The following is a 144,179-nucleotide window of genomic DNA, read 5'->3' as shown; positions in this document are numbered from 1 at the left end:
TTGTGGTATCAATAAGGGTTTTTCTTCCCCATCATGTAGGGTATGACTTCTCCCTCATTCCTCATTATTTTCCTTATACATGAAATGTATATGAGAAATATTTAATCTCCTGATGAATATGTATTTTATTAATTTTGCCTCATGCTTGGAACAAGCCCTTAGATCTAAAGAATTAGTCCTTCCTTAGCTCAAGGACCTTTTCTTCTGTTGCTTCTTTGATTGTTGCTTTCATCCACTTACTCTGTTCTTACTTACTGTGTGTATATTATCTCTTCTGGTGTGTCATTCACTCTTCTTTTCCTTTTGCTCTGTTTCTTATTATCTGCACCTCTTCTGAATAATTGGGAAAAATGTTCATCTTCTAATTCTGTCTTCTGAAATTTGCAATTCTCTGATGTCTTTCATCACTGTAATTTTAATGACTACAGTCATGTAATTTTAAAATCTGAAAGTAAAATTTGCTGATCTCATGCTGTTTTCATTACTTAGACTGAATTTTTCTGAAATTTTTTGACATAACAGGGAGATATATAATTTTTTAAATTTCTTGCAGTAAATTTATTACTTTAGAAAAATCTCACATTACATGTATATAAATACATATATATATACACATATACATACACATATATACGCATATACATACATATATATGTGTCTTTGTCTCTATCTCTCATCTTTCTTTACAACTACTGAATATTTTTAAAGTATACTTGGAGACTTGTCTGTTTATTCATTCTTAGGGGAAGAAGAAATTTTTCACCTTTTTTCAAATATTAGGAATTTAGGTGAGTTTTGTGAAAGATTATGTGGATAAGTACTCAGTATATTTCAGGCCCAGTTGATGGTGAAGGAGTAGTTTAAATTTGCTGTAGATTTCAGGTCCACTTTACCCTCATAGAGATTGAAGAGAAAGCAACAGTCAGAAGCAGCTTTTTGAAAGAGTCTCTATTACATGCCTGAGTGTTTTTGTTTGTTTGCTTGCTTGCTTTTACATGTTTGTCCTTGTGGCCATGTTACTTGGAGCCAGCTGCTCCCATTCTCCACTTCTTTCCAAATGCCATACACAGTTCTCCATCATTCTTTTATTCAAGAAATATTAAATGTTTATATTTTCTATCTATAAGATTGTTGGCATAGGACAGATTCATTTCAACCCATTGTATAGATGATTGATATGATCTCTCAATCTGATTTTTGTGATAATCACAATAGCTTAGAAAGCAGGAAGAGTTTTTAAATACAACTTCATAAAATGTATATTTATAGAAATCACTTTAAAGTAAAATGGCAATGTCTGGGCATACTCTTTAATTTAGCAAAAAGAATTCAGTATATTAAAAGAAAAAATACTCTTTGAGATAGCAAAATATAATAGCTTCTCATGGACATATTTTAGGAAATGACGTCTTTGGTTGGAAATGGTTCAGAAATTAAGACATGTCACCCATGGATTCTTTTCAATCAATTTTAAGGAGGTAAACAGAATGGTGTGATAGATCAAAGGCAGGTGTTAGAACCAGAAAGTCTAGTTTCAAGCTCTGTAGCCATCGTTTTCTTCTGTGTCCTTGGATAAACCTCTTAGTCTTTCAGTTTTCCTGCCTGTAAAATGAGAGAGATGCTATCTCCATCCCAGAGCTCTAGGGCAGCAGCTGAAGCACAGCATTGGAGGCTCCAGTAGGTTTTGTTCTCACCAACAGCAACATTTGAGCGAAGTCTGTCTTCAAATCCTCCTTTTTCCTCCCTGCTAAGTAAACACTCATTTACTTACTAATCATTGTGTGCCTGGAACCTTCAGCAAGTGAGCTGTCCATTTGATACTTAGATTTCATATTTAATGAATAAGACTGTCTCAGTACTTAGTTCTTTGCTACGTCAGGCCATTGGTAGAGCTTTGACAATATTTCTTCCCTGTGTAGGTGAGCCAGTGTCTATTTATATTAATGGTAATTCTTTCATAAGCACCTCATTCTGTAACAGTCAGTCTTATAATAACCGTGCACATATACCGAACTATGTGAAGGCCATGACTTAGACATATGACATATGCTGAAATTAATGTAAGGCATCATTATGAGTCATCAGTCACTTGAAAGTCCATTTATATAAAATCTCTTCTAGCCTCTTGTGCTAATAAGTGTTCTTGGCATATTTAGTCAAACCCTTGTTAAGGAAGTAACCTTAACACCAAACTGATGAACTGGCATTCTCATATTCTTCCTATTATTTTGTAGTCTTAGACTTTTAAGAAAGGCTTATTCTTTGACCAAAAAACATTGTTTTACAGATGTGAGAAGCCTTAAATGCTGGTGCAATTTCATTGTTTATTCTTCTCCAGGAGACCTTGTTTTCTGGTTATGTAATTCAGGAAGCATAGTTTCTTTTTGAAGTAGAGAAATAGGTTGATGCCCATTAATCCAGGATTCTCAGTTCCAAGGTAAAAATATAAACTCTTCTCTCAATGGGAAATTTGTTTGACAGTTTGAAGCACAAACCTAACCTGAGTTCTAGATCTGAGGTTTTCTTCCAAATTTTCTGACTTCAATTCAGATTCTAATTCCTTCTGTAACAGAGACTAGTCACCTATGTAGTCTTTTCTCATATGTCATACAACTAGACTACATTATTCATATGACTAAGCTCTAGGGAATAGAATGTGAGTAGAGGTGCTGTACACTACTCCCATGTTTGAACCAAGAGACCTCCAAGTGAAAGCCTCTATTTTTTCTTTATACCATGAGAATTCAGAAGATGACTTTGAGGCCCCAAGGGGATATTGGAGGCATAAGATACAAGAATCCGGGGCCATTAAATTACCGTGTTGAATTGTTACATGAGTTCTAAATCAACTTATTTTGCGTAAATCCATTGCGATTTTGGGTGATGTTCGAGCAGTCAGTCTATGATGACTAAAACACCATCCAGATGCACAGTCGTTTCACTTTACTCAATCCAGATTCCAAATGTAATCAGAATTTTATGAGCTGAATCCAATGATCATGGTTCCCTTTTCTCTCTTCAGTGATTACATTCACATTTCCCAAAATGTTTTCCATGGAACACTAATATCTAAGAATGTCAATAAATATTACAATTGATAAGATTGGCTTAAACAAATATTTTAACCTCTTCCTTTACTGTGGGGCCTCTCAGAGTCCTTACAATTTTGAGTCTCTAAGACTCAAGCATATTTTCAAGCATATTTTTTATTTGTATCACATCCCATCTTCTTTTCGTTAACTTCTTATGAAGTATACTTAAGACAACTCTAGACATGTCATAGAGTTTTTTTGACTCTGCGTTATTCTTTTATATCTCACTGTGGTTAGCATTCACACTATTTGCCATCTGTGAAGCAGTACCTAAAGATGGTTGGGACCCAAATTGTGTAGCAATGTCTTTAACAATCATAGGTAGAAAAAGTACCTCCCATATGTGTTAGTAAGATGATGAAAGGAGTCTCCTTTGTTTCTCAAAGCTAACCCCCAACTTAAAATATTTCTCCCTCTGATTACTCTTGGTTTATGAAATTCCTTTGGTACTATTTATAGGCTCTTATGTATCTAACCTGAGTATAGGGGGGTATGTTTTTGTGGAGAGGCAAGAATTAATTAGCTTACATTTTAGTTGGGATAAATTGCTGTGACTAATTAATTGCCACGCTACCAATCAGGCTTTTGGGCAATATGACACAGCATAGAGAAGCTTTGATTGCAGGTAGGAGAGAGAAAAGAATGAAGAGTTAAGTTTACTATTACTTTGGGGTTAGACCAGGTAACCAGGAGAGAAGCAAGCTATGAATGCAGACATATTCAAGTTGTTTCATCACTTAGTAATTATGCCTTGAATAAGTTGTTTTACTTCCTTAAGGTTTAGTATTCTGTGAAAGAAAGATAATAAATATCTTCTACCCTACAGAGTTTTGAGGATTAAGTGAGAAAATACATAATTAGCATTAGCTATTATTTTTCTTATTATAATCCAGTCTTTTGGACAGTACACCAAGAATAAAGCAGTCAGTTATTTACCAATGAATCATATGCTTTTGTTGAACAAAGGAAAATCAAGGGAACGTTTTTGGGAGAAATAAGTGAATTCTTTATCATTGACATTCAGTCTTTCATGACACTCAAAAGTTGTGGTCTAAGCATCTTTATTGTTGAAAGCATCACACCATCCAAAAGAAAGAAAAAGATTCTTTCCCTTGTCTAGAAAACTGAAGGATCTTGTGCTTGATATACTTGTGTAACCTCTTCAATTTTGAGCAATGCAGCTTTGACCATCTCTTTTTGGAGTTTAGGAAAGATAAGTATCACTTCTATTGTGCTTCGTAGGTTTTTGTTATTAGACAATATTTATTTCGATGAAATATTATCCCAGCAGTGATCTTTGAAATGAGTACTCCCAAACTGGGATTCAGAATTGTTCTTTAAAAATTCATCTCTTCACTTGTTGTTAGCACAGCTCCTTGTTCCGTCAAGGAGTTCCTGGTGAGTACATTTTCTTTGTGAGTCTGATTTGTCTTCCTTTTAGCTTTACTTTAAAGTTATTAGGAAAAGAATCTAGCTGACATTCACTCCTGATATATAAATACACTGAGAAAGAAGAAAAGTTCTCTTGGGACAAAGGTATGGATGAAAATGTCTCTCCAGACAGTTTAGTGAAAAATAGGATTATTTTTATTGATGTGTCAAATAGAAGACCATTTTAAAAATATTCCCTTATTTATTTTTTTGCCAATCATTCCTCTGTTTTATATTCTTTTAAACATCCATCTGCAAATATTAAGCACTTAGCACATGCAAGGTTTACCGTTTAACTCCAAGTTTTATATTTTATTTCTTAAGATGTTTAAAATATAGACCTACTGTCTGGTTGGGGAGTTAAAACAGAGAATCAAACATATGGACAATGTATAAAAAACAAAACAGTTAATATGTAACCAAAATAATATTTAACATTTATCGAGTACTCACCATGTGCCCAAGCATTTTTCTGTGAATTACAATTATTAGCTCACTTAAACATTCTTACATCTATGATGTAGATGTGGGAATCAAAGTATATAGGTTTAATGACTTTACTAGCAATTTATTGTTAGAAATATTACAAGCAGGATTTAAACCAGTCTTTGAATCTTTTTAACCACCATACCACACATAATAAATGTATTAATAATTAATTATTATATACTTAGTAGATTGCACACATTAAAGACTTACTTATAACCAGAAGGTAACTACTATATATATATTTACATAAATAAATATATGTGCTTATATAAATTATACATTTTTATATATTTTATATATTTATATATTTATATAAATATAAAACCACCTTTTTATATAAAATCAATTTATTTTAAAATATTTTTAATATTTTAAATTTAATATTTTTAAATATTTAAAATATTTTTAGAACAGTTTTAGACTTTTAAAAAATGATCTGAAAGTACAGAGAACTTCTTTGTCTCTCTTTGTTTCTCCCCATCTTCGTACCCCTCCTACTCCAACAGTTTCCTCTATTATTATAAATTGTACAAATTTACCACACTACTACTATATCTCACGGTAGTGTGGTAAATATGTACAATTGATGATAAAAGAAATACATTATTATGAACTAAAGCCATGGTTTACTTAGTGCTCACTATGTTATACATTCTATGGGTTTTGACAAATGTGGAGTGTCATGTATCCACTGTTAAAGTGTCTTACAGAACATTCTCACTGCCCTAAAAAACCCTGTGCTCCACCCGTTCATTCTCTCCAAACTCCTGTCAACCATTGATCACTTTACTGTCTTTTCACTGTTTTGCCCTTTTCCAGAATGTCATATAATTCATATATGACATCATACAGCTTTTTCAGACTGACTTCTTTCAGTTAGTAATATGCATTTAAGATTTCTCTGTGTATTTCTATAGCTTTATAACTTACTTATTTTTATTGCTGAATAATATTCCATTGCATAGATGTACCAAAACTTGTTTATCCATTCATATATCAAAGGTCACCCTTGGTACCTCCACATTTTGGCAATTATGAATAAAGCTTCTATAAACATTCACATGTAGGTTTTTGTGTGGACATAAGCTTTCACATCATCTGGATATCAGGTACATGATTTTTGAACTGTGTGGTAAGACTATGTTTAGCTTTGTAAGAAACTGCCAAGCTGTCTTCCAAAGTGGCTGTGTTATTTTTCATTCTCACTGAAAAGAAATGAAAGTTCCTGTTACTCCACATCCTCACCAACATTTGGTATTGTCAGTGTTCTGGATTTTAGCCATTCTCTTTTTTTTCTTTTTCTTTTTTATTTGAAAGAGGGAGGGTGGAAGGAGCAAAGGTTGAGAGAGAATGAATCCAAAGCAGGCTCCATGCTCAGCCTGAGTGCAGAGTGCAGAGACTGGTGCAGGGCTCAATCTCAAAACCCTGAGATCATGACCCAAGCCCAAATCAAGAGCCAGACACTCAACCAACCAACTGAGCCACTCAGGTGCCCCTGGATTTTGGCCATGCTTATAGGTGTGTAATAGTACCTCATTGTTTTAATTTGCAACTGTCTAAAGATATATGATGTTGAGCATCTTTTCAAATGCTTATTTCCCATCTGTATATCTTCTCTGGTGAAATACCTGTTCAGATATTTTTTTCTCATTTTAAAATTGTTGTTTGTTTTCTTGCTGTTGAGTTTTAAGAGTTCTTTATATAATTTGAATAACAGTCCTTTACCAGATATGCATTTTGTAAAAATTTCTGCCCGTTTGTGGCTTGTCCGTTCTAATTCTCAAGACATCTTCAAAGAACAGAACTTGAAACCAAGTTTAATGTTTATTTATTTTTGAGAAAGAGAGACAGAAAGACTGTGTGAGCAGGGGTGGCGCAGAGAGAATGGGAGACACTGAATCTGAAGAGGCTCCAGCCCCTGAGCTGTCAGCAAAGAGCCCAACACCAGGCTCAAACTTATGAACTGTGAGATATATGACCTAAGCTGAAGTTAACTAACTGAGCCAGCTAGGCACCCTATTCTTCTCTCCCTCCACATCTAGATCTTCCACCTGGTGATTCTTTTAAGGGAAAAAAATGTGTCCCAGATGAGGGGGAACTTAATATTTTAAAGACCTTTCATCTGAGATGGTTTCTGATACACTTTTTTCATGTGTATTTCACATATATTTCACGTTAATTCCCCATATTAGGGAATTTTTCTGCTTTTATTTTCTGAAATGACTTTTCTGCCCCCTTTTCTCTCTTTATGGGACTCCTACATATAAGTGTCATTACATTTGATATAGTCACTGAATTCCCTAAGTCTATTCTTGTGTTGCATAATGTTTCTTTCTTTTGTTCAGCCTCATTATTTTCCATTATTTTGTCTTCTAAGTCAGTAAATGTTCCTCTGTTTCTTCCAGCCCGCTGTTCATTGCATCAAATCTGTTTCCAATCTTGTTTGTTGCGTTCCTCTTCTTTGATTAATTCTTTTTAAACTCTTTTACTTCTGTTTTAAGGGTCTTCTTGATGTCTTCTAGTCTTTTCTCAATCCCAGTGAATATTCTTATGATTGTTGCTTTAAATTCTCAATCAGGCATGTAACTTATATGTCTTAGATCAGGCATGTAACTTAGATCTCTGGCTGTCGCTTATCTTGTTCTTTCATTTGGGATAAATTCCTCCATCTTGGAATTTTGTCTAAGTCCACCTTCTTCTCTGTGTTGGAAAAGGCAGTTATGTCTCCTGTTTCTGAAAGTAATGCCCTTATGAAAAAGAGATCATGTGGTGCCCAGGGCCCAGCGACACTTCTGGGAGTGCCTCTGGAATGTACTATGTGCCTTTGCTGTTGTGTTCTGGCTGCTCTTTACTTTAGGCCTGTTGTCTGCAGGGCCTTTCCTTGCCTTCTCTTGGCAGTGTTTGGTCCCTGGTCTGAGTGTGGAAAGTTTTAACTAGGTTTATAGTCTGCTTATGAAATGAGTCCTGTAACAACCTCCACCAGAACCGAACTCTCTGGTCGGGAGATGCAGTATCGTCAGGGGCTTGTGCTAATTTTCTGGGTGAGGGGTCCACCACACTGTGCCACACTAAGGCAAGGTGAACTGTGAAGGGCAGTTCTGCCAGAGCAAGGGGGTGCAAAGCTTAGTGTAAGCAAGTTAGGCAGCCAGTGTCAATACTGGGCTGCTTCTTGTAGTTGGCTCTGTGTTTATGCTAAGGGGGGCAGGGAAGGAAAATGGTCCCAACCAGCTCTTTTTTTTCCAGGAGAGGCATCTTTGGGAAGGCTTCTTCTCAGGGACACCTTCTGAGAAGAGGAAACAATCTCCCCATTGTGTGCCCCAGGAACTCTTCAGATCACTGTTTCCATTCTATCTGTACCTTGGGTTGCTTGTCTGCCTTCTCTCCAAGAGGAGGGCAGTACCCTCTGGGCTCTATCTCAGCCAAGCCTGTGGTCCTTTAAAGCTTCAGGCTTTAAGCCTCACTGGTTTCAAGAACTCACAAAATTTACCCCTCTTGTTTTCTAAGCCAGTGGCTTTGGGAAACATTCTCCTTGTACGTTTCCTATGTGCTCTTCTCTTCTTTTGCTCTTCTGTGAGAACATAACTCCCTCCCCGCCACAGCACACACGTGATTTATTTCTCTCCTAAATCACATGTCCATAACTCCTACTTTTTTTTGATGTGGTATCTTTTCTCCCTTTAGTTATGGAGATTGTTCTGTCAGTCTTCAGGTTGATTTCTGAGGTGTTCAGGCTGATTTTATGGTTATCTAGTTTGTGTTCATGGGATGAGATGAATATAGGCTCCCCCTACTCTGCCTCTATCTTCCCATCCTATGTCTCTCATTGTTAACAATTAGAAAGCTGGACAAATTATATGACACAATTATTTTCCGACATTAAGCACAGTGGAGGACTGTGAATTCTGAAAGATAAACAAATGAAGTGAACTATACAATTGCCTTTGTTCTTTGCCCGAACACATGTTCGAACCATAACAGAGGGAGTGGAAATCCAAACACAGCCAGCAGTCTTGCTGAGTTAGAGACACAGAGATTGGAGTTAAGAAAGCCTGGAGTGATTAGAATTTGTGAGAGATGTATGTAGGGAAATAACTCCAGAAATATGTTTATGTCTGTCCTTGAAGCTTTGTCTGAATAATAGTCTGCATGTGCAAGGGTGACATTCATGAAACTGGACAAAAAACAAGAATGAGGAGAAAACAGTTTCTGGGATGGGGTGAGGGTTATTAGTCAAACAACTTTCAGAATTTACATAGGACTTGGAATCATTTAAATCCCAAAGTCTAATGGATAGACCTAAATGAATACATAGAATGTTAATTAAAGTTTTATAAAGAAAAACTCATAATCAAAAAGCTTGGAAACAAAACTCTAAAGGATAAAACTGATATGTAAATTATTTAAATATCTGCAGGAACAAAGTCCAATATTCATTAAGGAAATATAACAGAATCTAGCGTTCCAAAAAATAAAATCATGATGTCAAGGAACCAATAAAAATTATTAAGCATAACAAGAATTAGAAAGAAAAATAGTACATATCCAGGACAAGGTGAGGAGACATCCAGTTTCTTTTCTGGCAGGTAAAGAGCTTGGAAGTTGTCACTCTTATCCTTGCAATAAGAAAAAAGCCAAACAAACTGAAAATCAACAACTCTTTTAAAATCTTTCAGAAGACTGAGATCATAAGACAAATCACTTGCTCCAAAATTGGAGGACAGAGGGAAAACTTAACCAGAGCAGAAGCCCGGAAAACAGAAAGTAGCCTCTGTGAGAATCAGTATTGGGGTAGGAAAATGTAAACTGTATTTGATGAATTGCTGGAGGCTCAGTGAAGATAAGTTTGAGAGTTAAAACCCTGGGGGGAGATGAGGAAGTTTTAAGGGGGTCCTCATACTGTCTTTAGTTTTATCTCTGAAACTCTACAGGTTATCCAGTGAAAACTGGAGAAAAATCCTCTGTGCTTCCAGCAGAGGAAGGGGAAAAGTAGCAACTTTGAAATATGCTCAGAACATTCTGTTCTTAGAAAGGTTGGCCTTCAGGAGAAACTGTTTTACCAGAGCCTAGACAATTGGTGTTTTTTCAGAACCGAACAGGTCTGGGGAAGGACAAATACCCAAATCCAGCCTTCACTGGCCTTCTTCACCTATGAGCGAATGCAATACAAACAAAACAAAACAAAAGACTGAAAAGCATTTATGAAAGTCAAAGCTCAGAACCACAGACTCACTAAATGACTGAGAACTCATCATAAGACTATAGAATGCTTTCTCTCCATCACATCAATATGGTCAATTTATCCCAGTTGTTGTTTTCAACCCAGTACATCATGTTCCAATTGCAGCAAAGAATAACAAAGTATACTCAAAGACAAAAGCACAGTTTAAGAAGGTAGAACAGGCATCAGAATCAGACCCAGATATGGCAGAGGTGTTGAAATTAACAGATTGGGAATCTAAAACATCTATGATTAATATTCCAGTGGTTCAACTGGAAAAAGTAGACAATATGCAAGAATATACGAGTGATGTAAGCTGACAGATGGAGAGCTAATATTGTTAAGATATCAAAAAGAATCAAAAAGAAATGCTAGAAATTAAAAAAAACTGTAATGGAAGTGAAAAATGAATGTGTTTTATCATCAATAACTAGACATTGTCAAAGAGGGGGAAATCAATGGGCCTGAGATTTTGATCTTTCTAGTCCAGGAAGATGGTTTTCAGTGACTTGAGGGACTTTGACCAAATTTAACTTTCTTCCTTGTCAATGTGTATTTTTTTCTTAAAGTTTTATTTATTTCTGAGAGAGAAAGAGACAGTGTGAACTGGGGAGGGTCAGAGGGAGAGGGAGGTACAGAATCTGAAACAGGCTCCAGGCTCTGAGCTAGCTGTCAGCACAGAGACTGACACGGGGCTCAAACCCAAGAACCATGAGATCATGACCTGAGCCGAAGTCGGACCCTTAACTGACTGAGCCACCCAGGTGCCCCTCAATGTGGATTTTTAAAATGCATTTGTTTGTTGTTGAGTTTTCTTTTTCATTTACTTTTAATTTTCTCATTTGTTCTTTTTTTTATTTTCTTTTTCTTATATTTTCTACTTATTTTTTCTCAGTATTTTATTTTTAAATTTAGTTTATATTTATTTTTGGTTTCGTTTGGCATTATATTTTGATTCCATTAAGAGATCAGCTTGTTAGATGGGCTTTAGAAGTCATTTTCTTTTTAAGTGAATTGGGCAAAGCTTCTCATCAAGTAATCTCAATTTTAAGCTGATTTTTGGATACCTTAACTCCAAGCTTAGCAGTAAGTCCATAATGCTGCCTGGACTCTCTGCCATCTCTGCTGAGGAGGAGACCCATATTGCAACTGCTAACTACTTGGCTCCATCCACAGTGGTAACTTGGTCAAGGTTAATTTGGTCCAACACATCCTGACTAGAAAAGAGGTGGCTGAGAAGATCACTGATGAAACACAACAGAACTCCTTTGGCAAGGAGTAAGAGAAAGAGGCCTAATGCAAATTTGGTCTGTCTGATATATAGAACTGCAATGAGAAAGATATACTTTGTAGAAACTTAAAGGCAGAAAATTTGCTCTGAACAGCAAGATTGCAAAGTTTTGCTTCAGAAATGGATTTTGCAAAAACTTGGTTACCTTCTGTGACAGCCCTATCCTCCTTAATGCTGCCCCAGAACTCTTTCAGTTTCATAAGTATACCATGGATTTCAGGTATATGTGTGGAGCCCAAGGTTCATCCTATATATACTGGTCAAGGGATCTATGCCTTTTGATAGACAGAACTTAAGAGATGTAGGAGTGGATGCTAGGCAGAATATATCATATTCCCTTCTACTTGTCTATAGAATATGAAAACCTGGTCAAGAAATTTCTCATTCTCAATCCCAGTAAGAGAAGCACTTTAAAACAGATCATGAAGGCTCAGTCGATGAATGTGTGGGATATGTAGAAGAACTAAAGCTCTAGGTAGAGACATTCCCTGACAACAAAGACCCCTACTTGATGGTGTGCATGAATTACATATATGAATTACATATATGAGATGGAAGACTCACTTATGGTCCAAAAGTACTATAAGGTAATGGCCTTCTGTCTCCTCCTGGACTGCAAGACATATGAGTTGGAAGCCCATAGTATCAATTTATTCGATGAGGGGATTTTTCCTTTCTCTATCCTGAGTTTTTGGCCCTTTTTTTCTTCCCAGAGCTAGGCATTGTTCCACAAGCTGCTGTGTAAAAGATATTTATCCCTTCTATTCAAGAATTTATGTTTCTTCCACATTTGTGGGGGAGAAGATATGTTTCTATAGAAATAAAAAATCCAAATGAGGAAAATATCAGTAAAAATTACTAGATACAAAAATGACAGAAATGATGAAATTACTGGACAAGACATTAGAACACCCACTACAAGTATTCCCAATATGCTCAAGTACTTAGAAGAAACATGGGGCATGGTGAGATGATGAATGGGAGAAATAAAGAAGAAACAAATAAGACTTTTAAAGTGAAAAATATATGAAATGAAAATTCCATTGGATGGTATTAACACTACATTAGGCACTGCAGAAGAAATGATCAATAAATGTAAAAACACAGCAATAGATATTAGTCAAAGGGAAGCACAGAAGGAAAGAGGAATGAAAACAGTAAACAGAGCTTCAGAACCAATGGGTTAACAATAAGTGGTCTAGAAAACCTTAAATAGAGTCTTAGAAGGAGAGAAGAGAGGGAAAAGACAAACATGTTTTGAAAAAATAATAATAAAACATATTCCACGTTTGATGAAATGTATTAACCCACAGATTCAAGGAGCTAAATAGACACCATTCAGGAAACATGCACGTTACACATACCTCAAAGCACATCCTAATCGAATTGCAGAGAATCAGTGATGAAGAGAAATCTTAAAAGCAGCCAGAGAACAGAGGCAAACTAGATAAAGAGAATAATAATAAGAAATATCACAGACATTTTGTGAGTAACAAAGTAAGCCAAAGGGCGGTGGAACAATGTCTTTAAAGTGCTGAATTTAAGCAGCATTGGTGTGGAATTTATATTCACTAAAACTATTTTTCACAAATGAAGGTAAACTAAGACCTTTTCAAAAACAACAAAGCTAAGCATACTTATTGCCAGAAGACCTTAACTATAAGAAATGTTAAAGTATGTTCTTCAGGCTGACATACACGATAAAATTTGGATCTATACATAAGAATGAACATGTTTAAAGTGATAAATATGTGAATATGACTTTTACCCCCATTGTTTCAAATTGTTTTAATGGGAACTTACTGTTTAAAGCAAAATTAACAACAGTGTATTGTGGCATTTATAACTTTTGTAGAAGTAAATTGATTTACAACAACCGGCACTGAGTATTCATTGGGCTTTTAAAAGTATACCACTGTAGGGTTTTTACATTATATGTGAAGTGGTATGATATTTGAAGGTGGACTGTGATGAGTTAAAGATGGATTTTAAACTTTAGAGCCATCTAGCCTAAAACATAAAAATAAAATGTAGAGCTAATTAACAAATAGTGGAGATAAAGCCATTAAACATACCAAACCTGAAAGAAGGCAGAAAAGGGGGAAAAAATATAAGGAACAGAAAAGATAAATGCAAAAACAAATAGCAAGGTAGTAGATTTAAACCAAATCTATTGATAGTTACATTCAACTTAGATATTCTGAACACTCTAATTTAAAGGAAGGAATTGTCAAACTGGATGAACGTTAGACCCCAAAATAGGCTGTCTATAAGAAACACCCTAACTATGTAAAAAGAGATTGGTTAAAAGTAAAAGAATATAAAAAGATATAGCATGCAAGCAGTATAGGAAATATAAGTTGGGTATGTTATTAGACAAATATAACTTGAGAACAAAGAATATTAAGAGATGAAAAAATAATTTTTAATAATGAACTAATCCATTTATGAGGAAAGCTTAGTAAACCTAAATATGTGTGGACCTGATAATAGATATACAAAATATATGGAGTAAAAAGTGATAAAACTGGAAGGATAAATTGACAAATCTTGAATAATGGTAGGATATTTCAAAACTCCCTTTTTATTAGAAGAAATGTACAGCGACACTAATAGATACTTAGAAGACAATGCTATCAACTAATTTTACCTGATTGAATATCTGGAGCACATCTGGAACACTTCACCCAGCTATGGGAGAATGTACATTCTTTGAAAGTGCACATTGAACATTAAACAAAAGTAGACTCTATTCTGGACCATAGAATAAACCTCAACTGACCTAAAAGATTTTGAAATTAAACTGGAAATAATATGAAAAAAATACTCAAAAAATCCCCAAATACTTGGAAATGAGCCACGCATTTCTAATTAGCTTATAAAGGAAGAAATCACAAGGGAAATTAGAAAATATTTTTAAATGAACAAAAACATAACGTATCAAAATTAGGGAGATGCAGTTAAAGCACAGCTTAAAGGGAAACTTATGTCTTTAAAAGCTTATATTGGAAAAGAAGTCTAAAATAAATTATTTAAGCTTCCACTTGAAGAAGGTAGAAAAAGAATAAAGCAACCCTAAAGTAAGCACAAAGAAGGAAATTGTAAAAGAGAAGAAATCAATGAAAGTCCAGAGAAAGACTGAATCCTAAGAGCAGCCATAACTTACATTGTTTTTAAATTCCTTATGTTACTTTCTTGTCTGCTCCCTCCAGTCTTTAGCATATGCTAAGAACTACATCTTGGTCTCCACAGTCATGGAGACCTGATGAAAAGGTCTGTTACTGAAGTAGAGGCAAAATGACTCAATGTGAGGCAACAGCAGCTGGACAGAAAATGATTTCAAGATGGTAAGAGGAAATCTTCAGAGGAACAAAACAGTAGCATGAGGCCAGCTGGTTGGCTGCAGTGGTGAGCCACAGTTAGGATAGATAGGAGAATCATACACATTTTTCTGGAGATTCCTGGAAACACATGGACAAGAAAACCTGGGAAAATATTGGGCTTTCTGCAGTCAGCTAGGATCAGGACTCTTGAGATTTAGGAATGAAGGAAATGTGTTACCTCATAGGCTAGTGAAGTGTGGAATATTTGAGCCAATGGTTTTGGTAGAGCCATTTTTTCTTTTCTTTACGGTTAAGAATGGGAATCATTAGAAGTTTTCACTGCAAGGAAATGGTAACGTGCTTAATTTAGGAAGAGAATTGGTTGGACATGAGAGTTCAAGGGGAAGCTACAAGAAATGATGTGGGTGGCCTAGGATGTCTCAACCGTATACTGCCATATAGAAACCAATATATTAGGCCATGGCCACTTTTATATAGTGGGGACTCCTACTAGAGCCCTAGTCTTCTGATTTATCATATTATACCTTTCCCATTTGTTATGTTTTTAATTGACTAAAGTGTACAGTAAATCAAATTATTGGGAAGTCATTTAGTTAGCAAATATTTATTGAATACTTTCAATATGCCATGCACTGTTTTTAGCTTTAGAGATGCAGGCATGAACAAGAGAGACATCTTCTTGGCTTTCATGGTGCATACCTTCTAGTAGGAGGGAAGATAGAAACATACACCTGGGATTAAAAAGTAAATATAGAAGATAATTTCAAAGCAAGGGGGAAATACATTGTGATTGAGTGACTGGCAGAGAAGTGGGAGTGATATTAGAGTGGTCAGGAAAGACCTCTTTGCTCAGTGGTATCTGAGTTGATGCTGAATGATGCTATGTGAAGAAACTTCCAGGTAGAGGAGAGGATAAGTCTCTAAGCTGGAATATGGTGACTGCAGCTGGATCACTCTAGGAGTGGTAGTCACAAATAGCAAAGGAGATTCAAGATCTAGGAGATCTAGAAAAGGTGATTCAAGAGAACTGTTTTTGGTTCTTCTTCCATCGCCATTTAACTCTGGTCTTCAACTTTTTCACCTGATTCCCCTGTGTAATCAGTGCCTCTTCTATTTCCCAAACTTACAGGATGGCCAGAAACATTGGATAATATCACTTAGGTGAAACTAAGCCAAAAATCTAAAAGGAGTCCTCCAGTCAGCTGAAGGTTAGAACTAGAAAGGCCACTGAGAGCCAGAGAAGTGCCTGATCTGCAGAGAGGCCAAAGGATCCCCCACCAAAACTTTCTTCACTTTGACTCATTTGCTTACATGTCCTTGAAAATTAAAAATAAATAATTAATAAAGAAAAAGAAATGGTTTGCCCTCTGCTTTCCCCAGGGATTAGGGTATTAGGGTTAGTTTAAGAAAACAGGTTAGGATCTGTGAAAGGAAAATGCTAGAGGAGAGTAGAATGTATCCCAATATTACATTATTCCTTGGAACAGTAGAAAGTAAGAGACCTTCTCATTTGTCAATATAGTTTAGCCCCAAACCGTGCTGTACTCAGCTTGTGCCCAATCCCAGAACCACATTATGCCTGAAATGGGGCAAACACTTTGGGGATATGGTCAAATTACTTACATCAAGACAAAGCTAATAAATGCATTAGGGAGCTTTATAAAAGCTTTTCTCTTATTTAAGAGGATGATAAATAATTACATTTGAGTTTATGACCCTGATGTTTAGAACAAGTTTTAAAAACAGTTTTCACCCCACATGCATGACTGAACATGAACATGCATACACACACACACACACACACACACACACACACACACTGGCATTTGGAGGATGCCAGCCTATTATTCATCTAGGATTATTTCAGCTAAATGAAATGGAACAGGAAGGGAATGGTTTCCAGAAGACAGAGGTACACCAAAAGGAACCCACTGCTTTGGGAGAACTGAAGAAAGATTAGTGAAATTTCACAGACAATCTACAACTCTTCATGAATAATCTATGAAAGAACTAAAAATAGGACAGCCTTCCATAATGCTGGTATTTATTAGGTAATAGAACATAAATGTAGATTTCTTACTGGGGACATCTTAGGCAGTCTGAATGGTTTTCTCATTAAGGGAAGTACTTGGTATCTGAAGACAGGTAGATGGGGGTGTAGTTCCTATTGAATGATATATTGAACTTAAGGTAACCTCCTTAATCTATCTCTTTTAGAAGGACCATAGCAATTCTATCTCCCCACCATCTACGAAATGTCCTGGGGCCAGTATACACATTTATATAGGTGACAGGCAGCAAGCTGAGCTATAAAACTTGCTCCTTTCCTCAAAAGTCTTCATGCCTATTTAGGACAGAGGTGGCAAGTCTGTAGAAAATACTTTGATGAATATTTCTGTTGCTTTTGACCCCTTTTCTCACCCATTTAAGAAAATCGGCTTTATAGCCAGCCTTTTAAAACTGAGATATCTCTTGAATTTCCAACTTTCTTAAGAAATAGGAAGTCTAGCAACACTAAGTTTGTGTTCTTACATGGCTATACTTATTAGGCATTGGGTAGCAACTCCCCCTTAGACAGGACATGTTGGTTTTCTTCCCTAAGTCCTCACCTGCACACTTATGTCCTTTTCCATTTGATTTTGAAGCCTTGGTTTGGAGACATTACGCATGTTTGTCCCCTTGCCCCTACTCTTGTTGCTTTATGAGGCAAGGTTTGCCACATACAGCATATCTCTACCTGGTACATAGTTTGTGTTCTAAAATTCACGTTGTAGGTAAGTTTTTTGGAACTAAACCCATTTACCCACAGGAAAAATATTTAAAATTTTTTTTCCAATGTTTATTTATTTTTGAGAGACAGAGAAAGACAGAGAGTGAGTGGAGGAGGGGTAGAGAGAGAGAGGGAAATACAGACTCTGAAACAGGCTCTAGGCTCTGAGCACAGAGCCTGATGTGGGGCTCAGACCCACGGACTATGAGATCATGACCTGAGCCAAAGTTGAAGGCTTAACCAACTGAGCTACCCAGGTGCCCCCATTTTTACAAATATTAACTGAACTCCTTCTCCTATATGCAAATCACTAGGCAAGGCACATGGGAATGAAGGCAAATGGAACAAACGATATGGTTTTTGCTCCCAAAAAGTCTAGGAAAGGCTATTGATGTTTATTTAACATATAGTGCATTTGAAACGAAAACAGAGTGGAAATAAAATTTGCAATTACTTGCTAGATTGCAGAAAAAAGAAAGTTGCATATTACATGTTTTATCCTGAAACCTGTTTCCTATGGATAAGCAAAGATAATAAGAAGTGGATGCTGCTTGTTAGTATTGTGAAGGAAAATTCCGAGAAACTTCTAGGAATTTAGAGGTGAATGGTATTTGTTCCCTTGGCATTTTTCGAAGGTTTTGAATCATTATATTATTGTTCTGTATTTCTATTTAGGGAGATGCAAAATCCAGAATAGAAAGAAAAGAGAGTGTATGTAGAAACTAATTTGACAATAAACTATTTGTAAAAAAAAAAAAAAAAGAAAAGAAAAGAAAGAAAAGAGAGTGGTTGATAGGGAAATAGAAAAGGAAAAGGATAGAAAGAGAAAGATGAAAAAAGGTTTTATAAGGCTATAATTCTTTAGTTGGAACTAATGAGGAGGAGAGATGCACTTGTGTATGTATTTCTGATCTATTGATGTAGAATGATATAGACACATCTTTTACCAAAGTCAGTGTCTTTCACATTAGGAAATCTGAGGATCAGTTGTCAGTCTTCATGTTATACTTGATTTAGCAGAGCCATTTGACAGAGGTGATCACTCCATCCCTTTAGAAATACTTTGGCTTGCAGGACACCATGCACTCTTATTTTCCTACCTTACTGGCTGTTCCTTTTCAGTTTCTTCTCCAGATTACTCCTGATTTCCACAATCTTAATGGCAGAGTGATCCCAACACTCATTGCTTGAGCTCCTTTGGTTTTCTACCTACCTGTACTCCCTTAGGGATCTCATCTGCCTCAAGGTTTTAAATACCATCTGCATGATAATGATCCTTAGATACATACCTCAGCCAAATATACATCTCAAATACATGCTACAGATTGGTGGAGTCTGAATACTTCCACTTCGTGTCTAGTAGAGACCTCAATTTTAACATGCACATAAGCAAATTCCTCATTTTCCTTCTCAAAGCTGCTTCTCTGTGTTTTCTCTATATCAAATAATGGAAAAGCCATCCACTTTGGTCCAGGCTAAAAACATTTAGAACCATCCTTCGCTTGCCTGTTTCTCTCACTCTACATTTTTTTAAAAAATATTTTATTCATTTTTAGGAGAGAGAGAGAGAGAGATAGTGTGAGCAGGGGAGGGCCAGAGAGAGAGGGAGACACAGACTCCGAAACAGGCTCCAGGCTCTGAACTGGCAGTCAGCACAGAGCCCGAAGCGGGGCTCAAACCCAGGAACCGTGAGATCATGACCTAAGCGGAAGTGGGACCGACTAACCGACTAAGCCACCCAGGCGCCCCATCTTTCACTCTACATTTAATCTGCTTGCAAATTAATTTTGACCTGAAAAATCCAAATTCATACACCTTCTTATCACTTTCATCACTATCCTCTTGAAATAAGCCATCATCATCACCTTCCTTGGCTATGGCAATTTGGGGCTCCCATTCTTAATCCACTAACAGTCAATCTTTAACTCAGAGACCAAATAAAACTATTTTCATATATAAAATCATGTATAAAATCATCTTCTTCTCAAAATCCTCCAATGGCTCCCCATTTCACTAAGAGCAGAATTGCAAGTTCTTTCAATGGCCTCTAAGCCTACAAAATCTGGTAGCTTATTACACTCTGAGCTCACCTCCAACAACTCCTTCCTCACTATATTGCAACCCTACTTGCCTTTTATGCTATTCTATGAACATTGCAGGGATGCCTACTGCCTCTGGTCCTTTGCATTTCTTTTCTGCTTAGAATGTTAGCACCACAGGCATGTGCTTCAGTTCTTTGCTCAGAAGTTAACTTCTCATGGAAAACTTGCCAAACCATCTTATTCAAAATTGGGCAGACCTCTGTGTACCAACTAGGCACCTCTCATCCCTCTTCCTTCTCTATTTTTCTCCATAGAAATTATGGCCTTACATATTGTTATCTTCTACTTGTTTTTGTTTTGTGCACCCCACACTGAAATATAGGCTTCTTGAAGTAAGATATTTGTTTGACAATATTTCCCACACTGGATTTTTTCATCTTTGTGATTTACTTATTTTATAACTGGAAGTTTATACCTCTTAACTCTTTTTACTTATTTCACCCTTTCTCTCACTCTTTCTCTCACTCCCCCCTCCTTCCCTCTGGCAACCACCAATTTATTCTCCATATTTATAAATCTGTTTTTATTTTTTGTTTATTTGTTCTTTTACTTTGTTTTTTAGATTTCACATGTAAGTAAAGTGTGGTATTTGTCTTTCTCCATCTGACTTATTTCACTTAGCATAATACCCGCTAAGTCCGTTGCCATGTTGTGGTGAATGGCAGTATTTCATTATTTTTTATGGCTGAATAATATTCCAATGTGTGTGTGTGTGTGTGTGTGTGTGTGTGTGTGTGTGTGCGCGTGTGCGCGCGTGCACGCGCACGCGTTCATCTATTGTGGCAGTTTGGTTTATTCTATCTCTTGGCTATTATACAATGTTGCACTAAATATATGGATACATAAATCTTTTCAAATTAGTGTTTTCATATTCTTTTGGTAAGTACTAGTGGAATTACTGGATCAAATAGTATTTCTATTTTTTAGTATTTTTTAAGAACCTCCATACTGTTTTCCATAGTGACCATACCAACTTTTATTCCCACAAACAGTGCATGAGGGTTCCCTTTCTTCCACATCTTCACCAACACTTGATACTTCCTGTGTTTTCATTCTAACAATTCTCTCTGGTATGGGGTGATATCTTTTTGTGGTTTTGATTTGTATTTCCATAATGATGAGTGATGTTGAGCATTTTTTTGTGTGTCTATTGGTCATCTGTAAGTCTTCTTTTGGAAAATGTCTATTCAGACCCTCTGCCCATTTTTAATTGGATTATTTGTGTATTTTATGTTAAGTTGTATAAATTCTTTATATTTTTAGATATTAAACCCTCATTGGATGTATCACTTGAAAATATCTTCTCCCATTGAAGAGGTTGCTTTTCCACTTTGTTGATGGTTTCCTTCACTGTGCAAAAGCTTCTCAGTTTGATGTAGTTCCAATTGTTGATGGTTTACTTCACTGTGCAAAATCTCAGTTTGATATAGTTCCAGTTGTTTATTTTTGTTTTCCTTTCCTTTGTCTTAGAAAACAGATCCAGAAAATACTGCTAATTCCAGTGGTCAAGAGTATACTGCCCATGTGTTCTTTTAGAAGTTTTATGGTTTCAGGTCTTATATCTAGGTCTTCAATCCATTTTGAGTTTATATTTGTATAGGGTATATGAAAGTGGTCCAGATTCATTGTTTTGCATGTAGCTGTCCAGTTCTTGAAGGAAGACATTTTTGTCTTTTTAAATTATTACTGTACTCCTCATATCAAGGAAAATACAAAGTATGAGTTCAACAAGTAGCTACTAAATGAATGAATGTATGAATGAATGAATGAATGAATGAATGAAAGGAACTGGTGTAACTAATTTTATTTGATCAGATAGCAACCTGATTTCAACACCAGGTAGCATCTGGCACCACAGTTCCAAGGTAGTTTCCTAGACTATCAATTAGGAAAGGAGGTGAAAAGTTCAGGGAAGCTTGTGATGTGTCAATAAATAGAACCCATTTGGCCTTTTTCTTTCTTTGTCACCAGGTCATATGTCATCCTCCATTCCCTCCCCACCCCTACCATGGGGCCAAATGTATAAGGTAGAGGGAGAAATACTGGTAAAATAGTTGAGGGTGGCATGGGAGCCTGACAACCGGCCTATATAGCTTACTTGTATCTTCTGGACTTTCTCATGCTGGATACCAATAGCAGCACTTTCTTTTATGAAGGATTGCTACTGAGTCCTTTGAACCTTATGATTTGGTGGGTCTAGAAACCCAGCTCCTGATGGGAAGCTCTGGCTACGTGATCAATTGATGTTCCAAGGCCTGATGCTAGGAATAAGTAGCATATGTGGGAGCTCTTTATAAGTGGCCTAGAAATCTCTGCAGTGGATAGAATGAGACTTACTACAAATATAGACCTAGAAGTCTGTATTATCATTCTCCTATTAGAGCTCAGTATAAACTCTATACATCTATTGTCAACACAGATACCTCTAATACCATAAAGTCTAATGAGTCTGATGTCCTAAGTGGAAAGGCTACTTGTACTGTACTTTGGACCCATTGGAGATCTCTTTACTACTCTGGGATCCACTCAAAGCTGTAAGTCTTCCATGTCTCTCGGTATATAGGTGGAAGCAGTGTTCCCACATGTGGAATATTCTGTATCCAGAACCTTTTTAGGCCTACTAAACATTGTGATTCCTTCACAGTGGTATGGGTTAGGAGATGCTGTAATTTGTCTTTTACTTTGAAGAGAATGTCTCAGAATACAGTCTTGTTTGGGGTGGGGAGTGAGAAGGCAGTTTCTTAGTCTTCCATTTGGCTTTTCCCACTATAATTGCTCTTAACCTATGTATGAGTTCTAACAACTACCAAGTATGTTTATTCCAATTATACATTCAGAGACTGAGGAAATGATGACGGAGCAGGTCCATGGACCCCAGTGGACCCACAGTAAACAGGGTGTGGGCCATAGCTCCATTTATTGCATGTACCCATATAACCCCACTATAATAGAGGTCCATCCTGATGTTTTGATATAAATGTTATATCTATATTTCTCATTCAAATATTTGGATATTTCTCCTCAAGTATAAAGTTATTTGGGTAAATGGACAGAGATCCTTTATGGAAGAATCATTAGCAAGTAACTTTTCATAGTGTCATGGAATTCTTTTTCCTGGGGACATGATGTTTCCATCAGTCAGTGTATCCTAGGTCTGAGAATGGCTCATGTTTCAATATTGGACAAGGTCTGGAAATTGGAATTTTTATCAAGGTATTCACCCCCAGTCTCTTGATCATTCACCTTTAATTTCATTTCATTGTATAGCTTGAGAAATACTTTCATAGGCTACCCATTTATTATGACATTTGGAGGGCTATGTTCTATTAACCATCTTCATGGTTCTTTACGGGTCAGCTTCCTTGATTACCCCTTACTATTTATTATAATTGTGTTCATCTTCCTTTTTTCAGAGAAGTGGATTCTTCTCAATGGTTTCAGTTATATGAATTATTTTATTTGAGGATCCTCTCACGTCCATTGTTATCAGGGAGCCTAGTTCTTCAGCAGGATATCTTATTGCTCTGGATGACCAAAGACAACTGCAACTGAGCTTCTTAATGATTATGCCCCTCTTACTGGCACATTACTTAACACTTCGGTAAATGGACTGTTCTGTAAGCCCTTTCTTAGAATTTGTGCAGGGGTGGGTTTTCTGGCCTTATATATTATATCTACTCTAATAGCCTCACTTCTCTGTATCTTTTGATTACTGTCTTTACCATCTGTCCCATTTCTACTTCATTAGGTGTGGGCTATTGCTTTGTCCAAGCTTCCAAGAACCATCCTAGCAGCATATTAGCACTGTCTCCTAGGATTCTTGATGGGATGTAAATCTTGGATCACAGGAGAGTGCTCACATATTGATAAACTCATCTGTTTCCAACTTCACATTCTGTTCTTGATACAGCATACTCAGGATGCAATCTCATGTAAACTCTCCTAGCTCCTGCTGGGAAATGTTGGCTAGGTAGTGCAACTTCTTTGATATATGGTTTTTAACGTATTTTAGCAGGCTCAGAACTACCCCAGATGGATTGTTATAGCTTTCTCCATGATTTGGTGTCCAGGAGAAAAAGTAGGGCAGATCACAAAGGGATGTGTATTATTTTGCAAGGCAAAAGCTTCTGTACCATCTTCAAGCAAAACTGGGGTGGGGAGTGCAAGAGAGGAGTGGACCACTTCTGCATAGCTAGAGGATTCAGGGGAGTCTGAATGTATCCAAGGTCAAGATTTTCTAGTGCATTGACCAACATGTTCCCATTTCAAGTCTCCATGTCCCACTCCTTCTTAATCAGAACTTGTCTGTACTATAAAAGACCTGCTGGGGTAGAGAATTCAACCTTCTCTATAGCTCTGCCTGGGTCTGATCTACAGATTTTTCTGCCCTCTGGTTGCAGGAGAAGAGAATCTTTTTTATATTACTGAGGAGGCCCTCAGGATCTCATACCACCTCATGTTGGTAGTATCTTACCCTTGGACTTTCATTTTTACCCCAGTCTCCATTAGTAGATTTTTTAATAGTTGCACCATAACTGCACACTAGTGATAGAATTCTCATTTTGGAGCTAGGTGATCCAGCTTATAAATTCCATCTTGTGGTTGCCTTCTTAGAAACATTTTTGGCAGAACTGTCCCAGGTTGGCTTCCTCAGGTGACTTAGACTGTGAGGTTTACATGCAGGAGGCTAATTGAGGAGTGTTTTTAGTAACAACACCTCTGACAAGTGAGAGTGGCAGGATTGTGAAAAGGGAGAAGTTGAATTGTGATCTAGTTGCAAGAGAGGCCTCAGCTGAGATTTGGAGTTGTGATGCTCTTCACAGTTGTCCTAATTGAGTCAAGAGACTGTACTCCAGCACCACAAGTAACTGGATTAAAAAGCCTCCAGGATGGGGTGCCTGGGTGGCTCAGTTGGTTAAACGTCTTACTTCACCTCAGGTCATGAGCTCACGGTTTGTGGGTTCAGTTCATGGGTTCACGTCGGGCCCTGTGCTGACAGCTAGCTCAGAGCCTGGAGCCCATTTCAGATTCTGTGTCTCCCTCTCTATCTGACCCTTCCCTGCTCAAGCTATCTCTCTCTTTCTCTCAAAAATAAAGAAAACATTAAACAATCTTTTAAAAAAGCCTCCAGGAAGAGGGATATGTATTCTTTTCACCTAGAGCAATTCCTGGGCTGTGAATTATCAACAGTCTGTACTCCTGGCAGCTGGAGAAATGGGTGCCTCACTCTTGAAGGGCTATTTGGGCAGTGGACCAGAGTTCACTACAGTTCTAGAGGAGACATGTTGAATGAATAATTGAATGGTCCTTTTGGAGGTATAAGCCTCTTGAATGCATATTCCTTTTGGGTTATTATATAGTAATTGGCTTAGCACCTTCCTTATAACAGTTGACTGATCAGTAGTGTGTTCAGCAAGTATACAAAAATGAATTTTAGAGCTCTAATTCATCAGTGACTATTCTAGGTCCCAGTCAATACACTGGATGTTTTAACTATACTCCCCTGCATTGCAGTTTGAGAAAATTCGCCACTCCCACAAAGAAAGATGCTGTGGATTTACTATTTATGTGCAACAGTGACTGGAAAGGCCACTTTGAAATGTGGTGTGAGTAGATACTACCTGAGCCCAGTTGAGCTATTCTGACACTAAACCATGACATAGAACCTACTAGTGCCTGGTGGATGTCAATTCATTGGCATGCATGGGCTTAGATAGAGGCTGAGTCTTGTGTGCTGTGGAAATGCCTATTAGTTTCATTCTGAGTACTTAAAAGCATACTAGACATGCTTAAAAATTCCTTCTTGGAAACAGATTGTTGGTAAGTGCTTTATTTCCTCTCTAAATACATAGTTTGTCACCACATGCATTAATTCTTCATTAAACGATGTCAACATTCTACTCGGTAGAAATAATTGTACCCTTTTCTTAGGTGCAATTATCCTGATGAAAGTAATTAGTCAACATAGCTACTTAAGAAGGAGCCCAGCATTTGGAAGAGATTCAACTTATATGTACCATGTGGTAGGGATTTAGCTTGGCACTGTATTCAACTTGGCAACATGTACAGCTTCTCAGAGGGCTCCTTGGTTGTTGTTGTTGTTGTTTTCTTTTTTTCGGCATAAAGATGATGTCCCCAGAAAATCCAGTACAAAGAAAACATACTTACATATATTAGTACCCAAAGTATACCTGTTATTCTGACAAAAATTATTTGTATACATTATTTTTTAATCCACATAAGAAAATACGATTCTAATTTTGCTTTATTCTCTCCTTCCTGTTTGCCAACTCACTGGACCTTCAGCTAATGTTGTACATACACATAAATCTCTCGCTTGCCATCAACTATGCATTTAGAGTTTGGATTTTGCTAAAACAAATAGAAGAAAGCAACTCTTTAACAGTGTGAAATCTGAGGCAGTTTGTGAGGGTGGACAGTTCCTATCAAATTGTAAACTCTTCAATTCTCGGAGAGTCTCTTTCTGGGTAAAGAGGTAAAGAAATTTTTTCAAAGGCTCTCAAATCTCTACTGCTAAATTTTCTCAGAGTGATGGTAATCTTGTTAAGGATTTGTGTTACATAGGTGTTTGCAATTGTCAAACTTTAGTGAATGATCATTTTATTTCAAAGGAAAAGACTGGAAACAAATATTGAATTCTAATGATATGTATACTGAAGTATTTATAGAGAAGGATATCAATGCCTGCAATTTAACTTGAAATGCACAAAAAATAATATGAGTTAGCTCTCTGCTTCTCTCTGTTCTTCAGTCATATCTTCTGGTGCAGTGCCAGCTGTGTCCCCAAGACATGATGGTGAAAGTTAGAACAGATTTGGCTATATTGGGCACCTGATTACCAGAGCTGCTTTTAACTCTGGCAAAGTGGATGTTGTTGCCATCAATGACCCCTTCATTGACCTCAACTACATGGTATACATGTTCCAGTATGATCCTACCCACAGCAAATTCAATGGCACAGTCAAAGCTGAGAATGGAAAATTTGTCATCAATGGAAAGCCCATCTCCATCTTCCAGAAGCAAGATCCCACCAACATTAAATGGGATGATGCTGGTGCTGACTATGTTGTGGAGCCCAATAGGTTTTTCACCACCATGGAGAAGGCTGGGGCTCACTTGAAGCCTTATTATCTCCACTCTTTCTGCCGATACCCCCATGTTTGTGATGGGCATGAACCCTTGAGAAGTATGACAACTCTCTCAAGATTGTCGGCAATACCTCCTGCACCACCAACTGCTTGGCTCCCCTGGCCAAGGTTATCCACGACAACTTTGGTATCGTGGCATCGTGAAGGGATGCATGCCCACAGTCTATGCCATCACTGCCACCCAGGGGACCATGGATGGCCTCTCTGGGAAGCTGTGTAATCATGGCCAAGGGGCTACCCAGAACATTATCCTTGTTTCTTCTGGTGCTGCCAAGGCTGAACTGAATAGGAAGCTCACTGGCATGGCCTTCTGTGTCTCCATCACCAACATGTCAGTTGTGGATCTGACCTGCTGCCTGAAGAAATCTAACAAGTATGATGACATCAAGATGGTGGTGAAACAGGCATTGGAGGGCCCCCTCAAGGGCACCCTGGGCTACACTGAGCAATACGTTGTCTCTTGAGACTTTAACAGTGATACCCACTCTTACACTTTTGATGCCGGGGCTGGCTTTGCTCTTAATGAGCACTTTGTCAAGGTAATTTCCTAGTATGACAATGAATTTGGCTACAGCAACTACGGTCCACATGACCTCCAAGGAGTAAGAACCCCCTGGACCACCAGCCCCAAGGAGAGATAGAGGAAGAGAGAGTGCCTCATCTCCTGGGGAATCCCTGCCCCAACTCTCCCCCAACCTCTACACATTGAGACTCCCCCAACCTTTACACAGTTTCCATCACAGACTCCCTGAAAAAGGGAAGGGACTTGGGGAGCCCTAACTTGTCATGTACCATCTATAAAGTATACTGTGCCCAGCCAAAAAAAATAATATGAGTGTTGGATAAATATAGGGATGGATAGAGTTGTGATAAGTAGAGTGAAATGTTAATTAATAGTAGAATCTAGGTTATAGGTACAGTGTTGTTCAATGAAAAATTATAAAAATTTTTCTATATGTTGGAGATTTTCATAATAAAATACTGGAAATTATCACCATTGGCACTCCTTTTTTAGTGACTTTGAGGCAAACTTTGATCAAAATGGTGTGGCAATTCAATTTATCCAATGTTTACTGAGTACCTACCTTGGCAAAGTTTGATGCTGGGCATGAGATTTCACTGGGATTCCATGGTCAGCAGTCTTCGTCTACTCTTACATGGGGCTAGTGCACTGAGCAGCTCCAGCCTCTCCCTTTAATTCTGATTCCAGAAGGGAGAATATAGGTAAATGTATTCCAACATTTTGGGATTGTTGGATTGATTTGTTTAGTCTTTGCTTCCTTCCTTCCTTCATTCCTTCCTTCGTTCGTTCCTTCCTTCCTCCCTTCTCTCCATCCATCCATGTGTACTCTATTTCTGTTTGGTGTGGGTCATTTAAAAAGTGTTTCAGATGGAGTTCTACAATCAAGGAGCTTCACATGTAATGGGAATCTCAGCATGAAGTCACTATTCCTGCAAGTTCCACTCTGACCTTGTTTATTCGTACTTCCAGACAAAATCACTTCACAATAAGGTTTGTGATGTAAGGTATGTGAAAATATACTTGTGTGCATCTGGAAAACTTCAAAAGTGGCATTTTTTAAAATTTCCTGGTAATTTCCAAAGTCACAAAATATTCCAGTCACAAATAAAAAACCAAGGCTTTCCTGTGGGAAACTTTAGAGAAAACCTAACAAAACTTTTACCCAATTGGAGTAAACCATTAACTACATAAAAGCATTTTAGTAGCATATAAAACCAAAGCAAGTCCTCTGAAAATCATGGGGCCAAATCAAACGCTAAGATTTAAAAAGCCCCAACTGAATGCATCTCACCCAGGTCCTGCCAAGGGAGTTACTGTTCCCTCCAGTGTTGTCTCCTTTTTTTATTGGTTTTAATTAAGTTTTACAGAATAAATTAGTTCACCATATTTGAATCACATTTGCACACAGAGATGAAAAGTTCTTTTTCCCTTCCAAATCAAAGCTGAAAAAGCAATCTGTGTGATGCAACTAATATTGAAGCTCCAGTCAATAAAAAAAAAGCCCAGTGAAGTGAAAGGGAGAGGAAATGGGAAAAAGAACCAAAGAGGAAGAAGCAAGAGCAAAGGAAGCAAATGGAGAACAGAGGGGGGAAGGAAAACATGAAGAAAAGTAGACGAAGCCCTGGGGCAGCCAATGACTTGGTACTCTTAGTTAGAGCTGAATGCTAAAAGCTTGGTCTGAGATTCTAAACATGTCTCTGGTTCCCTTTGCTTCTGCTTCAAAATCAGTAAACTGCTCATTGAAAATTTTCACGTCTAATTGTTTGCTCTTAGAAACAGGAGTGTCAGGTACTCTGCGATCCTAAGAATCAGTGATCCAGATCCCTGCTTCTTGGCTTTTTTGTATCATCTACAACAGGAAAAAGATCTCTCTCATCCGTTTCCGTTTTTGTATTAGAACTCCTGGATGTTTTTCTTTACCTGCTTTTGCCTCAATTTAAACACAGAATGAAAACCAAACAAACAAAACCCCATGTTAGACCAAAGAGAGAACTTGAAACTTAGAGTGGCAGGTGCTTCCACAAGATGGTGTTTATCTTTCTGTTTTGTTTTGGTTATCTATTTACTTATATGTTTGTTTATTTTAAGAGAGACAGAGAGAGAACATGGAGGAGAGGGAGAGAGAATCCCAAGCAGGCTCCACACTCAGTGTGGAGTTCAATGCAGGGCTTGATCCCAACCCTGAGATCATGACCTGTGCTGAAATCAAGACTTGGATGCTCAACTAACTGAGCCACCCAGGCACCCCTCTTTTTCTGTTTTTATTTTATATCTTGATAATTGGAATGACTGTGACTTGGGTTTCAAAATGATTTGGTTGATTATACATACAGATTTCTAAAAGCATCATGGGATTTTATTCATTGGGATATTTAAGTTACATGGTACATTATGGAAGTGGGAAATGAAGGTAGTATTGCAGTTTGGGTATTCCTGGAAACATACTCTGAGATGGAGATTAGCTTGCAGGAAATTATGGAATATTCATGGGACTGACACCTGCATAAGCAAGTGGAAGGAAGCAGGATTGGGCGCAGGATGAGTTTAGACTGCAGTCCTAATGCAGGTCTTAGCTAATTCATGGGGCTCTGAAGCTGGAACAACCGACCTTCCATAGTTGTTCCTTTTGGGGATTAGAGGCCAGGCCCTTATATTTCTCTACTGACCAGTCACTGAATACAGATGACTCCATGAGACAGCATACAGTCTGGCGATATAGCTCTCTCTAGCAGAGGCCCTTCCAGAAGAGGGCTGGTGTCAGAGAGTGGTCACTAACAGTATTCTCAGCAACTGTGGGAGTAAATCCTGCCTTCCTGGAAGGAGACTACAGCATCCATTATAAAGGGCATGCTCTTTTCTTTTCCTTCTCTTATTCTATATCTCCTAGAATTTAGCAGCCACAATCCCACATGGTTCTGTGGGTCTCCCCATAGGCACGTGGTTAGCCTGGGATACTCCTTCTCAGGTTTTTTCCTGTTTCAGTTGTTTCCCTGAGCAACTAAAGCTGTGGCTTCAATTTTCCTACCAGCTTTCCTACAATCTTTCACCTTTGGTTTGAGATTGAGAAAGACCAATGTGTCTTGATGGAGAAATTCCACCTACTCAGATTACTAGGCTGGGGAGGAACAAAGCATGACCCATCAGTTGAAAAATGTACAGGTTCTGCATTGGCTTCTGCTAATTTTTCTGATCTGTTTGATAGTGCAGAAATGGATGGTGGTTGTTTTTCTGTTTCTTGCTCGTAAGGAATGTTAATATGAGTTTCAAGTCAATCCACTGGTGGATCTATATATTTTCCTTGGAGAGCTTAAGAAGGGCTCACTAAATAATATTCTTTTCCACCCATCAATCTGTGTTAGGAAGATGTATGACTGGTATCTAAGGCGCTGTCAGTGTGTTATTTTCCATGTTCCTCTCACATGTCAAATATAAAAATACAGCCTGTCAGTGTAAATGTGATATGGGGCATTGTTCAGAAAGACTGTGAAAAATCCTGCAGTGCTCCCTGATTCATCATTTCAACAGCCTAATCATTTCATAGCCCCGTCTAAACAAAAACAGTTGAGGGCATTCCGACTTAGGGGGTACTGAATCAGGGTTGATTCAGAAAGGACTGAAAGATCCCATGAGGAAAAATGTTTTGGAGAAAATAAGAGAAGCCTTGTCTTTGTCCTCAATTTCCTAGTTCTTGATCTTTTTCGGGAGGTTGTTTATCAGTTAATTATTCTCCACCACACCCTGCACCCTGACATTTTGCCAAAGCGGCCGCAAGGCCTCGTTAAATCAGAATTTCTACTTTCAGCTCACCTGTCACAGCTAAAGGCTTCCTCAAATGAATTGACATCGATTAATATTTAATGATTGAATACTAGAAATATTGGCTCAGCACTTTTTACTTTTTCTTCCTTTAAATTAAAAAAAAAAAAAGAAAACCTTTAGGATGGACTCGGCTTCATGAGCACTCAGCTCTAGATTTTTCCAGTGTGAAATTTATGTGGATGTCAAGAAAGGTAAAAGACCATCGCCCTGTAGAAGGCAATGTGTGCTCTAGGAAAAGGCTAGCCGGTGACAGAGAGAGAGAACTAGCATTTAATTAGCACTCACTCTGTCAGGCACTATATTAGGTACGTTCCATAATTCATCTCCAATAGTCACAATGCACCTACCAGGTAGGCATCTTTATTTCATTTGCAAATGAGGAAACACCTTCAAAGAAGTTAGAAAATTTGCCTGAGGTCATGTATTCAAGAGACAGAGCCCATATTTGAATCTTGCATTGTTCAACTACATGGTCCATAATCTTACCAAACACATGTTGTCTCCCTGCCAAAAGGAAGCCTGAGCCCAGTTGAGGCAGTGCCTTATTTGACTCCAGCAATCATTTTACATCTTTGTGTCTCCATTTTTCCATCTGTGAAATAGGCTATAAGCCAGATCTTGAATTACAAACTTGGGCTCTTTTAGGACAATGAGATTCTGGTTTTAAATCAAGTTAGCTCTTAGTTTATATGAGCAATACCTTACAGATAATTTTTTTTATGGCATGCAGATGGAAAAGTAGACTAAGAAACATTTCCTTCCAGGGCAAGTAATAGCATATATAAACATGCTTTAAAAAAAAAAACACCTTAAAAGGTAGATAGTGTGCATTTTTTTAAAGGAGGTTGATTATCATAATAATGATAGTGGAGAAGAGGCAGGCTCAGGTAGAAAGAGGGTAGGCTTTGGTTCAGACAGTTAAGTTAAATTCTGCTCTGAGATGCTGGGGCAAGTTTTGTAATCCCTAGGAACCTCGGTATCCTCATAAGTAAAATGGGGATAATACTAACTATTTTGCAGAAGTATTTAAGAGGTAATGTATTTAAGGGACCTTGAATAGTATTTAGCACAGTGGACACCAGTTAAATAAGGGATTGGTATTATTAATATTAAAAAAGAGGAGCGCCTGAAGGGCTCAGTTGGTTAAGTGTCTGACTTCAGCTCAGGTCATGATCTCACTGTTCCAGAGTTTGAGCCTTGCATCAGGCTCTGTGCTGACAGCTCAGAGCCTGGAGCCTGCTTCTGATCCTGTGTCTCCCTGTCTCTCTGTCCCTCCCCCTCTCTTTGTCTCTCAAAAATAAATATTAAAAATTTTTAAAAAGAAATATTAAAAAAGAAATTCTCAACCCTCATAAGTATACTGGGTTAGTTCAACTTTGTCATTTGTTGACAGAGAGCAACTAGATACATACCAAAGGGAACATATAGATGAAGACACAAAGGAATCTTTTCAATAACTCAATACCCTAGGGATAGTGAGAATCATGAGTAGTGGGATTCAGTGAGCAAAGAGGGACACTTTATTCAGCTTGGAGGATCAGAAAAGTCCTCCTGAAGGAGATATCTGCTGTGAGGTATTTTTTAAAATATTTATTTATTTTTGAGAGAAAGAGAGAGAGAGCAAACACACAAGCAGGGGAGGGGCAAAGAGAGAGTGAGAGAGGATCCAAAACATATTCCTTGCTGTCAGCACAGAGCCCTACACTGGGCTAGAACTCATAAACCATGAGATCATGGCCTCAGCTGAAATCAGGAGTTGGTTTCTTAACCAACTGAACCAACCAGGAGCCCCTGTCTACTCTGAGCCTTAAGGCATAAAAAGGTTTTCTGGGAGTTGTGGGTTGCTGGCTGTCCCACAGAGTCTTTTCTCTCTGTAGTACTCAAGATAGAGCTTTGCACAAGGTGCTCAGTTTGAGACAATATTACCCAGCCTCCTTGACAGCTTGGATGTGGCCTTTCAACTAGTTTATCATCCGTGCTTAATGTGTGTGTTTGCAACCATTGCTTAAGGAAATGGCCTACTCATTCACCTGTGTATGGACATTTTAGTTGTTATGAATACTACAAAACTTTTCAAATTGCATACCTTAAATATGTGCAGTTCAATGTGTATAAAGTATACTTCAATGAAGTATAAACCAAACAACCAAAAAACAAAAAAAAATAGATTGTCCTTTAGTTTTTCCTCATTCTCCCTTCCTATGGGCTAGACTACAGATGTGGTAATGACTTAGATTTGAAAATGCATTTAGGAGCAACATCCTTGGAAATGTCAGAGCAATCAGATAGTAGGAATCTGGATCATGCTAGCATCATGGTGCAGAGATGCCATGCCAGCTTGGAATTTTTCTTTGGACTGGCAGATGAGGGAGATACTGTCATCTAATTTAAGCCATGTGTTTTGGGGGTATAGTCTATACCCTATCTATACTACATCAGGCAACAATACCAACATAATTACCTAGTATTTCTCAAAAGACTGTCCAAATGTCACCTTCATCAGAATGACCTCGGCAGCATATTAAAAATGCAAATTTCAGGCATTGTGAAGCCAAATTCTTGTGGGATAGTAGTGCAGGGAACCTGTGTGATGACTGTATAAACTAAAGATACAATTATCCTGGATTATTAGCTTTCTGCTTTTTTATGGCCTGTGGAAAATGGTCCAAGACAGTAGACAAACATTGACCACTTGGTGTTTGTAAGTAAGAGTCTCGTGACCTCTTATACATAAGAGGTCATGAGGGTAAAGGCAGTAGAATTTTTCCAGTTATGCTTAGAAATATGTGAGAATCACTGTTATACCCTTTCAATTTCTTACTTCAAACTCTGGGCAGGGGATAGCAGCCTCAACATCATTTTGGAGTTTTTTTTAGAAATGCAAGATCTCAGGCCCCAGCTAGACCTACTGAATCAGAATCTGCAGACAATATCAATAGGTGATTCATATGCATATTAAAGTTTGAAAAACTTAACCCTCTCCTTGGAAATAAGTGTCTGAAAGAGGTCTGACATTTATGCAAATGGCACTCATGGTTAGAAATTCAGTGGGCAACCTCCAAAATGGTGTGGACAGTTCTAGAAGTCAATGGGTATATTTGGCCCAGAAGTGGGATTGCTGGATCATATGGTAGTTTATTTTTTATTTTCTAAGGAACCTCCATACTTTTTCCACAGTAGTTCTACTAATGTACATTACCACCAATAGTTAACAAGGATTCTCTTTTCTCCAAAACCTTGCCAGAACTAGTTATATCTTGTCTGTTTGATAATAGCCATTCTACAGGCCAGAGGTGATATCTCTGGTTTTGATTTGCTTTTCTCTGATGATCAGTGGTTTTGATTTGCTTTTCTCTGACGCTCAGTGAGGTTGAACATCTTTTCATATACCTGTGGCCACTGGTATATTGGAAAAATATCTATTCTAGTTCTTTGCTCACTTGTCATATTAATTGGATTATTTAATTTTTTTTTTGCTATTGAATTCTATAAGTTTCATGTATATTTTGGATATTAACCCTTTAGTAGATATTTGGCTTGTAAATATTTAACTTCATGCTTTAGGTTGCCTCTTCATTTTGTGGATGATTTCTTTTCCTGTATAGAAGCTTTTTAGTTTGATGTGATTCCACTTGTTTATTTTTGCTTTTGTTGTTTGTGCTTTTGGTGTCATATCCAAAAAACTACTGCAAAGACCAATGTCAAAGAACTTTTCCATATGTTTTCTTCTAAGAGTTTCAAGTCTTATGTTGAAGTCTTTAATCCATTTTGAGTTAATTTTTGTATTGTAAGATAAGGGTCCAATTTCACTTTTTGCATGTAATATATAAAAATTCTATTTTCTAGTACCATTTATTGGAGAAACTATCTTTCCCTATTGAAAATAAAATGGGTTTCTATTTTCAAATATTAGTTGACTGTATATGCATGGGTTTATTTCTGGACTCTTGATTCTATTCCACTGGTCTATGTATCTGCTTTTACACCAGTACCACACTGTTTTAATTATTATACCTTTGTAACATAGTTTGAAATCAGGATCTATGATGTCTTCAGGTTTATTCTTTTTTCTCAAGATTGGTTTGGCTATTTAGGGTCTTTCATGGTTCCATATGAACTTTAGCATTTTTTTTATTTCTGTAAAATAAAGCCATTAAAATCTTGATAAGAATTGCATTGAATCTATAGATGGCTTTGGGTGGTATGGACATTTAAGAACATTCTTCTGGGGCACATGGGTGTCTCAGTTGGTAACACATCCAACTCGATTTTGGCTCAGGTCATGATTCCAGGGTCATGGGATTGAGTGCCTCGTCAGAATCTACTTAAGATTCTCTTTCTGTCTCTCTGTCTCTCTGTATCTCTCTCTCTGTCTTTCTGCATCTCTCCCCCGCCCATGCTCTTTCTTTCTCTAAAATAAAAAACAAGAGGAAAAAAAAGAATATTAATTCTTCTGATTCCTGACTATGGGATATACTTTAATTTATTTGTATCTTCTTCAATTTCTTTCAGCAATGTTGTATAGTTTTCAGTACATAGATTTTTCACCTTTTTGGTTAAATTTATTCATAAGTATTTTATTGTTTTTGATGCTATTGTAAATGGGATTGATGTCTTTATTTCTTTTTCAGAAAGTTTGTTGTTAGGGTACAGAAATGCAACATATTTCTGTATGCTGACTGTGTATTCTGTAACTTTCCTGAATTTTCTTAGTTCTAAAGTTTTTGGTAGAGCCTCCAGAGTTTTCTATATATATAAGATCATATCATCTGCAAGCAGATAATTTTACTTCTTCCTTTCTCATTTGGATGTCTTTTATTTATTTTTTTCTTGCCAGATTGCTCTGGCCAGGATTTCTAATGCTATATTAGATAAGAGTGCTGAGGGTGGGCACCCTTGTCTTGTTCCTGATCTTAGAGGAAAAGCTTTCAGTATTTTGCCAATGAGTATATTGTTAGCTGTTGGCTTATTATATTGAGGTATATTGTCTTACACCCAATTTTATTTAAAGTTTTTATCATGAAAGTATGTTGATTTTGTCAAATACTTTTTCTGCATCTATTGAGATGATCATATGATTTTAATGTTTCATAATATTAATGTGATTTATCACATTTATTAATTCACATATGTTAACCCAACCTTGCATCCTGGGGATGAATCCCACTTGATCATCATGTATAATATTTTTAATGTGCTGTTGAATTTGGTTTGCTAGAATTTTGCTGAGAATTTATTCATCTATAATCATCGAGAATATTGGCCTGTAATTTTCTTATAGTGTCATTGTCTTGCTTTTTATCAGTGTAATGCTCCCCTCAAAAAAATGAATTCTAATGTTTCTTCTGTTTTGAGGAAGACTTTGGAAAGGATTGGTTTTAATTCTTTAAACGTTTTATAGAATTCACCAGTGAAACCATCCCATTCTGAACTTTCCTTTGTTGGAAGGGTTCTTTATCACTGATTCCATATCTTTACTCATTTTTGGTCTGTTCAGATTTTCTATTTCTTTACAACTCAGTCTTTGTAGTTGTATGTTTCCAAGTATTAATCCATTTTTTTCTTCTAAGTTGTCCAATTTGTAGGCACGTAATTGTGCGTGGTGTTGGTTTTTTTTTTTTTGTAACAATCCTTTGTATTTATGTGGCATTGTCTATAATGTCTTCTCTTTCATTTATTATTATATTCATTGTAGTCTCTTCTCCTTTTTTATTAGTTTGAAGATTTGTCAATTTTGTTTATCTTTTCAAAGAATTAATTCTTACTTTTGTTAATCTTGTCTTTTGTTTTCCTACTATTTATTCCTGCTTTAATCCTTACTATTCCTTCTTTATGCTAACTTTGTGCTAGTTTGTTCTTCTTTTTCTAGGCCCTTGTGGTGTAATGCTAGGTTGTTTATTTGAGATCTTTCCCTTTTCTTAATGTATGTGTTTATAGCTGTAAGCTTTACTCTTAAGAACTGCTTTTGCTGCATCCCATAAGTTTTGGTATGTTGTGCCTCATTGTATTTTGTCTCAAGAAAGTTTTTTTCATTTTTCCTTTGATTTCTTATTTAATCTATTTGTTACTGAAGATTATGTTGTTTAATTTCCACATATTTGTGATTGTCCAGATTTCATACTGTTAATCGATTTCTAGATTCACATTGTGGTTGGAAGATATGCTTGATGTAATTTCTATGTTCTTGATTCTATTGAGACTTGTTTTGTGGCTTCACATATGATCTATTCTTGAAAATCTTCAATTCCATGTGTAATTGAGAATAGTCCACCTGTTTTTTTCAATTAAACAATTTTTAATTGCACTTTTCCCTTGCTGTTTGGAATTTGTCTTGCATGTTGTCTGTAGTTATGACAAACAAATGTGCACACCATAATGTATCAATGCCTATTTCAAGTGCAATACATTAATTTCACCTCAGGCAGAGTTACTGTCCCCATCTCAGAAATAAATAGTAATTGGAGGCCCTTTAAGCAAGTCACTGGGAGGTTTATGCATAATTGCTTTGACTATATTCAATAGTTTGATTTCTTGAATAGGACTAAAATCCCCAAAGGATGTCCTGCATTTAATAGACCAGTCATGGGTCAATATGGCTTATTACTCACCGGGGATGAGGTTTGTATGTTTGGGGAAAGATTATTGGGATTCTCTCTTTCCACTCTTAAGGGTTAGTGGTATCAAAATTTTAACTTTGAAGTCCTGTCTGGGTTGAGGTGAAGAACAACAGGTCAATATAAATTAGTCAATTGTTAATGATAATAATAACAATTTACACAACTATAACCATAGTAGTAACGCAACACATTATTTATTGAATACTTTCTGTGAGTTTTACATGTATTATCCCCATTAAATTCTAAAAAAAAAAAGTAATGATAAACTAGGAAACTGAGGCTTAGAAAAACTAAGTGATTTACCCAAGATCACATAGCTAGGTGAATGGAGTGGTTGGTGTTTGACTTCAGATTCCAAAGAGTGTCTTTTCACTCTGAGATGTGAGTTCTTAGTGAGCCATGCAAAACCAATAATACTGGGCTGTTAACCAACCTTGAGGTAGAAAGCCAACAAAAATCCAGCTAATTAATATATGAGAAGAAATTAAATGAGCAAGATACAAGATTGTGTGAATGTAACTTGAAGGTACAGGTTACTCTTCATGTGATGGACATTCATGAGAGTTTGACTCCACAGGGTCCATTCTCCTTCTTACCAGCACCTTGGTTTTTGTGGGGTATTTACCTCTTCTCCTCAGGATTCCATATGGTGGGATCCTAATCAGGACCCCTGCTATCAATGATAAAAGGAATAGCCTTGTGATCTAAAGTTAACTGGACACTAGTTCCCTGTAGTTTGAATCTCAAACAAAATAACAAGCAGAAAGCACATAAGAGTTTAATTACCTGGAGGGTAGCTGGACTCGTCCTTCTCTGGGTTCATTCCTCTAGTTCCTGCAGTCCTTGATTCCATGTTGCCATTTCTCCTATCTCTTTCTCCAACTTACCTGTCAGAATTTCTGATATTTTAGAATATTTTCAACATATTCCCTTTGGCTTAAGTTAGTCAGAGTCAATTTTTATTGACCGCAACCAAAGAACCCTGATTACCACATCAGAATTATATTTTAATTCACTTTTTATGCCCTCATGGGTAGGTCAGGAATATTTAAGATCTGGTTGAGGCATAGAAGTGATACTTCTGCACAAAACTGAAAAAGAATGATTAAAATCTTATTACTTCATAAGCAATATTAATTTCTAGGGAATAGGCATGGACTTTTGAAAAGAGGGCATAAGATGAAGCCAGGGAACATCAATGTGAATACCAGAACTTTTTTACCTAACATTCAATGGCACAGTCTTTAATTTAGTACATGTACTTAACATTTCCCACTAAGCAAAATTTCAATAATAATAATAAAAAGCAAACACTTACAAGGTATTTCAGTGATCTGCAGGACTTTGACCATCCAAATAATCAAAATGGAATTTGTGACATTGGTTCACATTATGCACTCCTTCTTCCACTTGAAAACTTGAACAGAGGTCAGTCTCTAAAATAATGAGTATGACCAGAGAGTCAGAATACCATGCCATGGGGAAGAACTTTTCTCTTAGGTAACAGAGTCATTGTATATAAAATGGGGGTTAGGGACCACTGGACTCTAGAAGTTAAGACTAAAAGATGTACCTGTCAATGAGAATTTCAGCTGAGGTACAAAAAGGGCATTCAGCTTATACCTGAGTCCACAAAGAACATGATTGAGGGAAATTTATATGCTTTTTGTCCATTGGGGGAAAAAGTCAATAAAGATATTTCCTTGTTGATGGTAAAATGGACAGAAAAATAAAATAAACTATGGGGAAATATTAACAGTCATGCATCACAAAGGGAGAGACTAGGACTAACCTAAAGACTTCGAGGAGAAGCAGACATCAGTGGATGATTTATTATAGTAAACAGAAAATAACTTTAGAAAATTGATCATCAGTAGTGGAATGCAAGGCTTCCTGTTTCTGTGAAACAGTAGAGAAAGTCATAAGGAGAGACTTGGGTGAGATGAAAATGAAGGTTTCTGAGTGAGGAAAGGATTGTTAGAACATCAAAAACTAAACAACAGGATAAAACTGAATACCGGTAAAGAATAGTGTGGCACTGGCACAAAATTAGACACATAGAACAATGGAACGAAATAGAGAACCCATAAATAAGCCCACAATTATATGCCAATTGATCTCTGACAAAGGAGGAAAGAATATACAATGCGAAGAAGAAAGTCTATTCAATACATGGTGTTGGGCAAACTGGACAATTGCATGTAAAAGAATGAAACTGGACCACCTTTTAACACATGAAAATGGATGAAAGACCTAAATGTGAGACCTGCAACCATAAAAATACTAGAAGAGAACACAGGCAGTAATTTCTCTGACATTGGTCATAGTAACATTTTTCTAGGTACATATCCTGAGGCAAGGGAGACAAAAGCAAAAATAAACTATTGGGACTGCACCAAAATAAAAAAAGGGCTTGAACAGAAAAGAAAGTCATCAACAAAACAAAAAGACAACCTACTGAATGGGAAAAAATATTTGCAAACTATATATCCAATAATGGGTTAATATCCAAGCTCTATAAAGAACCTATACAACTCAACACCAAAGAAAACAAAACAAAGAATAAACACAAAAACACCCCAATCTGACTTAAAAATGGGCAGAGGACCTGAATACACATTTTTCCAAAGAAGACATATAGATGACAGACACATGAAAAGATGCTCAGTATCACTAATCATCAGGGAAATGCAAATCAAAACCACAAGAGAGGGGCACCTGGGTTGCTCCACTGGTTAAGCAGCTGACTTTTGATTTCAGCCAGTTTGTGAGATCAAGCCCTGCATTGGGCTACTTGCTTACAGCATGGAGCCTGCTTGCAATTCTCTCCCTTCCTTTCTGCCTCTCTCCTGCTTATGCTTTTTCTTTCTTGAAATAACTAAACTTAAAAAAAAAACTCACAAGGAATAATGACTTACATCTGTTAGAATGGTTAAAATAAAAAAAGACCCCCCAAAAAAATAACAAGTGTTGGGTGAGGATGTGGAGAAAAAGGAGCCCTTGTGCACTGTTGCTGGGAATGTAAATTAGTACCCCTACTATGGGAAACCATATGGAAATTAAAATTAAAATTGAAAAAAAATTTAAAATAGAAATACCATATGATCCAGTAATTCAACTATTGAGTGTTTACTCAAAGAAACTGAAAACACTAATTTGAAAAGATATATCCACCCCTATGTTTATTGCAGTATTATTCACAATAGTCAAGATATGGGAACAACCTAAGGGTCCATCAATAGGTGAATGGATAAGGAAGATGTGTATGTGCGAGAGTGCACACACACACACACACACACACACACGTGTGCACAGTGGAGTATTACTCAGCCATAAAAAAAAATCATGAGATCTTGCCATTTGAGACAACATGGATGTATCCAGAGGGTATTATGTTAAGTGAAGTAAGTCAGATAGAGAAAGACAAGTACCATATGATTCTATTCATAAGTGGAATCTAAAACAAATGAATAAACAAGCAAAAAAGCAGAATCAGACCTATAAATATAGAGAACAAACTGATGGTTCCCAGAAGGAAGGGGAGCGAAGGAAAGGCAGAATGGGTAAAAGGGCGTAGGAGATACAGGCTTCCAGTTATGGAATGGATAAGTCATGGGAATAGAGGTACAGTATAAGGAATATAGTCAACGATATTGTGACAGCAATATTTTGGGACAGATGGTAGCTATACTTGTGAGCATAGGATAATGTATAAACTTCTCATATGACTAGGTTGTACACCTGAAACAAATGTGACATTGTATGTTGACTATGCCAGAGAAAGAAGAAGAATAGCACAGACACTCTAGAAAATGAAACTAATGATGCACAGAGGAAGCTCCAGAGCTCTTATAAAATGCAGAAGAAACAGATAAAAAGATAAAAATGATAAAGGAGAAGATTGTGGCTCTACAAAGCGGGCACTGTGGATGAAACATAATGGCTTTAGGTGTTAAGGAGGAGGAAACAAGCACAAGTGGAGATGAAGCAATAATGAAAAACATACATTAAGTAAAAAGCAACTTCTCTCAGCCCTACAAAGACGAGTATCGAGAATAGGAGGATTCACTGTATGCTGGACAAAATCAAAGAAAAGAGAACCACACTTGAACATGACTGGTCAAAATGTTCGAATTAGAAGAATAAAAATAAATCCTACATTTGCCCAGGCAGAGAGAAAAATGTTGCCTTCAAAGATTGACCTTAACCTTTCTGTAATAGCAAATGCCAGAATTTGAGAAAAATCTTAGTGCTTTTGGATGGAAAGTTTGTAACCCAAGAATTTTAAAAGCATCTAGATTGTCTTTCACGCATGACAGACACAGAAAGACCTTTACCATTATTCAAAGGCTCAGAATCTGCTCATTGATGTGATCCTTCCATTTAAAAATATACTAGAAACATGCAGGAGATAAAAAATGAGCAAAAAGAGGAATTCTAGGCATTGTGCTGATTAAATTACAGTTTGCATCTTAAAATCAATAATAAATTGGATTTTGTCCTTCCAAGCCTGAAAGCATTCATGCATTTCTCTGCACGCCTAACTTTTTCTACCTTCTTGGCACCAGATGTAACTCATGAGCTATATCATTTGTGGTATCTCTTATGGTATCCATGGTATTCTTCTCTCCAAGTGCTTGTTGACAATGGACGACTTATGTGCAACATTGAGTATGAGAGGTTGGAAAAGGACTCAAAAAATTTGACTTCGTTCTACACAAAAGTAAAGCAAATATCTATACTCTGGCCATTTTCAATGCCAGAGATCTTGAAGGACAGTGTTCTGTATTTTTTCAAACACATATTGAACAACTCTATTTCTTGGGGTTTAATCTGGAAAAGATTATAAACAACCCAGTGGAAAATTTTGTCACCAAGGTCCTCTTTCCAGCTGCTCCTCACTTTAACTGTATAAAACAAATACATGTATTAAAAGACTAAGAAAAATGCAGCTGAATGTTAATAATATTAGCCAGTAAGTGGTGGAATTTGAGGTGATTTCATTTTTTCCCTTGCAGTTTGCTGTAGAATTTCACAACTGAGCATGTTTTACTGTTATAACTAGGAAGGAACTGAATTTAGAAACCACAATATTCAAAGGATATAAACAGGCAACTCACAAAAGCAGAAGCCTGAATAACCAGTAAACATGGAAAAGTATTCTGCCTCAGAAGTAATGTGAGAAATTCAAAATAAAACCTCAATATATATATTTTTAGACTCATCAGAATGGGCAATAATTTAAAAGTTTGGCTATACCGTTGATGGTGAGGATATGGTGTGGAACTCTCACACCCAACTATGAGAATATAAATTAGCACAAGCTTTTAGAGATTACTGTCAGTATCTACGAAAGTTAACAATGTGCAGATCCATGATCTAGCAATTACACTTTTAGATTGTTGCAGCATTGCTTATAATGATAAAAATGTGGATACAAAACCTGTAACCACTAGAAGGAAAAAAAATGGTTAAAAAATTTGTGGCATCTTTGATACTGTAATTAAGATCATTGAACATGAGCTACAAAGAATGATGTGGAATAAACTCAAAAAACATAATATTGAGAGAGGAAATGTAAGTTACAAAGGAATATTTAGAGTATGATCTCAGTTTTATAAGTTTAAAAACTTAAAAATCAAACCTTACCTTGTTTATGGATACAGCGTAGATAATCAAAATATAAAAGTATGCAAGGAAATGATAAAGTCAAGATGGCAGTTTTCTTTGGGGACAGATGTAAAATTGGGGAGGGGTAATACAAGGGGCACTGACCACTCTACAGTGTTTTTTCCTTGAGAAAATAAAAATCTGAGGCATGTATATGAAGATGTTCATGTCTGGCAAAAGTGATATAATAGGTAAGTATATTTTATTTATTGAAATAGTACATACAAATTTTAGTTGCTTGAAATATGGCATGGTAAAAAGGAAAATAAAATGTTAACAATATATTTCATTTGTAATACATCTTTTTATAAATATAAAAATTAAGTCTGTACCTATAATTTTAGTGTGCCATAGGATCACAAGCAGAAAAGCATTTATAGCATAAAGACTGGAAGGAAATAAAGTAAAAATCAAATACTAGTTATTTCTGGAGGATGAGACTATATATAATTAAAAGTTTTTCTTTTTCTGTATTTTTAAAACTTTCATTGAGATTATACTATTTTTATAATTTAAAATATAAAAATGATAAAAATATGATAAAAATGTGTTTGGGTCCTATGTAGACTCTATTTTTAAAAAGTTTTTTAATGGTTATTTACTTTTAAGAGTGAGAGAGACAGAGTGCAAGTGGGGGAGGGGCAGAGAGATAGGGAGATACAGAATCAGAAGCAGGATCCAGTCTCTGAGCTGTGAGCACAGAGCCTGAGGCATGACTCAAACTCATGAACCATGAGATCATGTCCTGAGCCAAAATAAGATGCTCAATAGACTGCACCACCCAGGTGCTCCATGTGTAGTCTCTTTAATGTCATGCTAGGTTTTTGGTTTATCTGGACTACCATTTCCCAAATTGTGACCCTTGAGATGTTAATTTGTGTTCCTGGGAAATATAAGAGTTCCAGGGTCAATAAGTTTAAAAAACAATGGCTCTCAGGCCTCATGCTTGAAGAAACACTATGCACATTTATGCAGTAAAAACTCTGAGAAGTTATACAGTAAAAAAACAAAAGCAAATACTAAAATTAAAAAAAAAACCACCACACAACAAAAACTTAATTAACAGTTTTTTCAACCCTGCATTTCCTAGATACATATAATTATAAATCCTTTTATCAAGGGAGTATTTTTTTTAATCATTTGAGATATATTAGTTCTCAGGAGTCACAGTTTATGAAACTTGCTCTTAATTACAAAGATATCCAAACCATCATGATTACAAGAGAGATTTTGGACATTGAAAGTGGCAGTGTTGGGCAAAATAGATTGGAGGTGATGAGGACTGTAGTCAAAGAGCCCAATCTGCAGTAGAGAGTTAGCAGGTTATAGGGGCTTTAGTACATTGCATACCTATGGTCTTAGCCACTCACCACAACAACCACACTCCTAGTACACAAATAAACACCTCTCACATGTCTGCTGGGATTTGTCTGAGCTGGCCCTACACTGTAGGGTAGATCAAGATCTGTTCCATGTATCTCATTTTCCTTAAACAAGGGATTACCGAAGATATGTTCTTCTTATGGCAAAATACAAGACTTTTTCAAGTCTTGTGTCACATCAGCTCACATCCCATTGGCCGAAGCAAATCCCATGGCTGGCCAAGCCCAAATCAAAAGGGCAATACACTCTGCTTACCATGAGACCAAAATAAGTCACATGGCCAACCTCAGCATCAGAGGGCTGAGGAGTATACTACCCTTAGGAAACTGGGAGAGAGGGGAGGAAGTAACTATTTGCTGAACAGTAATCTCATCGATGTCTCTGTCTATTTACAAAATGAAGAAAATACAGCCATTTGCTAGATAGTGGACCTTTGCATATATTGAGTCCATCAGTGTGGGTTCCATTTCTGAAAGAAGCCAAAGACGCCAGGAAAGGGTGGTTTCAGCATGGCACAAACCTAAAGAAAGTAGTGTGGCACCTGAACCCTATCTACACCTCCAGTTGTGATGACAAGTGAGTTAGAGTATAACACGTCTGGGAATCACTGAGAAGAAAATTGCTAAGAAGTTACAACAGGATTGTAGGAGCTTAGCCCAAATCATTGTGCCTGGCAGAGATGACCAGGTGAGTAAGCTGTCCTTCTTTCACATTCCACGTAGCTTTCCTCTTTTAACATTAATTGATATTTAGTATTCAGAGACATGACAGAGTCTAGATCTCAAAGAATAATTTCAATCCCCAAGGGAAAGAGAGGAATGATCTTGAATATTTTGATATAATGTGGATTAAAACTGTAGGATCAACCAACCTGTCACATTTTTAGATCCTTAATATTTTCTCTTGAAAATGGTTTGATGCTGTGCTTTACATTTAATACCCATAAAACACATAGGATGGAGATTTTTTTTTCAGTTTCCATCTCCACATACTAATTGTGTAACTATGATACATAAGCAACTTCCTTCATGGGGGCACATGCCTTCCTCTTGCTCTAAAGAGTGATAATAACACATATTTTGAGGTTTTCTTTTCTAGCCAGAAGTTTTTAAACTGATAAGAACAGATACTACACTTGATCTTAGCCAAAAGGCCAAGAAGCAATGGCCAGAAAGTTTTGAAGAACACAGAAATCATGTCAAGCTGTGTTGCAGGAGAAGGTGGAAAATGAAGAAATGAAGGAAACAGAGAAATTCCTGTACTGTGGTCAAATTATGAAAACGACAAAACTTGTCCGTGGTACTTGGTTCTCATAAACACCCTGGCCCTTATCCTCACTGTCATAATTCAGTTTTGTCATGGTCTTTGCACTGGCTTTGGGGGCATGGAATCTAAAACTCATTCCCATCAAGGGATAAATGACTTATAAGGATTCCTGCTTTAAACACTGAAGTGAAAATGAGCAGAAATGACCAGGTATTGTAGGTGGGAGAGCATTTTGGAGGGTGAGGATTCTTTCAGTATGCATAGCATACTATCAGGAAGGCACCAGGTATGTGCTACACACAAAAATATATGTGCATATGACATGTTTAATGACTCGCTGAGTCTATAAATAGCATTTAATGTGTAGTATTAAAAAAAAGGTGCCTGAGACAAGATAGTTTAGATTTATGACACATCTTTTATATGGAATATGATCCTATTATTTTAAAAAATGTAAATCAAAATAAAATCAAAACACATAGAGTGGTAAAGATATGAAGCTCTGAGAGATGGAGTATCAAAAATTATTACTAATATTTAGTATTCATTTTTAAACCTTGGTAATCACTTGTTGAGCCTCTACCAGAGTGAATATCTGCCTAGAAATTCTTCTAGGTACCAGTAGCTGTGTTACCTAAGTTGGATTGTTCATTGGTGTCCATTCAACAACCAGTTTCAGATTAGTAATTATCAGCAATAATAATGAAATAATGATAATGATTATGGCATCATTTACCAAAATGGTCTTAGAAACCTATTACCATAATTTTCTTTTAGCATCATCTGGTCTTAGCCACTGACAAGAGGGATTGTGGATGGTCATCTTACCTTTAGCCCAGAGTTCTATTCGTTTGTTTATTCAACAAGTATTATTGAGCATTTACTCTGTATAAGTCTATGCTAGGTACTGTGGGAAATGTTGAGGAAAACTATACAATCTTTGCTCACAGTGAAATTACAATATAGTAGGATGTGTGTGTATGTATGCATGTATATATGTGTGTGTACATATGTCAAATCTGAATGCTATAAGATATGTTTGTCCAAGATGTTAAGATACACAGGGAAGGGGATTTTTGGTTAGAGTGTGTAGGGGAGAAAGAAAAAGAGTGGAAGGCATTGGAGGGCTTCACATGCAAGGGAATTTTGGGATTGGGACTAGAAGGATAGTAAGACACTACAAATAATGGGGTGGTCTTGATGAAGAATTGAGAAAAAAGAGATATATTTGCCAAATGGTAAAGATTCCAACTTGATTGTGTTACATACTACGTGTAGGGGTGTAGAGGAAGTAAAAGTTGTGAAGATAAATTGCAGCAGAATACATAAAACTTCAAATTTCCAGATAATGGGATTGAACTTTATTTACGAGATACTAGTGAGTCACTGGATCTCTTTGAGCAGATGTTTGGCATGACATGAGCTGTGCTTTGGGAGAATTACTCTGGCATCATGGATAGGATGATTTGGGCTAAAGGGAAGGGGGAATGGCTTCAGGCAGGCCAAACAACTGTGACAGTAGCTCTGGTCAAAGAAAATATGGACTTGAACTAGAAGGTGGATAGAAGGAGATAGGAGTAAACACAATTTTTGGATGAATTGATGAGATGGTTAGGAGGCAGCTGGGAAGGTGTCACTTGAATCTGGGAAGATGCCAGTTGAACTTTTGAGTCTCCCCAAGTTCCCCCAGACCAGGTTTTCTTCAACACTATTGATAATTTGTACTAGACAATTCTTCGTTGGGGGAGCTGAACTGTGCAATGTAGGACATTCAACAGGATTCCTGGCCTTTACTCACTAGATGCCTATAGGAACCGCCAACCCTACTCCCATCTCATCTCCATTTGTGAAAATGAACCTGTCTGTAGACATTGGCAGGTGTCCCTTGGGACACGACATCATCCCCAGTTGAGAACCACTGCCCTATACAAAACTAATAGAACAACTAGAATATAAAATCTAACAGCGCACATATACCTTCATATCTATCTCCCATCTTCCTAAATTGTCATCAATCTATCTATGTATCTACAGTTACTAGGTTGTAAGGTATCTTCACAAACCCTAGAATATGAGTGAGTTGGGGAAAAAACCCTGAAAGCCAGGAGAACTGTGCATAGTCATCATATTTGTAGATGGAAGTAAGGGGAAGGCAACGTGGATTCTAAAGGTCCTGAGTACCAGAGCACACCCACATCTCTAGGAGGTGCTCACTGGAAAATGCGGCTTAACTGAACATAGTTGTACAGATCCCAATCACTGCGTGAGCAAAGAGACTGCCTCTGATAACACTTAATGGTGCTGGAGCAATCTGGGTCTTATCAGCCACTGATGACAGATTAAAAAGCCAATATTCCTTTCCAGCTTCTGATCCGAGCAGAACAGGGACAAGAGGGGCGAAAAAATCAGATGAGAATGGGATTGGGGCATGGAAAAGGGAGAGCTCACAAAGCACAAGGCCAAATTAAAAAAAAAAAAATAATTTTGAGAAAAAAAAAACAGAAGAGGGAGTTTAGAATCATGAATCTGAAAATTATTTTGGCCTCTTCTTCCCCCTAAAAGTTGATGGAAACTCATTTACTTACATGTGAGCAAAGGAAAAAGTATGCAGTCTAATAAAGAGAATAAGGAACAGAATAAATTCCCTATGGTCTGGGAGGCACATGGAAAGATGTGCCCACAAAACAGATGAAAACCGAAACCCAGAATTTCAAAGTGAGCTAAAAGAAACCAAGTAAAGAGTAGAAGCCGTGACAATTAATTTCAAATGGAAAAATTCAGAAATGAGGTGAATTAAGGAAAATTTTAAGAGAGAGCTTTTTCTCAGTAAGTTGAGAAAAAGAAACTAGAAATAAAATATTAAGATCATTTTTGTAATGAAATTGATCCAAAGGAGCAAAGCAAATAAACAAATAATAATTGTGAGAGAAATAGACTGTGTGAAAAGAAGAAAGTTTTAAAAATAAAAAAGTTATGAAATAAATATTTTAAAAAAGTATCTGAGAGGGGTGTCGGGGTGCCTCAGTCAGTTAAGCACCCAACTCTTGATTTCTGCTCAGGTCATGATCTCATGGTTCATGAGCTCGAGCCCCACATAGGGCTGTCAACAGGGAGTTGGCTTGGTATTCTCTCTCTCCCTCTCTCTCTCTCTCTGCTCATGCTCTCTCTTTCAAAATAAATAAATAAACATCAAAAGATATTGAAAATCATCTGAAAGAAAGAAATGGATGCAGAAGAATGAGCATGTTTATTAAAGGGATTTGTTACCTAGAGTCAAGGACTTCAGTGTTTGTGGATAAAAATCATGTGGTCTGTGGACTTTATTGGGAAAGATATATAATCATTTTTGCTAGCCTCTAGCTAAATTTAATATTTTTCTTTAATTAATATATATGCAGCAGCATACAGTAGTATTAACAGTACTTGTGACTTTGTCACCAAAACAAATTTTAAATGTCACAATATCAAATTATAGTCTTAAAAATATTGCCAAGTATAATTATTTTTCCAAACTTATGGTGACTATTATACCTACCACTAGGTCTAATTATTCAATATGGTAATAAAGAAGTAAATAGATCACTGTCTCACAATTTAAAAACATTTTGAGAACTATATTTCAGTATAATCAGTTTCCTTTGCTATTCTATATATTCCATTTTATTCATTTAAAAATATTATTCTGAGAAAGCGTCCATTGGTTTTACCAGAATGCTAAGAGTTTCCACAGTATAACAAATTTTGAGATCTCTATTATGTAATAGGAGTCTCTAAAGGGAAATTATAATTCAAAAAACTTTCTTGAAATAAAAGGCAATTTGAAATTACATATTGAGGGGACTGGAATTGCCCCCTAATAGCAAATGCTATCCTGTAAAGAAAAATCATTTGGACATCCCAGGAAAAAGACCAATAGAAAGAAAATTAGATTGCCACCAGTATCTTTAAAAGCAACACTTTTATGACCAAGGAAAACATAGGAACATATTTAAGAAAGCTAAGGAAAGAAAATGTGGGCCAAGATTCTGATGCTCAGCCAAACTGACCTTTAAGTAACAAAAGCCTTTGGTAAACTGATGTAAACATGCAAGAACACGGAGAATATTGTTCTCATGTGCCTTTCCTAAGGAATCTACCAGACCACAATGAAATAAGAATGGAATTTAAGAGTAAGCATTTTCAAACTTTTATAACATTTTGACATTGCCGTGACATCCAAGCACATGAATCATTTCTCTAGCAATTTATTTTCATTGTACTTTATAAAAGTACTGGTACAGAGAAGATTGGAAAGAAAATTTAACTCTTCAAATTAAAAAAAAAAGAGCTTTATACAATAAAATTTACTACTAGGGTGGGTAGACAGCATTATTCATTTTATCTGTATAATATTTTATTTATTATTTATTTACAAATAAAATTATCTGTATAATGAAGACCCAGAAATCACCATAAGAGAGACTGTGGTATGCAATGTCTATGTGCTCTCACAGTGTAGATAATGTGACTGTTTTAAAATGGAGGGATTAGGAATAGGAGATTATATAAAAGCTGCCTTCTAGTTCTACCTATTGAAAAGACCTAGAAATAGTGGCCAAATTACTAGTAATGAGTACTTCTTACATGCAGGCTGTAGTCTTGAAATACTAGTTCCTACTACCTGGATTTGGGTGATTCTAAGTCTGAGGTTGGAAATATATATGATTGGCCTGCAATATCCTGGAGAGCAAGGAAGCTATCAAAGATTACCAAGGTTGTGTCACAAAGACTCTGGGGCTAACAGGCTGCCTCCAAACCTGGGCTATTGTAAATAATGCTGCAATAAATATAGGGGTGCACGTATCATTTAGAATGACATTTTTGTTTTCTTTGGGTAAATAACCAGTAGTGGAATTATTGCCCTATGTGGTATATCTATTTTTAAGTTTCTAAGGAACCTCCATATTGTTTACCATAGTGACTATACCAATTTTCATTTCCACTAACAGTACATGGGGGTTCCTTTCTCTCCACATTCTTTCCCAAGTGTCCATTGACAGAAGAATGGATAAAGAAGATGTGGTATATATATATATGTAGGATTATTATTCTGCCATAAAAAAGGATGAGATTTTGCCATTTGAAACAACATAGATGAACCTAGATGATACTATGCTAAGTGAAATAAGTCAGACAGAGAAAGGCAAATACCATATGATTTCACTCATAAAAATAAAACAAATGAATTTTAAACAAACAAAATAATCAGATCTATAAAACAGAGAACAAATTGGTGGTTGCCAGAGGGAGGGGTGTGGGGGGATGGGCAAAATGGGTGAAGTAGAGTGGGAGATACAGCTTCCCATAATGGAATAAGTCACCAGAATAAAAGGCACAGCATAGGGCATGTAGTCAATGGTGTTGTATGGTGACAGATGATAGCTATTCTTGTGGTGAGCATAACATAACACACAGAGTTGCTGAATCACTGTGTTGTACATCTGAAGCTGATGTAACATTGTATGTCAACTATACTCAAATAATTAACAAACAAACAAAACCCAAAAAACTCAAACAACAGATTCAATAGCTAACTTGAAGAAGCTTCTAGTGGTCAAATATGGGATGAGTAAGGATTGCGAGGCCTGGGAATATTCCCAGGCAGAGAGGCAGGCCTGAGCAGAGTGGAGATGTTAACAATATAAAGGGATGAAATGATGAGTGGAGAATAATTTGTAAGGAAGGGACCTGAGCTAAAAGATCCTTAAAATGCTTTCCTGCTGTAAAGTGTAATTCTGTCCCTACCAAATTTTCTGGACACTTGCCAGTGTAATTGAGGCATTTCCCATTTGTGGGGGGATAGAAGAGAGGGAAAGATCCCACGCTGTTTGGAGGCCCATCAATGGGCTATGTCTCTGGTACCTCTCTTAAAGGTACAGCAGGCCCCGGTCCCCAGCGCTCAGCTTCAGCTGTTTCCAGAAGGGCTTTCTTCGTGATTACTGCCATATATTATGAGAGCGCTAAATCAGCTTGAATGATGGTTTACCCATATTTGTTTATGAACTGTGCTCCTCTTGCAATTTACAGCACAGAAGAGATGACTGTCTTTAGCTTTTGAACGGGTTAGTTAGGCTTGGAAAAGAAGATAGCAATTCTAAGAGCTCTTGAAAGACTCAAATCATGTACCATTGAGTCCTACTCCTGAGGAAAGAAACATGAGGCTTCTTTGATATTATAAGGTTCATAATTATTCTTCTCTGAAAAGATATTAAGGGATATCTAAACATGTAGTGTGTATTTTATGTTCCAAGACCTTCTTTTCATCCACTGCTACTTTGAATATTCTACTATTTTAAATCAAGATTAAAACAGGCCTTAGGATAACTAGAGAGCATTACCCTTAAGTAAAAGGACCTTGAGACAAAAAAATATAATAATCATCATCATCTCTCATTTGCATAATGCTTTTAATTTTTTTCAAAGCCTTTTTTATATCTATTATTTCACTTGATCTTCACAACAACCATGTGAGGCTGTTCACTTTAAAGAAATGAACTTGAAAGCAACGAACATTTTAAACGTTTCCCCAAAATGTAGTAAAACCACAAAGAAAATTCCCAGAGCATCTATACCATCGCTCTAACTTAAACTGTATTTACTGCAAATTGTATTGAGTCAGAAGAGATGGTGGCTCGTAAATACAGTTTCTCTGTCCTGAACCACATTCAAACTGCAGTTGTTATGAATACAAAAGAGCTTTCTTAGTACATAACTGTAGTTTTGCTGCATTAAAGCAGAAAGCTGGCATTTGGACTAGAAAACAGGCTGTAACTGTGTCTGTTCTGCATGGCAAGCGACTCAGTGCCTGCCAGCAATGGGGAAGGATTTACATATATTGACTCAATCCAGCATATGAGTAACGATCAATTTTCTTGATCTGTTCTATTCTGTCAATCTGTGCTTTTGCTAGCAAATGAGGAGACATTGCTGTCAGCCAGAAATAGAGTCTCCTAGGCTTGTGTGAGCTTTTAAGATCTCTTTTCTACTTAATTAAAAGATACATACGGTGGTTGGCAGAGAGCAGCCGGCAAGTCAAAGTAACAAAATTTGCTATGTATAGATGGGTTCCTGAAAGAAAAATCATGAAAGATGGTGAAATAATGTAAAGACAGACTTCCGTTTCTGAGGATAGTATATTTTTCATGTCAATTCTATTACTGGTAAAATAAATACAAAGGGACAAATATAATTTGTCTGTCAGGAGTAACCAGTAAAAGCATCCTTTTCAGGAGTCACAAATTACTCTTTCAGGTAACAGTATGTCAGACAAAATGCTTTCCTTTTTGGCCTCTCATATTAGTGTGTCATTTTAGATTAATTCGTTTGGTTTGGGCTCAGATAATCTCTGCCCCTAACTTGTATTGGAATTATAAATAGAATCAAATAGTACATACAAAGGGGACATCATATGGGATGGTTAGAAAAGCTTGACACATATTGAACTGCTTAAGTCCCCTTTCACCTCTCATGTGTTGGTGATCCCAATGAACCTGTGAGGGCCACAGGCAAAATCCGAATACTTTCTGGAGAGTTTGTTTTATTTCACAGTGGTAAGTGATGGAGTACTTCTGCTAGGGGGCGTGGTGCTGCAGTCTTACACTTTCTACCATGACTACTTTCAAGGTTAGGGGGGGATGGAGATTCTGAATCTGTACCAAAAGTAGGATATCATTTATACATTTATTGGCTTTAATGAAGTAATGGACTGATGGGATTTGGTTTCTGTCTATTCCCTAAGACCTTCCTGAATGCTAGTATCAAGTTCCTGTGGCAATGTCTAAACATACCAGGCGACAGATTTTTAGAATCCTATGAATTAGGGAGAAGCAAATTCTGTGCTCTGGTGAAGGGAGCCATGCTCTGAACCAGCAGGCAGAGAGCCCGGTTCTGGTATGGCCCCTCCATTGATGAATTCCACGGTCATGAGAAAGTTATTGCCATTTTTTGCAACTCAGTTTTCTCATCTATAAAAGGAAAATGTTACAGTACATGCATGATTTTCAAACTGAATTTAGGGAGTCTCCTCAGCAGCTGTCACTGGGATAGAGTGGGTGGGATTCTGGGACCCTCACTCCTGTGACAAAGTTAGCAGCTGTGCTGGTAAGCATTTTAGATAATAAGCATCCAATCAGTACTTCAAACCAAGGCTAAAAAGGGTTTAAATTATGGCAGTAGATCATCCTGAAGGTTTCTTACACCTTTAACGATCTATGGTCAGTTTGAGAACACCTTAGCTTTTTTGCCCCTTGAATTTATGATTAAGAATTCTGTTTTCCAAAGTCCAGGAATGGATTTAAGCTAAGTCATCTCCAATTCTTATTGGTCATATCTGATAGCAATAGCTCCCTATTTAGTTAGCCTACTGGTGTGGCATCTGGCACATAGAATAAATGCAATAAATAGGTATCAAATAGCTGTCTGGTTCCTATGATTCATACTTCTCATTTTTAGCTGAAGAAACTGGTAAGAATGGCCAAATGGAGAATGGGTGCCCCAAAGGGCAAACATTTGGTGCAGGAGAAACTGAGAAAAAGATAAAAATAAAAGTAAGCTGTCTGATCCTTAAGAATTAAGAAATTGCCTTACATTCTTTGTTTATTCCCTAACCCATCTCATTTGGTTTGGAAATGAAAACAGTTATATGGTGCTCTTTGAAAAAATTTTGTCTTTTTTTTGATATCCACCTCCACTGTATTCCTATTGACACACGGCGTTAAATATCTGAAGCTGAAAATTACCCTATGGAGACAGTGGGATGAAAGAGTCAACCCAATCAACACCACAAGGAACTGCCCTGATGGGAACGCAGGTTGCCCCAGAAGGGAGGGCAGGCACTTCAGGTCAGATGTCTCTGATGAGGATCTATAGTCATGGTGGCCTGTGAGCTAACATGTATAACCCTAGGACAAGACTATCTTTTTCCCAATTATGTCAGGTTTCTAGTGCTCACACTCACCCCTAACATGTTCTAAGTAACTAGGAGTGTTTCCTTTAATCCACTATTCCTTAATATGTTTCTTTTATTTTTTTAATCTTTTAATGTTTATTTGTTTTTTAAAGAGAAAGAGAGAGTCAGACTGTGAGACAGAGCGTGAGAGACACAGAATCTGAAACAGACTCCAGGCTCTGAGCTGTTGGCACAGAGCCACTTGTGGAGCTGGAACCCACGAACTATTAGATCATGACCTGACCTGAGGTCAGAGGCTTAACCTAATGAGCCACTCAGGCACCCCTTTAATATGCTTCCTTTAGAACTAAGGAGATTGAGACCCAGGCTGGGTATAGGACTTATAGAAGGTCACATATTTAGGGCCAAACAGATAGATGTGCTTACAGTTATGAATGTTCCTTGATGAAGTAGTCATTATCTTGAGACTTTTCACTGCTCACAGGGGTGAGATGGGTCTAAGAGTCAATCAGCCAGCCTATATTTATTGAGCATGTACTATGTGCAAAGGATGGTGCCAGGTACTCAAGATACAGTCATAAACCAGATACACTTTCTACTTTCAATAAATTTACAATCCCATGGAAGGACTCAATAAAATTCATTTGAACAAAAGCTAAAAAGTAATGCAAAGTATTATAAGCCTAAAACAAGAAGAGGATCTAACCCCGTCTAGAAGAAGGAAGAGAGAGCTGAGAAGTAAAGGAAGACAGATAAGCCATAGTTTTCCTAAACTTGCTGTATAGAGATCAATGAGGCATTTGTTTATAATTGCGTATTTCCAGGATTCTTCTCTTGGAGATTCTGATTTAGTAGATCAACCAATGAGATCTAGGAAACTGTATTTGTAACTTTCCCATGTTGTTCTTGCAATCCACAAAGTTTGAGAAATCCTGAATGAGCATTCCAGGCAGAGGGACTGTGCATACCAAGGTGACATAGTGAGGTTAGAGAGAACCTGGGAGAAGGTAGAGTGTACTGTCTGGTGAGCATCAGGAAGGAGTTGCTAGAAAAATTTGTAAGACATTAAAACCTTCCAAGTGGCCAAGCAGAAGGTTAAATGAGTATCAAGTTGTAGGACAGTGTAGGACATTAGTGACTGCTCTACAGAAGAACACAGTCCTGCCAACTCCTCAGAGCTACTCCTCACATAAAGTTTGCTTTCCTTTGTTTTAAGCATTATTTTCTTTTAACACCAAGAAGAAGTGTAGGTAGTTAAGTAAGAGGGGTAATTTGTAAAGGAACCTTAGAAAGACTCCAGTCTTCTAAAATACTTCCTCTAAGAATGCATAAAGTTCTGCAAAGAATTACTTTTAGGCTTATATTTCAATGAAATGTAAATAGTCACTGCAAAAGGCGGGGTTCTCCATCAACCACAAATCTGGGTGTCTTTTGTAGTATGACACACTATGCTTGAAACTTCCCAGCTGCAAATGGCTTTGGGGAGAGATCATATGAAAGATTAGCCTTGCTTACTTTCCATTTCAGGATAAGGCACACTCTACCTTTAGGTTTTAGAATGCCTGGCAGTGGTTTGTTGGAACCAGCTCATACTGGCTCCTGAGAAGCTATTGTTACCATCTTTTCCCATTTTTGTATTCAGTGACTCCACATTGGTAGCTTTGGATTAGCCATTGTAGGAGCATTTACATCATGGAAATCAGCAATTGGCTTTTTTTCATTCCTGAGAGCCTGTTGTTAAACACCAGCACAGCACTGCCTGACAGGTATTCACACTTTTTGAAGTTATGGCTCTTTCTCCATGAGAATATTCATTGGCCAGAATCTCTTTTCTCCCTACTCCTTTTTTTTTTTTTTTTAACTGTGGAAGAAAGTCTTCCAGAATCTTCAGTATACTGCTGTTATTTCTCCTAGGTTTCACTTGTGTCCCATGGCTATTCAGGGGAGGCTGGGATAGTGAGTATGGCAAAAGGGGATAGGGCTATGGCATTTGGTCTAAGCCAATCCTGACTTAAAGTATGGAGCTGTACAATAACCCTGAACAAAGCTGAGGCTGTAGTAAGGAAGGAAATAAGGAAGGAAGACAGGGACTTCATCCTTGTCCAGAAAATGAATATTTTCCACATTCGGAATACAAGAAAAGGATGAATGTGTTTTCTAAGACCCAGAAGCCTGATAATAGAACTAAGTTCTCTCGATTTTGTTTGTTTTTGTTTTAATAGCTGTTGGCTTTTTATGCTCAGCCTCTTACAGCAGTGGTTCTCCAAGTGTGGTCCTCAGATTAGCAACATCAGCATCATCTCGGAACTTGTTAGGAACGTAGATTCTTGGGCCCCAACCAAATCTCCTGAATCAGAAGCGGTGGAGAGAAGAAGTGATGTCTGAAGATATGATTAGGGGTGTGGTCTAGCCATCTGTGTTTAATAGGTTCTCTAGATCATTCTGATGGACACTTAAGCTTGAGAACCACTATCTTAAGCATGTCACTGACTCTATCGATGTGAAAAAATAAATTTCAGTGAATATTAAGCACCGAGCTGATGTTAGCCACATATATTGAACACTTGCTGTTATTATCCTTTGTCATACAATTTATTGCTCACTGGCAGTCAGAATGATCTTTTAAAAACATAAATCAACTGTGCTATGTGCTTGTCTAAAACCTTTCACTGACTCATGTAACAAGATAAAAAACAAACTTGAAGTCTGTTTTAGACAAACTTGAAGTCCCTTTTAGGTGTGGCTTGCTTGCCCCTCCAATTCCTTTCTTCCTACTGTCTCCTTCCCTCTTGGTGCATCTACCACACTGACCTCTCTGTAGTGGATTCTATCTTATTTTGATTCCAGCTCAAATTCCACCTTTTCAGAAAAGACTTCTGACCATCTCAGCAAATGTACTCCCACTTGGCTCCACTTAATCTTTACCATGTTAGCCACTGAATTTATGGCAAATGAAATTTTTTCATCTATTCATTTGCTTATTATCTGACTTTTCCACTGGAATATAATCCCATGAGGAGTGCCAACTGCTTTTTAGTAGACCCTTGAATGGACTTTTGAATGGTGGTCTCAACACAAATTTGTTGAATGGATTTCCAGGCATTACTGTAGATGTGTGAACTGAGATTTGAATTGCTAGAAAAAATGAACAACTGGAGTCAGCACTTTGGCAGAGGCATATGATGCTTTTGTCATTTGAAATTATAATCTATTTAATTTGTAGAAACTTAAATTTACTTATAGGAAGCTCTCCAAGGAATCACAAAACTCACTTGTCTGGACAAGATCAGTTTGCTGAAAGTTGAGTCGGCAGTATGTTTATTTATTGACAGGAGACTGCCAGTGACTTGAAAAAGAATATCAAAATGCCTTATACTTTGCACCACATCAGATAAGCAAGTAACTGACTCAGAAAATTTATGATAGTCTTACAATTTTTCCCATAGATGGTTCTGGCAATGGAAAGACGAAATCAGACTCGAGTGCCATCTAGTGGTTATATTTAGTTCCTTTAGAAATAAAATCCAGTATAATACTGATTTTTCACTTCTTGTTTGGGAGGGGTGTGTGAGTGTGTGTGTGAGTGTGTGTGAGTGTGTGTGTGTGTGTGTGTGTGTGTGTGTGTGTATTCCTAGCCTTATATATTACTTTATTCATGCTAATGGTGATGCATGTTGGTTAAATTCTAGGAAATTCTTGAGGAGCATTAGTCCTTTCTGTTGTTGTACAATAGAAACATATTTTATAAAATAATTGTATCAGATGATCATTAATTATAAGCTACACAATACCTATAAGATTTAAACTATTCAATGCCCGATTTAATGGTAGGCATTGGTGGTCACTCAGAGGTAAACAGAGAATACCAGACTCCGTTGCCCTGCTTTGTTGTAAATTTCCATCCTACCCCTGCTTTTCATCTTCTCCATTGGCTTATAGTGAGGCCCTTTGCAAAAGATAACCAAATCTTCAGTTGGAGAAACAAAATGGAGAATTGATTTTAAACAAAAATTAGAACCCACAAAAGCTTTTTAAATAAAATCATCTTCATCTTCTATAGCCATAACATGACTTCTAGAGTGTACAGAAACTAATGGGAAATACTATTATGGGTGCATATAAAAGAGACTATACCCTGTGCTAAACATTTTCTATACATGTATCTTTACAACTGAACAATCTTGCATGATAATGGTGATTTCTCCCTATTTTTATCCTTCTTTCTTTCCTTCCTTCTTTCTTTCTCTCTTTCTTTCTTTCTCTCTCTCTCTTTCTTTCTTTCTTTCTTTCTTTCTTTCTTTCTTTCTTTCTTTCTTTCTTTCATTCGATATTTGGAAGCATGGGCAGGGGACATCCTCACTACCCATGACTATATATATTTGGCATCTGTTGTCACCGAGATGTAAGAATCACCTAAATAATGAAACCAAAGTTGCCTTAGAACAAAGTTGTATTTTGAATGTCAAAAAAGAACCACCTATAAACTAACTGTAATGCATGCACCACATTCTAAACTGCACTGTTATGGTAGCTTAAGAAACCCACATCCTGGCTTTGGTTCCTTATTCTACGAGTATGGTTTTTCTGTTAAGTTAATGAAAAACAACCTCACGAGACTCAGACTCTATCCTTTAATTTGAGAATGGTCTACCAGAAGGCCTAGGAGACTTTCTTATGATAAATTCCAAATGATATTTTACCTAAGCCAAATAATAATACTCTAATAGAGACATTGAACCACAAATACATTCCCATTTAACTCCCATTATTCTCCAAGTTCTCAACCTTTTCTCTCCCTTTTCCTCCCAGAAAACCCCAAGTTCAAGCCAAACAATCATGAAGAAAAACATTGTTGACTGTGTGTCATAATCACATCTGTCTTCAGAAACAGAGGACTTTATTCCCCAGACATTAAACTGAGCCTTGAATCATTTTAACTTACGAAGCTGATCTATTCAGAAGAAAGGTCATTTTATTATTGGATCTCAGTGTTCCTTTCTCTCCATTCCCTCTTTACAAAATAAATAAACAACAGCTTCTCTGATCAAGCTCTAGCAAGCCTGTGCTGCTGGTCTCTTGTAAATGATTATAGGTTTCTTCTAAGCCCTTGTTGTCAGGCCTTGCATATGTATATGACCTACCCAGCTTTTAAGACTTTCACTTATTGGAGTTTACCCTGTGCTTTTGAGGGATTAGAAGGAGGAAAATGAGAGAGAAATCAGGAGAGAGAAGTCATTGTAGATGAAGAATGGATAAAAACAATGTTTGAAGGATTTATGTTTATTTATTTTAATTATTGAAAACCTCAGAGAAAACAAAGCTTTTGACACCTTTGTGGAGTATCAAACAAAGTAGTCAATGCCATGTAAACATTCAAAAGATGGAAACCTTTCAATGTCAGGCTTTGTAAGCTTGTCTGTGTCCCTTCCCCTGGTTAACAGACTTAGTTCTTCTGGGAGGTCTCCAAAGGCAATAGGTCATCACCACCCCTGGTGTTCACATTCAGCCATGCAGCTGAGTGAGAGAATCATGTCACCACCATGACCTTTCTGGGGGCTGACCTAATAGAACACTGTGTTCTTCATAGCTGTTAATGACTGAAGAACATGTTCATCAAAACACCAGTGCCACCACTGAAAAAGTGTCTGTGTGTGTGTGCATGTGTGTGTGTGTATACTTACTAAGTCCATATATACACAAAGGAACACAGATAAACATATGTATGTATGCATGTAAGTATCTATTTATCTGTAATTAGCAGTCTTTAGGTACTGGCCCATGATCAGGCCACATCTCAAGTATCATTAATGACCCTGGGTCATACATTTTATGAGGGTCCAAACAAGTTAAAATACATCCAGAGAAGCAATCGAGGCTAAGGAAACATCTGGGAACTACTAGGTAGAATGTACAGAGGAAAAGAGTAGGCACTATTGCCTTGGAGAAGTGAAAATGTAACAAGATCAGAGTCCAAAGCCATTTTCAAATACTCAGTGTCTTCTGAGGAGAGAAAGGACCTACTATGGGGTCACTCTAGGGGCAAAGCTGAAACAACTAATGGAAGTAACAGGCAGGATGATTGGTCCTCAAAACCTGATGGGATTTCTATCCACTTGAGAATACAGCTAGACAATCAGACCAGCCAGCTCAGTTGTCCTACCAGAGCATCCAATGGCAGTCTAAGGAACAATGCTGGATGCATTTTCAGAAACCTACATGCAGGCCATCTACACTGTACTGCTGATCCAGCAGACTAATAACAGTAATTAATAATAATAATACTAACAGAGAGTTGTAGAGCATGCTTACTCTGTGTGGGACCCTAGGCATTTGCTTTACCTACCAAAAGATAATTATTGCTCATTAGAGTACAGACTTTCTGTTTGGGGTGATGAAAATGTTCTGGAAATAGATAGTGGTGATGGGTGGACAATACTCCCACTGAATTATACATTTACAAATAGCTAAGAGGGGTAAATTTTATGTTATGCATATTTTACCAGATTAAAAAATGTCAAATCAAATTTTTAAAAGTGATATCCACCTGGAAATATTATCTCTTTTGTCTGCTCACTCAGAGAAGAACTTGGTTTAAACTGGTGAATTTCTAAGGAGAAGAATCTCTTTAGAAATGCTCCCCATGTCATTTTCAGAAGGGTCTCGCTGGGAAGAATATCCAGACTTCAGTCAACAGTGGTATTCATGTGGCACCCACGTGGCTCAGTTAGTTAAGTGCATGACTCGGTTTCGGTTCGGGTCATGATCTCACATTTCATGGGTTCAAGCCCACAATGGGCTCCCCGCTATCAGCGCAGAGAATCTTGCTCAGGATTCTCTCTCTTTCCTTCTCTCTTTGCCTTTTCCCTGCTTGTTCACTCTCTCAAAAAGAATAATAAGCTTAAAAAAATTAAATGCTTTCAAAACAAAACCAAAAACAGTGGTTATTAGTAGTAATAGCACCCCTCTCCATCATGGTCAAGGGGAATCTGCTTTCTGAACCCTTTGCTGAGATTAGCACAGTCTAACAGAACTCTGTGGTGACGGAAATGTTATATAACACTTCAGTAGCCATTAGCCACATGTGGCAACTGAACATTTGAAATATTCTCAGCATGATCTAAGAGCTGATTTTTAAATGTTACTTAATTTTAATGATTTTAAATAGCCACGCATCTCTAATGGCTATTGTATTGGACAGCATAATTTCCCTCTTCTGGTCATGCCCCTCCAAGAAGTGACTGGTAAAAAAGGGCCAAGGATCTTAAATTGTCTTCTTCTTGGCTTCTCATGTGGTAGGAGCAGGCCCAATGAGGACAGGTAGGTGCCAGAGCCACGAAAAAAGGTCGTAGTCAATAAGGTAATTTGGAATGAGGGTCATAATAAGGAATAAAGAGACATATAAGAGGTTGAGAAGAGTTGACTTTGATTCTTATGACTGCAGGCATGGGAATAGGTCATAGTGGGAAACCCAGAAGGCCAAAAGAAATTTTGTGCTCAGTGGTCACCTGGGATGCCATATTTCCTTTTGAGGATTTGGGACAGAGAGGGGTTCTCCCCAAACTCTTTCAAGTATGAGGAAATAATGTTACCTGCTGGTAGAATATGAGACCTTCCTTGTTCCAGGTGTGGATGTAGCTGAGGCTGTCAGGATGGGAATTGACTGTTGCTGATATCCAGAGTGGGTTTGAAGAAGACGGTCATGTAGAACTAGAACTAGAATACTCTGGCACAGATAAAACTGTATGGCTTCTAAGTTTCTACTTTCTTGCATTTCTCTAAGGAGATCATTTGCCATCCTCTTTCCCAAACTATGGAACTGAAGACATGGGTCAAAATTGGGGAAACCTTTAAGTTTGGCAGAATCAAAGCCCCAGTGAATTTGTAGAGGAAAGGATGAATGACCAGTTTTCTTGTTGCTGATTCTTTTCTCTGAAAATGCCTTCTACTTACTCTGTCTTGGCAATTGCTTAACTGATTCTGAGAAATTACACCTTAAATTTAATTTTCCTTTGAAAATATTTGCAACAATGAAAAGGTAAATTTTCTCTCCTGAAGTCCAAAGGCTGCCTTGATGTGTCTGGGCCGTAATATAGTTAGTAAGCCACTTCTCTTTCCTTGACTTCTTACCAGACCCCAAGAGGAATGGGGTTAGCTGTTCTAAAGCACATGGCCAACCCTAGATAAAGCTGTGAGATAATCATTTTACTACAAAAATACCATAGAAAGATATAAAGATGGAACCACCAACATTTAAATTAGCACATATTAGGGGCACTGTTAAGTGTCTGACTTTGGCTCAGGTCATGATCTCGCAATCTGTGAGTTTGAGCCCCACATCAAGTTCTGTGCTGACAGCTCAGAGTCTGGAGCCTGCTTCAGATTCTGCATCTCCCTTTCTCTCTCTGAGCCCTTCCTCTGCTCTCTCTCTCTCTGTCTCTGTCTCTGTCTCCCTGTCCCTCTCAAAAATAAACATTAAATAAATAAATAAGCTAGCATATATTGAATGCCTGCTCCATTCCAGGCACCTCTGATGCATTCATACTCTAAAGTCTACTATATCTGTGACAAAAGACTTGATGTCAGAGGGGAAAGTCAGTTGCCAGACAATGCAGAGCTAAGGTGTGGACTTAATTCTGTCTAATGCCAAAGGTCATAAAAGAGGCGATGTTGTGTTCTGACCTGACCTGTCTCTTTTTTCCCGCTCCTGTAAACTATACTGTTATCTGTTTATGTACTCATGTAATCTGTGCCTTATACAGAAAAAGAGTAAGATATTTTTTAGACTCCTAAGAACCTATTTTCACCCCATTCTGGATGGTATGGCTATGGTTGAGAATGCATGTTAATAGACCAATGTTTCCCTACCTTTCTGAGACACAGGGTAGCATAGTGTGAGGAGCATACTCTTGAAGTTAAAATCCTAGCTCCACTACTTCCTTATCGTGTTACTTGGGCAAGTTATTTAACCCCTCTGTGCTTCAGTTTTCCCATGTGTGAAATGGGTTTACCATGAATGTTAAAAAAGTTAAATGCATATAAAGCACTTAGAAACAGGTCTGCATGTAGAGATGGAATTAAGTATTAGATATTTTCATTTCCGGGCTCACATAGAAAGTCAACATTACTTGTATTGCACATGAGAGTAAACTGAGGGGAGTGATTTGGAGTGTTTTTATGGCACTTGTTGAAAAAGTAAGGTTTGAAAATTTGTTTAGTTCATTTCTGAGAGAGAAAGAGAGACAGAGAGCGAGCAGGGGAGGGGCAGAGAGAGACAAACACACAGAATATGAAGCAGGCTCCAGGCCTGAGCTGTCAGCACAGAGCCCAATGTGGGGCTCAAACTCATGAACTGCAAGAGCATGATCTAAGCCAAAGATGGACGCCTAACCTACTGAGCCACCCAGGCACCCTAAAAGTAGGTTTTAATAGTATATAGTTACTATAAGAAAAAAATACAAATAGGAAAAACATAATTTAAAACAATTGCATATAACTTAAAATAAAATGACTTGAAAAAATGTAATGAGAAACTTGAACTTCTTTGCCATCATTGACAGAAATGTTTGTCCATGGGTGGTGGCAAATGGTCTAGGGGAGATACTAAAGCTCCTTTAGTGTCAAAATAACAATTCTGAATTCAGAATTATAGAGGGAGGCATTCAAATCATGTCTAAAGATAATTTTAATCTTTGTAGCTTTTCTGAACAGTTGCTTTACAAAAGGTTGAACAGCCTTAGTACAATGAAGCTTTGCAACCCGCCTCCCTCGGTGTACTGACAGCTCACTGCTCGCGTGCAGGACGCCCTGTCCCAGAGGTTGGGAAGCTCTCCTGCTGCCCACTGCCTCCCTGATTTTGTGTAGGCCTGGCCTAGAACAAATATGGGTGAGATGAATTTTTGCCAACAGAAATCCCTTTTCAGAAGCATTTTACTAAATCGTCTTAGCCTAAAAAAGAAGACCCAAGCTGGGCCTTCTTAGAGACAAGCCACTTCAGGCCCCCATTCAGCACAGTCAACACGCGCACAAAAATGGGAGGGCCACAGGGCTGACAGGAGCAGCTCCAGATCCTGATACGAGCCACAGCACAGCAGCCAAGGACGATGCGCACGAGTCGCGGATGGCCTGGGTCTGAGCGGGCAGGGTAGCAGGCCATCTGTGGTTCTGCGATCTGTGGCTGAGCTGGGTCCCCACACCAGCCCAGGTACAGGTTTACCTTGTGCTCACTCGCTATCCATCCCCTTCCTCGCTAGGCCTTGTGGAGAGCCACTGGTAGATTTCTAAAAATACCAAATTAAATCTCCTCTAGCCTCTATTTGAATAATTCCATGCTTCTTACTATTGTTTCCCAGCAGTGAACTGAGAGAAGAACTGCATGTACTAGCCAAGTCTAATGATTGTTTTATAAATATTTATAAATCAGATATGAGCCTCTTTTCTTTCTCCTCTCCGCCCAGCCGTACATTATTTGGAGGCCCATTCTTCCCTTCCTAGCTGCTCCTTTGACGTTTTGCTGGGCTGGGAGGGCATTTGGAATCTGACATTTTTCTTTGACTTGCTTGCCTGTACTTTTGGAGTCTCTGTTATGAAGCTTCGTTCTGAAGTATTTCAAGGTAGCCTCCTGAGGTTGCCTCATTGTTCACGTGTGCCGAAACCAAACTTAAACTTCTTAGTAGAGATTTCCATTCTTTTGCAGAGGAGACAAACCATTTAGCAAATTCATTTGTCAACAGAGGAAACGTCATTCTAGTTGGGACAGTGTCTCTTGCCCATCCTACAAAGCTTCAGGAATAAAGTAGGGAGGGAATAGGAGGAAATATCTGGAGTCGAAGAGTCAAGAACTGTACTCAGTAACCAATTCTGTAGATCAGGTATTGATCCTGGGAAGACTGCAGTCCGTTTTCTGGCAGCAATGGCACTCCATCTACAGTGTGTAGAAATCTGCCCCAGTGGCCATGGCTTTTGGAGAGTGGTGCCAGACTAATTAGATTAAGTTAACTGTGCCTGAGCTATTTTATTGGAATGATCTTATTTTTCACGCTAAGCATGGAAAACTATGGAAGCTAACTGCTAAACAAATGCAGATCCCTGTCTGTTACCAACCGGTTCTCCTCATCCTCACTGACTGTGATGAAATACTGTCACAGCAGAGAGGGCACAGCAAGACTGACAGGCCCTTCAGAGTGGGCATCACCTTAATCAGAACTTGCTGTCCTCACTTTCAAATGTGCTCAGAGCCAAAGTAATTAAGTCAATCTTCCAGGAAACTAATCATAATGACAAAGGGAGATGTGCTTGTCCTGCCTGCCTCCTTGGGGGAGCTACTGGGGAGCAGGGGTATTATCAGCACCACCACTACCACCACCAGAAGGAGTAAGACTATGTCAAGTTTCTACTTTGTACCAGCACAGGCTTTCTACCAAGTGCTTATCTCACCTTCTCTAATGATACTGGGCAAACAGTGCGTTTAAAAGCATTTGGGACAACTCTATGGTGTAGGCTATATTATTTCCAATCTTCCGAGAAATGAGGAAGCTGAGGCTTAGTAACTGAGGTACTAAAGTCCAAGGTCCAGGAGCTGCATAGCTGGGATGCACCTGAGACTCTCTGACTCCACTGCTGATGTTCTGAAGCCCTTCACTCCATCCTATAATAAGGACCTGGACCTTGGGGTACAGTAGAAAGAGCTCGTTACTGAACTCTACTTTGTCATGTGATAAAGAACTCTTAGCAGTATTTGCTGATTTCTTCAAGGATCCTGTAAAGTCCTCTCTAGATGAAAATTTTTGTCTTTCAATATACCTCTAATAGGGACCAAGACAAGAATTTGTCCCTAAAATATCCTTTGGAGAAAGAAACAAGTTCATCCTTCCATGTTCTCTGAACAGAGTCTCCGTGAAACTGAGACCCGGACCTTGTGGAGCTGCCCCAGGTGCTAATTTGGGGTGGTGAGTCACATCTGGAGATATGCAAGTTGCTGCCGACCCTCTACTAGTTAACGGAAATAATCATGGTGTGATACATACCAGACCATATTGAAGGCTGACTGAAAGCAAGCTGCCAACCCACAAACCACAAACCCAGCAAAGCACCAAGATGAACCCTTCCCTGGCCTCTGTGGGAAAGCACAGAAGAGGGGGCCTGGGGATTAAACTTAACCAATTTTTAAAATCTAGGTACAATGAAGAGCTTCTATCAAATTAGGGCCAGTAGATCATTTCCATCCGGATTAAGCACCACGGCCTTAAAACAGTGTTTAAGTGGTTTTCACACTTTTATATTTTCAAACAGTGGCACCCTTTATCTCATGTATATGAAATTTCCAGAACAGAGAATTCCAGAGACAGAAAGAAGAGTAATAATTACTGGAAGGCTGGAGGAGGGGGCTGGGGAGTGACTGCTCATGGGGATGCGGTGATGAGAAGGTTCTAAAATGGACTGAGGTGATGGTTGTACACATCTGCGAAAACACTGAAGACGGTGAGGGGTGTGACTTATATGTCCATAAAGCGGTTATAATTTTTGTAAATAAAAAAAAAGAAAATGAAGTCTTATGTAGATCTGCACTTCAGTAGGGTTTTTCAGATTCTAGCCAGCAGGAGCCCACCTGATCACATGCTCTGTTCACAGTGCTCCTGAGGGAGCACTGGGGGACTCTATATTTACATTAACTTTGAATATATTTTATAAACAAAGACAAATTTCAGTTTAACCAAATTAATACATAGTCCTAATGATCATAGGATTGGTGAATTCCAAATTAATGAAGTTTGGCCAAAACTATGTATTTCAGGCAACATAGAATTTACAAATAAAACTGTTTATAATAGAACTTTTAAAACATACATTGAATAGGTAGATTATATAATGAACCTCCATGTATTAATTACCAAAGTTTATCAATTAGCAACATTTTGCCAATTTTATCTATCTTAAATCCTTTTTCTCGCTGTGGAGTAAAGAATATGAGGAAGTTTTGAAATTTATTTGATTATTGAATTGACACATTTTTCATGGGGCACAAGACAAGATAAGTATTCCACAAAACACATAAGAGTGGAAAGATGATCTCAGTCCCAGGACTCAAGAGTTTTTGTGTTTGTATTTCCCAGAGAGTTAAGGAAGCAACCTTGATCTTAGCTGGCAATGACTAAAGATGTTGGATGAACATTAGTTGTCATCATACCAAACGAGATACTACTCAGGAGAGGTCTACAATCTAATCATGGAGAAAGAGAAAAGCTGATCTTAACAACTCAAAATTACATGACATAGTGCTATATTTAATATTGTGAGCATAAATTCAACAGGATTCCAGAGAAGGGCAGATCCGCTGGCCCTGGAGTGTTCCTCTGTCTAGAAGGCACATGATGAAGATGAAGCAGCCCTTGGGGTAGGCCTGGAAAGATGAGTAACAGAAAGGAAGGTTCTGGAATATGACTAAATAACATGAATAAGAATACAGAAATCTGAAAAATTATGGTGTGCTCAACCATAATGAGGCACCCAGCCAGACTATGAAGTGGTGGGAAATGAGCTCTGATAATAAGAGTAGACTATGAGAATGTTGAAGAACTTGACAGTCGAGTTGGAATATGATCCAGGCGGCGTGGAGCAGGTTAGGAGTGGATATTATATCTTTTATGTTGTCATTTCAAGTAGAATACCTTAAATACAGCAGGCTCAAATACATAGATGTTTATATATGGAATTCCATTGAGTGGAGTGAGCCATGACTTCATAACACGTCAGCATAAACTCATTGATTGATGTAAGTAGCCTGTCAGTTACTATAGACAAGATCCCAAGGGGATGGGCTACAAGATGGGTATATATTGATGGAAGTGAGGAAGGAAAGGAAAAATTAGAAATGTGGAATGTAGGCGAACCATGAGAGACTCTTGAATGCTGACAAAAACTGAGGACTGATGGATGTGGGGGGGAGGGGGGATGGGCATGGAGGAGGACACTTGTGGGGATGAGCACTGAGTGTTATGTGGAAACTAATTTGACAATAAACTATTTGTAAAAAAAAAAAAAAAAAAAGAAATGTGGAATGTTTGGGGACAGAGGTCACCAAACATAGAGTTAGATAGTGAAGATGAATGATAAAGAAGTTAGAGGATGAGCTTACTTGGGAAAACAGGCAGAGCCTAAGGGCACTGGACCTCTGGGACAGCAGGGAGAGAAGAAAAGAAAGATTATCAAAGGTAATAAAAAGTGCTCATTTGAGTAGAAAATGGAGTCCTATTTTCAAGAGGGTGTGGGGTTTGAGAAGAATTAGCACTGACATTAGTGCTTGTCCCCTAGACCGGTGCTCCTCACAGAATGGTTCCTGAGCCAGTACAAATCACTGAATTGCTTGTTTCTGGTCAGCAACTAGATAAGTATTAAAATCGAGTAAGCCAGATGGCATGGCTGGACATCCAAGCAAGTGGTTATTTTCTAGTAATTAATTTTTATTGTATTTTACAAAAGTATTAGTTTAAAAAGTGTTGGGAAAAAATAGTGCTTCACCACAGATGGTTTGAGAAGCACAATCGAGATTATTCTTGAAAATGCTCTGAGGAATATGTCTTCTCTCACAGCCAGTTTTTCGTTCTGCATTAAAACAAGTGGCTGTTTGTTGGAGAGCCAGATGGCTTGCATTTATAGGCCATCTTATTAGAAAATTATGCATCTAATCCCTAGAAGCTAAACCCAGCACAGGGAGATGCTCACACTTGGAGAAGCACAAAAGAACTAGGAGGAATGGAATCCTTTTTACTGGAGGTTTATTCTCATTGAGTAGAATAACAGGAGCAATCACTGGCCCTGGGCAGATTATTTTCTGTCACTCCTTTTTTTCCCCTCCCATTTACCTTCCTTCTCTTCTTGTACTGGCCACATGCATCCCATATTTTAAAACTATATAATGTGAGTGTTGTATAGGTGACCACCCTGTCCATACATATAATTTTATTCTCCTCTAATATTTTATTCTCTGACATGTTGCCCCTAACTGAAAAGTGAGACAGGCAGGAACTGTATTATTATCCCATTTTACAGGTAAAGAAACTGAAGAGGCAGAGAGGATTCGTCACCTACCTCATTCTCATGATTAGAACTCAGTTTTCTGAATAACTACCAAATAGCCTTGACTTTCACCTGTGGTAGGAGGTAGCTGAGCAGAGTCAGAAAGCTTCCACATGTTTAAAAAAAATTTTAAATGAAGCAGCACGTGCAAAGGCCGACGTTGAAACTGGTAGAATGTAAGTGCTCAAAAAGTGTTAGTTTCCTTTCCTTAAAAAAATTAAAATGCCAGAAGGTAGCCTAGAATGAAGGAAAGAGGCTGTGCCTTTGATCATGTCATAGCCCATGCTCTTTAAAATAAAAGCTTGTAGAGTTGACATTGTATGAATCATTTAGGTCAACCTTTCCCAAAGTGTTTTCCAACCCATGTTAATTAGGTCCCAATCTCTGCCACTTACTGTTTGACCTTCTTCAACTGTTTAAACTCTCTGAGCCCCTAGAGTTTTTTCATCTAATAAAAAGTGTTGATACAATTTACTTTGCAGACAGTCTGTGAGTTTTAAAGATAATATGCCTAGCATACAATGGACACTTGATAATTAGTGCCGTTATGTTATGTGGGTACAATTTTTCACTGCCTTAATCTAGCATAAAATAGTCAAATCAAACAATAGATATGGAGTACCACCTTGACTGAGCTTTGTGTGAAATAACTGCCAAACCTTTACTTCAAAAGTCAGGCAATTAAATCCAAGTGCCAACAATATGCGGTTACATGTACAAATACAAAATACCTATATGTATTTGCTTGAAAAAAATATGTTGTCCTTCCCAAATTTCTCTTGTATGGCACAAAATTAGAGGCCTGCAGGGATGATTTATTATAGTCTGGCAGCACCAGTTCTTCAGCACTGAATACTCTGGAGGAAGATTAAGAGGGAAAATGGAACTATTTGACAGTATAATTACACAAACAACTTTTAATGTTATTGTGTATGTATCAAAGATATTGTATCAAAATTTAAAGAGATAAATATTTTAAATTTAGAAAATGAGAATACTTTCTGTTGGTGGAAAAGAAAAAAATGGAATTTAATAATATGCCATTCAAACTTGCTTTAAATAATTATGTTATTTCAGATCTACAAGATAAACAGTCCACACCACAGAACAGGGCATGGGCTATAATTTAATAAACACATGTCGCACAAGAGTGATGAAGAATATGGCCAAAGGCTGAAATTGGATGCATACATGATCTGGGGGTGTAACTTCATTTGTAAAATGAATCACAGTCTAAACTTGGACTCAGTTGACTTATTGAAATCATACTTTTGCACGAAATGTTGTTTTTCCTATAGGGGCACTTTTCCCAGCTTATTTTTAGTTACAAGTTCTTTTGAACAAAGCCCTCCAGTGTTCACTAGAGGCCAGCTAAGGACACTTTTTGGGACCTTTCTTTCCATATTTGACTCTCTTTGACCCACCTCCACAGCTTTTTTAACCTTCCTGACTCTAACTCACTCACTCCTTTTTGAAATTAACTGCAGAAAACAAACTGTGGAGGTTTTTGAAATTTATGTCCATGGATTCTGTAATCACTCTTTTACCCCAAGCAAGAAGCAGAGTAGTGTGGCAGAAAACACACACACACACGCACACACACACACACATACACACACACGAGCAGGCTAATAGGAAAGTAAGGTTCTACATCAGCCATTAATGATCTGAGGACTTTGGTCGGGCAAGTTACTATTTTGGTTTTGGCCTCAGTTTTTTTCCATCCATACAGAGTAGAGTGAACCAGAGAGTCTTAAACGAAGGAGCTCAATTATAACATTCTATGAGGTAAATTTTCTGCCTTCACTCAGTCAGGGAAAACCACAGACTAGTTTTTTCTCCATTCCTACTACTTATCAACCATATGGTCATAGACAAACTCATTAATCTTGTGCAACATCAGTTTCTGTATTTATAAAATAGGCAAAAGAATAGTATTTTTCTGAAATGGGTTGCTGTAATAGTTAGATGAGATTATCAAAAGTGAACTTAGCAACATGGCTGCCACAAAGTAGGTATTCAAGCAATGTTATCTATGATTTGGATTTCAAGGGACAAGAGTTTTGATGCATTTTGATAAGAAGGCAATAGATGTTAGGAGTCACTCAGAAGATATTGTTTCCAGCAATCTTATTTCTTGTGTCAGCTTTCCTGTTTGGGTTCCACCCAGCCTTTTTCTATTCAAGGGAAGCCAGAAAGAGAACAGTCTATCTCATCAAAGGGCCATCATTTATTAGTGGCACTCCACTTTATGGGGACACACTTTGTGGCTGTCTCTTGCTGAGAACTATTTAAGCTTCCTTTCTTTTGTGTCGTCTTTTTCAATCCTAGAATCAAAGGATGAGTGTCTCAAGACATCATCTTATATTAAATTCTGGAGTCACATTAAAATAAACTGACGGGTATTCTAGCATAGTGATTTCTACATAGAGGCTCTGGGTTTGACTCTTTGCCGGCACTTGCTGTGTGTATCCTGTGCAAGTCACTTTAGCTCTCCCTTCCTTATTCTCTGCCTCTCTTGAATGCAAATAGGAGCACATACCTCATAAGGTTGATGGGAAAAATAAGTGAGTTACTACTTAAGACAATGCTAGCACATATTAAGCAGTTTTTATTTCATAGCTATTATTTCTAAGCCTTAAATTTCCTAGAAAGAGAGAAGGTATGAGAGAATGAGCTCCAGATGTAGTATGAACCATTTATTCAAGATCATGCTGCTGGTAGATGGGAGTGAAAAGACTGAGATTAAAGAAGAATGGTGTTTCGATATATTGGGTGTGAAAAGGACATACCATACTTCTATAGAAAATGGAAGTGAAGAAACATTGATCAAAAGAAGAAGTTTTTTACTGTTCCCAAAGTGCCTACTACATTCCAGTCATGCCTATCAATTACCTCATTTAGTCCTTGCAGTTGGCTTCCCTGAACTATCAACAGCCTCATTTTGCTGATGATTAAATTGAGGCCCAGAGAAGTTAATGGTTTGCCCAAATTCACACAGTAAGTGGTAGATCTGAGACTTAAATGTATATTTGACTGACTTCAGAATACATTTTATTTATTCATGATGTCATGTTGCCTTGCAGTTGGGAAGAGGGTAGGGACCAGGGAGAAATCTGAGGAGCAGGAAAGGTACATCTGAGAAACTAGTTAATTTATGTTTTGGATTGAAACTTTATCCTTGTCATTTTGTACTCTCAGACATTTTTAAGAGACTTCGATATACAGATATCATCTCTCAAGATAGTTTACCATACAGGAAATTTGTAATAGAATGTTGGAAGTTGGATAATGTTTTTCCTTGCTTGATAGTAATTAAAGACTCTCTTCTCCAGATGGAGGGAGGTTAAAGAACATTGCCTGCTAGAAACTGACCCGTTTACATACTTTTTAAAGATATAGTTGTTCTTAGGTGAATATTAATTCAAGACATAACAAAATTTTGCAAGGTGGTATGCCAAAATTACTTATAGATGCTCTAGAAATAGTTAAAGAGCTCCAGATTAGTCATTTTCCTCCAAAGCACTGTCTTATTTATCTTCTTTTTAAAGATGAAATTTTAAGAAACCCAACTATTGTTGAAACTCAGATATTTTCTCTCTTGCTGGAGTGATTATTCTTGAAAGAAAATGAGTCTTTTAAGAGTGAGGCTATAAAAATGGTGAAAGAAGGAAAAAAATCATCAGAAAAACTTATTGAAAAACCTAAAAAGATCAGAGAGTCACTTTCTGGTCTGGCTATAGCAATGTTTTTATTATGAGTTTGACATCTGACCTTACTGTCCTCCTTAACCAAAGATGTTCAACTTTTTATTGTATTAATTTCAAATTTATATGTGCATAAAGAAGTAACCTACTTTCTCAGGAACATGTTCCATTATATATTATAAATAACACACTGAATCCGTTATTTTCAAGCATATTTTTGTTCTCTCACTTCAGTTCATTTTGAGTATCAAACCAAAAGATGATCCCTTGAAACAACACAGAACTTTTTATTTTTCTTTTAATAAAACCACTCTTCTTTTTTATCACACTTTCATTAAACATTTTATGAATGTACTAAAAAATATTGAAGCTAACATTAAGATGCTCTACTCTCACAGCAGAATTATGCTCCCTTCATTGTTCTCATTCTGAGAGTCATGGAATATTCCAGCCAGGCTGTGAAATGTGGCCTCTGTGGGTCCCCAAAGGTCTAAGTGTGGACTCCAATGAGAGAAATACCAAACAAGAATATGAAAATAAAATAAAAACCAACTTCAGTATTATAATGGCTTCTTCTACGTAATCATCTTTAAGCTTTATTCATTTATTTAATTAATCTGGCTAAGATGTATTAAGGATTTGCCACATGGCAAACACTGTTAGAAATGTGAAAGAACAGTCCATAAATAAGCTTAGATTGTAGAAGGATAAATACATAAATGCACAATGTTTTGAAGGTGATAGTTGATATAGAGAACAATATGCAGAGAAAGGGATCAGAGACTGCTGGGTGGTGCTGGGATTGCTCTTGCAACTAGAACCGCATAGAACTGGCTAGAACCTCCTGTACAGTGATTGATAGGAATAGTGATGGTGGATACCGTCAACCACTGATCTCAGGTAGAAAGCCTTCAGCAGTTCACTGCAAAAAGTGGTATTTGTAGTAGATTTTTAGAGATTCTCTTAACAGATTAAGATAATTCTCTTCTGTTCCCAATGTACTAAGATTGTCAGAAATGAGTATTGATTTTTTTATCAGTCACTCTGCATTTATTGAGTTAGTCATGTAATTTTTCTCTCTTATTCTGTGAAGGTAGTGAATTATATTGATTAAGTGGTCAATGTTGAACCAACCATATATTTGTAGAACAATTCCAACTTCGTTTTGATTTAGTGGCTAATAATTTTAAGACACACATCTAAATTCTTGAAGGAAACTGATTTTCTTTTCTTGTAATGCCCTTGTCAGGTTTTGTATCAAAGTTATGACAATCTTGTAAAATGAGTTTCTAAGTTTACATTTCCTATTTTCTTGGAAGGGTTTTTGTAAGATTCGTGTTATTTCTGCCTTAAATGGTTGGAAAAATTCAACAGGGAAACCTGAGTGCAGTGTTCTCTTGCAAGTTTTCTAATTACAGGACCAAATTCTTTGGGAGATAAAGGACTATTCAGATTCTTTCTTTTGGTCAGATTTGGTGATTTGTGTTATTCAAAAAATGTGTGCATTTTATCTAAATTTTCAAATTTACTGCAATAATGTTGTTTATATCTTTTGAACTTTTAAGACCTACAGGATTTGAAGTTATGAGATTCTATTGCTTCTATATTAGTAATTTGTGACTTCTCTGTACTATTGATACTCAATTTATTTAGGAAATAATTCTAAATATTTGGTTTTATCTATGTTAGGTTTTATGTTTGTACTCTATTGTTTTTTTTTTTTTCCTTCTCTATATGATTTCCTTTTTAAAACCTATTTGGCTTTAGGGTGTCAGGGTGACTCAGTTGGGTTAAGTGTTTGACCTCTGCTCAGCTCATGATCTAGCAGTTTGTGGGTCTGAGCCCCTTGTCGGGCTCTGTGCTGACAGCTCAGAACCTCGAGCCTGCTTGGGATTCTGTATCTCTCTCCCTTTTCGTCCCTCCCGCATTCATGCTCTGTCTCTTTCTCTTTCAAAAATAAATGAACATTAAAAAGTTTTTTAAAACTTATTTGGCTTTAATTTTCTCTTCTTTTCTAAATTCTGAGATGAATAATTAAAAACTTGGCTTTCAGCTCTTTTCTTTCTGAATATTTATTCTTAAGATTATGATTTTTCTTTTATACAGCTGTAGCTGCATCATACAAGTTTTGGCGTATCATAGCTTCACACCATTTGATTCAAAATGGTTTTTATTTCATTCTGATTTATTTTTTGATCCATGTATTTATAAGTAAATTGTTTATTTCTCATATTCATGGGTTTTTCAACTGCCTTTTGGATATTAATTTTAGCTTTATTCTACTCTAGTCAGGGAATGTATGCTGTGATGCCAATCTCTGAAATTTGTTAAGGTTTGCCTTATGGCCCAGTGTCTTGTTAATTTTGGTAAATGTTGTGTATTCCTCTGAAAAAACTGTAGTCTTTGAATACAGAGTTTTTTACAGATCAAGTACATTAATCATGTGGTTCATATCTATTATATTCTCTCTTTTTTTTTAAGTTTATTTATTTTGAGGGAGAGCATGTGAGCTTAAGTGGAGGACAGGTAGAGAGATGGGGAGAGAAAGAATCCCAAGCAGGTTCTGTGCTGTCATCGTGGAGCCTGATATGGGGCTCAAATTCATGAACTGTGAGATCATGACTTGAGCTGAATCAAGAGTCGGTTGCTTAACTGACTGAGCCACCCAGGTGCCCCTCTGTTATATTCCTTTGTGTTTTTTTATTTGTTTGTTTTAATCTACATATTGTATTAGTTACAGAGAAGATGTGTTAAAAATATTCATCTATCACTGATTTTTCTTTCACTTTATTTTTGTCAACTTTATATATATTTTGGGAATATTTTATTATGCACATATATTTTGCTTTCATTCAACTTCTTTTTAATAGACCATTTTATAATTATGAAAAAATCTGTCTTATCTCTAGCAATACATTCAGACATTCTGTTTTTTTCAATACTAATAAAGCTATTACTAAACTATTCATTTTGCATTGTTTATTTTTCCCATTATTTTATTTTCCTTATTTTTATTTCCTTATAGTTAAAGTATGTCCTTTAAGATGCCTGTGGTCATTTTCCTTTAATATTATTTGGTGGTTTAAAATGTTTGGTATTTATAGCGTTCAGTATATTTACATTTTGCGCAATTATTATGTTTGGACTTAAATCTTTTCTCTAATTTGTCATCTACTTGCCCCTCCCTTTTCTTTCCTTTATTGGATTCTTTCAAAGCACCAATTATTACAGTTTATTATTATTCTTTCATTGGCTACTGTAAGACATCACTGTAAATATCTTTAACATATTAAATTCCAATTTAAATTATTTCTGTCACGGAGCATCTGGGTGGCTTAGTCAGCGTCTGAGTTCGGCTCAGGTCATGATCTCACAGTTCACGGGTTAAAGCCCTGTGTTGGGCTCTGTGCTGACAGCTCAGAGCCTAGAGCCTGCTTCAGATTCTGTATCTCCAGCTCTCTCTGTCCCTCCCCAGCTTGCTCTCTGTCTCTCTCTGTCTCTTAAAAATAAATAAAAATGTTACAAAAGTATTTTTTAAAAATGAATTATTTATGTCACTACCCAAGTAACATAAGGGTCGTAGAACACTTAAAACACTTGTTTCCTTCTGCCCTTTGTGCTTTTGTTGTCACACATTTTAATCATCTACAAGATATCATTGGTATTCTTGTGTACAGTTAATAATCACTTAGATTTTCCCTGTACATTTATCTTTTCCCTTGTTCTTTATTTCTTCCAGGATTTCACCGCTTCCATCAGGGATCATTTCACTTTGGACTAAAGAATGGCTTTCTGGTACTTCCTTCAGTGTGGGTGATGCACACTCTATTTTGGTTGGAAAGCATCTCATTTTTTTTTCTCTTTTGAAGGATTACCATAAGACAAATCCATCTAAGTTGGTATTTTCCCGTTGTTTCTTTTCCTTGGCAATTTGAAAATATCATCCCATTATCTTTTGTTTTCATATAGTTCTGTTGAGACGTTAGCTACTATTTTACACTTATTCCTTTTTTTCTTGGAAATTTCCTGAAGTGCCTCAGTATGGCTGTTTTTTCATTAGTAGTATTTGTAATGTTTCTTCAACCTGTGAGTTGGTGTATTTTCATCTATTTGGAAGGTTGTCAGCCATGATCTCTTTCAGTATTACTTTTGCCCTATTCTCTTTCTCCTCCTAGGATTCCAATTATATGTGTACTGTACCTTTTACCACATCATACAGTCTACTCCACTTTTAAAAATGCATTTTCACTATCTTTTTGATTCAGCTAGAATATTTTATTTTGACACAAATTTTAGTTTAGAAACATTTTTTTTTAGTTTTATGTAGTCTGCTCTTAAATCTGTCTATTAAGATGTAATTTCAATTATATTTTTTCAATTCTGTAGTTCCCATTTGATTCATTTTTATTGTTTCCATTTCTCTTCTGAAATCTTTCTTTTGGCCTTTTTATTTTTGAATTATGGTAATGAGATATATTTTAATATCTGAGTCTGCTAAGTAATATCTGGATCTTTTATAAGTTTATTTCTGTTTTCTGCTTTTTATCTTGAACTTTGGGCATTTATTCTTATCTCTTCACTACTGGCTAATTTTTTTTATTGAATCCTAGACACAGTGTCTGAACATTTATGAAGTGTTATCTTCCTCCACTTGTTACTACTGGAAGGCAGTTAGTGTTGGAAGGATTGCTCTAACCAAATCTAAGATCAAGTCCATTGGAGGTGGGCTTTATTCTATATGAGGGATGGTAAATTTCTAGAGTATAGGCTTTTGTGGTCCCAGCTGAAAGTGTAGATTGTTTGCTCAGGCTTTTTCTTCTTGGTGACCCTGAAATACATTTTTTTTACCCCAAGTGATATTAAGACTCCTAGAAGCTTTATATAGCTTCTCAGCTGCTGCTTGAAAACGTAGAAGTGCCACAGGAGCAAAGGCATGAATGTTCAGTTTATCTAGAGGCTTCCTTTTATTCTGGGATCTTGTCTTTTGACGTCTTCGCTAATCTGGTAAGCTTTCTGATACCTTAAAACAAATAGCTTGACGGTCTGTATTTTGTAATCGTGCTTGGCAGGAGTATTGGTCTGCACTGAGCTTACCCCATTGCTGGTAAGATCTCTGACCATGGCACTTTGGTTTTCTCTGATATGACAACAATATTTTTATATTTCCTTTTGTTTTCTTCCATTAATCATCTTTGACTTTGCCTTCCTTATTTCAAATCTATTTTATTGAGACTCTGTCTTAAGGTATGTGTTTTCATTCCTTTAGTCTTACTCTTCTAGTGAATTCATTTACACAAATTAGTCTTAAATCTATTTCTGTAAGATATGTTTTGTGTTTGATCACTCTGTGTATTTACCTACTTTTATCTCAAAAACAGTCTATTGATTAAAAGTAGGGGCATTGGAATCATATGAACTGGAGTCAAGTCTTGATTTCATGAATTACTAGCTGTAATTCTTTGGTCAAGCTATTCAACCTCCTCAAATCTCAGTTTCTCCGTAAAAAATATGAAAATGATATAAATATGATTATTATGAGGACTGAATAAGGTCATGTAGATAAAAATGCTTGATGTATACAAAAATGCCTGGCATAAGCCTGACACAAAGTAAGCACTTAAAAATGTTAGCTATTATTATTCTAAATACCAATTGAAAGGAGATACAGAGATAGGTATTAGGAAGTCAAAAATACAGTATCTGTCTTTAGTATAATACCTTCCATTCCTACTGGAGATTTCCATTAACATGTCTCAATAATTCTTAAGTTAAATATGTCAAAACTGAAATCTGTGCTTTCTTGACACAGAATCAATCATTCCTGATATTACCAGTGACACCTCTATATATTTAGTTCTTTGAAATACCAAACAGAATAATTTTACACTTCCCTCAATCCTCTGTTGTGTCTGTCACGATCTCTAGCCAATTATTTTTCTCTAATGTTTCTACTTCTTCCTTTTCTTTCTTCCTTCTACACTTCTAAGAATGGGCCTCCCTCACTCAGTGCATAGATAACCTTACCTAGGTATTTATTCTTAATCATCCAGGCTTTTGTCCATTCATCTGTTGTATCCTGCATCCAAGTATGAAAATTATCTTGTAACACAATTCCATCACCTATACCCCTGATTAGTTTTACAAAATTTCTCTCTGATATCAATGATATCAGATCCCAACTCTTTAGTGTGGCATGTAAAATACTTTAAAGGCTGGTGGTTCGTTTTATCCCACCTCACCAAGATTAGTTCTCATTAATGAGAAGTCTGAAGATGGTAATAAAAAACTAATCTGAGCATACATAGCACCTAAATCTTGGCATCTAATCAGTGTTCTTCAGTAGAAGGAATAATATCTTCTTGAAGAAGTATTTGATTCCAGATCTAGGGCAAGAAATATACAAGATGAACCTGGACTAGTATGTTATGCCAGAAAGCAAGGAAATGACAGGATCCAATCTGAGAGAGTTCCCAGTGGCCAGACATGGAATAATACAAGCAACAAAATTAATAATAATATTGGATTTAACCCATGGAATAAATAGATATCCATAATCCATGCACATATATATATATATATATGTATATGCATATGTATATATGTAAAGGAGAAGAGACAGCTCTTCCTCACAATAGAATTCCAATCAACAAATGTAGAAGAACAGGGAGAACCATGTAGAGAACCATTATTAGGCAGACACTCCACTGGTAATGTGCAGACAAGATCCACCAATGGATACTAAAATTAGGGGGGCAATTATTTGAGGAAAAAATAGGATTTGCATAATTTCAAGGAATCTTCCCTGCCCTAAATACTTATAAACTACAAAGGAAAAAATAGTAATTTTATAGCGGGTAAACCTACAGACACCGGTAATAAGATATGCTGATATCGTGAACCCCAAGATATGATACACTAAGGAGAGAAACATCATTGTTGTGATAGTTGGGCTATGCTAGCCAAAAATTTACTTCATTCCAGGTATGGGGAAATCCTGAACAAATGCAAATCAGGAGACAATCTACAAAATAACAGGTGAGTAGTTTTGAAAAGTGTCAAAACCATGAAAGACCAGGACACACCCAAGAACTGATGTACAACAGGACACTAAAGAGAAATAACAGCTAAATGGAGTGAGATACAGCTTGTGCAGTGCAAGCACGGAGGCTTGCACACAGTAGTAATGCGAAAGGAGTAAGAACTCATGTAATTTCCTTAAACCTTATCTCTGATGAATCTGTAAATCCTCTTTTACTCTGTGTTCTGTAAGTATATACCAATTTAATTCATACCATTTAAATTTGTATTTGATATTTAATAAGCTGCTCTTAAGTTTAGATAATTTTCTCAATTAAATTATAAAATCATTTGATGCAGAGTTTTCTACTTCTTTTATCATGCCCCAACTGCCTCATTCAGTATTCTGCACACAACACAAGATGAATGTTCACTGGCTGATGATTATAAGTTGGCAACACTGTATTCTTTCAGCTTCCTAATGAACTGAAGCTTTCATACACTGATAATATTTAATAAACTGAAAATACTGCAACTTTGCATGTTGACAAAAATACTCAAATATTGTGCTAATTTCTACATTCCAAATTCAATTTTCCATGGGCTGCAGTCATAGTATGGAGAAATGTCTAAGAAGTAAGTATATACAATGTCGTAAGAATATGCTATCATAGCACAGTTTGCAACACGGGTGAAACAAAAATTTTTCATCAGCAATCATTGTCACATCGTCAGTCTTATCAACTTTAATTTTGCTCTGTTCACTTATGAGTGAATAATCTTGATAACAAACCAAAAAATGCATGCATGATTTATTTTTTTAACCAGGTACTGATGAAAAAACCTCTATTCCAAAAAATGTGTCAATTTAATTCCTCATTTTGTGGGAGGAAGGTCTTCCAGCTAAAGATGAAAGTGGTGTGATTTAATTTAACAATGATCACTCTTAGAACTTCAGGGAATTCGGAAGATGGCTCAGCTGGTTGAGATCCAGAGTGCTCGTCCAAGAGAATGGGATTTTGCGTTAGGCTGTATGGATTTCTTTCTATCTTCATTCCATGACTCACACAAGCTAGCTTTGTAAAACCTTAGGTGTGTGCACTTTTTGCTTTTTTTATTTATCTTTGCCTCAGTTTCTTTAACTCCAAATTGAAAATAATAAGTGTATGCATGTAAAATATAGATTATTAAGTGCTTCCTAATTCCACAACAAATATTAAGTTTTCCTACTGTAGATGGGGCTCTCTCTCCTTCAGGCCCTAAGATCTTAGTGGGTGAGAGGAATCTTACAGAGTTTTAAAATCAGCCTGGTTATTTTCATAGAGAAAAATTGAAGCACAGCAACCTGCTGAAAGTAGTAAAGCTATTATTAATTGGAAATGGTTAGCTCGGGGGATGGTAAATTAAATCCTCATGAAAATGCATCCATTGGAGCAAATAGGCAAGCATCAGCACTTACTAAAGGGAACTCCCCCACCCCCAAAAAGCAATCCTTCCTTTAAAATGCACTCAACCCTTACTCCTTCCCCTTTCATTGGTTTCATGACTGTGTCCAAATGGTAAAGTGTTTAAAGAACAGCACTGGGTGTTCATTGAATTGTTACTTATTAATATACATTTCAGGCCAGACAGATTGCAAGATGTGGAAATAATTCAAATTCCTATTGACAAAAGAATGGATAAATAAAATGTGGTGTATTTATGCAATGGAATACAATGTAAGCAACAAAAACATTGAAATATAGCTACATAAAACCAAATGGATCAGTTGTAGCAATGATTTTAGATAAAAACAGTAAGTCCCAGGATATTACATACAACATTTTTAAAGTTAAAAATGACTAAAATGAGAATATAATTTTTAGACATGATAAAATGATATAAATGGAAAGCAAGTTTATGATGGACACATAACCTAGGATATGGTTATTTTTCAGGGGGGTATAGAAAGGGCTTGAGATAATATCAGTGAAGTATATGTAAGCAACTGTCAATGTTCTAGTTTCCATGAGGGGAAGGGTATTTTTTTTTTTTTAGTAGTTTAATGTATTACTTAAACAAAGAAAAGAAGGCCTTGTACAAGTCAACATTAAGAGTGTGTCATGAACAAAAATATTTTAAGTGTAATAGTCTCTGTGTGTGTCTAAATATGTGTACAACATAGGTGTACATGTGTATGTATATATATAGGTATATACTGTATACATATACGTATATGTATATATATATAGAGAGAGAGAGGGAGAGAGAGAGAGAAATGCCTATATTATACTCTGTGTCTCCTCATATTGGGAAGTTAAGATGAACATATCACACATTTCTTTGTCCTCACAAGACTCTTAAAAACTTCCTTATTCACAGCAGACAATACCCAGTAAAAACAGCTATGTTTAAGGCAAGTTTTGCATCTATTTCTGGCAAAGAAGGAAGTGTAGTGAATTAGATCCATGCATGTGCATGATGCCTCCCACTGGCATTTAGGAATTCAGCAGAAATCTGGGCTCTTTGCTCCTTGGCCATATATCGATGTTAAATTATCTGAGAGCTTGTCAAACCTGTCTTCCCTGGAGGAGCCAACGCATTCATATCACCCACCCTCCCATTTTGTAGATAAGCACACTGAGGTAAAGCATTCTCCTTGAGCTCATAAACTCTCTCGAAACTATTTAAGGTGAGAGAATCAGAGAGATTCATCACATCTTGGAGGAACCATATCTGCTTTCCTGTTTCTAAGTTATTTCTTTATTTCTTCCTCTTACTTATGTCTTCTCTTTTTGTCTCCAAAATGGTAGACAAATGGGTAGGACATGGCTTGAGTTGGTGAAGAATGTCTAGAAAGAAAAGAGGAAAGTAGGATGAAAACAATGACAGCACCAACAAGAACCTGCAGGTCTTGACTGCCTACTGTGTGCCATACACAGTCCTGCTTTGTGTGTTTGGCACATATTATATCATTTTAATTCTCAGGACAAGGATGAAAGAACTAATACAAGTAATCACCTCATTGGAAGTACCAGTGGGTACCAACAGGATGTGCCTCATCCCGCTTCCTTCTTTGTTCACCACACTGTACACATGGCAGATGGCAAAGCTTAGGATCCATGAAGGAACCATCTAGGACTGTGGGGGTAATAAAGATTCCCCATATGTAACAGCAGCAAACATTGTTGGTTATAAGATATTTCAGTTGATTTAATTTCTAGGTGTGAATGTTAACTTGGTCTGATTTTTGGCAGGCCCCTCAGGCCCTCAGGTTCCCATCTGGTGCTCTGCTCTGCTCCTCAATCTCCTTTAAAATGGTAGAGAATTTGCCACTCAAACATTTCACCAACCCATCTGCCTCAACACAAGCAGGTTTGATGGATTATGATTTTTCTTATGATGCAGCATCTCCAAACTCCATTATTTGTGCCAGGGACTCAAATATTAGAAATGAATAGAAGGGACTTTTATGGAACTTAATTGGTATTGCCTTCTAAAGCATGTTATTTTCAATAACAAATGACCATAGGACTATCCATGCTGGATATACAGCCAGACCATAGCAAGTGGAGTTTATTAGGAAGCTGATGTCATTATTCTAACCTCATTTCATATGACATAGTGTATTTGGATCTTTATTTCTTTTGTGCTGCCAATCCTTGCCTAGAAGCACACCAAGGCACATAAGAGAGGAAACCTGTAGGCCTGCGGGCTTTGCCTGATCCTGCAGAGTCCGCGAGGCCACAGTAACATGGAGGTGTGACAGAAGATCTGAGGACCCCAGAACATGTCACACGACTCAACCCACAGTCCCACTGCACACTTTTACAAATAAAGTCAGATTAAAATGTATGCGAGGCTCGGGGCTCCTGGGTGGCTTAGTCGGTTAAGCGTCCGACTTTCGCTTAGGTCATCATCTCGCGATTCGTGGGTTCAAGCCCCGCGTCGGGCTCTGTGCTGACTGCCAGCTCAGAGCCTGGAGCCTGTTTCAGTCTGTGACTCCCTCTCTCTCTGACCCTGCCCTGCTCACGCTGTCTCTCTCTCTCTCTCTCCTAGAAATAAATAAAACATTAAAAAAATTTTTAAAAAATGTATGCGAGCCTCAAAGAGGTCAAAAGGTCAAAAACAGAGTGTGTAAGTCGAGATAAGGCTGATGTTTTTGATGGGAAGTGGTTTAATGAGTCCCACCTACCAGCTATATGGCTTTGGGCAAGTTAATTTCTCCTGAGCCTGCACTTCCTCAGTAGGGATAACACTATACTTTCTCCCTCGGATTATTTTAAGGATTATATGAAATTTTGTGTGTAAATTACTTAGCACAGTGTATGGTATATATCATGCAATTAATAGTTATTAGACATAATTATTATAAAAGAGAAGAATGACATATTCTTACAAGAATTTTTTAGGTATAAATCAGAGTGTGTATTATGGGCCTGGCATAGCGCCTGGCATACTGTAAGGCCTAAAGATAGTTAGCTTTTCTTCCTTGGTATTTGTTATTAAAATAATATGGGGATTCTTAAAGAATGGGGCCTGAGGCCCTGATGTGCCATTTTTAGGGCTTTATTATTTGTAAAACCATCTATGATTTACAGAGTTTTTTCTAACCTTTAACTCACTGTGGCCTCACAAGCAGCTCATTGCTTCCTCTTCTGAAAATAGGCTTCATCATTCCCCAGTTTTGCATAAGAGAAAATTGTAGCTCATATAGTTTAAGTGGCATGTACACATTATGCAGTAGTAGAGGGAGGACCTGAACTCAGGTTTGTAGGACCCCTAAGCCAGCATTCTTTCCATATTACCTTTCTGAAGATCATAGCTAATATTGAGCTAACTAGGTTGAATTACAAATTTCTACCCAGCCATTACCTTAAATAATTCATCCAAACTGGCTTCATAGTTCTATTGATGCAACTGGGCCCATTAACTGGGCTGCTCAGAGCAGTGCCGAAGTTGAAAAGCAATGAAGAATCAACAAGCCAAGAAAGTGAATGCCATGTAAAGATTTTTTTTTGGGGGGGGGGAGGGGAATGGGAGGAGATTGCAATTTGTTTAAAGCAAAAGAACTTTCTGGAGATGCAGCAGCAGCAAATCTATCAGCTGCTTGCAGTGTCATCAATCACAGAAGCACAAGGAAAAAAGCAAGCTGGACCCAGTACCCATCCTTGTAAATTATTTTTCAGGAAATCCTGCAGGCTTGGTTTTTTACCAGGAAACAATTACAGTTTAATATAGAGGACCACAGAATTCACATGGAACCGATTTCTATTTCTTTTTGTTCTGCTTACACAAAGGAAATGTAATTTTTCAAAAACAGCAGAGAAATACACAAGTGTGGACTAATATAGTGGCGCCTGTCGCTTATAACTGAGGGATTGTGTCATTTCTCATTGCCAGTCCTGACAGCGCCTCAAATAAAGAGGTGTCTTAGCAAATTATGTTCTTGATATCACTTACTGAAATGTGATGGCTCCATTTTAAATAATAAAGTGACAATGTAAAGACCCGAAGCAAGATATGAAGAAAGTTTACCATAGCTTAACTGATGGTTCATTATACTACTCATTCTATTATCTTAATCTCATATTTTTATCATGTGTCTCTAAATGTACAAAATTAAAAAGCCAGAGGTAATTTTGTATTTTATCTGAATCCAGAAGAAGAGATTGTTAAATTGTCATTGCTTTGATATTAAATAGCCTGAACCAGCACAATGACCTTTGAATATGCAAATAGAGTAGCTTTCTGCAAAAAAGTAAAATGCAGTTTGCTAATTATTAAAATGATAAATGAGGACAAAATGAAAGAAAACTGGAATTTACTTTGAAGCAAACCTCGTTGAAGGTTTATGTGATAAGGATAAAGAAAATGTTTTATATTTATGTGCACGTTCAGAAGAATGATTGTCTAGAGCTGTTCAAATCTGTGACTTTGCAGCTGTAATCAAAACCAGCAGGAGAGTTTCTGACTTATATCCCTGGCAGAGAACTCATGGAATACATAATACATACCCAGAAGAGTTAAGAGAATTTCAATAGTTTCTTAGGTAACAATTTTCATTCTCTGCTCTTAAGATGTTTGAAAAATGAAAGGCTGCAACCCCAAATCAAACAATAATTAAACATCCGACTCCATTTTTAAATTAGCTTTTTAACACCAACGTGCAGATGAATCTAATGCTTCCAGAAATGAGGGATGAATACAACTTCTAAGAATGATGACGTCAGTGGGCATGTTTCCCCTGGCAACTGACCACTTTAACCTTGAGCTGCAGCATCTCTGATTGTATGATTTGCAGGATTACCCCCAGCAGGATTATCCCCAAATGTCTGGGCTTGGACAAGCACCCATGAGGACTTGTTTGTGGCATCCCATTTGTTTTCATTTCTTGGGAGATTTTAGGTCTCCAGGTCAATGGTGATTCTGCCATGTCAAAATTGTGGAGCCCATTTCCTTTGCAGACTGAGAGTTATGTACACATAATTCTCTAGAAGGCAGTTCTCTATAGAGGTTCATAGAGAATGGAAAAGAAGGCACATTTCTGGACTTCCTATCCCTGATCACTTGGACTCAGTGATTGATGCTGCATGACTTCCCCTGCTTTAGCTTCAGTGTATCACAATGATACAAAATGTGGGCTCTGGAGCCACTTAGTAGCCATGTGCTCTTGAAGAAGTTCCTTTTCTGTGCCTTAGTTTTCTCATCTGTAATGGAGTTTCCATGCTACTACCTATCTCAAAGTATTGTGTAGCAAGAACTCAAGTTGGCTGTTAATACTCTGTTGTAGAGTCTTCTGGGCTATTGAGAAGGCAATTCCTGACTCTTGAGTCCATTTCAGAAAAATGGAGGTGAAGGAATGCAGCCTAACTATCTCCAGAGAAACAATGAAATGCAGTGAGAAAATATGGATGTTCATAATCCATAATGTTCATCCAGTGCTAGTAAATTCCATACATTCTGCAAATGCAGCAATCCCAGGTGTTTGTTATATTGTTTTTAATCCCATTTTACAGATGCAGAGAATTGGTCAATGGTAGAACTGCAGAGGTTGAACCATTTGTCTGTTATCAAATCTTATGTTCTTAATTACCCAGCTACAGTGCCTTCCTAGGAGGTGAGGATTAGGAGTTCGAGTGACTTGGGACCTAAACCTGCTTATGCCATTAATTATTTTTGTAGCTTTGTGACTTTGGATAAATTATTTAATTTTTTTGGAACTTTATTTTCTCTTTGATAGAACTGCATGATCTCTATGGCTTTTTTCAGTTCTGACTCCCTGTGATTCTAGGAGAGAATGTATTTTTGAGAGGATAAGGGGAGAAAGAGAGGGGGGAAAGAGAAAAGAGAGATAGAGAGGATGAGATGATACTTTGTTGTGTAACTATAATTGAACACAGCGATATCTTTGCAGCTTATAATGAAGTCAAAAGACTTTCAGATATTTCCGTACATTCATTTTTGTACAATATGTCTATATATCATCACTGTCATTTTATAAATGAGGAAATTGCAATACAGAAAGTTTGTAACTTGCCAAGGTCACATAGCTAAGTCATGGAATCTAGCAGTTTTACTGCCAATATGAAACAGCATTCTTTGGATTAGGCTGAAAAGTCAATATATAAAACACTTCTGAAAACTTCTATTGCTTAATAATGCAAATGGTGATGTACTTCATGTTATATAGTCAAAGAGTTATTTGAAAGACACAAATCAAATGTCTTTAAATCAAATCCTACTTGTCACTGGCAACTCTTTAATTTCAGTTTGATCTTCAAAGGGTGGTACCTCCTTTAGATTTCTCTCCTGCTTTAATTCTGAACTTTGTATCCAACCTTCATCCACATCCAGTTATCCAAAGCACAAAGGAAGTTCATATTTAAATGGACCCTGCAGTGAATCCACTAAAAATTCTGTGACTATATATTCATAATGAAATTCATTCATTCTGCTATAGCTCTATATGTCAAAGATTCTATATTTATCAGTTGGAAACAATGGTCTTCTCATTGTCAAGGTTTTGAAATTTCAATGAAGTATCTCATGACAAATCTTGGACAAGAGTAAGTACACAGGAATCATCATCTCATTTGTAAAAATGAATTTTTGCTAATTAAAGTTTCTTAAAGAAGACAATTTTATAAACTCATGAATATTCTTTTAATATCATATAGACTGGATTTTGAAAACTGGGTTTGAAGATTCCAGAGCTTTTGACAGCAAACAACTTCCACCCTGTAGGAAACTGCAGAGCTCTCCTTAAAAAAGAATGATATAATCAAATCTGTTAGCAGTAATACAGTGATAAAGATTCTAGTTTCTATTTTTATCAGAAACCTGGCTCTATTAATATTTATGCACCTTCAATGTGAGTGTGTATATGTAAAGTTCCTCTTTTAAAAAATCTCAATTGTAAAATAGAATCCAAGAACTTGTCCCTTTCTTGTTCTTTCTTTCTCACTTTTAATTCTCCTATTCTAGGGGAATTAGCCTTTGAGGAGTTTCATGATGGCAGACAAATTTGTTTCTCAAATGGAGCATTGGATTCTGAAGTTGTGCTGGAGGCCTGGGGGGTGGGGGAGCAAAATGCCCATTTGCTTCACAGATTCCTGTAAAATTCAACTACTCCCAGTCATACATCTCTCTGATTACTGCTTAGCTATATACATTTTGACAAAGAGAAAAGCAGTCTCGGATTGCTAATACCAAAATGCTTTGAGAGTTTTGTTTTGACTGCAGCATGTGGATATATTTATAAAGGTTGAACTCCTTTACATGTTTTATGCTCAGACTTGCTAAATCATTAAACATGTCTTTAGAGGAGAGTATTTTTATTAAAAAAAAGAAAAATTTATATATATACATATGTATATATAGAGAGCAATGTATGTGTATATACTTCCTATACATGCATATATATTTTTCTCTATACACACATGTATATATATATATTTCCTACACACATGCACACACATCTATCATGAGCATCTACAATGTTTAGTGAAAGATTTTTCTCCAGAATGACTCTGTTAAAACAATCACATCTCACAAATCTCAGACAGCCGCCGTGTGCTGGGTTTCTAACCTCTGGAGAGTACAGCATTGTGGTTTACTCGTGATAACCAGAGATGGTGGAAAAGTTAACTGCTTGGCAGTGGATCACATTTCTGTAATAATCCAATACACATTGTACATTGATTCATTTCAGATTTGGCACAAAATTAAGCAGCAAATATAGATGTTTCTTTAGTCTTCTGATACCAGGTTTGACCATGAACTTCATTCAGATGACACTTTTTCCTTCTTTGCAGCTAATTTCAGTGGAGACTCAGGAGCCAGTTTGCAAAATTTTCAACCTAACAATATACAGGTTTGGAGTTTTGACTGAAATACAGATCTTTTGGCATTTAAGTTCATTTGCCTTTGGCAAAAAAAAAATCTTGTTTTCAAAAAGAAACAAGTCATAAGAGAACTTTATTAAAAAAGGCTAAACCAGCTGTTTAAAGGACTATTTTGATGATGTCACTGCAAGTGAATAAAAAACACATGGATTTAAATTCCCTTAAATTATACAAGCCTTTAAAAATTAAAGGAACTATGTCGGGCAAATGTGTTTTAGGTTTATTAACTTAGGAATCATTCTTCCATGGTTTTTAAACAGCCTCATATTGGACGAACACTATGATTATTTGTTAAACCTAAAGACAAGTGAGAACACAGAACACAGTTCAGTAAGAACCAAGAGGCTTATGTTTGTGAACCCAGATGGGAGGGGGTACCTAAAGGACAGTGAGAAATCACCATCTCCCTCCTCACCCAAATAATGCAGCAGTAACAGAGGGAGAACATGTGGAACACTTCCAGTTGGCAACTAACAGTTCTCTGTGATGTTTTATTTTCTGCTTAGATATTTAATTTCCTATTGTGTAGACAGAGCCCTGGCAATTGAAGAGCTGTTAGATTGATACCAATTGTTGAAAGAGATCTGCCAACCTAAAAGTTTCTTCATGTCTTCTGAAAATCATGGGCATATTCTTCTAAAACTGAAGGCTATTTTAACTTCCATAAATTGGGTAGGGAGACAGACAATAAACACCTTTACTTTTCAATTCTTAAGGCAACATGACACCTCTTGCACACACACACACAAAAAAAAGACATAGCAAAGTTTTGAAAAATGAATACATTCATATATAGAGTCTCTAGTAAAAACATTTAGAAAGCACATATGATGTCCCCAGTCATTTTTGTTCTTAATTTGGTAAAAAATAAGAGTTTATGTCTTTACCTGTTAATTTCTTGGTCTACACTAAACCATTTCCATCATGACCCTGTGGTATAATGTTGGGAATTTGAGCCCCAAAATAGCAGACAGAAATAATCATATCACATCTGCCTCAGCGACATCCTGACACACCTTTTGGATGACTATAAAGTACTAGATTCCACCTCCTTTGTTTTGGGAGTTAGAGCAGTCTGATCTTCTGCGCACAATGGCAAAACTAAGTCAGTCTCTATAGAAGGCCAGATGATGGTGGGGAATATAGCTATTATTAATGGTGTTCTTAAGCTCATTGGTATAGGTAAATACCTAACACAGTGGCATATGGTAGATGCTTAAACAATAGTTATTATTTGTACATATTATTTCATTTATAATGTGCAGCTCTCCTATGTGATAAGTATTTTTAGTGCCATGTTCCAGATGAGAAACATGATTGAGAGAGGAAATGTGACTTGCTTGAGACCACATAAACTGCTAGAACTTGACAGGGCAAGAATAAAAGTCATATTTCTCTAATTTCAAAGTGCATGCTCTTCCAATTAAAAATACCCACCGGAAGGCTCACATTAAAAAGATGGACCATATGAGAATACAGAGCAGTTGGACATTGCACACTCTGCTGGTAGGAATGCATAATCATTTTGGAGAATTGTTCAGATTTCAATTAAAGCTGAATATCCCCATGTCCTGTGTTCCCACAATTCTACTGCTATGAGATATAGCAATGGAAATTCGTACATAGATTTACCAAGTGACATGTGCAAGGATGTTCATAGTAGTATTATTTAGAATCACCACAAACTGGAAATAATGAAAATGTCCATCAATTGTAGAATGGCTATAAAAACTGTTTTATGTTCATCCACTGAAGTGCCACACAGCTGTAAGAATGAACAAGCAAGTACAACCACGCGGATTAATCTCATAAACATGAAGTGGAATGTCAGGATCCAGATTTAAAGAAGTACATTCTACAAGAGTCCATTTATATAATATTCAAAAACAAGAAAAAGTCATCTATCCTATGACTTTTAGATGGAGGGAGAAGTTACCCATGGGGAACAGTTAATAATTGGAATGGATTGTGCTTCTAGTATAACCAGAAATGTTTTGTTTCTTGATACGAGTGTTCGTTAATATGGATATGATCACTTTGTAAAATGAATTGAGCTGTACTTAGGATTTCTTCACTTTGTTCTACGAAGTCTAATTACAAATTTGCTTTTCAATACAAAGTTTACTCTTACAAATTGAAGGCATGACATCCTTGGGAAGAGGAAAGTGAAGCCAGTTGACCACAGAGCACACATCCCCTCACCCTGTGTGGTAGGGTTATCCTGATTTCCCTACAACCAGTTTCAAGCTATGAAGGCATTAACTCTTTCACATGAGCTCAGGCTTGGGATAACTTCAGGGTGGAGAGGCCGTAGGCAACTGATGTGTCACCCAGACAAGAGGGAGAAGAACACAGTCTTCCCCCAACAGATACAGCATCACCCACTGAAGAATACAACTCCAGTCATCCACATGTGAAAACATTTTCCAAATACTGAGCGCACAGAAATTCTGGTCAGTTCACAAAGTTTACTTGCTTGCAGTACACGTGGATGAGCATTGTAAAACCATGCCTTGCCTGCCAGCCTGTTTGGTGGTCAAGAACACATGTGCATCTAGTCATGGTAATTTGAGTTAAGTGTTTACTTTCAAACCTTCTTGATCACCAAGCCTAATAAAAACTTTTCCAGCAAGAGGAGGCAGCTTTCAATGCATTTTGTTTCTAGACCTGTTGGCTAATTTCTTTTCAACAGTGTTGAGCGTGTGACCAAAGCCTAATTTGCATGTTTTATGCACACACCCAAGTTTAATTTGGAACCACAAGACCCCAGGGTTCCTGATGCTGAATAACCTGGGACTTCCATCTGTAGCACAGCATATGTTAGTTTGATGTAGTAAAACCGGGCAAGAAATACAAATCTAATTATAAATGTGCAATCAGAATGTTAGGTAAATTACTCTTTTTGCAACTAAGTCATTACCTTAAGACACAGTGGACTTTGGCATATTTGGCCATCTTCCTATAATGCCCTCTGCCTGTAAGGACCCACAACAGGGCACTGCCAACTGAATGTTAATTTAAGGAATTTTGGAGCTCTTGACAAATATGTTACTGCAGCTGCAAAGCATATTTTATCTAAATCCTATGAAACATATAGAGACAGATGAATGAAGGCAAAGTTTAAGCACATTTAATATTCAATCGCATCTTATGATTATGAAGTGCCCTGGGCTGGGTTTTTTCCTAACTGTAGGTTACAATTCATAAGTAGGTTATGAAATCAATTTAGGTGGTCATGAATAGCACTCTCAAAGACTAGAACAGAAGAGGTTAGAAACTTTTGGAATGAATTGAACATGATGATTGTCAATATTGTTTGTAGCAACATTTTTGTTTGTTTAATTTTGTGTGTATGTATGTATGTGTGTATGTCAGGACGTATAATGTGTTTCTCAGGGGATGGCAGTTTTTAAAAGTTTGAAAAAATGCTCAAAGGTGCATTGTAAACAGATATTATAATAACAATAACCATATCATTGCAGTAATTTTATAGCTTCTTTAATTAGCAAAACCAATTCCATGCCTGGCAAGTTCTAGGCACTGGAGATAGAGTAGTGACTCAGGTGTACCCCTTCAAGGAACTTGAATTTAAAGAAGAGATGAATTGCACAACTAATTGATTATGGAATTATAATGGTCACAGTGACACTAGGAACAAATTTAGGGGTAGCCAGACTTAATACCAGAGGGATCTGACAGAGATTTGTGGTGGTGTCAGGAAACCCTTCTATGAGGAAGTGATATTTGAGCTCAGATCTAAAAGATGAGTCAGAATGAAGTAAGCTCTGTATCAGAGACCTTAAATATTTTAACAAAGCCTTTGATTTTTCTAAATTCCCCATTGGATGCTTAAGGAATTTCATGCTTCATGTGGGCTCCAGAAAAGCCCCTCTTGACACTAATAGCATTCTATGTTATTAATATGTTCTTAAAACTTCCTTTTCATGATCCCTCATTCTACATTCAAACTGACTGATTCCTGCTTTGGATTGCTCATTGGTAGACTTCAGTCTACAAAGTCATCATCAGTGGCACTTTTCATGAGTATCTGGAAGGCGTAGAGAAAAGCTTTTAGAACACATGCAAAGGAGAGCTTTGGGCTCTGCTCTCAACTTGCTGTCTCTCTGAAAGTCCTCCCTATTTTCATGGAAGAGAGGGATCATGGCATATCTGTTTCACCTCACAGGAAACTATTCTTTGCCTATTCACAGGATCTTATTCCAATTTTGGCAATTGAATGAGAAAATTCCATGTAACAGATTTCTTCTTGGGCTGACCACTGCATTTTTTTGGAGAAATACTTTGAAACCACAGTTTGGGATAGTGTTAAGTAGATGGCAAGATGTCAATCCAGCACAAGTCACAAAAATACCTCTGAAGAGAGTGAGATCTTTAGTAGAGAGCTAACTCTTCTTCCTGAGAAAAGTCTATATGGAATTATGATGGTAAGAACTGGGTAAACTGAAGTGTTCTTCATAATAGAGAGTTAGCATTCCCTGGGAGAAATCCAGGAAGTTGTATGCCACATAGAAGAAAGATAAGAGAGGAAAACTCTTGGGTCTTCTCTCTTAGGTTTTGGTTTTTGTGGGTTTCCTTTGGTCCTGAGCTCAGTTTTGTATTTAAAGATGTTTGAGGGACACCTGTGTGGCTCAGTCAGTTAAGCGTCTGACTTCTGCTTAGGTCATGATTTCATGGGCCCGTGAGTTCGAGCCTGGTGTCAGGCTCTGTGCTGATTCTGGCGCCTGCTTCAGATTCTCTCTCTCTCTGCCCCTCCCCTGCACATGCTCTCTCTTTCTCTCTCTCTCAAAAATAAACATTAAAAAATTAAAAATTAATAAAAATAAAAAGTAAAGGAGATGTTTGTGTCTTATCCATTATTTCCAAGTGTTGGAGCCAGTTTTTTCCCACAATTTTATCTATATTTTCATAATACTAGCAACAGAAGTCCTTCATATATTTAAATTGTGAACAACAGTCACTTACTATACTGTATATACAAATGATATTTAGCAACAATATATTCTCCTTCCATCACCCAAAATGGAATTTCAAGGATAAGTATTAGAGTTGTAAATCTCAGCAGCACAAGTAATATTCTTTCTTTTCTAGAATATGTGCAAAATATATTTTTAAAGGAACTAGGAAATATCACATTGGTTCTCTACTTTTCTCCAGAAAAAGTGGAAAACTAAAACCAAGATAATTCTAAGAAAATGACCTTCCTATTTTGATTCCCCTCACTTAACACGGGGATAATCAAAATTGGTAAAACAAAAACAAAAACAACAATAACAAACTTGCATTCACTAAATTTTCAACAAATTTCAGGCAGAAAGAACACTGGAGAAAATTTTAAAAGGGATTTTAAAATTGTTTACTATGGGGAATGTAGCACCTCTGTTCCACCACCCTTCTCCCAAACACTTTAATGAAGGCTACATTGTTCACTGATATTTCTGTATCAATAAGTTCCTTGTGAGAAACTGAAAAAGATGTTGAATTTTGTGCAAGGTGAAAACAGAGATGCAGCAATCAGAAAATGAAAGAAAAGCTCTTTTGTTTAGCATCAAAGCAGAAGAATGTGGTATTTTCTGCTATAGCACATTAAGGTTTAACTCAGTGTTTCGTTACATTGACAATAGTATAAGTTAGCTGGTGTGTGTCAGAGGGTCAGCAAACTTTTTTGTTTAAGGGCCAAATAGTAGAGAGTTTTAGGCTTTGGGGGTCAGACTGTCTAGGTTGAAACTACCCAACTGTCTTTATAGCACAAAAGCAACCTTGGACAATATGTACATGAATAAGTATGGTTTGTTCTAATAAAGCTTTATTTGCAAAGACAGAATGTGGACAGGATTTGGCTCCCAGGATGTTGATTTGCCAATCCCTGATCTGTGAAAAGACAAATCCTTAACAGAGAAAAGGCTGAAATCTATTGATGTCCACACCAATCTTATGCTTTCCCAGTAACTATATCTTTGCAAAGCAATTATTGTAATTTTTTCCCAGTGGTTTGTAAATACTTTAGGGGCAGTATATATTTTCTTTAATCTCTTCAGCAAATAAAAAACTTCAGAGTTATTTTCAAAACCATTGTGGTTTTTTTCCCTGATAGTTATGCTGATGTTACTGTTTTTAAAATAATCAATGTTTTCCCCAGAAGAAAAACTGTACATCTGATTGCCATGTGTTATTAAAAAAGGAAATAAAATGTCTCATAACTAGAAACTAACATTCTGAACAAATCTAATCAGGGCATCACCCATGATTCAGACGGATAAGTTGGCATTCACTAAGCCTTATCCCAGAGAATCCAAAAATATGTCAAAGACCTATGTGTTGGTATAATATTTAAAATTCAAACTTGTTTTCCAATTAGCATAGTCCTTACTTTACAGCCCTAAAGAATGATTTCAAATAGCCAATTTCATAGTCTCATGGAGCTAAAGGGGGCCTTGGAGACAGACCACAGGCCAACTCAGCAGTCATTTCTTCCCTTGGACATCCAAACATGCCTACACCTGCTTGCACGCTTCCAGTAAAAGAAATCTGCCCCAGAGTAGTGAATTATTTTTTCCTGGCTGGTTTGTCTTCATCAAGACATTATTGCTACATTTAGGCAAGAGTCCTTCTGACTGTAATCACTTTCTCCCAGGAATAATCCTCCATATATTTGAGGGTAGCTACTTGTCTTTCATAATTATTTATTTCCCAAGGCCACGTGTCACCATTTTCCCCCCAAACTCCCCATCTAGCCTAGTTGAGGAGTCTCAAACTCAGATGTTGACAGGGGCGGGAAATCGAATGTAAACAAGTTGAGAGCATGTTGGATGGCACCGAGGTGAACCAGAGAGGGAAAACCCAAGGGAAGAGGCAGATATTACCGGCATCTACCAGTTGTTTGGTGACAGTTAGGGCCAGGGATGTTGGGGGGATTTTAAAAGAACCCAAGACTCAAGATTTCTATTGAAATCTCCCAATTTTTAAATATTGGCAACTATTTTTTTTTAATGTTCAAACACTCCATAAGCCAAACAAAACACATCTGTGAGCCAGATTTGGTTTGTAAAGTGCTAGCTTAAAACCTTAGGTTTAGAGTCATTTTACCATCCTGGTTGCCACATTTTGTACACATTTTTATTTAGACCATTGGAACTTGAGGAACGTTAACCATTGAAAAAAAAGGAAAGAGTTTCTTAATTGAAAGGAAAACACAGAAACAGTAACTTCAACACAGATGAGCATCAGAGATCAACTTTACTACATAATCAAAATTTAGGTTATATGTAACATAAGGTTAAGTTTTAACTTTTTAACCATTGTGAACTCTAAAAGGAGAGACATGTGTGAACAGTTGATGTGATAGGTCGACAAGAAAACATATTGCTCTTGTCTAGAAGAGGTCTCCTAAAAATGGGAATAAAACACTAAAGGAATATAATATAAAACCATTACCAGGCCATATGTTTGTGATATAGAATGAGGCATTTTCTTGCCAGGATATCACATAACCATGGCAAACTGCCATCAGCCTCATTCTCCTCACCATGAAAGAGAGAGGGAAGGGAGATTCCAAAGACATTCTTGGGATAAATTGGGCTGTAGTTTTATTATAATATTTAATTTATAAAATATACTCTTGGAGTTCAGTGCCACTAACCAAAGTAAATAAATACATCATTGGGTGGAGAGGATATTGTTTTGTCATTGATAAGTCTGCCCTTCCCATGACATGTTGGCTTGCAGATTTCAGAAAGATTTATCTGGAATACATTTTTGTTCCTGTGCTTTTTTTTTGCCCTTTATTGTTGGTTCTGATTTTCAAGCCAGTTTGCCCTTTCCCCCTTGTTTCCTCAAGAATCTGTTAGGAACTTAATTGAAAGGATGGAATGAACACTGAGCTCCAGCTAGACAGCCCCTGGTGTTAAGGTCAATCTACCATCACCTTATCTAATTGCTGACCTCTTCCTCATGGAAAGGGTGGTCTTGGATGATTCTGCAAGTCGGTCGCCACCATAAAAGTTTCTTTGTCCAAAGCTGGCAGCTCAGAGAGAGAGAGAGAGAAAAAGAAGAGCAGCTGTGGAATATTGTATGTGCTGCAAATCCATTAATTTTAAAATTGCCTCTCTTTCATAGTTCAAAAAAAGGTCTTATAAAAAAAATTCCTGGCAATAACACTTCGAATACTTGAGTTATTTTTACTAAATTAAAAATTTAGATATTTCTTCTAGATGTATATTAAGAACATAGTTCAAATAAAATATTGAAGTTATATTGTAGAGACAAACCGATTTTAGAATTAGAGTATTTTGTTATTCCTGTTACTAGTCTTTGTGATTATTTTTTTAAAATGCCAAGGAAAACTTTCCCCTCAACTAATAGAGATTAAGAGATTAGACCTTCATAGGTTTAAATTACTTACCTCTCTATCCAGAAACTAATTAAAGCAATACCATATATAGTAACAATATACAGTTTACTGATTGGTTGAAACCTAGAATTAGTAACACAGAATCTAATACTTAAAAGGGAAAATATTCATCTTCTTGTTTAACACTCCTGAAGAGTTTAAATCAATCAAGAAAAATATATAAAATCTAGGCATTAAAAAACCAGACACTACAATAAACCTAGTCACCCCATAGAGTGTAACTTTTCTAAGGATGTTCTCAAAAGCACATTATAGAGTACAATCCTTGAATGTTTAAATTTTTCTTTCCAATGTATATATTTTAAATCAGTCAACTATGAAATGTAACAAGCTATTTCCTACCAATTTTGATACCTTAAAAAATTGTATTAAATTGTATTGTATAACATTCAACTCCCTCAATGCCATCTTCGAATTTTGTTAATCTCAGACTCTGAAAATCCCTCTCATGCTGCTGATGAAACAGCTTCTGTCTTGAATGAAAGTGTTTTGAAAATCTTTTAACGTGTAGGCCATTTTAATGTACAGTTTACATGGATTAGTAGAAATTTGCCCCAGATGCTTCTCTGCATTTTGGATGCATATTCTTCTAAAGTGCCTGATACAGAGTAAGCCTTGACGTTTGCTACTTTGTGTGCTATTGCCAAGACAAGACTTGTAAACTCTAGTAGAATCTTTGATCCAAATGACAACATCATTGAGAAAGACTTCCAAGTTGATGTCTCTACAGTCTTATAGATTTAAAAATTATATATTTATATATAATACATACATATATATGTACATATAATACGCAGTTAATTAAAAACTTTCACTTTGTGAGAAACCTCGTTAATAGAATGAAAAGACAAGATACAGTCTGGGGACATGTGAAACGATGCTCAGCATCCCTCCTCATCAGGGAAATACAAATCAAAACCCACACTGAGATACCACCTCATGCCAGTCAGAGTGGCTAAAATGAGCAAATCAGAGGACTCTAGATACTGGCAAGGATGTGGATAAATGAGCAACCTCCTACACTGTTGGTGGGAATGTAAGCTGGTGCAGCCCTTCTCGAAAACAGTGTGGAGGTTCCTCAAAAAATTAACGATAGAACTCCCCTATGACCCGGCAATAGCACTGCTAGGAATTTACCCAAGGGATACAGGAGTGCTGATGCATAGGAGCACATGTACCCCAATGTTCATAGCAGCACTCTCAACAATAGCCAAATCATGGAAAGAGCCTAAGTGTCCATCAACTGATGAATGGATCAAGAAGATGTGGTTTATCCATACAATGGAATACTACATGGCAATAAGAAAGAATGAAATCTGGCCATGTATAGCAACATGGATGGATCTTTTTCTCTGGCCATGTGTAGCAACATGGATAAGTCAGGCAGAGAAGGACAGCTACCATATGTTTGCACATATAGGAGGATTAGGAGGAACTTAACAGAGGACCATGGAGGAGAAGAAGGGGGGAAATGGGAGGGAGAGGGAAGGAGGCAAACCATGAGAGACACTTGAATGCCAAGAACAAACTGAAGGCAGATGGGGTAGGAGGTAGGGGAAGGGAGTGTGATGGGCATGGAGGAGGGCACTTGTGGGGATGAGCACTGGGTGTTATATGGAAACCAACTTGACAATAAACTATTAAAAAAAAGATACAGTCTGGGGAAAAATATTTGTAAATCACCTATCTCATAAAAAAAAAAAACTGTGTCTAGAATATGTAAAGAACTCTCAAACGCAATAGTAAAACAATTACATATTGTCTCAAATTCTCAGTTTCTTTTCCTGTTAAAATGTAATCATGGGAATAATAATGATATGTACCTTGTAGCATTTTTGCAAAGATGAGGAGATAATATATGTGTTGTTCTTAGGATAGTGTCTGACATCTAAATATACCCCAATAAATGAGAATTGAAATTATTTTCTTTCTTCCAGACCTTCATAGAGCTCTGCACTAATTCTTTATTTTACTGCTGTATTTAAATTGATATATATTTATGACTTGACTCTGCAGCTCTATGGGAAATTTCTTGAGCTCAAAGGACTGAGTTATACTTTAGATGCCATTACTGCCAAGTAAATTACTGTGTAAAGTTAAGCTATTAATACATACCGATCAAATGTGTAATCTGCATTGTACAATCCAATGGTCACTTTTCGGTCTTTGCTGTAACTTAATTCTCAACAGCATTTGACAGAGTTGACCACTTCCCCATTTTAAATCCTGCTGAGAAATGAATTGTGTTCTTCTCTGAAATCCATATGTTGAAGCTCCAACTCTAATGTGATGGTATTTGGGAATGGGGCCTTTGTGAGAGAATTAGGTTTAGATGAGGTCACGAGAGTTGGGTCCCCAGGATGAGCTTAATGCCTTTATATGAAGAGATGCCAGAGAACTCTCTCTTCATCTCTCTGCACCATGTGATGATACTGGAAGGAGGCAGTCATCTGCAAGCCAGGAGGAGAGCTCTCCGCATGAGAAACTGAACATGCTGGCATCTTGATCATGAACTTCTCAGTCTCCAGAACTGTGAAAAGTAAATTTCTATCATTTAAGCCACCTAGTCTATGGTTTTTGTAACTTCAACCAAACAGACTAAGACAAATTCCTTTTGTCTTTTCTTATGACCTTGTTTTCTCTTTGATTTTTCTTCGATCTCACTGGCTCAGTCTCCTTTGCTTCTCCACCAGCCTTTAAATATTAGAACTTCTCTGTTCTCTCTCCTAGATTTTTTTTCTTTTAACTCTGTGCTTCCTTCTTAAATGATCTGGTCAAGTGACAACGTTCCAGTTATTATTTCTATGCTAGTAATGTCCACATTCATTTTTCCAATTCACACTTTGCTTCTGAACTCCAGACTCATATGTTTAAATTTCCACTGGGATGTCTTATAGTCATCAATATGTCTAAAACTGAACTATTCTGGCAGGAAACAGAAGTTTTAATAAAGGATTTATTTGCAAAATTGTGGACAGTGTTTAGAAAGAGCAAAAAAGGTTGATGCATTACCGTCAGCCTGGTAACAGCAGGAAACTATTATCACTCCCATATCTGTAGGACAAGGGAAGGAAGTTGTTACAAGTGCCCAGTATGACACACAAACACACACACACACACACACAGGGATAGAGAAAACAATAACTGCATGGAGAGGGATGTCTGAGCCACCCAATAACATCCTACAGGAAGAGACCAAGTGGGATAAATATTCAAATATCCAATCCTTACTCTCTTCTCTCCTTTTGATCTCTTTCCTCTGACCCATTCACTGAACTGATTTAGAAGGAGAAGGCAAAGTCACCTACTGATGTAGGACATGAAGGTCACCTTCTGGAGCAGAAAGCAGACTGGTGAAAGGAGGAAATTAAATCTGGAAGTGTAACAGGACACTGCGCAGTACAGAAAGTGTGAAACAGAAGCCAGCTTCATCTCCATCTCTAACTAAACAAATGTCACCACCATCCACACAGATTCTGAAACCAAAATCCTGAGTCATTCTTATTGGCTCTTACTTTCTGCTCCTTCATCCACCTCAAGCACAAATATAACCCAAATACCTCACAGATTTGATGAGGTCTCTCCAGCCCTACCCCACCATCTGGTTTGAACTCTAGATGAGGTAGAGTTCCTACGCTACTGAGATAGCCTATGCTGCCCCCCTCTGTTCCATTCTCTCCAGTGGTAGGCAGAAAAATGGCTCCCCAAAAGTCTACGTTCTAATCTCTGGAAATTGTGATTATGTTAATTTATACAGCAAAAGGGACTTTGCAGATGTAATTAAATTAAGGACTTTGAGATGGGATATTATGCTGTATTATCTAGGTGGGCCCAACTTAAACACAAGTCCTTAAAATAAGATAAACTTCCCTGGCTGTAGTCAGAGAGAAATTTAACTACAGAAGAATGGTCGGAACCATGTAACATTACTAGGTTTGCAGGTGGAGGAAAGGGGTCATTAGCCTCAAAGAATGCAGGTGGCCTCTGAAGTTCTAAAGGCAAGGAAACAGATTCCTCACTAGAATCTCTAGAAAGGAATTTGGCCCTCTTATGGCCCTGATTTTAGCCCACTGTGAACAATGTCAGACATCTACCCCACTGAACTATAAGAAAATAAATTTGTGTTGTTTTGAGTTACTATGTGTGGTAATCTGTTAAGAAGCAATAGCAAACTAATACAATTATCTCACAAAATCTCAAGGTTGATCTCACCGCTCTACTGCTTTAATACTTGCCACTCTACTAACGAAGCCTAAAATCCCTCACCTGAGTTCCAGAGTCCTCATGATTTGCCTGTGCCTCCTCTTCAGCCTCATAGAAGATACTCTCCTCCTTAGCCGACATACTCCAGTCATTCCAGGCCATTGTCATACCATGTCATGCCTCTGTTGGCCATAGGTTCTTATACTCACAACTTCTTTTGACTGGAACACTCTACCTAAACCCAGAACCCTTTCAATGGGCATACTAGTTTTTATTGCTGTGTCAGAAATTACCACAGGGGTGTCTAGGTGGTAGTCGAGTAAACGTCCAATCAGTTCAGGTCATATCTCACTATCTCACAGCTTGTGAGTTCAAACCCCACATCTGGCTCTGTGCTGGCAGCTCAGAGCCTGGAGGCTGCTTCAGATTCTGTGTCTCCCTATATCTTTGCCCCTTACCAACTCACACTCTGTGTCTCTCACTCAAAAATAAGTAAAACATTAAAAAATGTTTTTAAAAATTATCTCAAAGCTAACCTAAAATAACACACATTTATTATGTTGCAGTTCTGGTGAGTCAAGAGTCCAGCCATGGTTCAGTTAGATCTTCTCCTCAGGTTCTTACAAGTCTGCAGTCCAGGTGTCAGATGAACTGCACTCTTGCTTGCAGAACAAAGAAGAATCTCACAGAAGCAAAGTCAAGTTCCTGACAGTCTGTTCTTTGCTGATTTAAGTGTCTGGTGGATGTCAGCACTCCTTGACTTGTGCCACATCACTCTAATCTCTGCCTCCATGGTCACACATTACCTCTCCCTCTTTTCTGTGTCTTCTCTTTTGTCTGTCTCAAATACCTTTCTGCCTTTTTCTCATAAGGACATTTGTTATTGGATGTAGGGTTCACCCAATAATCCAGAATGATCTTCTTATCTCAAAATTCATATGGAAAGATCTCTTTTTTTTCTAAATGAGGCAACATTCACAGGTTCTGGGGATTAGCAAGACCTATCTTTTGGGGCCCATCATCCAACCTACTACAGGTCAACTGCTTGAATGCCTTTATCCCCACGGACCCTCCCATTACATGCCCCATAGCACCTTGCACTTTAGCATAATCACAGTTGTGATTACCTGTTCAAAGTCTATGTTGATCCACTAGAGCATAACCTCCCCAAAGGTAGAAAACCTGCCTGTCTTATTCACAGCTGTGTTCCCAGCACCCAACATATATTAAGCACACAAAAAGTAGGTTTTTTTCCTCTCAAACCAAGTGGATCATTGCTTTCTCCCTCACTTTGCTTGGTAGAAATAGCCTAAGTCATTGGTAATGAAAGTTCTTCCCACTAATTGTGAACTTGTCATCTCTCAAGCTGTCTCATTAAAAAAAGCATTCATATTCTGAATTTAAATGAAGATATTTCTCTTCTAATGCACTGCTTTACTTTAGGAACCTCACACCAATCTCATTGTTTAAGAGAAGGGCTGACATATAGATGGTTTAACTCAACTTCTTTACTATATAGTCAATGGCATGCAAATGTGGCACAAGATATCATATCTACTTTAACAGCTCAGTTCCGTTAGGCTGATAAGATTTCTTTTTACAGTAAAAATATTTAATCCTTTCAAGTCTGAACTCTGGTTTCCTACATGCTGTGCCTTATACACTGCAGAATGCAGAAGTGGTACTCAGCGAATAACAAATAACAGCTACAATGATGATTGTAATGCACACCGTAATATTGTTACTAGAAATATAATTATGTGAACAGACAATTTACAGAAGAGAAGGGACCTCAGAGCCCTTGTGTTGTCAATCTGGCCTCTCTCTTAATCAGGGATAATAATAATAAAAATATCCACCCCCCCCCCATCTGCAGTCAGCTTGTCAACATAGCAATATTTATAGAATGCTGTATATAACAATGGCATCTCCATGCAGATGGATTAAGATCGAGGAGCAGCTGCAGATGGCTGTTCATTAACTGAAAGAAGAAAATGAATCTGAACAAAGGCACTTATGGAGCCCCTAATTTATTAGTGTTGTAATAGGGAAGAGGGGCTCTCTGGAATGGTAACTGAGTAAGACTGGTTACAAAGATAATTGGGAAAACAAGACACAGATTCAATACAACATACAGGGACATTTTATTGCCTGTAAGTTCTGTAGAATTACAAGGTCAACAGATATCAGACTCAACATCTAATCCTTCATATTTATTAATTACATTCAACAAAGCACTTGCTATCAATCTACAGGCTGACATTCAATTAATATTCTGTCACAAAACCTGCTCAATTTGTCCAGAGAGAGGTTAAGATTTCTTTTCCTTCTCTGTTGTATTTAATATGGTATGAATGTGCCCATGCACCCACCCACCCGCCTGCACTCACTCACACACACACACACACACACACACACACACAGTCTTTCCCCAAAATAGTGTGATTATGGACCTCTGAATGACTTCCAAACATTTTAGGATTAAATTAAGCAAGGTATGTTAAATGCCAAATAAAGATGGTGCTTCCCAGATGTTTTTTTTTCCCTTTTGATGTCACAGCTGCCACACAACCAAGAGAATTGTTGCCCACATGACATCTCTGGTTTTTACTTCTCTGAAAGAGTTCATAAGTCTCTAAGAATTTGACATTACCCAGGATTCATGTCAGTGATTTCCAAAATGGAAGATGCTCCATCAACATAAAACGAAACAAAAATATTCATTAATAGATGAATGGATAAACAACACTTTGGTGTTTCCATACAATGCAATAAAAGGCTACTGATATAATATGCAGCACCACCAAAGAATCTTATAATCATGCCAAGTGAAGGAAGACAAGTGAAAGAGTACATACAGTATGATTCTGTATATGAAATTCTAGAAAAGGCAAACCATGAGAGACTCTTGAATGCTGAGAAACAAACTGAGGACTGATGGATGTGGGGGGAGGGGAGAGATGGGCATGGAGGAGAGCACTTGTGGGGATGAGCACTGGGTGTTATATGGAAACCAATTTGACAATAAACTATTTGTAAAATAAAATAATAAAAAAGAAATTCTAGAAAGGACAAGTCCAACCTATTGTGAAAACAGACTAAAAATAGACCAGTAGTCGTCTGAGACCAGAGGTAGGGAACTTCTCTGGAATGCTCCTCTACCTTAATTATGGTGGTGGCTCCATTTGTCAAAACTCATTGAACTGTTTACTTAAAATAAGTTTCTTACTGCATGCAAACTGTAACTCAGCAAGTTGGTTTTGACATCGTCTTTGGAGGGGCAACCAAAGATGGCTGTATAGGAAGAAGCTGAACTCACCTCCTCCTACCGACATACTGAATCCATAGCTACAGATGGGACAATTCCCTCTGAAAATTAATTGAACAACTCCTCTATAACAAATGATAAAATGACCACTTAGAGGTGGGTAGGAGAGGAAGTGATAAGGTCGAAAGCCCCAGCTCCATTGCAGCAACCCACAACTGAGAGGGATGTCACAAATCCGGATGTTCTCCCTAAGGAGTGGGGGGAGGGGCTGTTCATGGACTACAGCAGGCACCCCAATCTTGGGACCTGTACCAGAGAAACATCCCCCAAAACATCTGGTTTTTAAAAACAGTGGGACTTATGTCCAGAGACACAAAGGACTGTAGGGAATCAAGATACCATTCTTTTTTTTTTTTTTTTTAATGTTTTACTTATTTCAGAGATAGAGACAGCGTGAGCAGAGGAGGGTCAGAGAGGGAGGGAGACCCATAATCTGAAACAGGCTCCAGGCTCTGAGCTAACTGTCAGCACAGAGCCCGAAGCAGGGTTCAAACCCAGAAACCGTGAGATCATGACCTGAGCAGAAGTCTGAGGCTTAACGACTGAGCCACCCAGGCGCCCCAGATACCATTCTTAAAAGGCTCACAGGCAGACTTTCTAAGGCCCAACAGAAAAGCAGCAGTCTGTAAAGTGCCTAGAATGTTTGTGAAGGAGATCCAGTTACTAATTTTAAAGAGCCTGCCTGAGGAGAAAGGGCCTGCTGGGGCTCTCTCCCAGAGGGAGGCCCTGGTGGGCGCCATTTTCATCCTGCCCCTCTACCTTGCTAGCATAGGCAAGCGTACACAGTTCCTGTGCTCTCTAGCTGCTCTGCCAAAGCCAGCAGGCACACCTTGCCCTCGTGTTTTCCAGCTGCCTCACTAAAGCCAAGGCGCAAGCACAATTGCTGTATTCAGCTGTCTCGCTAAGGCTGCTGGATTCATACAGACCACGCAGGGGACTCTCCTGGAACACCTGGCTGTGGTGGCCATGGGGACTCGTGTTCCTGAGTCCCACAAGACTGTAACAGAGATGCAGTTCTTGGCATACTGCCTCCTCCAGGGCACTGCGCACACAGCAGAAGGCAGTCTTCCTGTGGAAAAAAGCCTATGTACTAGTCTTGGAGCTTCAGCGGGAGGGACAGGTTTCAGGTTTGCCACACATCTAGAGCCTGTGGTACTGCTCTCAGGTAATCTAGGTCCGGAGACAGGATCCTTGCACTCTCCCCTGGTCTTGCTACAGTTTGTGAGTACTTTCCAGAAAGGAGCTTATACACTCATGTGTAGCTTCACTTTTTGCAACTGTTGCCCAGAGCACACCTCCAGATCACCTGGTCTGGAGGACATCAGGGTCTACAACTACAGTCCCACAAGATTATACATATTTGGAAACTTAAAAGCTGCTGCCTGAGGACCTGGCTCCCAATCACCTTGACAGTAGGGGCTGACTGAGATCCCTCCCTCTGAACACGGACAAGTCTTGGCACATCCTTAACAACTGAGAACTATCAAAAACAAATCAGGCCGCTCCATCACAAGGATTCAAGACAACCAAAAACTAGGGCAGTGCTGAATGACTAGGAGGCCTGGGGGTGCCCAAAATGGGTGAGACTTCCAATTACAAAATAAATAAGTCCTAGGGATGTAACGTACAGCACATTAACTATAGACAATAATATTGTAGTGCATGCTTGAAAGCTGCCGAGAGCATAAATCCTAAAATTCTCATCACAAGAAAAAAATTTGGAACTTTGTATGGTGATGGATGGTAATTAGACTAATTGTGGTGATCATTTTGTAGTTTATACAAATATTGAACCATTGTGCTATACACCTGACACTAATATAATGCTTTATGTCAATTACACCTCAATAAATAAATAAATAAACAAACATTCCTTTGCTCAAATATTTTTGAGAAATATTACACCCTATCTTCTCCTCTCAGATATTCATAATTAATCAATTAAAGACTTTTAATCCATTAGAGGCAATTGAATCATTAGAAGCTCTCAGAAGAAATCCTATGGTGTAGAGCACTGATTAATTAACTGTTGATTTCCACATTCCCTGAAGCTAATCCCTCCCATTTTAAAAGTTAAATCCTATTAACATCCTTGGATTATCAGTTTATTAGCTGCATGATCACGGGTGAGTCACTTAAATTCTATGTACCACAATTTCCTCATCTGAAAAATGGGACACTAGTCTCTATTGCACGGGTGTAGTGAGGATGAAATGGGCTAATGTTTATAATACACTTAAGCATAGTGCCTGGAACAATGCATTAGTTACTCTTGGAACTCATTCTGGAAAATGGAGAAACTTCCTTCAATCATCCACTTAAACAGAGAGGGTCAGGATGAATATTAGGTAAGGGAGGAAAAGTGAGTGACTTTTCAAAAAAAAATTTTTTTTAAATATTTTATTTATTTTTGAGACAAAGAGATAGAGACAGCATGAGCCGGGGAGGGTCAGAGAGTGAGACACAGAATCTGAAGCAGGCTCCAGGCTCTGAGCTAGCTGTCAGCACAGAGACTGACACAGGGCTGGAACCCAAGAGTCGTGAGATCATGACCTGAGCCGAAGTTGGACGTCCAATCGACTGAGCCACCCAGGCACCCCATGAGTGACATTTCTTAATGAAGATGCTGCAAATGATCTGTATGTGAAGCGCAATGATGCTCTAGAGAGGATCCCGAGCTTGAATTCAACCTGAATTGATACCCCAGCTCTGAGGTATAGGAGCTGGAAAGTCATATGATGTCTCCAGACCTCTGCTTCCCTTCATTTAAATAGAAGGTGGTTGGTAGAAGCAGAAAGCAGAGTAGTGATTGGCAGGAGCTAAGAGAGAGAGGAGTGGAACTGTTCAATGGGTACAGGGTCTCTTTTTGTGGAAGGTGATGAAAGTGATCAGGATCAGATAGTGACACTGGTTGTAGAACAATGTGAACACCCTAAAAGCTACTGAATTCTACACTTTAAAATAAAGCAATGAATTTTATGTTATGAACTTTTTATCTTGATAAAAAAATGTTTGTTGTATTAGATGGTTCTCAAGATCCCTTGTTCATTCATTCATTTATTCAATAAATTTCTATGAAGCCTCTGCTACACAAAAGGCAACATGTTCTATTCTGAGGACACAATAATGAACAAAAAGACATGGTCCATAACCTCACAAAAATTGTATCCTTAGAGGTTTTCTTCCTAACAATGACCCCAGTTTCAGGTATTATACTTTGTTCTCTTTGTGTCCATGCATAGTTTGAGAGGCTGGAAAGCACTCTAAGGGTTTGATGCCATGACATGAGTTACTATTTGATATTATAGACAGAAGGAATAAAGGCAAGAACTCCCATTTACTCAGCACCAAGTATCAACCACTGTGGACTTGGCTGTGCTTATTCCACTGGGTCTTCACAAGATTCATGTAAAGTAGGTGTTATCATGCACGTTGTCCAGATAAGCTGAGCCTTAAGGAAGTGGAGTAAATTTTACTTAGATTACATATTTTATAAGTAGTATAGCAACGAGTTGAAATATATAACCCCATAGATTTCATATAATAGTACATTTGCTCTCATAATGTAATTTTATAAACCTACCATTATTTATATAAAACGTAAAGTACCTGTGACATTAAGATTTACAGTGTTTTCTGCGAAGTTTGGCCTCACTGTGACAAATGCCAACAAACAGAGCTAATAAGGTAAAGGAAACTAATTAGAGGCCAAAGAGTCAGTGATGTCCGGAGAAATTGCCTTTGTGGTATTTACATATTCAAGATAAATTGTTAATACTCAAAACCATTGTTTAGGATGGATTTTGTTGTTGTTGTTTGCATCTAAGGGAGGGCAACTGTTATAAAATTTCTTGTGCCATTCTTGAAAGGCTTTATTGAAATCAAATCTCATGGTCATTATAATTTTTAACCAGATAGTGGGCACACTGTAAGAAAAAATGACCCTGACAAGGTGTGCTCCCACAATCACTTACAGTTTGCATGCACACATCAAGTAACAGCTGAAACACAACTGGCAAGAAAATTGAAGACACATTAGATAGTAAAAGATGCCGAAGAAAGACAAACACAGACCATTTACTTCGGTTAGTAATTCACATACACAAAGCTATTGCCACATTTAAGCTGTATTATCAACTGGAGTGTTTGCTGGGTTGACATATTTGCTTTAATTAGCATCTCAATTTAAAGAAAAGTTAGATTAACCCTTCACAATCAAATCGGTTGTTTAGTATCTGCAAAGGAAATTTTTCAGACAAAGCATCACCTGTGCTATTTTTCCAATTCTTATACCCTATTTCTTTCCTATTTTTTAATTTGAATTGCTTGGCTTTGATTGCCATTATAATGTAAAAGAATCCTGGAAGTAGATAGCACATTGTTTCTGACTTTATTTTTTAAATGTGTTTATTTATTTTTGAGAAAGAGAGAGAGCAGAGGAGGGGTAGAGAGAGAGGGAGACACTGATCTGAAGCAGGCTCCAGGCTCTGAGCCGTCAACACTGAGCCCAATATGAGGCTCAAACCCACAAACCATGAGGTCGTGACCTTAGCTGAAGTCACTTAACTGCCTGAGCCACCCAGGCACCCCTGTTTCTGACTTTAAAGAAAATGCTTCTCTTATTTCAGCACCATGTAAGATGTTACTTTAGGTTTATTGAGATAAACCCAATATGAAATTAAGAAAAGTGTTTTTCTGAACATAGTTTTCTTTGAAATTTTCCTGAATTAGTGTTAACTTTTATCTAATACCTTTTTCTGCATCTATTGATAGGAACATACTGAACTTTCCTTTTTATTGTTAAATATTGTGTATTATATTAATATACTTGTGGAGATCAAACCGTCCTCACCTTCCTGGTGTAATGCTGGCCCTCACTTACCTCTCCAGTCTCACTTCTTGCCAGTTCCCCTAACAATCACAATCAACAGCCTGGTCCTATTTATACCTCTTCCCATTTAAAAATTTACTTTCACACATCTGCATGTTTCTTCTCCCTGGCATAGTCTTCTAGATTCCTCTCTCTCCCATCACACAAACTTTGTGAAATTATTGTCTGCTACTTTAAGCTTAAACAACATTTTTTTGGAGATAGTCTACCTTGATACTTTCTCCTCCCCAACTCCCTACCACAGCACTACTTGTCTTTTGATAGCACTTACATTAAGTTGTTTAATTTTCTTTCTTCCTAAATATTTGGTACACTGCATGGGAGAAGATACTAGATATTTTTTAGTAAAACTACCCCTATGCCCCACAAAGGACCTGGAACACTGTAAGAAATTAATAAATGCTGGAAAAAAGAGAGGGTGGTAGTGGTGGAGAGAGTGAGAAAATATTTTTTGAGGTGACTAAAAACATAAAAAAAGCTTGTATTTCCTTTAATTGGCCTCAAAATTTTATGGTTTCATTTCAAATCATGCTGTATATATAGCAAAGGAAATTCCATTTCTTGAGCCTATGCACAACCATGAAGAAGTGACACGAATGGAGAATGGAGAAAAGACAGTTCCATGAAGCAGTTCCTTCCTAAATTTCTTTAATGTTATCTTGTGTAAATAATTACAAGACATAGATTCATGTTTAGGATCTTGAAAACTACCATTTTGTAATATAATCTCAACAGCTGTGATATACAGACTCTTCAGCTTGGGTATTCAGATATTAAAATTCCCATTGGCTCCAAGATTGTCACAAAAGGTCCTAAGCAACAATAGGACAAGGGGACAAAATGATAGAAGAGAAAGGAATAGAACAATTAGTTCTAGGACAACCTTCATGACAATAAAAGCCAAGGGTGTTAAAAGTAAGCAAAAGATCAAATAGAGAAAGAGTTTGCTTCTTGACCTTTTCTAGATTAATTGAACTCTCTTTCAGCATCAGTATGTTCTCATTTTAGATTTCCTTTTCCTTTCCACCTCATTTTCACTGCTCATCTCTGGTTTTATACTCTCATCAGTCTGTGCCTGTACCCTTGTCATCAATCTCTTCCTGTTCCCACCCATCTTCTTTCTAGGAATACTCCTGTATCCTTCTTCTTCCCCACTTCATCCAGGTACATCTTTTTATCTTGCCTGAGATGGCAACAGGCTTGAGGGTTTGTCCCTGACATAGCAGGAAGCATATAAGATATTCTAGATTGAACCATCATATTGCTTCAGCTTCAGACTTCTTTCCTTCCAAGAAGAAATGGGATTGAGAGTTTTCACGTTCTTTTTTTTTGTTAATTTTTTAAAAATGTTTTATCTATTTCTGGGAGAGAGAGAGAGAGAAAGAGCAGAGGAGCGTCAGAGAGAGAGGGAGATACAGAATATGAAACAGGCTCTAGGCTCTGAGCTGGCAGTCAGCACAGAGCCCGATGCAAGGCTCGAACCCACGAACCGTGAGATCATGACCTGAGCAGAAGCTGGACACTTAACCGACTGAGCCACCCAGGTGCCCCATAGAGTTGTCACATTCTTGTAGTCCAGTCTTCTTTCTATTCACACTGAATTCACCTCCTTACATGGCTTTCTAAGAGCCAGGTTTAATCTCCCTGGTTTTTCTGGTCCGTCTCTGTTCCTCCCACTCTTGTCGTCTACTTTGTTACCAATATCTTGACCAGATGCTGAACTTCCCTGCCATTCATTACCTTGAACATAGGCCTTAAATGTTCCCTGTCTTTCCATCTTTCCCAGAAATTGTTCACTTCATTTCTTTTGAAACATTTTAATTTATTTCAGGAATTAGGAAGGTCATAAGTAGATAAATGAACAAACAAAATCCAATAAGGAGAGAGAGTAGGACAGATTCTGTTCCTGTTGTGCTCATGCTGATTAAGAGTTAAACTACTTGTTGCTAACTCCTACTTTCCCAACTGGTTCCGATTCATGATTCATACCTTGACCCATACTTGACCTCTGAGCCACCTTGTCTTTTCTCTAGCTACCACTCAGGTCTGCAGCATCCTTACCCACTTACTGCCAAAAAGATCTGCTTTATAATTTATCACTTAACCATCCACAAAATGTATTGCTTACCATGATGGCTCTCAAATTACACTTCTTTCTCACTGGTGTCCAGGCATTCCACTGAAAACTACAGATAATGTGAATCTTTCTCTGTTATACCAAAAAATTAAATGAATGGGCTGAATTTTCTTATTTTAATGTCTTTTTATGTTTCTGTAGTCATAGTATACAGCAAAAGCCTAAGCTCTCAATAGGCCAATGAGTAAATATTCATTGATTTGACTTGACCAATGTGAAGCTTGGGACTTATGTGAAATTAAAAGCAGGTTCCCAAGGACTGAAGATATGGGATTTTTATGGTTGCACTGTAGTTTCTTGATAATTTGGGGATATGATGAAATAATAACATGACCTGTCAAATAGGTATCTACTACCTCTCTACTACAAATCTACTGTTATGTGTGTGTGTATGTGTGTGTGCGTGTGTGTGAGTGATTACCATAAGTATATATGTACTTGTGGTCATGCATATATATACAAAAGATAAATAAGTATATCTACACACATACATACACATGCATGTGCACACATAAATGCACTGTACACACTCACACACATGCATCATACAAACTCACATGTGCACTTGCACACACTTAAACACACAATATTACTAATGGTGTGTTAGTGAACATTTGTAACTCCAATATATTTTTTCCTTTATAAATGAGAGGAGTGATATTCTCTGCATCTCACTAATCCTTTCCCCTTTACCTCTTTTTGCTTTTCAGTTTTTGAAATATAAAGGTTGTATGTTTTTGATTAAAATGAAAATTCTCTTTCTGTTAATAATCAGAATTAATTTCAGACAAAGCTAAGACTAGAGTTCCTTTGGAAATATGCGTAGGAGACCCAATGTGTGTCTGGTAATACTTAAACCTTCACTAAATATCCTATTATATATTTATCATATAACATATCTGTTTATATCAAGTTTTATAATAACTCACTCTCATGTATTAGGCAGACATATGGATTGTTTAATGACATTGGCATGTCTTCTGTCTCCAGAGCAGTTTCCTGCCACGGCATCCACACACTATAAAGAAATTATAGATGCATTTTTTTGAGCAAGGAATGAATTTTGGAATGACAGCCTGGCTCTGCTCCATGATTTAAAAAATGAATGATAAAGATTTTCAAAAACCGTGGTTTGAAAAATAATTCTAAAATACTGATTTACAGAGATCCCTGAACTTGTTTTAGTTATTGGAACTTTATTAGCCCTGGTAACTTATTCTGGTAACCTAGATGACACTCACTATTCTATTTGCTGCTTTTCCAAACCAGTAATCTAGGGAGACATTTATAATAACTGTTTTCCTTAATCCCCAGCTGAACTGATAAAGGTGATTTTCTGAAATTTCTGGAGGAAAAAGGCATTCCAAGTAATCACTGATGGACAGACTACAGATATCTAAAAATAGAAGGACATTGGTTCCTACTTGCACAAAAAGAATCTGATGTCAGCAGTGTCAGGAAATGCAACCTAACCAGAGTGAAAACACCCCATGGGGTTATATAACTCACTGGAGTCATTTTCAGGTTCTGCATGTAAATTGTATAAAACTCCCAACAATATAATCCTCAGGATATGGGGATGATTGGCAGGCTGCAAAGCTTTTTCTTTAGACTCAAACAGTTCTTTGATACAAACAATATTTTTCATTTCAAAGGTAATTGTTGGTAGCCAATAGGCACTGATAGTCCCATGTGGGTAGCACAATAAGTACATTGCCTTTCAAAAAACAGTATTGCTTTTCATGTGATAGAGACCATTTGTGCAATTGAAAACCCATTCAGAAAGCACACTGATAGACAGACCCTTTAAAATTCCAAGATGTAAATGCATTGAAGTGTACTATCAGACAGTCTCTCACACAAAAGCTCCTTGGAAAATAATTTAATATATATATTCAGCCATCACTATATTTACTTTTTTGGCAATAATTCCTTTTCCCTTATTTTCCACTACACTTAGCAGAAAACCTCAGCTGCGTCTCGGCTGAAACAAAGACAAGCCACAGTTCCAAATTTCAGTTTTTACCATTGTCTCAATTACTGGTTCCTGTTTTTGTTTCATAGCAGAAATCTGTAAAACCTACAGGACACAGAGATGATGAATGATTGCATAGCCTAACCCTGGCCAAAAATGTCCTCGAAAGTAGATTTTTTCAAGTTAATCTTGTAAATTGTCTCCTTTGATCTCCTAGTGTGAGTTTATCTTACACCAAATAGCAAATGGATTTGTCTTTCCACTTTATTTGTCCTCATACTTTTCAGTCAGAGAACAAGCCAGTGAGAGAGATCTTTAGCCTGCTCAACACTTGTACGTGCTGACAGCGTGAGAGAAAACATGGCGTAAGAGAGGGTAACAAAGTCAACCATTCAACAGAAAGCCATGAATAAAGAACTGTGTATTACTATTCATCAAGAGATTAACTATAATCCTATTAAGAAATCAAAGTACAGTCCTAAAAGATTTCCACACTCAAAATTCTGAATGATCAGTTGTCTGAAAGAAAATCAATTCTTCCATCATATCAAGAACAATCTTTTATGAATCTCTACATAACTGTTGATAGCAATGCAGTTAAAATAATAAAAGTTCATGAGAAACAATGAAATCTGGCCATGTGTAGCAACATGGATGGACCTTGAGGGTGTTATGCTGAGCGAAGTAAGTCAGGCAGAGAAGGACAAATATCATATGTGTGCACGTATAGGAGGACTAGGAGGAACTTAACAGAGGACCAATCGGGAGAAGAAGGGGGGAAATGGTGTGGGAAAGGGAGAGAGGCAAACCATGAGAGACTCTTGAATGCTGACAAAAACTGAGGACTGATGGATGTGGGGGGGGGGGGATGGGCATGGAGGAGGGCACTTGTGGGGATGAGCACTGGGTGTTGTGTGGAAACTAATTTGACAATAAACTATTTGTAAAAAAAAAATAAATAATAATAAAAGTTCAGTGACAATATTGAGCCATTATTTAATCAATTATTATTAAATGAGTAATGGAAACTTATTTAGTTGGGTCTTGGCACCTGGGAAGAATTAGGTCATCGTATGACTGGTGTGCAAATCAATAGACATAGTTCCTCTTTTCTCTTCATTGAGTGTTACCTTCAACCAGTTGCTTAATCCTTCTGTTTCACTTTTACCTTGTGTATGAAAATGAGAGTTCATTTAAACTACAAAATCAGCAGAGATGCCAGAAGGACTGACAACATTGTTCTCCTAAAAGTACCTATAACCATTGAGAAACACAGATCTGTGCACTAAGATTAAAAACCTATATTTCCAAATTAATGCTTTTACTGACCTGTGTGCTAGTAAGGCTGTACACTCTCTAACACAAATGTAGAAATTTCAAATGCTGTTTTTCAAAATGAATGTCTTAGTTTTATTCAGTTTTCCCAGTATGGCTTGTAGCTTAGCTAAGTTCTCCGAGGCTGCATTTGCTGTACCAAAGTCATCATCATAAAATAGTCCAGATTCTTTGGCAAAACTCCAGAATACTTGTTAATAACAACACTGTAACAATGCCTTATATATGTATTCCGTTTTGTACTTTACAGTCTAATTTATACAACGCTCTCCTGGTTAGTAAACAATTCTGTTTCAGGGTGATGGCATCCTTACTATCACTTCAGTCTTGTTGAGCTAAGGAGTTGGTGGTTTGTCATATCCAGAGATGGATGACTTCTGGGATTTTGCCACTTAAGCCAAACAGTACGATTTGCCAGTGCAATCCCTGTCTTTGGACATAGTAACACACATTAGGCTGCAGCACAGGGTGAACACCAATGCCCACAGATCAAGATATCTAAAGTGAGTGAAGTGGCACTGTTGTTGTTGAGACAACAGGGAGGGCTAAACATTCTGTCAAGCTGGAGATTCAGTTCTGATTGTCTCCATGCACCAAACCAAGGTCTACAAAATTTTAAAGAAAAACACAAAATCTGTACACATATATGTAAAAGATATTACTATTTTGTAAAATAGTAAACCAGGGGCACCTGTGTGGCTTAGTTGATTAAGCATCCATGTCTTTGTTTCAGCTAAGCTCATGATTCCAGGATCATGGGATTGAGCCCTGAGTCAGGCTCCCAGGTGAGCGTGGAGCCTGGTTGGGATTCTCTCCCTCTCTCTCTCTCTCTCCCTCTGACCTTATCCCCCCACTCACTTACACTCTCTTTCAAATAAATAAAATGAAAAAATATTAAAAATAGTAATCAGACAGTTTTGAGAAATCTGAGAGCCACCTCTGTGCTATGACATCGTAATTGTGCCATTGGAAGTCTCTCGTTATCAAAAAGTTGATCATAAAAACAGTTGTTTCAATGGGAAAGTGGAGATTAAATGTGTAAAAGTTTCAAACCTTCTATAACACATCTTTATCCTGTAGAATTTTGCAGTAATGGTGGCTTTTATCATTACATACATGTAAAGTTATAACACCTAAACATCATGGAGTGTTAGCTTCATACACACTTTTGCTCAAGCACAGAATCTTCTGTCACCACAAACACCACCCCGACACAGCACTTCCTACATTTCTGTCAAGTTCCTCATCACTGTTATGATAAACACATCATAATGTCACTCAGACAAAGAGATGGGTTATAAACACGCCTGCATTGTACATTACTTCTTCTTATTTCCATCTCACTAAAACCTAAAATATACATACTGCACTATGCCCCAAAAAAGTGGTCTTTTCATTTTCTATAACTATTTCCATCTCACTCTGAGATACCCATTTCTGCTGATGGAAGGGGAAAAAATATTTCTAAACTTGACGATTATAGCATCTCATGCCTTTCCAGCTTAAAATCATTTCTTTTGGTTTCAATTGTCTCATTTCAGAAATTAAGGCAACTGAAATTTTAATTCCAATCTAATTTGCTTCTTTCCTCGCACTCCCCAAGGCTGCTCCTTGTTCAACTACTCCATTCTAATAGTGGAATAGTTGGGGCTCAGGGTCCTCATAACTCTGGATCTCCATTGACCACTTGTGGTATCTAGCTCTAGTGCCCAATATTGAAGAACTTACTCAGTGAAACTCATATTCTGTTCCTTTGGCATGTATAAAGCCTGCTAAGCATTACACAAGGGAGTTACCCACTGCTTCCTGTTGCCAAGGCCCTACTTCTACTTCTATTATTGTTATTATTATGATGATAATGATGATGATCATCATCATTATCATCATCATTACTATAACTGTTACTATCACTATTATTATCTTGTGGTAAAATACACATATCATAAAATGTGCCATTTTAACCATAGTATACAATCAAGTGACATTAAGTACATTTATGATGCTGTGCATCCATCACCACTCTCTAGTTCTGGAAGTTTTTCACCACCCCAAATGGAAACCATGTACTTAATAACCATTCTTCCTCCCCCACAGGCTCTTAGACCCACTATTTTCTGTCTCTCTGAATTTATCTGTTCTGGATACATTTCATAGGAATAGAATCATACAAGATGTGGTCTTTTATGTCTGGTTTATTTCACTTCTCATAATGTTTTTGTAGTTCATCTCTGTAGTTGCATGTACCAATACTTTATTACCTTTTTACAACTGAATACTATTCCATTTTATGAATATATGACTTTTTGTTCATCCACTTCTCTCTTACTGGAAATGTGGGTTGTTCTTACCTTTTGACAATTGTGAATAAAACTGCAATAAACAATCATGTACAAATTTCTATTTGAAGACTTGCTTTTAATTCTTTTTGGTCTATACCTGGGGATGGAAATGCAGGATCATGTGGTGATTCTCTATTTACCTACTCCCACTCTTACTGGTCTGCAGGTCATTCTCCACCATTGTCTTTGATCTTACCCCTAGTTCCCATGCTATTATTACAGAAGCTCCCAGACAGGCCTGCAAGCTAGCAGCTCAGCCTTCTAGATGCGGAAAGGCACTCAGGTTTCTGAACCCTTTGTGTATAAAATGTAGATAGAGGAAATTCTGAGGCTCATCCTCACTTTAATGACAATACTGTAATAATGCCATTTTGCCACTCCTGAGCCTGGTTGGGATTGCTGGAAAAATGAAACGTCTACTTGAATTTTCTTTCTCCATCTCTTTGAGAATTTTAACAGGTGTTTTTTGTTTTTTGTCTTTTGTGTCCTTTTAATCTCTTCCTTCAGCCCTACATACACACGTGCGCGCGCACACACACACACTGAACCTACCTCGGTGTTTCTGCCCTTCTCACCTGGTAGCGTGTTTCATTTTTAAAGAGGACAGGACATTCCCCTCAGACTTTTTATTCTTCCTTTTCCATCTTCTTCTCTCTTCCTGTAAGTGGAAGCTTTTTGACTAGCAGGGACTTTGAATGCATCACATTTTACTCTTTCTTGGAGCCATCGTGACGGAAGAGCTACAGGGAAAAATGATTAAGGGGGACATGAAAACATATCATTGTAATATTTTTAATATTAAATGTTCCTCTTTGTGTCTCAAGCAGGCTATGTAACGAAAATCATATTCCTTAATTTATTGTTTTTTTAAAGTTCACTTTTGCTTTAGGAATTCATTACTATAAGAAAAATTGTATGCATATTTAGATACTTCTGGAAAATAAAGATCTTTGGGGACATTTTCACTGGGTTCACATGCCCCATGCTCATGTTCTCCAGGTTATTTATTCTTCCCATGGCTTCACTCTTGACGACTCTTCTGGTGTGCTCCCAGTAACTTTTACTACCATGAATTTGACTCTGTTGAAGCCTCAGCCCCAAAGCTGTGCTTGAGTTCCTGTCTTATCCAAGGTTTGCAGCCACAAACCTGTCCTACAGTAACTCTCTAGTTTGGCCTGGATACCCAAACTCTTGCATTACTTTGTTTGGAAGGTAGATAAAATGCCACCAAAAAAAAAAAAAAATAGATTGTGTCAAGAGAAGAGGGAGCTTCAAGAGGAAGAAACCATTATGATGTCAAAGATTGAAGAAAATTCAGGTAAAATGAGGAAAGAAATGTGTCTTTGTGGCCTTAATGAGGAAAAATCTCAGCAGAGCAGTAAGTAAATAGCTGATACTTCCAAAATGTTTCTTTACTATCCACTTCTTTACTATCCACTTCTTAGCATTCATTATAGATGTAATTCATTTTGTAAAGAAACATGGTTTGATGTTGGTTTTCCTCAAAGACTAAGCTCCATGAGTACAAATACTCACTGACCCTAATTCCTGGCATGGGGAAAACCCTGAACACCTAACTATAGAATGAATGCAGATTAAGGAGAAAGTTAAAAGCACACAACTTTTTAGGTATTGGAGGGGGGGCGATTGAGGTGCCAGTGGAAATTCCAGGAAGTGTGAATTCTGGTCCCAGCCCCATCATTAATATGCTGATCATCAACTTGAGCACATCACTGAGTTTCTCTGATCCTCAGTCTCTCTTCTAGTCAGGGGATTGGATTTGGTGAAGATTTTTCCATGATTGGTGCCTTTTTATTAAATTCAGCTTCTTTTTTCCATTTATGAACTTAAAAGTTTTAACTTTATCTTCTTTAAAGCCAAGCATTGTATTCACAACTCCAGGCAATTTATTGGCTGAAGCATAACTTGATAGAGTGAAGATATCGAGTAGCTATCATATTTCCCTTAACTTTTTGTCCCATTATCTAGTATTAAGGATTCTAACTTTCTTCATTTTCTCTCAACTTTAGGTCTCCTCCAGTCTTATTTATTTCTTTTCTTAGTTTCTGCTCCATTTCTTCCCCTTCATGGTAAGAGAAAAAACAAAAAGGGAAAACAGAAGAGGCCAAATACTTTAGTCAGCAGTGTGATTCTTTCATGATGATTTTTTTCCAAAGGTGAAGATTTTCCTCTAAGAACCACACTACTATTTTTTATTTTCAGACCAGATTCATATTTTGACCTTATTAAGAGCTCATTTGCACTAAATGACTCTTTATTAAACCTCTGTATGGCTTTGTGCCTGCACACGTGTGCGTGTATGCGTCCGTGCGTGCGTGCGTGCGTGTGTGTGTGTTTATCTGGGCGTATGTCACAGTTTCCATAAAGGGTGAGTGCATTTTTTCACTTTGACTCTTTAAGCAACATCAAAATTAAATACAGTAATAGCATTTTATAAACCAGAATTATGCTCCTGATACACAATATTATTTCAGAGACAAATGCTGTAGAATAGTTAAGCAGGGAGATTGATTTTGTTTGGTCATATCAGACCATTGTGTACTGTCATCACCATGGGTTCCTAGCTGATAAAGGAATATAATATCCAATAGGAACCAAATTCAAGAAGCTTAAAAGCAGGTTAAGTTTAATCTGTAATCCACTTTTCTAGTCTCCAATATAGGACGTAGATGAAACCAGGCTCTGAGAGGATTCAAATGGAAGATTCTAATTCCTATTAGAAAATCAGGCAATTAGGAAAAAAAGTGCTTTTAAAGGAAAAAGAAACCTCAAGCCACTGTTAAATTAATTATGTGAATTGAATCAGAGAAGTTTGAGTTAAAATTATTTTTAAAGCTTCAATCTTCTTTCCTTGGATAGGAGGATTAGAAGATAGTACATGGGAGATCTAGATAGAAGACAGAGAGAGCTTTGCAAGGGAAGATGTGGTCACTTTCTCCTTGTAGCCTCATAACTCTTAATTCTTTTAAGTTTTCCTGCAGGGGAGCATTATTTTCCATTGTAAAAATGCTCTAAGTTCTTGCCAGTAAAAAGCCCCTATATTTTATAGTCTATTGAATCAAGACTGATATATGGTAAGTAATTTACAAAGAGATGCATTGAGGCCAGTCCCCAAAAGGCATGCTATCATTTCATGCAAAAGTGACTCAAGAGTAAAATGAACTCTCAGAAATGTTATCCTTTCACTGGTCAACCCCTGTCATCCTATATCCAGGACCTAAAGTTGATGGACTCAAAGGTGGGAGGTGACTATTAGAGCTCTGTTTCTAAATATAGGGAGTTACTTTTCTTATAAATAATAAGAGGACATTGCAACATTTAAGCTTTTTCTTTAGCATTTTTGTCTGCATCAAAGAATTGAAGGTACAACTTGTATTGAAATAAAACTGCTGCCAGAGGGAATTGTTTCCCCTCAGACTTTTATTCACGAAGTATTAAGATTTCCTCTCTTTTTCTAAAATACAGTGATGGATGCATTTTGGCAAAGTGAAAATTGAATGTAAAATGTTATGATGAATTATAAATACAGATATATTTCATTCTCTCATCTCAATACTTTGCATTAAATATGAGTGTTGTATTTCTTTCAAGTGACTGAGTTAATTTTATCTGAGAAAATAATAAAATGATCATTCATTTCAGAAAGACCTTTTGGAAAAGTTTACACTCATTTCCTTTCTGTTTTTACATACATATATAACCCACTCTTGAAGAGCCAAGTAAATGCTTTACACATCTCATGAACTCCATCAAGTGGAAAAGAACGTAAAGCAAATATTGACATAGAGCAGTGACTTACCATATTACCTGGCAAGGAGAAATTTAAATTAGCTTCTTGAAGGATGGATCAACAAAACCCAATGGTAAGTGAAGTCTGCATTGATCTTTGAGAAAGCCTGAACTGTAGAGTAGACCTTGGAAATTTTAATGAGACTGAAATGGAAAACGAGGTGAGAAGTAATTTACAAATCATCCATGGTTATGTGAAAGGTGTGTGTGTGTGTGTGTGTGTGTGTGTGTACAGATGAAAGGAATATAGGGGAACTGGAGAAATCAGAGTGTCTATCCTTTATAAATTAGTTGCAATAAATCCATGTAATAAAATAAAATAATAATGAAATAAAATAATTAACAAAATAAAAGATAACACAAATGTAAAAAACTGTCAACATGACATCGATACCAGATATTTGGAAGAGTCGGGACGCTAGTTTTGCCTTCCTTATCAGCTATATGTAAATGTGTGAATTTTCTCCATGCAGAAGGGTTCGAGGATCCTATGAAGTCTTCATAAAGATACTTATCCTAGTAAAAGTCACCAGGATTTCACTTTTCCCTACAGACAACAGAATAGCTCATTGCCTTTTACTCTTCAACCAGTTCTGTGTCATGCAAATGTCTTCATGTTTACAAACATAGAAAATAAATAATTGAAAAGGACATTTAAAAAAATGGGTCAAATCATCATGTGTTAGGAGTGCCTGGGTGGTTCAGTCAGTTGAGTGCCCGCTTCAGCTTAAGTCATGATCTTATGGTTTGTGAGTTCAAGCCCCACATCAGGCTCACTGCTGTCAGTGTACAGCCTGCTTCAGATCCTCTGTCCTCTGTCCTCTCTATCCCTGTCCCTACCCTGCTTACACACACATTCTCTCTCTCAAAAATAAATACACATCTTAAAATAAAAAGAAGCAAATCATCACGGGTTTAAAAATTTTTAACCAGTCATATTCCTAGAAGGTTTTAAGAAGTAAATTAAAGATTAAATAAAAAGTAAATAGGGGCAAACAATAATTAACACTAAAATAATCAAAAGTAAACTAAGATTTAGATTAGTACTACAAACTCATATTATAAGGAAAGAACCCCAAATTTGGCTCTGACACTTCTAATTAATAATATGAAAATAAAAATAAGACCAATTATACCAAAATTCAAAAGATCTCTTATTTCCCTTAAGGGAAGGGAAGCCTAAATCTTCCCAGGATTCAGGTCAGGGAGAAGTTTTACCCAAGGCTTAATGAAGTGCGTTCTGTGACACGTAATGAATGCAGTCTTCAATATCTTGAGATGTTCGAATTCTCCTCTCTGAGAACAATTTGGAGATCATGATGGCGTGATCTTGGAAGTATCTCTTGCATTGATGAGCATACTATTTAGTATAACCTCATTGATCAGTTTTTGTTTGTGTGGGAAAATTTTTCAATTTACATAAATGTATACAGATTAATGGTACTATAACAAACAACTATGTAACAAGCCCTCAGCTTAATTATATCTTAAAATTTTTGCTATGTTTGCATTATATTATTGTAAAATGAAATAGGACATAGAGTTGAACTCTCCTCTGCTCCTATCAACTCCTCCCAAATCTGTTAACCCCCTCTTTCTCCAGAAGTAACCATTACTAAGATTTTGATATTTGTTATCCCCATGCATTAAACCAGTTTATTCATTAGTTGAACTTAAATACGTGTTAAAGAAGTGTATAAATGTCAAGTGCATAGCTCAATTAATTTTCACAAAATGAAGAGGCTCATGTGAACACTATCCAGTTTAGATAGAACATTAGCTCTGGAAGTGCCCACCCCTACCAAATTTGTACGTCTTAACAACCACTGTCCCCTACTCTTTTCTTGAAAAATATTTTGTCTTCTACTACCATCGATCAGTTCTGCCTCTTTTTGAACTTGATTATTATCATACTGTATGACATCTTGAGTTTGGTTTCTTTTGCTGAAAATGATGCTTGTGAGATTCATCTTGTTGCATGTGGCTTTAATCATTTCTGTTGTTTTGAATATTTTGTATCAATAAATTGTATCAGTGTATCAAGATTCTAAAATTAATTGGATCACTCCATTGCTGATACCGTTTTTGCGTTGTAAGTAGTCTCTAAATATTACTAATTTTGCTATGGGCATTCTCCATAGATATCTGTTGAGTATATATCAAAATAAGGTATTGTGTAATTAATACATAATGTCAGTTTCCAAAGTGATTCTAATGATCACAAATCTCTCAGTAGTGCATGAGAGTTGCCATCATTCTGCATGCTTGGCAGTCTTGGTATTATGAGTCTTTTCATTTAGCTGTTTTGATGACAATAAAGTGTTATTGTGATTTTATTTGCATTTCCCTGTTGACTAATGAGGTTCCACATTTTCCTTACATGTTCATTGGCCTATTCAGGTGAAGTGTCTATTCAAGTATATTGTCAGATATTTGATTAGTTTGTCTGTTTTTTCTCTTACTGATTTGTAAAAGTTCTTTATTATGTACATCAATTCTCTGGCAAACTATATATATTAGAAATATATTCCCTAAGCTGCTTTTTCACTCATATAAATTTATATTTGATAAATAGAATTTCTTAATTTTAGTGCATACAATTTACATTTTCCTTTATGGATATGGCTTCTTTATATTATTTAAGAGATATTTCTCCACCCCAAAGTCATGGTACCTTCTCATGGTTTTTTTTTTTTTTTCTAAAATCTTTATTGCTTTTCCTTTCACATTAAGATCTTCAACCTACTTAGAAGTGATTTTTGTGTATGCTGTGTGATGGGGGGATAGTTTCATTTCTCCCTGACATCGTTACGCAGTTGACTCAGGAACACTTATTGAAAAGGGCATTATTTGCCCAGTTCTCTTCAGTGTGTGTTTATCATAAATCATAGATGAGAAGATTTGTTTTCTTTATTCTGAACCATTTGTCCATCTTTGTGTTAAAACGACATTGTGTAGGAGCACCTGGGTGGCTCAGTTGGTTAAGCATCTGACTGGCTCAGGTCATGATCTCACAGTATGTGGGTTCAAGTCCCGCGTCTGGCTCTATGCTAACAGCTCAGAGCTTGGAGCCTGAAGCTTGCTTTGGATTCTGTGTCTTCTCTCTCTGCCCCTCCCTGCCTCAAGCTCTGTCCCTCTCTGTCTCAAAACTAAGTAAACATTTTAAAAAAGATTTAAAAAACCCACATTTTTTAAATAGCTACCATAGCTTATACTTTGTAGTGTTATAGCTTTGATACCTGATCAAATAATTCCTCACATTTTTCTTCTTGTACAAGAGAAAAAGATGAAGGAAATTATTCTTCATGAGAGGATTGTTTATTTTTGGCACTTGAATTTCTATATATATTTTAAACCATTCCTATAAATTTCTATACACACACACACACACACAAATCTTCTAGGAATTTCATTTAGAATTGCTTAGAACAAATTGGTATACTGAGGATAACTTAAATTTTTATGACATTGAATATTCTAATTCATAATTATATATGCTTTTTGATGTATTTAGTCTTTTTCTAAATTATTCTAAGTTTTCTGTGTACAGATATTTTACATATTTCATTAAGTTAGTACAGATAATTTTCATTTACTTCTCACCCAGATTTACCGATTTTTAGTACTTTCCAGACACACACACACATAGACATATGTATTCATGTGTGTTCTATCTATCTATCTATCTATCATTTATCTAACCTCTCTTCAATACATCAAGACACACATTTAACTTTTTCCTATTTTAGGGATGTTTACTTTGATCATTTGATTAAGGTGGTGTCCCCTGATTTGTTCCAATTTATAGCTACCATTTATTCCTCTTTACCATTTATTTCCATTTTTAATTAAGTCAACTAAAAAGAGAGACTTTGAAATTATATAAATATCCTATTCATCTTTAAACTTCCATCCAGTGGCTTCAATATTCAGTCATGATTCTTGTGTGAATTAGTGTATAATCACTTTACTATAAAAAAGAGCTTTCAATCCTCCTTTATGTAATTGTTTACCTACTTTCAACATAGACTCATGGATTATTATTTTATGTAGTGGTAATTACTGTTATTATTCATTCTGAGGCTAAATTTGACCCTGGAATGGCCAGTACGGAGCCTCATTAGGTTGGCTCTGTATCATTTTGACATGTCTTTTTCATTTTTGGAAGACTTCTTTATTTTTCAACATAATAAGATGTTTCAGACTCATTTTTTATTTTATTGTAATAATTTTGGAGTCAGTCAAATCTTTAAGAACTGTTTTCTTTTAATTTGCTAAATTCACTTTTTTAATTCTAACATTTATTATAGATTCTCTTGGATTTTAAAATACATAATTATGAAATCTGTAAATAATGGTGGTTTTATATATTTATTAACAATCCTTTTATCATTTTTTGCCTTACAGCATTGGGTGCGTTGGGTAAGGCTTCCCAAGTTTAAAATTAAAACGTGATACTGGGCATCCTTGTCTCTTGTCTGATTTCAAGAAGAATGCTTTCAACATACCACTTTTAAAGATGACATTTATACTATATTTTTTATAGATGCGCTTTTAAGATTAAGTTAATTCCTTTCTTTTCTTAAGTACTAAGTTTTTCTAAATCATAATGATAATATATTAGTTTCCTATTACTGCTGTAACAAACTGCCACAAAATTAGTGGCTTAGAACAATACAGATTTATTTCTCGTAGATCCAGAGGTTAGAAGCCCCAAACGGGTCAGCAGAGCTGTTCTCCTTTTCAAGGCTCTGGGAGATTGTGTTTCATCGCCTTTTCTGGTTTCAACAGGCCATCTGTATCTGTTCATGGCCTTGCATCATTCTGAACCTGTTTTTCTGTTTGTAACATCTCCTCTGACACTGACCTTCCTACCTCCTTATTATAAGGGCTTTTGTGATTACATTGGGCCAACCAGAATAATCCAAGATATGTCCATGTCAGGACCCTTAGATGAATCACACAAAGTCTTCACCATGTAAGGCATCATATTCATAGGTTCTGGAGATAAGGCACGTACATCTTTGGAGGGGCATTTTTCAGCCTGCCATAGATAATAAATGATATTGAATATATTCTCTGCATCAAGGTGCTAATAATATGTTCTTCTTTATGGTGTATGTGTGGTGATTTCACTGCTAATGCTCTCATGTTAAACAACCATGCATTCATGGGATAAGTCAGCTTCTCTGTGATGTATTATTTTGTTTAGGTGTTGCTAGATTTCATTTGTGTCTATCTTAAGTAAAATTGGCAAGTATTGTTTCTCTTTTGACATCTTAGTTGTTGCTTTTTTTAAAAAAATCACAGTTATTTTGGCCTCAAATAATTAGTCGAAAAGTGCATTTCTTTCTCCCAGTCTCATGAAAGTTTCTGCTTTTGCCATTATTATCCTCTCTTGCACTTTCTATGAGTTGAATTTACTTTTTCTAACTTCTTGAGATGAGTGTTTAGTTCACAGATGTTCATCTTTTTTTCTTTTCTGACATATAAATTTAATGCTAAAAATGTCCCTCTGATATGACTTTAGTTGCAGCAAACAAGTTTGGATATGTAGTCTTTATTGTTATTAATTCAAAATATATTCATATATTCTACTTTTCCTTTTGATATTTTTGACCCATAAATTCTCACCTGCCTCTTCCAAAGCACATACATACATACATACATACATACAAGTGTATTTATCCAAATTGCTAGTTTACCATTATCATCAGCGGCATTCTTTATGACCTATTTTTGATTATTTCTACATATGTATTGACCGTAAACAATGTATGTTATTTTTCTGTTTGTGTCAAATTTATATTAGTCTATATAAGTTTATATTTATAAAGATGTCATATAAATGTTAACCCAAAAGAAAACTGGCAGGGAATTAGTAATATTAGATAAAACAGAACTGAAGACAAGAATAACTGAGTGGGAACAGAATATAATAAAATCATTTAACTTTGAAAGAATTCCATAGAAAAATGGGGAAATAACGTGAGCTGACAATGCACTTAAGAGAAAACCTATAAATGCAGTAATAGATGCTCAACCTAATGATACCAAACAAAAAGGAAGAACACTTTTACATACATAGAGTTGATAAATTTGTGAAATTTGACAATATTAACATTGACAAAAACAGAAAGAAGCTTACAAAGTCCAGAATTTCCATCTTGAGTGGGAGTATAAATTGCTACAACTAAAAAACACTTTGTTTAGCAGTTGGGTTACATCCAAAACAGTGAAGAAGTGTACAGCTAATGATGCCACATTTTTCCTTTAGACATATTATCTAGAAACAAAAACTTGCAAAAATGCACAAAATGGGCAGTTACAACATATAAATTGTAGCATTGTTTCTAAGAGCAATAACATTGGAAATAACCTAAAAAGCTCTTTTTTTAATGTTTTTTTTTTTAATTTCTGAAAGAGAGAGAGAGACAGCGTGAGCAGTGGAGAATCAGAGAGACAAGGAGACACAGAATCAGAAGCAGGCTCCAGGCTCTGAGGTAGCTGTCAGCACAGAGCCACACGTGGGGCTTGAACCCGCGAACCATGAGATCATGACCTGAGCTTAACCGACTGATGAAGTAGTGAAGAATATCTTTGAGCAAATAATCAAGAATTCTTGGTAACAATGATATGATTTAGAATGGAACTAAGGAAACCTTATTGCCACTTACAGCTCTGCAAGTCCAGTAAGCCAGTCTGGGAGTGATATCTGTGACCCTCAAGTTATCTGTCCAATGGGATTTGTTGTAGATATATAAAATTAACATAATTTGAGCACTGTGGTCTCCAAACTCCTGATTTACTATCTCTTTCCATGGTATAGCAATACATTATATAAGAATAAAACAAACCTTCCTTGATTAGATAAGCTTGACTATTCTGATTAAATAAGAGGAAGCAGGTTTGTTTGCTAGAAGTCTTGGAACCTTTAATGTGCTAATGCTTAGGAGTCATCTTGAGTTAGTCATCCATGCAATCTTTCACAAGTTGACCTGGACATGAAAAGTCAACAGGCAACATACAAGTGTTAATCTAGAAGGCTCCCTTCCTTTGTTTTTCAAGGAATACTTTTTTGAGAATTGGTATTCTATGAAACAAATGTTTAAAATTTAGTGTTTGAATTTCTGCTTGTAAGTTAGAATGTGCCTTTTAAGAAGACAACTTAGAGATATAAACTACAACTGGCCCTTAATTTTGATGGAACTAACCGAGTCAAGGCATGAATTCACAGAATAACGACAATAACAACAAATCTGCCTAGGATCTCAGTCCATTATTTAACCTCATTAGCAACCTACTCTAACCACTTGCAGAATTAAAAGTAAAAGGAAACTTGAATGGGACCTACCACATATTCAGGGTCAGGATCCTTAAGCTTGGAAAGAGAAAAATCAGCCAGCTATGGAGAACAGTTTCATGGGGTGATGCTAATGGGCCCTGAAGTGCTAGCTCCCATTTTTATGGATGGCTACTCTAACCAGTTAATTAGGTTCCATGAAACCAGGAACTCTATTTCTTAAAAGGGAACAGATGTCATTTGCCTATTTTTATCCAACATGATGATAAGTAACCTGGACTACAAAGAGTTTTCAAATGGCACGAGTCAGCAATCTCACTAATTACAGGATTTGGGGAACAATTTTTTAAATGGAAATGTACCAGATCAAAAATGTGTATATTAGTGAATGTATATTTAGTCATAGACTCAGACACATCATACAAAGCACTAATGAGGTATAGTTTATATATTTGCATATAGGTCTACCCTTATAGACTGATAGTAAGCTTAGTTTGTTGTATTACTTAAATTAATATTTTTAAGTAATTTGCATCTCTTTTACAAGTTTTTGTCTGGCTAATCTCCTGAGTTCCTATAATGTACTTTTGTGAAATCTGAAATAAATTTTTGAGAAAGCCTCTGGTTGCTACAAAGTGAGCTCTAAGAACAAAGAGATATTGCAACACAAGCTGAGACTGAGGTCTTAATTCTTCCTTTAGAGATACTTCCCCTCTGGCAATTCCTCAGACAAGAGAAAAAAAGCAAGGTTGTAATATTGGAATTTTGCAACTGTTATAAGGGATCCTAGAGGTCACTGACTTAAGATTTGTGCTTCTTTATTGTAATCTCTAATAATCATTGCAAAGATGTTTGTAGCATGTATTATTATTTCTCATGACTTTTAAATACAACAAGCAATATCCTAATTAATGAATTTCCATAATATTTATTTTCCTGCCTTCTGCATCATTTATCTCCAGGCATCAGGAAAATGTAAAAGAAGAAAATTTTACAGTTATATAAAGTCCATTATTTAGTTCTTAGTTGTTTGACATGCTCTGGCCACCTCCACCTCCTTCCAAAAGTGAAGACTTTGACTTGGCTCAGGGAAGAATGGCTCCTTTGCAAAAGCAGAATTAAGACCCCATCACTGGGCTCTAGCTTATCTCTCCAACTGCAACTCTTATGACTCCCTGTCTTAAAATTTATATTCTAACAACACTTAACCTCATGGAGCTGGCCATTTCCACTTCTTATTGCTCCATCTAACAGGAATGATCTTCCTGTTAGACCTTCATGCCTGTGGCCGTCTTGTCTTTTGGCCTGGCAAACTCTCACTTGTCCTCTCAGACTCCCTAAGCAAGCCTTCATCGACCCCTTGGGTTGATAAGTGCCTTTTTTCTAGGCTTTCCTAACATCTCATGCAAAGATCCACCTCTGCAGTTTTTGCAATATACTATGCATGTATGGGTCTCCTCTGTGCTTGAAGAGAATGGCTACATGCCAATCTTGGTCTCACCAGTGTGCAGCACACTTGGTGTCCAGGTAGTGTTTACTGGGTTCCTGAGTGCCACATGTGATCATTATAAATTAAAATATTTTGGAGCTGGGTAGGTAAACTCTATTAATATAAGAATTAAAGAACAAAGCTGCATAAAGTAATGAAGAAGCTTGAAAGAATTGAAAATAGACGTTTCTGAGACTTTGGGTTGGGATAATTGCTCTCTAGCATCAATGAGATATGAATTAGTCCATATAAATACATTTATCATATATGACTTAATATTTATTTACTTAGTATTTAATAATATTTACTTAATATAAGTGACAGGCTAAGCAGAAGTAAGTAGTGGGCTCTATTTTTGTGCTGTTTACACTGAACTGCATTGCTTTCATGGCTCTAAGCTATATGTCACATCTCAAATACAAGTTCTTTCTACTTGCATATATTTTCAGGATATGCCCTGCTCCACAATTTATCTGGCTTACAGACTGGTTTGGAAAGCCAATGTTCTATAATGATAAATTAAATTCTCAATATGGTGGTGGAAAAGGACAACGACAGATTTTCCATTTGCTGTGAGTTGACCTTAGGGGTATGCCAGATTTCAGGCTCTCTGCTCTAAGCCCCTTCACTGCAGGGACTGAGTTTTATTACTCTTAGCTCTGTTAGGCTGTTCTCAGCATAAATGTTCAATGACTGATATACTCGTCCAACAATTCATCCATCAAGGAATAATTTGTTAATTATTATCTCAATGATCTCTATATTTGTCTTCTGACTCAGAAGTTCCAAGTGTTTCCAATAAACATAGTTATAGTTATAAAATGTTTTGCTGCTGATAGTATTTTGTTCCAAGATAAAAGATATGTTGACCCAAATTAATTACAGAAAGCCAAGAAAGTCAATTGGGGCTTTAAACAATTTTCTTGCTATCCTTCCAAACACTTTGATTTTAAAGTATCATGCCATCTGTAATCTTAATTCTTAATCCTCCAACTGAAAACATCAATCTTTTAGCAGGCCCGAGGGGGGAGATCCTCTGGAGGGGGAAAGGGGCTGGAAGATGGAGGAGGCAGGAATAGAAACCAGATCTCCAGTCTAGAAGTCTCTCCAAACTCTCATATCCAAATCCTTACTTCTTAGTTCACTTTTTTACTTGCTTGTCTAATCATTGTTTAAATTTTACCATTTCAAAAAGGAAATTCTTCTTTTTCCTCTCACTTCAACAGCTTCTCATGCTGTAATCTTCCCTGTCTCATCAACAATGGCTCCATCAGTCTATTTGGCCAAAATCTTTGCTCTTTCTTTAACCCCATCTTCTCTCAAACCCATTTTGAAGCCATCAGCAAGCCCTGTAGCTTCTGCCTTCAAATTAAATGAAAATCTGGGGCTTCATTATGCCTCTGTAGCCACCATTCTCAACCAAGCCACCCAAATCACTCCCCTGGCCCACTGAAGGCTTCCAGGTAGGTTTCCCTGCTTCATCTCGACTGTCTGTTCTTAGTGCAGCATCTAAAAAACCTTTCAAAATGGAAATCAAGGGGCTCCTGGTTGGCTCAGTAGGTTAAGCTCTCAACTCTTGATTTTGTCTGGGGTCATAATCTCACAGTTCCAGAGTTCAAGGCCCATGTGGGGCTCTGTGCTAATGGCATGGAGGCTGCTTGGGTTTCTGTCTCTCCTTCTCTCTTTGCCCCTCCCCTACTCACATGTCCATGTGTGCTCTCTCTCTCTCTCTCTTTCTCTCTCTCTCTCAAAATATATAAATAAACTTAAAAAAATGGAAGTCAAATCATGTCAAGTCTCCCTTCAAAAACCTCTAATAGCTTTCTACTCAGGAGCAGTAAAATTAGAAGTCTTTACCATACCATGGCAGCTACTCCAGGATTCCATCTTCAACCATGTCAACCTGGTCTTTCTGTTCCTCAAGCACAATACGTCCATACCTTCCTCTGGGCTTTTGCATTTCTCCTCCCTCTTCTGCAGTGTGGTTCTCCAGATGACTCCATATCTCACACCCTTATCTGTTTCATGTGTTAGATATTATTGCCTTGTTGACGCTTTCTCTAACCAATCTACCTAAAATAATAACCCTCACATCTATCACCCCCTGCTACCTTTACACTACCTTTTAACTTCCTTTTATTACCTGTCATACAATGTGTTTACTTGCTTTTTAAACTTTTTGCATTCTATTTACTCCTCCCAGAACATGGATTCTATTTGACAATGCTTTATTTTATTTTATTTTATTTTATTATTTTATTTTATGGCTCAGTGGTCTACCCTTATGTCTAGGGTAGTGTCAGGCACATAGTGGATGCCCATAAACATCTGTTGGCCAAATAAATGAGCTTGTGAATGGTTAATAACAAAAGAATATTGTCGTGAGCTTACTTCCCATTTCCACAAACCCTTGATGACAGTGGGTCAGGAATTTTTAGTTCTATGGTAGAAAAAGAAAAACTAAGACTTCAAAGAATGTCTTAAGATTCTCACAGTCACAGATAACAAAACCCCACAAAATCTAGACAAACAATACAAGGAACTACAGCAGTAAGACCTAGGGTGTCTCATAGAACCAGGGGTTAGGTGTGCAGCCAAGTCTGTCTAAATGAAGGCTGTGGGGCAGGAATGCTGACAAGATTACTTTCCCTCCTACTCTAGGTTGGGCTAAGGAACATTAAGATTCAGTCTTCCTTTTCCATATTTGCTCTTTCTTCCTTTCCACCACATTATTTTCTTCCTTCAGGGTAGCTTTTTTGCTCACATGGCAGAAAGATGTTTTTCACAGCTTACCTTTCAACAACTCTATTTGGAGGTTGGTGGTTGGGGGTGGGGAGTCTGATGGCTGAAATCCAAGGAGTATGCAGACAAGGGTGGTTTCCCCAAGAAGTAGGAATCATTTTGAGTTGGTCAGGTACTCTTAAAACTCTCTACTAAAAAGCAGGAAAGACATCTTCCCAAAGTAAGATCCTTTGGGAAGGACATCCTTCCCAATGTAAGGAGGGGCAGAGGCTGGACTTGACTGGGGTCTTCTATTCCATATCTTGGGCTTCCCAAATTTCTCCACACATATGCTCCAGTGAGTTACCTGTGAAGCTTCTATATCCCTTTGATGACTATAGGCAAGAGTAATTAGGTTTTTAAAAAAGGATAAAATAAAATTTTAGAAAAGAAATCATCGTATAGAGAGATGGGAGTTTGATATTCCCAGAACCCAACCCCAGCTACTATGTTGCTGCAAGGTGGCTGCAGCAGCCAGAGAGTCTGCCCAGGCAACGTATTCATATCCACGGTACTGGAGAGTTTGTGGTTAGAGAAGTATTTGCTTCATATGTGATTCCAGAGATTGTGCCCAGCGGGACATCAAGGGCATTGATCTGGCATAATTTCACCATTGGTGAGCAAAAGCCTGCTCTGTAAAATATTTATGTTGTTAAATTTATTTCAACTTCATTCCTTCCTGAAAAAGGAATGGAGGTAGCTTAGTGCTGCAACTGGTTTATAAAAAATGTAATTTACTCTACTTTCTGCCCACAGTTAATTTAGCCCCATTGTGTCCTTGCCCCAAGTTCATGGAAATGTGACTTCACTAGGGAAGAATCCATGTAAAGATTGTACATTACACTTTAATGTCGGAAAGGTGGATGAGTTGACATCGTATAATGGAGAGTGTATCACCCTTTTACTAAGAGATGTAATAGCAGAAACAGTCTTGACTGTGGAAACTGCCATAATAACTGCTATGCTCATTTTTTATTGATGATGGATAAAAATTCTCATAATATTGAAGCACAGGAACTTGCTGGAATATAGCTTCAGGCTGCCCCTGGGGCAGACTATTTATGCATCCCTACTTTCACTATTTGTAATGATGATGATGATGATAATAATATTAATATTACTAATAACAAATACTAGTACTCTCTGAATTATGACAGGAACTAGAAGTTTCAGCTATTTTCACCTCGACCTATTCTGCTGAATCTTCTTTTAAAGATGTAATGTAAGAAAACCCATAATAACCCTCACCATTGTTCTGGTGTTAATAGACTTATGCTAGCAATTTGGAACAGAAAGTGAAATTTGCCCACGATGGGTTTTGCTGGTTTTGCAACTATTATTGTAGGCTTTTTAAAAATTATTAATATATAAAGTGCCCTGAGCCTTACAGAATAGAAGCAACTGAGCAGGCTTGGGAAATAAAGTTACATAAATCGCTATTAAGTTAGTAGCACAAACCACAGTGACCCTACTATGGCTCAATATAGTAGTTTCAGGAGAACAGTCACAATCAGAAATTTTCAAAACTGAAAAAAGAAAGTACTTTAAAAAATTAGTGTATTTGTCTAAATATTTAAAATAGGAGTGTCAAATGGAGATGAATAAAGATTTCAAAGAATCAGAGAAAACATTCAAGAAGGTGAGGATAATATATAAAATTCTTGTATAATTTGATGCACTGTGTACCGTGTAACTTTGTCAGGCACAATGGGAAGAACTCCTGCCTGATCTTAGAGCCCAGAGAAGTTTACTTCTGAATAATAGGTTTGTTTTTTCTCTAATGTGCTCTTGCAACTGTGTAACTACCCAGGTTTCCTTTGAGAGGGAGTCAATTTCTCATGTCCAGTCCTAGCAGTGCATGGGTCCTTCTAGGATGTGTTTTCTTATCATTTCTGAATCCACTTGAAGCTCCCAGGATCTTTTATTATGTTAGTTAGCTTTATACATCAGGTTAGCTGCCTTACCCACATCCTTATGGGAAAAATGTGGGGGGTATGGAGGAAAGGTAAGGGAAAAAATTGAATTGTTAAAGCTTAGACAAAAATACAATCTTCTAATGATAAATTACAAAATTTAAATTTGTAAATTTTCTAAATTGCAAAAGTGGTAACTAAATTTCTCTTAAGAGATCAATATCCCTAATGCTAAGTTGCTTTGACAGTAAATAGCTTTAATTTGTATCATGTTCATATTCAGCCACAACAGAACGTCACCTCGGAGTTTAATTTTGTGAGAGCCTTCTTAACTTTCATAATCCCTGTTTCCTTTTATTGATCTATAACCTTGTGGTAATTGTATGTACCTTGAACAAATCTTAACCTTTGCACACCTCAATTTTCTTATCTATCAAATGGGTATAAAATAGAAGTGTGTTGTGAAGATTAAACAAGCAGGTATATCTAATAAATTTAGGAAAATTATCTGCACAGTAAAATGTAATTATATTATTATTATTCCTTATATGTTTATTTTACAAAGGTTTTAGAAATATCCAACATTAATTCCCCAACTTAGGGGCTGGAAATATAGGTTTACTGAAACAGGTGCAATAGTAGGTTCTTAATTGGGCATAAAATGACTATTAAAAAATTGCATGGTCTGCGATTGCCTCTGTGGGATTCTTTGTTCATCTTCATCCTAAATGCCACAGGAATTAGCGCTGTAGAGCCGTAGTTCTCAACTAGGCGATTCTGCACCCCACCCCCCGGGACTTCCAGCAATCTAGAGTCATTTTTGGTTGTCACAACTAGGGAGGAGTGTGCTAATGGCACCTAGTGAGTGGAGGCCAGAGAAGCTACTAGACATCTTACAATGCATTGGACAGGCCCTGCAACCAAGAATGATCTCACCCCGAATGTCAGTAGTGCCATGCGTGAAAAATACTAGAATAGCGTTGCATGACCAAAAGGAGAATAACAAGGAATTGGCATAGAGCTGGAGGATATCAGAGTCTTTTTTACTCAGTTACTGCTGTTTCTGTATACTTTTTTAAAAAAATTTTAGTTTCTACTTTTGTCAGAAGCTTAAAAAATATGATAAAAAAAAAAAAGGAATGTGACATCATTTAAAGAGTCCCAGAGACTGTCATTACCCACCTGAATTACCTCTAAATTCATGCACAAGTCTATTTTCAAAAGGCCACTTAGACCCAAATTAAGAATCTCAAAAAGATGCATCAGAGTCTACATCTAACATATACCCTAGAGAAAGTCTTGTGTGAGTGAGTCTACAGGGCTGTGCAGAACAATATCATTGGTAATGGTGAAGAGTTAGACAACCTAAATACCCACTGAAAAAGTAAATGTATAGAAAAAATAAATGTAAAAGTAAATGAACTAGATATGTATCAAGTGGGTAAATTTCAAGCATAATTTGAGTGAAAAAAAAAACAGGTTGTTAAGGTAATATCATTTCTATACAAATCTAAAAAACAAAATAATACATTACCAGTTAAGATTGTGTTTGGCTGCATTTAAAGAAGTGTAATGACAGTGGCTTAACAAAAATAGCAGCTTATAATCTTGTCCTGCAAGAATTCAGCTAAAGGTGATCCAGAGAAAGGTGGCTCTAACCTGCCACCAGTCTAGTCCCACAAAGTGAGGGATGAGACAGTTGTACAATTAACTGGGTCTGGTCCAGAAAGGGAACAGGGTATGTACATGTCCAAATATGTTTAATTAGTCCATCTTTAATGGAGGACTCAAAAAATTATTTTCAAAGACGCTCAAGGCTGCACCCAGGGTTGTTTTTTCAAGGCTTATGGCTCTTTCTGTCTTCTGCTCTTTCATCCACAAGATGACAAGATGGTAGCTTCCAAGTTACACACTGCACCTGTGTTCTAGATCTGAATCTGAATATATCCACTTTTATCAGGGAAACAATGGTTTTCTTAGAAGCTTCACTTTCTAAACTTCTGCATAAAGCTTCTTGACTAAAAACTACGTCAAATCTTTCCCTATTCATCCCTCCAGTCTTTATCTGCACCAGAGCCTGGGAGAGGGGTGTGAACAGACCATCTTGGACAGGATCAGGGTTCTGATATAATGCTGGAAGGCAATGTGACAGTGATAGGGTGGGCGATTAGAATTGTCTGCTTCAAATATTACATAATGTTTAAAGCTAAGTAATAAAGACATAAAAACACGGACTGGGAAATTATATCCCAAATTTATGAAAGTGTTTGCCTCTGGAGAGGGAGAAAGAAGAATATAATTGAATAAGAGTACAAAGAGGATTTGTACTTAATCCCCATTTTATTTACATATGTAATATGAAAAAACCTAAAGCAAATGTGGCAAAATATTAAAATTGTTTTGATCTGGGTGCTAGATGCATAAATGTCATCCTCACTTCTTTTATATTAATCTTTCTAAATTAAGGGGAAATCACAGCTTTTGTTAACTTTCAACATATTGAGGCTAGTGGTCAGTGTCCTTTTGCCTTGCAAGAAAGGGAGACATGCAAGTATCAGGCCAAGTAATGAGACAGAAGAGCTCTGAGATGAAATTTCCAGGGAGCTACATTCCCCCTGACCACTAAGCTGGGCCAGTTTTGGAAACTCCAACTCCGAAACCCATATTGTATACAGTGTCTCCCTGGTGCATCCTCTGAAACAATTCAACTAGGATTCAAGCGGAACCATTGGGAAGGAATTTTAAGTATTCATGATTCATCTTGTTCTCCCTGAAAGTCAGCATAAAAGCTTGCACATACAATGTTTCCAAATAGCTGACTGTCCTAACATTTTCTTTCATAAGAGATAGGTCATGCAGGATACTCGTGTAAGAGGTGCTTTTATGAAAAGGTACTTTATCCACCCCACCACCACAAAAAAAAAAAAATGTATAATGAATTATTTTCTAAAGTTGATGATTTCGGAGCCTTCATTTTCATGAAAGTCAAAGTCACCCCCACTCAGTAATGAATTCCTTTTGGATGCAATTCAGACTTTCCAAGGTTACCAATTCAGGTTTCACAGAAAAAAAAAAAAATCATACCAGCCTGACAATAGATATCCAGGAGAAGTTGAGGGAGTTAGAAAACAGGATGAGGTGACTGGGCATTTAATGAACACTTAAAGAACTTATTTTCATGCCCAAGAAAGAAGCCAGTTTAGAGTGGGTTTTAATTTATGCAGATGAAGAAGTCATAGGAAGAAGAGAAAGGAAGACTTATTGTTTTAGTTTCACTTATACCTGCTGCAGAATCACGTCCTCCTGACCCAAAGTGCCCCTATGAAAAGGAAGGACCTGGAAGGGAAGTGAAGGGAGAGGGAAGAAGGGGAGAGGAGGGGAGGGGAGGGAGAAGTCTGTCAGGGAAACTCAGAAGGTCTTCTTTCTGTAAAAGAGCCCCACATCCTCCCTGTCACTGTGTCTTTCTTTTATTATCTTAATCGTTCTAGAAAACATGGAAAGGGTTTCAGTGTGGGAAAGACGAGAAATGAGTTTTATTTTTCCCAGCTCCATTAAATATAGAAAAGGAGACAAAAGAAATCACTCTGACTTAATTAATCCCAGGACCACAGAAACAACAGCAACAGTTTTCTTTGAACAAGTATGCACAATACCAATCTCTCTTTGGGAACAGGCAGCCAAATTACTTTAATACTCCTGAGGACAGAAGCTGGTGGGAGCAAACCAGTTTAGGGCCCAAAGAGTAGAGTGGTAATTTAATCCCTTTCTGATTATGCTGACAGATGTTGTTGTCATCTTATGGATGTGGCTTTGGACCTACTTCCAGGGACATCAGGACAATTTTGCTGGTCAAAGTTAAGTTTGGAAATTTTCAGACCAATGGGAAAAGCAAATCTATTTAGATTTTTAAGTTGGTTTACTCTCAGTGCTGCTTACTCTTAGAATAGAATCATTTCACACAGCATTCCTGCCTGGGAATCAGTACCTCTGGACCTGAGCCCCTGTTGAGACCCAAAAACCTGAACTTTGCAAGTATTTTGGCCACTCTGAGTGCTCATTTCCTCATTTTCTCAGAATTAAAAAATATGTATTTCTAGAGCAGTTGTGAGAGATAAAACAACTGATGTGAAAGCATTGTGTAAACTCTAAAATGTTGAGCAATAAGATTATTTTAAGGGTATTAAAGATATTGATGTGTTATTGGCAGAAAAGTAAACAGGTCTAATTTTTTGTTTTGTTGCATGTTTTTGTTTTTATTTTGCTTTTCTTGTGCAGATCATTTTGGTCACAAACTTCCCCTTCAGTAGGGTGTATCTAAGATGACCCTGCTTTTACTTCTTCACTTTCAGAGTCTTCTTTAAGCTTTTCTTCAAGCTCAAACACTTGAAAGATATGTGACTCAAAGTACAAATATAGAGCAGAATCTATAGATCTAATCTATCTTGCATAAAATCCTTGTGTGGACAACATCTGAAAGGAAGTCAAAGTATGACACTAAGTGAGGCACTGAAGCTAAAAACTAGAAATTGTAATAGTTGATGTTTGCTTTGGCTTCTCCAAGAAGTTGGAGAAACAAGGTCTGTATTCTTTGGAAGATTCTGATTGAAAACAGGATTTTTATTAAGTTTTAGAAAAGCCATAAGGCAAGGATGAATTCTCTGATAGCTGCTCAAATATTTCCTGAACATTATCCCTTTCAAGGGACTAGAGCTTTGATGAATGTGGCTGTCACCCCCAGAGATGACATGTAACGTATAATAAATGGATCAACGCCTGGATGTTTAGTCTTCTATGGAGGAACACAGAATACAAAGATTCTAGGGTAAGCTTATTTTGCTTGGTGCTGATTTTACATCTGTGCAGGTAGGTGTGCAATTTTAAAACACAAAGTACCAGGATGCTATAGATCACCAGCACTCAGGCTGTAAAGAGGCACATGTGTGCCACAGAACCAAAGATGTCTGTGAGTTCGGTCAGGTCTGACTCAACAGTCTCTGAAGTAGGAGCAACAGCAGATCCAGAAATACCAGCGATTGCCCACTCCTGGCTGCTGAGTCTCAAGCCAAAATAAACTGGGCTGACTGAACTTTTTTGTCACATCTGATTCAGCAGCATCCGGCTTAATGGGCTGCTTCCTCCAAAGAGAGAAGTGGTGGACATCTGCTCTCAAAAATGACTGACATGTTCTCCAAACTAGCATTTTCTCTAAGGCTTTCGTGCCATATATCGCTTAAGTAAAATTTCAAACTTTTTGAACAGTATCTGCAGAGTTAAGGAGAGAGTGTGATCTGATCTTCAAGGATAGAGCAGGCGTGTCTTCCTTCTAAGACTGTGTTGCTGTAATTGAGATTGCTAGAATGTGATGGGCCCAAGTGTTCTTCCTTTCAGGCCAGTGAATGTTTAAAAATAAATCTTACTGCATCCTCACATGTAACAAATGAGCATCTTCTACCTTGGACATCTGCTAAGAATACTTTAGATTATCCTGAAGGTCCACATGATGCTTTTAAGTCTCCCACGGTGCTTTCACATGAATGGTGTCCCACCACTTTGAGCCTAGAAATATGGCTGAGTTCAGACAGAAGCCTCTGCAGAATAGCAGCATCCTTTGAAAGAAGGCAGCAGATTATAGCCAAAGTCATTATATGACCAAGATGAGCTCTTGCGATGTTTGAGGGATCCCACAGTGGCCATCCTACAGTGATCAAGAGCCATCAACCTACAAAACATGTTTTCAAAAAACAAACAACGTTCATTCCTTTTAAACCAGTTCTCTCAGATCTCCTTTCTTTTTTGCATTCCCTCTCATATTTCAAAGTGCATGTTGGGAGCAAGGCCCAGGGACTTCAGGTTCTACACAAAACCCATAGAGAACCAAAAGGAACTCTTCACAGGCATGGAGATAGGTGGGAGGTAGTGAAGTTTATGGAGGATATAGGGCATTTTTTTTGGAAAGACTATGGCTATAAATTTCCTCAAAAGCAAGGAGAATATCTTATTAATTTGTGTATCTTTCACATAGTTAGCAGTGGCTTGTGTATAGGACATATTAAAAGTTATTTGTTGCTGCCATTGATCCTTCACAGAGCAAAACGTTACTCCACATGTACCATGAGAGTCTCCATGGGGCATAAAAAGATGAATAAAATAAGGTCCCAATTCCAGAGTCTGCCACAGCACCATTTGGTCCATGCTGCAAATTCACAAAAGACCTAAAATATAGACATTTTTCAATGTTGTACGTGCGATTATCTGTGTCTTCATATATGCCTTCTTACAGCCCTGAGAGCTGAAGTTGTTCATCATACAAATTTGAATTAAGCTACAGTATGGGGGCATAAGGGTGGCTCAGTCAGTTAAACCCCCGACTTTGTCTCAGGTCATGATCTTACTGTTCACGGGTCAAGATCCTGCATCGGGCTCTGTGCCGACAGCTGAAAGCCTGGAGCTTGCTTCAGGTTTTGTGTCTCCCTCTCTGTCTCTGCCTCTCCCTTGCTTGCACCCTGTCTCTCTCAAAAATAAATATAAACATTTTTTAAAATGTTTTAAATAAATTAATCCACAATTTTTGCAACTCTTCCCGATGGTTTGTATCTTTAGAGATTTAATTAATATATTGTCTTATTTATGTTTATCTATCCAAGTATCATCTATCTACCATCTTTCTATCTGAAATAAAATATTCACAAATGAATAGCCTCCAAATTATTAGTGATGAACATTGTAGTAAGGGTATTGGGATTCTTTGTGGTTTTTACCCTCTTCCTCTTAGTTTTCTGTATGCTTGAAATCATTACATGGGACATATATGACTTACATAATCAGAGGAAAGCAACAGAATTATATCCATTAGGCAAAACAAGAAAGAGGATTCAGCAAATGTGTGAATGAGGAAAGTCAATCAAAGATGACAACCTAGTATGAGTCAAAATAGCTAGAACAATGGTGGTTCTGTTAACAGAAATAGAAGGTTCAAGGAAAGAAACTGAGTTAGGAGAGGGCATGCTCTGAATCCAGCTGTGGACATGATCTGGAAGTGCCAGAAGAGCATCTACATGGTAATGTGGAAGAGAAACTTGGGGGAAAGCTGGCAATACAGACAGAAAAGATTATCGGTTAGGAGTGAAATTGCAAAGGGAGAGATGAGCCCAGATGGACAAGATAGAATTTGTACATTTAGAGTGCAAGAGTCAACAGACTCATGGATGGAGAAAGCACCAACAGTGAGGGAATATGAGAACCAAAGGTGAGGGTCTCACAGCACCACAGGAGTGGAGGGGCCACAAAGAGGAGGCATTCCACAACACCTAAGGCAGAGTGTCAAGGACAAAGATGGTTGGGGATGCCTATGATGTTTGGTGATTAGGTATCCTCAAGATTACTTCTCTATGTTCATGCAGAGAAGTAAGTAAGCATTATGTTCTCAAAGAATAGTTAACTTCAGGAAAAACTCAAGAAAGGACAATAAATGACAAAGTAGAATAAGTCGATAGTATGATTTTAGTTTTGTAAAAGAAATAAGTAAAAGGCATAAGTAAGCACAGAAAAAATGATGCACTCAACAGTAGTTTTTAAGCAGCTACTCTGTGCTAGCAACTGGGAGCCAAGAGATGAACAAGACAGATGCCCTTGACCTTTATATTTTCATTATAGGTAAGATAGACAGTAAATAAACTTATAAAGTAAAGATGACTTCAAATAGTGAAAAATGCTAGGAAAAAAAATAAAGATCGATGTCACGGAGATTATTGAGGAAGTAAAAAAGTGATGGAATCTCTGAGGACCTTGCATTTAAGCTGGAATCCAAATAAAAAAGATCCAGGGTGAGGGTTTCTAGAATCACCAGCAAGAACAAAATCCCCAAGACAGAAAAAAAACTTGGTGTTTTCTGGGAACAGACAAAATTTCAGCATGTCTGGAGATGTGTGGTTATT

At 37.2% G+C, this 144,179-nt stretch overlaps 2 long non-coding RNA genes and 2 pseudogenes across 3 annotated transcripts; 2 read left to right on the top strand and 2 right to left on the bottom strand.

The window, feature by feature from the left end:
- The first annotated feature begins 25,965 nt into the window (after nucleotides 1-25,965).
- On the top strand, nucleotides 25,966-27,885 carry LOC120244124 (annotated as a pseudogene).
- Nucleotides 27,886-38,128: 10,243 nt separating this feature from the next.
- Nucleotides 38,129-119,683, bottom strand: LOC120244131. Of its 2 annotated transcripts, none has more exons than XR_005531470.1 (4): nucleotides 119,502-119,683; nucleotides 39,184-39,301; nucleotides 38,652-38,752; nucleotides 38,129-38,538 (listed from the first exon to the last, which is right to left on the bottom strand). It is a non-coding gene; the product is annotated as an uncharacterized LOC120244131 (long non-coding RNA). The 2 variants fall into 2 exon arrangements; XR_005531471.1 differs by having other exon boundaries at nucleotides 119,525-119,683.
- Nucleotides 45,975-46,083, bottom strand: LOC120244143 (annotated as a pseudogene).
- LOC120244132 lies at nucleotides 78,367-90,350 on the top strand. The gene is made up of 2 exons (XR_005531472.1): nucleotides 78,367-80,945; nucleotides 90,224-90,350. It is a non-coding gene; the product is annotated as an uncharacterized LOC120244132 (long non-coding RNA).
- Nucleotides 119,684-144,179: the final 24,496 nt, after the last annotated feature.

Source organism: Hyaena hyaena, unplaced genomic scaffold (genome assembly GCF_003009895.1).
Source record: "Hyaena hyaena isolate Hyena2069 unplaced genomic scaffold, ASM300989v1 scaffold_371, whole genome shotgun sequence".
In the NCBI taxonomy this organism is placed as follows: Eukaryota; Metazoa; Chordata; class Mammalia; order Carnivora; family Hyaenidae; genus Hyaena; species Hyaena hyaena.
The sequence above is the reverse complement of the archived record's forward strand: the minus strand, read 5'-3'. Positions and strand labels throughout refer to the sequence as shown.